The sequence below is a fragment of the Rhodamnia argentea genome, chromosome 8 (assembly GCF_020921035.1).
Source record: "Rhodamnia argentea isolate NSW1041297 chromosome 8, ASM2092103v1, whole genome shotgun sequence".
NCBI classification, from domain to species: domain Eukaryota; kingdom Viridiplantae; phylum Streptophyta; class Magnoliopsida; order Myrtales; family Myrtaceae; genus Rhodamnia; species Rhodamnia argentea.
Window position 1 is genome coordinate 9,879,113 of NC_063157.1, and position 139,169 is coordinate 10,018,281.

General features: G+C 40.2%; 13 protein-coding genes and 3 long non-coding RNA genes across 21 annotated transcripts in view; 8 read left to right on the forward strand and 8 right to left on the reverse strand.

Moving 5' to 3' along the window:
- Positions 1-16,234: 16,234 nt before the first annotated feature.
- Positions 16,235-18,096, reverse strand: LOC115736691 (probable WRKY transcription factor 33). Its single transcript, XM_030668520.2, has 3 exons — positions 17,783-18,096; positions 16,929-17,062; positions 16,235-16,730 (listed from the first exon to the last, which is right to left on the reverse strand). Exons 1-3 carry the CDS (start codon positions 17,900-17,902, stop codon positions 16,490-16,492), a joined length of 495 nt encoding a protein of 164 aa, XP_030524380.1. The 5' UTR covers positions 17,903-18,096; the 3' UTR covers positions 16,235-16,489.
- A 6,394-nt stretch (positions 18,097-24,490) lies between these two features.
- LOC115736514 (probable serine/threonine-protein kinase PBL16) lies at positions 24,491-28,586 on the reverse strand. Its single transcript, XM_030668244.2, has 6 exons — positions 28,192-28,586; positions 27,059-27,366; positions 26,793-26,928; positions 25,868-26,004; positions 25,395-25,518; positions 24,491-25,199 (listed from the first exon to the last, which is right to left on the reverse strand). Exons 1-6 carry the CDS (start codon positions 28,253-28,255, stop codon positions 24,808-24,810), a joined length of 1,161 nt encoding a protein of 386 aa, XP_030524104.1. The 5' UTR covers positions 28,256-28,586; the 3' UTR covers positions 24,491-24,807.
- An 8,992-nt stretch (positions 28,587-37,578) lies between these two features.
- LOC115736515 (2-oxoisovalerate dehydrogenase subunit beta 1, mitochondrial) lies at positions 37,579-41,710 on the forward strand. Its single transcript, XM_030668245.2, has 13 exons — positions 37,579-37,848; positions 38,495-38,606; positions 38,976-39,011; positions 39,115-39,174; positions 39,250-39,307; positions 39,391-39,488; positions 40,182-40,271; positions 40,350-40,418; positions 40,482-40,568; positions 41,025-41,120; positions 41,193-41,270; positions 41,400-41,486; positions 41,573-41,710. The coding sequence occupies exons 1-13, from the start codon at positions 37,676-37,678 to the stop codon at positions 41,606-41,608; spliced, it is 1,080 nt and encodes a 359-aa protein (XP_030524105.1). The 5' UTR covers positions 37,579-37,675; the 3' UTR covers positions 41,609-41,710.
- A 1,357-nt stretch (positions 41,711-43,067) lies between these two features.
- LOC115736517 (TATA-box-binding protein 2) lies at positions 43,068-47,832 on the reverse strand. Its single transcript, XM_030668246.2, has 10 exons — positions 47,579-47,832; positions 47,118-47,244; positions 45,888-45,975; positions 45,670-45,741; positions 45,137-45,187; positions 44,729-44,773; positions 44,546-44,638; positions 44,262-44,363; positions 44,110-44,183; positions 43,068-43,416 (listed from the first exon to the last, which is right to left on the reverse strand). Coding segments are annotated over exons 2-10 (603 nt in total). The 5' UTR covers positions 47,195-47,244; positions 47,579-47,832; the 3' UTR covers positions 43,068-43,415.
- A 1,027-nt stretch (positions 47,833-48,859) lies between these two features.
- Positions 48,860-57,358, forward strand: LOC115736513 (glucosidase 2 subunit beta-like). Of its 5 annotated transcripts, none has more exons than XM_048283784.1 (16): positions 48,860-49,099; positions 49,228-49,344; positions 50,325-50,420; positions 51,556-51,795; positions 52,582-52,814; positions 53,196-53,264; positions 53,359-53,478; positions 54,259-54,616; positions 54,722-54,826; positions 54,912-55,013; positions 55,096-55,153; positions 55,282-55,350; positions 56,058-56,145; positions 56,467-56,528; positions 56,601-56,652; positions 56,748-57,358. In XM_048283784.1, exons 1-16 carry the CDS (start codon positions 48,979-48,981, stop codon positions 56,808-56,810), a joined length of 1,953 nt encoding a protein of 650 aa, XP_048139741.1. In that variant the 5' UTR covers positions 48,860-48,978; the 3' UTR covers positions 56,811-57,358. The 5 variants fall into 5 exon arrangements, with proteins under 5 accessions (XP_048139741.1, XP_030524100.2, XP_048139742.1 ...); XM_030668240.2 differs by having other exon boundaries at positions 53,359-53,451; XM_048283785.1 differs by having other exon boundaries at positions 53,196-53,253; positions 53,357-53,478.
- A 4,273-nt stretch (positions 57,359-61,631) lies between these two features.
- LOC115736658 (pyruvate kinase, cytosolic isozyme-like) lies at positions 61,632-65,510 on the forward strand. The gene is made up of 3 exons (XM_030668463.2): positions 61,632-61,938; positions 63,563-64,024; positions 64,399-65,510. Exons 1-3 carry the CDS (start codon positions 61,678-61,680, stop codon positions 65,212-65,214), a joined length of 1,539 nt encoding a protein of 512 aa, XP_030524323.1. The 5' UTR covers positions 61,632-61,677; the 3' UTR covers positions 65,215-65,510.
- Positions 65,511-67,662: 2,152 nt separating this feature from the next.
- Positions 67,663-70,184, reverse strand: LOC115736664 (E3 ubiquitin-protein ligase SIRP1-like). The gene is made up of 2 exons (XM_030668479.2): positions 70,017-70,184; positions 67,663-69,048 (listed from the first exon to the last, which is right to left on the reverse strand). Exon 2 carries the CDS (start codon positions 69,020-69,022, stop codon positions 67,919-67,921), a length of 1,104 nt encoding a protein of 367 aa, XP_030524339.2. The 5' UTR covers positions 69,023-69,048; positions 70,017-70,184; the 3' UTR covers positions 67,663-67,918.
- On the forward strand, positions 68,933-69,958 carry LOC115736665. The gene is made up of 2 exons (XR_004014916.1): positions 68,933-69,050; positions 69,792-69,958. It is a non-coding gene; the product is annotated as an uncharacterized LOC115736665 (long non-coding RNA).
- Positions 70,185-71,935: 1,751 nt separating the features above from the next.
- Positions 71,936-75,106, forward strand: LOC115736644 (zinc transporter 5). Its single transcript, XM_030668439.2, has one exon. It carries the CDS (start codon positions 72,065-72,067, stop codon positions 74,693-74,695), a length of 2,631 nt encoding a protein of 876 aa, XP_030524299.1. The 5' UTR covers positions 71,936-72,064; the 3' UTR covers positions 74,696-75,106.
- A 2,690-nt stretch (positions 75,107-77,796) lies between these two features.
- LOC115736645 lies at positions 77,797-83,653 on the reverse strand. The gene is made up of 5 exons (XM_030668440.2): positions 83,302-83,653; positions 82,968-83,161; positions 80,399-80,720; positions 78,971-79,066; positions 77,797-78,074 (listed from the first exon to the last, which is right to left on the reverse strand). The coding sequence occupies exons 1-5, from the start codon at positions 83,395-83,397 to the stop codon at positions 78,015-78,017; spliced, it is 768 nt and encodes a 255-aa protein (XP_030524300.1). The 5' UTR covers positions 83,398-83,653; the 3' UTR covers positions 77,797-78,014.
- A 7,869-nt stretch (positions 83,654-91,522) lies between these two features.
- Positions 91,523-94,997, forward strand: LOC115736783 (RGS1-HXK1-interacting protein 1). The gene is made up of 8 exons (XM_030668636.2): positions 91,523-91,825; positions 92,201-92,267; positions 92,633-92,710; positions 93,486-93,538; positions 93,701-93,837; positions 93,924-93,988; positions 94,362-94,420; positions 94,542-94,997. The coding sequence occupies exons 1-8, from the start codon at positions 91,646-91,648 to the stop codon at positions 94,629-94,631; spliced, it is 729 nt and encodes a 242-aa protein (XP_030524496.1). The 5' UTR covers positions 91,523-91,645; the 3' UTR covers positions 94,632-94,997.
- A 1,256-nt stretch (positions 94,998-96,253) lies between these two features.
- On the reverse strand, positions 96,254-109,937 carry LOC115736558 (nuclear pore complex protein NUP214). 2 transcript variants are annotated; one of them, XM_048283571.1, is made up of 18 exons: positions 109,515-109,937; positions 109,224-109,432; positions 108,054-108,222; positions 106,672-106,815; positions 106,022-106,146; positions 105,097-105,209; positions 104,317-104,456; positions 103,596-103,761; positions 103,332-103,473; positions 102,426-103,232; positions 101,785-101,937; positions 101,080-101,137; positions 100,554-100,687; positions 100,351-100,475; positions 99,665-100,007; positions 98,696-98,882; positions 96,701-98,602; positions 96,254-96,576 (listed from the first exon to the last, which is right to left on the reverse strand). In XM_048283571.1, exons 1-18 carry the CDS (start codon positions 109,723-109,725, stop codon positions 96,470-96,472), a joined length of 5,235 nt encoding a protein of 1,744 aa, XP_048139528.1. In that variant the 5' UTR covers positions 109,726-109,937; the 3' UTR covers positions 96,254-96,469. The 2 variants fall into 2 exon arrangements, with proteins under 2 accessions (XP_048139528.1, XP_030524162.1); XM_030668302.2 differs by having other exon boundaries at positions 102,426-103,473.
- On the forward strand, positions 102,234-102,600 carry LOC125316148. The gene is made up of 2 exons (XR_007199468.1): positions 102,234-102,344; positions 102,393-102,600. It is a non-coding gene; the product is annotated as an uncharacterized LOC125316148 (long non-coding RNA).
- Positions 109,938-114,554: 4,617 nt separating the features above from the next.
- LOC125316253 lies at positions 114,555-114,797 on the forward strand. The gene is made up of 2 exons (XR_007199562.1): positions 114,555-114,629; positions 114,747-114,797. It is a non-coding gene; the product is annotated as an uncharacterized LOC125316253 (long non-coding RNA).
- A 12,179-nt stretch (positions 114,798-126,976) lies between these two features.
- LOC115736726 lies at positions 126,977-127,796 on the reverse strand. The gene is made up of 4 exons (XM_030668554.2): positions 127,701-127,796; positions 127,425-127,654; positions 127,212-127,352; positions 126,977-127,125 (listed from the first exon to the last, which is right to left on the reverse strand). Exons 1-4 carry the CDS (start codon positions 127,794-127,796, stop codon positions 127,032-127,034), a joined length of 561 nt encoding a protein of 186 aa, XP_030524414.1. The 3' UTR covers positions 126,977-127,031.
- Positions 127,797-137,605: 9,809 nt separating this feature from the next.
- Positions 137,606-139,169, reverse strand: part of LOC115736560 (expansin-A10-like) — a 1,868-nt gene continuing 304 nt past the window's right edge. The window contains exons 2-3 of the mRNA XM_030668309.2: positions 138,651-138,963; positions 137,606-138,497 (exon numbers count right to left, since the gene is read on the reverse strand). Coding sequence (XP_030524169.1) covers positions 138,194-138,497; positions 138,651-138,963 — 617 coding nt within the window. The 3' untranslated portion in view covers positions 137,606-138,193. The remainder of the gene's footprint in view (positions 138,498-138,650; positions 138,964-139,169) is intronic.

The following is a 139,169-nucleotide window of genomic DNA, read 5'->3' on the forward strand; positions in this document are numbered from 1 at the left end:
TCAATAATGCCTTAATTGGTATGGAGGCATTTCGTTCTTCTAGTAGTTAGTATCGCGCATTCTTCTTTTTTGGACTTTGTCAATTTACACACCCATTTGCTTCTCTGTAAATGTGCTTAATTTTTGAATATTTGCGTTCGCTACAACTGCAGTTGCAACTTGCGAAATCGAATACAATAGCAAATCATCAGCGATGCCGTCATGCAAATTTAGCTACTTAGGCAAATCATGCGATTATAGAATGTCACATCAGGACCGGCAGTTTTGATCTTCCGACATCGGAAACTTGCCGAAGGTGAGCTTGGGACTTGATAGTGCCAGAATCAAATTTGTTTTTTCTTTTTTTTCCCAGCAAGATTGTGATCCAATTACTTCAAGATGAGACATTTATTGTCACGCGACTCTAAGGTCCGAGGTTGGTTTCGTCGACCTCTGCATCTTAAGAAGGGAAATGCAATGACTCGATAGCCGTTTGATAAGCGCATATTTTGTTTCATCCGTATAATTTGACCTAGCCTCTCTACTAGGGAATTAGGAACGACCATTTATGGCAATAGGTGCCATTTTATTTTATTCTTCCATTTTTAAAACTTCAAATCCATGACAATCTTCATGCCCATGATAGATCAAATTCACTTATATATCATTACGACTCAATTTCATTTTCCCCCATAATTTCACTCTAGAAAATCTCGATATTTATTAAAGGGCGGCGCTTTTTTCACTCCATATTGACTAAGCCATTCATTTTTTTCAATCAACAGATTGTAATATCATTTTCTCTTCAATTTATTGTTTCTTTTTTATCAACCTAACCAACGTATCTACTTTTATTTCTATTTTCTTTCTTAAATTATCAATTTCACAATATAAATGATAACTTATACCCAATAAACTATCATCTTATACAGCATCATAGTATCATTTTTCTTAGAGAAGATCATTATTTTTAATTTATGCTCTCATGCTTTTAATTACAAATGTTATAAAAAAAAGAGTAAGAAATTTCTAGTTATACCGACTTATGAACACTCAATTAGCTATCTATATTTTATGGAATAGTTTGAGGGAAACTTTGTTTCAAAGTTGAAAATTAAAATTCAATCTAATAATCAAGCAGGTCTTGACCTTGTGGTTGATTTTTCGAATTAAATTTGTAGGTTTTAAACTTTAGCATCGCATATTTGTGCATTCTTTTGAAATTTTCATATTTTAATTTGAATTGCTAGATGCAGTTGAAAATTTATGTACACATTCTACACTTTTGCACTTTCAAACTTGCATCAGATTTTTTGAAGGAAAAATTTTAAGCTTGTTTTAAATTTTGCTATGAAATTGAATTTACAATCAACATTAATTACTTTCTTCATAGTAGACATGGTTACGGGCCGGTTTGGGCTAGGAACCGGCAAACCGGCCCGGACCTGGCCCGTCGAAGAACCGAAACCCGCCCGTGGAAGAATCGGAACCGACCTAACCCCTCATGGGCCGGTTTCGATTTTAAAAAATTAGGAACAGGCCCGGAAGCGCCGGTTCCAAATCAGTCCAAAAAAAAATGGGGAAAGAGCCGCGGCTCTTTTCCGAGTTTCTCCCCCCGGGCCCCACCCCCCTTATGCAACGACCATTATGGCCATTACAATTATGAAACACCACTCCCCCCACAATTTTTTTTTTTTGCTTCTAAAATTTCTATAAATATCATTCCCACCTCTTTCATTTTTTCTCACAATTTCTGTCAAATTTTATCAAATTCTCTTAATCCGCTGAATCCCAGCTCAATTTTGTCAATTTTCTGAATCGCCTTTCCACTCAATTTTTTGAAAAAAAAAAAATGGCAAGTGGAAGTAGAACTAGTGACAGGGGAAAGAGTCTGATGCCAATGGGGATGGAGGAATCCGATTTTCCTCAACCTCATGATCAATATAATCCTCGTGAGTTTACATGTTGGGTAGACGATGATGATAATATCAATTATATTCCCAACGTCGAGCACGTCCTAATGCAAGAAAGTCTTCATTCTCCTACCAGCGTCGAAGAAACGTCGGCGGCAAAGGAGCTGGAACGGCAAGCTCGAAAGAATACATCCAACTTATGACAACACTTCGACAAAGTACATGTAAGTGGAAACTAGTACAAGATAAATTGTAAATATTGTACGAAATCATAGAATTTTAATAAAGGAGACAGCTATGGAACATACCGTCGGCATCCGACGCAATAACATGCAACGCAAGTGGGGATCGACACCGGACAACAACAAATTTTCGGGTACGCCAATCCTAACACTTTTCCTTTATTTCGTTATAGTGATGAATTTTATAAAGAAATATTAGATCAATATGTTGCCATTGAACATTTACCTTTTACTATTGATGAAAATTTTGGTTTTAATTTTTTGATCAACACTAAATGTACTCCGCAAACAAAACCTGTTCCGAGAACTACTCTTAAACGGGAACTTTTTATGGTGTATAAAAAAAAAAGGTTTTGCAAAACTTTTTTACGGATTTTAATAGATGTGTGCATATAGATAGCGATATTTGGAATGATTCTTGGAAAATTTATTCTTGTATGGATATCGGATGTCATTGGATATGTGATGATTGGAACATTAAAAAAAAAGTACTTGTATTTCGAGTATTTGATGAAAGACATACCGTCAATAATATTTATAAAATAATTAGGCAAGTTTTAGAAGAATATAATTTGATTAATAAAGTTTTTTCAGTTGGTTTTGATAATGCCACGTCAAATACCGCTTCAATTCTCGATTTAAAAAATATTTGTAAATTCTCTTTTGGCGAACAATTTTTTCACATTAGATGTGCTTGTCATGTTTTAAATTTATGTGTACAAGATGGTTTACGAACTCTTGAGACTTTTCTCACCCTAATAAAGAGAGCAATTAAATTTTTATGGAGTTGTCTCCAAGTTATGAATGAATTGGGCAGATTTTGTAAATCACATGCACAAAAGTCAAAAAGATTTTCAAAAGATGTTCCGACTCGTTGGAATTCTACCTAAAGTTGCTTCATCAACCTTTTGCATATAAAGATTTATTATGTAGGTTCATTTCAAATAATGTTTCCGAAATTACTTTACTCCCTCAAGATTGGGTTGTTTGAAAAACAATCTTAGATTTTTTGAAAGTTTTTAATAATGCAAGTTATACTTTATTCGATATTTATTATCCTACTACACATTTATTTTTAATAGAGTATGTTAATATTGCTGGTATTTTTTGTGAATATGATCAAAATGCTCAATTAGCTCCGACTATTATAGCAATGAAAGCTAAATGGCTGCATTATTATGCCTGCATTCCTCTTATTTATTTGGTTGCTATTGTTTTCGATCAACGTACTAAATTAGATGGTTTGTATGATTATCTGAATGATTATTATTATGATTGTTTATATTTGAATGAAACGTTAGATATTAAAACTATACAAGTAGAGGTTAAAAATGCTATAGTAGCATTATATAATGAATTTTGTAGTAGATATGGTTTAGGTGATAGTGGATCTTCTCAGCCTAGTGGCTCACAAAGGGATGATAGTTGTAGACTTAGTAGATGATACAATCTGCTAATTAATAGACAAAAAAGATAAAAGGGAGCAATAGGTAATATTTTTGAATTAGAAAATTATTTAACCATTACTTTTGAGTTTCGTAATTCCTAACATAGCACATATTTCAAAATTCTGGAGTGATGGAAGATTCATTCAACCCAATTCTCAGTCCTTGCTCTCATCGTAAGACAGATGTTAGCAACCATTTTTCCAACAGTTGCGGTTGAACAAGCATTTAGCGCTGGAAGATTAATTTTGGAAGACCGCCATTCAAGATTAAATCCGGATGCGGTGGAGGCTCAAGCTTGTATCCATGATAGGACAAAGGCTAAATTTTGACAACAAGAGCTGGATCGAGACGACGAATTCTTCAATGATGATAGTGGAGATATCACCGCCACGGGTAACACAACGGGTAGCGACGATTGACGATGAGGTAAGTTGGGGTTATCAAAGGTAAAAGAACTACATGTGTTTTGATTCTTCTATCCCCAAGAAGATATGTAGGTGCTTAATAATAATTCATTAAGTTCAAGTCCATTCCATTTCCCTTTCCCCCCCAAATTTGATTACAATGTACAATTTGACTATAATTTATAATTGATAATTTTTTATTTTTTATTTTCATTATTTATTATTTAAAATTAAATTTAAAATTAGGAATCGGAACCAGGCCTTGAATCGGTGCGGAATCGGAACCACCCCTTTAAGGGCTAGTTCCGGTTCCATTGTGGCCACAAACCGGAACCGCCGGTTCATGAATCGGAACTGGTGATTCATGGCACGTGGCCACATCTACTTCATAGCAAGAGTTGAACAACACCATGTTGAACAGCACCATGTTTCATGTTTTTTTTTTCGTTTTTGTGTTTATGTTCGCTCGTTTTGTAACAAGGAAAATCTTTCACCGAAATTCGTTTTTCGATTTTTATTAAGAAGGTTCTGTGGTTCAATTCTCGAGGAGGTATCTAATGAAAAACATATCACCAAGAGAAGGTGTGGAAATGAGTTTGAAATAGATGGATTGAAAGTGGACTTGAGATCAATAAAATTCTGAGTTAAGTTACGATACTCCTAAGAAAGCAGTACATGGCTAAGAAATAATCTTGGCTACTAGAATTGAAAGTGCAAGGAACTTAAAGTGCGACAAAAGTTAAACTGCAGAGGAAATTGAGCATTTTTTAGGATGTGTCATTGATCTCCGTTTCCCTTCTTTCTTACTTTTTTATGGATATTTGTATCTCCTTTCATCTTGTAACTACTCAGTCAGTTATCTTTGTGTTTTCAAATCTTTAATCTTGGCGCCTTCAATAACTACCCCTTTTCGCCCATGTTCTTCATCGCTTTTGTCCGCCAAAACTTGATCTTCAACTGCCACAATGACTTTGAATTTGAATCTTTTTGAATAACCTCCCATGATCTGTTCGTGTCCATTACTTTTGTTTCTTGCTTGTAACTTCCCATTCACGTGGCTAACTTAATTGTTACATGGCCCTCTGTATGCTAGGAACCCTCTATCGTTGGCCTTCTGTGATTTTCGGGAAGTTCCTAAATTATGACCACTTACCGAATTTTGGACTTAATGACCTTGCTGCCCACTTCCCGAATATTAGGTTCTTGCAATTTTCGGCGTACTACGGCCAACTTACCGAATTTTGAAAAGTCATTCGTCAGCTTCGATTTACCGATTCCAGGACATATTGACGATGACCCCCATTCATTACTTGTTATCATTTTGGTGTTAACACCTTTTGTTCATATTTAGATATGATCCAAATACAAATATGTTTGGCATTTGATCATGCTTTAAACAAATTAACCTTTTCCATATTTTGATCCATTTTTCTTTTCTAGTTTTATCAAGATAGGCTAAATAATTAAATTGAATTTTAATTTTCGACTTTGAAATATGGATTCACTCGTACTATTCGAAAAAAGAAGAAGAAGAAGACAATTGATTATGTGTTCATAAGTTGTCATAAATAGAGATTTCTTGTGAATGAAATATGAGATTGACGACATTCTTTAATCAAAATAATAAGATATGGTAAATTGATATCTTGATGAGTGTAACAGAGCATTTGTATTATGAAATTAATGAAAGAGATGATACAAATAAATGCAGTTTTGAAGATTTGCCTAAAAAATAATAATAAATTGAATAGAGAAGACGGTATTTAAGTAAGTTAACTAGAAAAAAAAAAGAATGTTTTAACCAAAATGAGGTTTGAAATAGCGCCACCCTTATCAAATATTTTAAAGAACTTTTACTTTGTCTAATTCACAAGGATAGCGTAAATTGTTTTTTGGATTTTAGCTATTTGTTGATATCGTCCAGGTGTCACGATGCTTGTCTAATTCCCCTTTTTTAACTAGATTGAGTCGCCTTAAACCGTATTAATTTTCTTAGGGAAAATAGTAAGTATGTTCTCCAACTTTCGTTTCTATACCATTTACTATTTCCTATTCTGGGATCTCAACCTTTAAGGCTTGAAGTGAAACTAAGTCAAACTACTTGTGAGCTGCTCGAGCTCGATTCGATGTTTATTTGAGATCGACTCATCTAATTTCATCTGGAGCTCGAGCAACTTGAGTAGGTTGTCGAGGTGAACACGAACTCGTCAATGCTCAGCACTCGATAACATCTTGAGCCTAATCGAGTTTCTATTATTTTTTTTTAACAAAAAACATATTTGACCGTCGTAAAAAGTAGACATAAAGATCGTTAACATTGCATAGAATTCAAGCTTATTATTCTCGAGCTCGAATTAAAGCTTGAGTTCGTTAACAATTTAATTGTAATTGAGCCGGATCGACTCGAGCACAAATATCTTGTATTTCTAGTCAAGCCGAGCTCGAGCATTACAGTTAATGCTCAATCAAGCTCGACTGAAGTTTCCAGCATCGAGTATGCTAAGCCCAATTAAGCTCAAGCAGATATACTTTTTTTTTTTTTTTCTGATCAAGTCGATCTCAAGAGAGATAGTCAATAGTCGATCAAGTCAAGCCAAGCTTTCAACATCGAGTATGCTAAGCCGTTGACCTCGACCTTGGCAGTGTATCGGCCCGACTCAGTTCGATTAAAACTTATTTGCAGCTCGAGGTTTGATCATTTTAGCCCCCTTTGCTAAATACATGCCTGCCAAGAGACACTCCTTGTAAGGGCTCTCTCGCCCATTTGACCACTCCTTGCCTTCGTTGGAATGAGCCGGTACAAGCCCACTAGCTTCCATCTGGTTTGTTCCCAAAACAACCTATTGAGGGGTCTTGCTCTAATATTATAGTATGACCCCCTTAGACTAGTTCACTTGAGATGTTATTCATCTTGGCCCGCCTTATATAAAACGTGACAGTCTTGTCTTTTAGCATACACGTAGACACTTTCCCAAAATATGCCCCCACACCGATAGTGCTCTCAATTGAGTAAGCTTAACATTGTAGTTCCAATGCTCAACAATGTTGTTACATCATAAGGCACGGCTTATGAATGTCACTTATATAATTCGGGGAGTGCTTCCTCTTGTTTGGTGTACAACTCAATTCATTCACGCCTCATTCGGCATCTTAGAAAGAGTTGCTCTTTGTCTGAGTCCTCTCTTCCTCACAATCCCTTGCCACTTTCATCGGACCGTGTCGTTACGCGTTTATTGGTTTAATCTAACGAGCACTCATATACAATAAGAATAATAATACAATAAGTACTTTGAATTTTTGTCCATTTGATTATCACGTATCTCAACTTTTCAAATTTGGCTCATGTGTGGTCGTCGTTAAACAAATCGCCACGTCAAATGGTTATGCTGACATGACTTGCTTACCCAGCAAAAGTTAAGCCCAATTGTTAATGTGGCTTACGTACTGGACAGAAATCATTTCATTTCTACTTAGGCTTTGAGTGACGAGGACAGATTCAATTTTGGTCGCTTAATGACTATGTTCTCGCGACATCATCTCAAGAGATCTTCGAGGACGCCGATGTGGACACAATGGCTATTTCCCGAGTTTAGTGTCAAATTTGCTGTCTCCAGTCCGCGATTTCAATGGAGTTTTCAGATCGATCCACATTTGAAAAGTTGAGATAATCGAATAACCAAAAAGGCACTCGATGTAAGATCAGTTAAAATTCGAGTAATTGACGTGCCGTCGCCCGACTCCACGAGGACGGGGACGCCCTCACTGTAGCCGAGGCCCTAACAAACAACCGGTGGAGGAAATAGGAAAAAAAGAAAAGAAAAAAAAAAGAGAATGTAAAGAAGAAAAAATTCAAGAACATTTTTAAAAAATTGTAAAAACCGTCCATGCCGGCGTCGGTGGTGCCGTGTAGCACGGCCGACATTGATGGGAATGATGTGTAGCGATATCCAATCAATTTTGGCTGGAAAGACTACATTTAAAAATTGTCAAAATATTTAGAATTAAATTGATCAAATTGAAAGCTTTAGGACTGGCTTGGCGATCGTACAATAGGTTTAGAATTTTTTCGATAATTTCCCCTAAAATTAAGTGCCATAAATTCTAACAAAAACAAAAGTTCCATAAATGAAAATGGAAAAGGAAAGCTAATTTTATTTTCCCACGGAAGATCGAATGGACGATTCACTTCATGTTAATATAGGTGAAAATAACCAAAAAAGTCATAAATCTATTGTAATTGTGTCAATTCAGTCCTAAATTATTATTTTTTTTCCGATTCAGTCCTAAATCTTTTGCAATTATGCTAATTCAATCCATTTGACAAATTTTAGTTGATCGATGCTGACGTGGAACCGGCCAACTGGTGACATAATACTGAATTTTTTTTAAAAATTTTTTCTCTTTTTTTCCTTCTCCTTCCCCCTTCTTCCTCTAGCCAGTCACCAAGGTCCGCCGGCCAGCTTGAGGAATGGAGGAAGAAGAGGGAAGGGGAAGGAAAAAAGAGATGCTGGTTGCATCCCAAATCTTCCTACGTTCCCATAGACAATGCAGAATTTCTTTAGAAGGAAAAACTGAACGATCTACAGTCATTAAAGCACCTCAGAAGCTCTGCTCTCGAGCTGTTCGATGTAATTCCTCATCTGTCGAGCTTCCACTCCTTGCCTCTCGATCTCCACGAGCTCTCTGCTGGCCTCATCCACCCTCTGCGAAGCTCTCTCCAGACCGTCGAGCAATCCCCGGTTCTCCTCCCTGCTCAGGAGCTCCTCCACCCGCGCGCCCCCCACGCCCCCCAGCGCGTCCTTCAAGTCGCCGCTCTGCTCGCCTTCGGAGACGCTGCATTTCGCGGCCGAGGTTCGAGGCCCTCGTCGGGCGCGCCCGTGGCTTCCGGGGAAGGTGGTCTTGAGAGAGGCTCTGCGGCGCGGGGACGAGGGACGGCTCGATGCGGGCGAGATCGGGAGGGCCAGAGATTGCAGAAGCAGGTCCGTTTTTTCCCACTCTTATGATTTTTAGGCAAAATAATAATGCTCAAGCTTACAGTAAAAGCAGCATCAGGTCCAGAATATGATGGGCTCGGCTCTACAAGTTACACAACAGTTGAATACGCCATTGAAGATTACTCGACTGCTCTCTAAACATATCACAACATAGTCAATACGACTCACAGTTCGGACATAGACAGAACTACATAATATCATTACATACCACATTAAAAAGAAAAAGTAGATAAGTTTCATGTCTTTGGATCTCTCTGCCATCCAACAAGTTCAATGGCAAATCAGTACAACATCCCATAAACATGTAAGGTTTCATCAAAACGACGGCGATTCAATGATGCCAGATTTGCTTGAGGACTCCTCGGAAGCTTCAAGCAATGGAATTTCATTATTGGGGAATTCTTCCTAATCATATGTCTCATGTTCTTCTTCTCCCGTTCTTCTGTTGAATGCAGACAAGACTAAATCGATTATGCTATGTCTTGATCAATAACGAGAGAGAAGAATGTAAAGAAAATAGAGTCATCAAGTCACGATAACTTTTTTGATGCTAAGGGGGAGAAAAGGAATATATAAAAAAAAATGTATTATGACTTGAATGTCTTTTTCACTTTTTTTTTTTCAACCCCTTATCAATGTTATCATTTTTCTTCTCATTATCCTAAGCAGTAAGCACAAAGGACCATGTCCTCTTGAGCCCAAACTGCCTGATTCATGAGGTAGCTCAAATCAAAGAGGACCCGTCTTAATCTTTTAACTAGTTGAGCCTGAATAATAATAAAAAAAAAATATTCTAGTCCCAATCATAATATTCAAATTCTTGAAAATATAAAACAGTGAAGAGATCCGTAATATATTATCGAACCGTGATCCGAGTAAAACACCGAATGAAACTGCGTTGTTACTACGAACTCTAGTGCTCTTCCCTCTCTCTGTCCTCTTTTTCTCCGCTACATGACAAAAAAGGGAAAAAAAAAAAGGAGGATGAAATTTATTAGAAGAGAGATGCGGAGACCTTTATATAACGATTATTGAAGAGACATTCTCAAAAAAAAAAAATGCCTAATTACTCAGTAATCTATTGTTTACCTATCTTCTGAAATATCCGCGTCCCTCGGTCTCCACTGCAATCGAAAGGTATTGAATCGGTTAGGGTGTGGGATCACGATTGAACTGTGTTCGTGTACCCATGTCCATGATGTAATTGTTGACCCGATGTAATTTCATTCCCTCTCCCTCACATTAATTCTCGCGATGATAAAGAAGCGGAGCAAATACTACTCACCCTGGGAATATATCTCACACGTCACGTACTATATATTAATGTTACTACATTTTGAAATGTTTTTAGATTTTTCATGCTCAGTTAAAAATTATTTGAAAATTTTCCAAAAAGATGCCCGAAGTCCTCTCACATTTTCAAATAAGGGTTTTAAGTGAATATTATTTCAAATAAGGGCCCGAGTGGCATAATATGTCTCAAATAAGGACATGAAGTGACGATAGAGTTTCAAAAAAGGGCATGGCCTAAAGGGCATTTTCGTCATTTTGATTGATTTATTTATTTTTTGTATATATTTTCCCTTTTTCTTGTTTTTAAAAATGAAAAAAAAAAGAGGAAAAATAGCGACACCAAGTGAAGGGCTGCCTCTCTCGCTTGTGGCGGCCGGCCCACCCATTGGTGGGGAGTCGATGGGGCAAACAAAGGCCGGCGAGAGGCGAGGGCCTTTGGTCCTCTCCCGAATTTGGGCGAGGGCCGGTGACCCCTGACCCGGGACCGGGCGAGGGTCGTCGCCCCTCCCATGGTCGGGGGGGCCGGTGACCCCTCGCCCACATCCCGGAGAGGGCCCGACCCTCTCCCTATTCTAGCGAGGGCCGCCCGGCCCTCGCCTGCGGTTGGTGGGGTTGTCAACCCTCGTCGAGGCACCAGTAACCCGCTTGCCTTCGCCGCCCCCCCAAGGCAATGGGGCGGCGGCCAGAGGCTAGAGGAGCGGCCTCCCGCCTTTGTTTTTTTTTTTTTTTTGTTAAATTGTAGAGAAAAAAAAGAAAATTTTAATAAAAAGAAAAAAACTAAATATAGAAAAAGATCGAAATCCCCTTGAAATTAGGCCTTTTTTCAAAATTTCATGATCACTTTAAACTATTATTTGAAGAAACATTCATTTCAAACTCTTATTTAAAAAAAATAAGGGCACTTTATATCCTTATTTGAAATAAGGTTCACTTGAGACCTTTATTTGATAAAATGAAAAGGTTTCGGACTCTTTTTTTAATTTTTCCTAAATTATTTAAGAAAATGCCAAATTTGAAAAATAAAATAAAAATAAAAATCTCTTAAATCAATTTTTTTATTTGTGAATATTTCCTTGGGATGTTTTCAAACTAGCCTTTCAAGTTTTCTGTGAAATGTACTGACAAAAGCACCTCTCTCTTTCTCTCGAACATGAGACATGTGGCTACCTCGTCATCATTGTCGGTTCTGGACATGGGAAAATTGGTCCTTCTTTTTCCCTGAATTTTGGGGTCAATTCATTTTTTTTTTAATTTTTCAAATCAACAGATGATACTTTAATTTTAAGTTTCGTCATTTAAATAAATGCAAAAAACTTACATTTTTCTAATAGAAGATGAAAAGTGATACTCAGATGAACACTCATCAGAATTTGTAGTACTTAGGGGTGAGCAAAAAATGGGGATTCACCCGAACCGAACCAAACCGTACCCAACCGTTTGGTTTTGGGTAGTTCCCACTAGGTATCGATCTGGTTGCCGGTTCTAATTTGCTAGAAGCGGTATACGGTTCCCAATTCTAGGTGGGAACTATCTATCTGAACCAATTGGATCGAACCTATTTATAATATATGCATATATATATATATATGTGTGTGTGTGTGTGTGTGTGTGTGAGTGTCTATGGAACCAACCCATCTCCACCTCAGAAACCTTATACGTAATTCTCGTCATCGTTGATCATTTCTTCTTTCTTTGTGTTTTGGATGTTTGTTTTCGTTCTCTTCGCTATCTTATAAAAGAGAGTCCTTGTCCACATACACTCCTGGAGCAAGTATTAAGTGGTACTCGGTAGGATCAGTTCCTTGGATCCACTCGGGAACTAGATCGGACTAGTGATTTGATTTTCAGGTGGGTCCATGAAACAAGCGAGTGATTTACGATTTTCATTTTTTGAATCCGAAACCCATCGAGCGATTGTCGATTCTAATATGGGAACCACCCACATTGAAACCAATCACCCCTAGTAGTACTTTCCCTCCTCTTTTTTTTTTTCTTTACAACAGAGTCCAAATTTCTTATCTGGTCAAAGATAGTGATTTCCACTTAGACTAGAAATTTATGAGAACATACTTCTTCATAAATGCAATGAATTAATCCATCCACTAAGTAAGTCATTTAGATTATATCTAACTCTTGGCATTAGTTGGAAATCGAGTGTCGATAAAAGGCCGTGAGCATCCATTGCTAGGATGGAGATGAGGTAAGTGATGACCAGCCAATTGCACTAAAGAGAGAAGATGTAAAAATTTGGCCGAAATGAAAGGAAGAAAGTACGATGAGCATGCAAACAATTGGTGAAATCTTGGGTGACCGTGGATATCAGTTCATCGGCCCATTTGATAACAGCTTAGGAGATCAATAGAGACACAGACCATCTCGCTAGGGTTTCCTCCCATCCCCCTTTCTTTGAGAAAGCGCGCTGTCCTTGAAGGAAAGAGAGGGGCCTTTCTCTCTCTCATCCTCCCCCCTCTCCGTCATGTTTACCTTTTCCCTCTTTGAGGCTTCCAGTTTATGTATATAATCTTGGTTGAATGTGGAGATCGGTTCGGCCATCTGCCCAGTCTACAACCATTGATGAGCATGCTCATGACGTGGCTCCATAATCTCTGCGAAATTAAGCTACTCTCCTCTCCCGATTAGATTTAGGTCAAGAATTGGGAGTTTCACTCTCCCGGACTACATCTAGATATAGATATGGGAGTTTCTACATATATTCAACTTGTGTTATTTCAACATATTGATGTTGGTGTTTTTGCATGACGATGGTGATGAGGATATTGAACCTAGATGCGCGCCGCAAAGCCACTACAAATGTAGTGGGAGATCTCGACGTATGCACATCCTTCGAATCGGTGATCGGCCTCGGAAATTTTATAGCGGCAAATTTATTCTAGAGGGAAGAGAATGCGCTTCTAGCTACAGACCATACTTTGTTATTTGCTTTATGATTTTTGCTTTATTCAATAGTTTCTTGAAATTTGTTATATTTGGAATGTGTAACTCTCGAGTATTAATATAATATATGATTGACATATTTCTTTCGACCAAAAGAAAAAAAACAACTTAAGGCTTTTTCTTTTGGAAAAATGGGTTTTTTTTTAGGTCGAATTTTTGGAAAAATGGTTTAGGAAGCATGCTTTTAAAGCATAGGTCAAGGGCTAAAATCCTGACACTAACTTTATCTCTACTTGAAAGCCTCAAACCCTTGTCGACATGGGCCATAGCCCTATACTCAGTTTCGACACTAGATCTGGCAACAGGTTACTTGTGATATTGTGGCTATTTTCATACTCTTGGATCTCTCATTAATGTTGTTCCGTTCACGTGTTATCGTACGCGTGTAAGGGGACCGGCTTACACATGAGAAAAGTTGAGAACTTCATTATACATCCCATTGATAGCCCGCTTCCGAACAATTAAAACCTTTTGGGAAAAAGAAGAAGATGTTTCATCCAACATCCTCTAAAACGTATGAGGGTCGAGGCCTTAGGTTCCAAGGTACTCCAAACTGTTTTTCGTTTTGCTTTTTAATGTTGTTTGTCAACTGAACCATTCATGCGCTGACACGTACTCAGCACGGCAACACATTGCTATTTTTTTTTTTTTCCAAACGTGCTGAAAATAAGCGCAGTTGTTCACCAGTGGAATCACTCAAAATGTTTAGCAAGCAAGAACACAGAGATTAGTTTAATCCAATTGTCCATATTGGCTGCAGCATCTTCACAAGTTGATCACGACCTTAAAAAGGAGACTTAGAAAACTTCAACCATTATAGTCCAAGAAAGGCTAGCTTGCCACCAGCATTATCTGTCCCTCCTTTCCTCGTACCTGCCTCCGAGAAGGGAGCGAGGTCTTTGTCCATTGTACACTGCAGCTTGTCTCAAGGTTTCAAATAGCAGTCAAGGACTTGATCATATAGAGAGAAAAAAAGAGGAAAGTTTGGATTAATAGCGTGACGCCCAAGCCTTATATCAGATCTGTGAGGCCTTGCGACTCCCCCACTTATACTGCCCACGTCTTCGTCGGTTTTGGCCTAAACAATCGAGCGATGCTCTTATTATTTAATGCGTGATCCGGTCTATTCTCGCCTGTTTGCTTCCTTAAAATCTGTTAGGAGTTGCACCTTATCCGAGTCCTCTAGCCCTACGATCACTCTCGCGTTCTCGTAGGAATGGCTTGGGTCGAGCTATCCTTGAATCACACATCTACTAGAGAGTGTCCTATTCGATATCTTATGTGAGGATTTGACTCATTCTATGCTGAGTCAAGTTCCGAAAAAGAGTATTCAAAATAACATGCAAGATGATGAACATTTGGGGTTGGATTTTTCTTAAAATCAACATCGCAAGACCTTAGTCATTCCATGTGGACTGGGCGAAGATCATTTTCGTCACTCCTTTCATTTTCGACGATATTTAGGGAGTGGGACATTTAGGGAGTGGGATGAACATATGTTAGCGTAAGGTGAAGAAGCGCAATGGCAAAGACCATCGTCTTTCTCAACAAAGATCCTTAATTTGATTTGTAGTAATGCCACTACTTTCGGATCAATACCTCGGGTGTGTTTGATTTCGAGAAAATTTCATGGCACGAGAAATGCTTTTTGGGAAATCATTTTTCAGGAAAATGTTTTTCCCTTCTCTAGTTAGAGAATTGATTTTTCAGGAAAATTGTTTCCCCTTTTCTGGTTACAGAATTCAATTTCCTAATTTTAAGCATGTATATTTTATTTGACCGTGAATGGTAATCGTCCACTGATCATTGTCAGCAAATCAAATACATGAAAATCTAGCAAACTAATTCGTGAAAAATTCTTTTGCTCAAACAAACACGCCGTATGTTATGCATAAAAAGTTGCATATTTTAGAAACTTTATGATACTTTCATCTGTTCAATTTCTCGTTGGACACAAATGCATAATTTCGTATGAAGAAAATAGATACAAAGATCGGACCATCCTTTCCATGTTGCCCGAATGTTCTTAAAATGCTAATATAACCAAGTTCCATTGTGATTCCACTTTTATTCTTTGTTGGAAGCGACCAGTAAATTGAATGTGAACTTGAATTCCATTACAAGATTTGTAAATGGTTATGTTGGAATGCATCAAGTGCTAAACAAGAAACATATATGATTATATGTTCTATCATTTCTGATAACAAAAAAGACAATCTAATTTTCCTACATGTGACAATAATATGTAGTCATTGCGTTCATATGAAACGTGGTCGTTCTCTGAAACATTCTTTCCACCGGTTTCGGCTAAAGCTGTCCTCCATTTATAAATGAACATCTGAACTCATACAGGCACACATGACCTCTAGACAGACGTTTCAGGTTACCCTTTTGTTCTTCTGAATGATTTTAGAAAGTGAGGAATATCACTACAACTGTTAGAGATACCTAAATTCGCGCCCGTCATTTGTGTATGCATTATTCTCTAGCAAACATAAGAAGTTCATGGGCTCAAAATTCGACTATGTCCGGTCGATCGACTGTACAACTCACTGATGCATGCAAGGGATAGACGGTACAGGATATGCAACATCAAAGTGTTATCAGGTTGCATAATGTAGACTATGATCCTTCTGTTTCTGCTATTGTTGCAGCAGATTTTGACTGAGTAGTTTGTGGTGGAAATTAGTTTCCAGGAAGCATATTATGTCTCTTGTAATTGTACTAGTGAGCATTTCATAGGATTTCTATCTATGAATTCCAAAGTCGTAATAGCATGACTACCTTTTTGAAGTTTGATTTGGTTTACTGAAGGTCTCCACCTTAATTTCTCCTGTCGTTTGTACTTCTAACTGTATGTGTAGCTTGTGTTCTTAGAAAGGATGCCTGTCGACATAAGAAACAGCCAAAAAAACAAAAAACAAAAAACAAAAACGAGATTATAGTTTAATTTAGGGAGTCAAATAAGACAAGGGAGAGCATTAGTTTACACACACATATGTTCTGCCAAAGACAAGGTCTGGTGTTCTTGTAGCTGATATTTTTCATGGGCACCAAGACATAAAGGAGGCAAAGAGGGAAAAAGATGAGAGGCAAACTCAGGTTCCATATCAGGAGACAGCAGCAGAGAACCTAAACATACCCGGGATTCAGGGAAAAAGAACCTAAACGCAGATCCGAGATGAAGAGGGGAATTTGGTTTTACATAGAATACCACCTCATTGCAATACAACTAGATGAATCTGCGAGACGTTGAGATTTTTAATCATTAGAGCGCTTGGAATCAGAAGGCGGGTTGTCTCCAAACATTTGATTGAGTAAGTTATATTGGTTGGAACGCGTGCTGGATGCACCGGATTGCGATGAACCGGACTGATCTTGCGAGGAGGAGCCGTGATTGTGGACCCCTTCGTACACAACTCGCAAATCTCCCGGCTCCGTCTCCGACCATTCGGCCCTCTTCTTCGCATCGCATCCGGCCCTTTGGCACTTGAAGTAGCTCCTAATCAATGAAAATCAATGGAGAATCCATTACAATTCTTTTCTTACACCTCCCACAAGTACTCACTCAACTCGAAAAACCTCAGATTCAGTTATCCAGAAAAGATAAACTTCCTTAATGATGTGCCTTTGAGAGGCTGTTTTTTACGAGTAAAAGGTCAAGTTCTCCATGGATTATTGGCATGTAATTGATTATTACCTAAATTTGCCAATGTTCTTGATGAATTTTTGGCCGTATTTCCTCCATTCATAACCGTCTTGAGGTAATTCCAATCTGTTACCGGCTTCTCGGTCCATGTCTTTCTTGGCCGATTTACTTCTACTCAGCTTCCCCTATGAATGAACAAGTACAAGAGAGAGGATGGAGCATTAATACCTGCTTCTTTGTCTATCTTGAAGCACCTATACTCATAAAAATCACACATCTTCGATCTGTTCACATGCTTGAGAGAGAGAGAGAGAGAGAGTCCAGGCAATCTTTTACCATATTGGTATCAAAGACACCAATTAAGTGGACAAGTTAACAGGCAAGCTGAAGTATACCTTACCCAGAAAAGAGGTACCAAATGGGTTCAATCTTGATTACATTTTCAAGAAAAGAGCTGTGTTTGTTGATTTTAGGGCTTGAGATGGGGGAAAAGCTGAAAGAAAGAAAGAAAGAAAGAACTGAGCAGGCGGTGAATCAGAACCACTACCAAGCTCGTCTGGATCTATGAATTTGTGAAAGCACTTCAAAAAAGATAGAGATCTAAGAGAATAAAAAAAACAGTTTGCATAGACAGAGATCCATTCACGAAAGGCATAGACTTTAAATCTGCATCATACAAAAACCGACCTCTTTGCTAGGTTTTCCGGCAACAGTAGCTGCAGAAAAAAAGAACCCAGATGCAATAATCTTAACACGAGAGTGAGGGGAACTTAGTCGTCCACTACAAGAAGCAATTGCCAACGAAGGCGTATAAATACCACAAAATTGTCACCAAAGATCAGGAAAGCAGGCAACATCTCAATCAAAGTAACATCTGAGAAGCAGCATCAAGACATCGACCCAACCTGCGAGGGCTTTTCTGGCTTTGGGGTTCTGAGAAAGTACATGGCAAGGATGTGGAAGACGCCATGAAAGCAACGCGCCCGCACGCACGCACTCACCCTCTCATGTGTTTTTTTCCACATATCCTGCAAATGGAGGGGTTACATCACCCCTTTTCCAAGCTCGCGCGCGAATTTTCCAAGAGGAAAACCAACAGAAGTTACGGTGGGAAGAAGTGAGGAAAGAGAAACCAAAGGTAGTCACCATAAGGGTACAGACCTGGCGGCTGCTGCTGCTGCTGCGAGCGGGGGAAGCTTCTGTGATGATAATCTGCCTGTTCCCCGCAAAGGGCCAAAAAAAAAAAAAAACTGCTTAAGGTTCTGAACAAGTGGGAGAAAACCTGAAAGTGAAGTGAGAGGAAGACCCGACCACTCCAACCAGCCACAGCCGTAATGGATAGGCATTTGCCGGATTTATGGAACTCGAATGGACGCTTGACCCGGATTTAAACGTCCGAAGAGTCGGAAAAGAAATTTCGAAACGATATTGTCTGAAAGGAGGGGTGGGTGGGGGTGTCCGAGGATAAATTGGCATAAGATGGAATAAGAGTAAGCGATCATCCAAGTGCACGTTGTTATACGTGTCTTCGTATACTAACACGTGAAAGAGAGGTCTTAATGAAACGGTTGATATCCGATAATCTGTGATCGGGGTGGTTCTCAATTGCCGACAGCAATTTATGATGAGATGGCTTTCGATTCCTAAAAGATCGGTTCCTTGAAGATGATACAAATCACCCTTCTCCCACCCCTTTTTACTTTTGCCTATCCCAGTATCCGACACCGGCCGTATTTCTTACCTCGACAATATTGGAATACAGAGCACCGTCAGGAAATGAAATGAATTAGTCCGATTTGGATGCAAAATAAGACTTCATGACATCATTTCGAAAGATGGTTTTTATTCCCTTAGCTTCATTCTCCTCGTTGTCGACTAGACCATTCTTTTAGACAAATTAGAACGGGAAATCTCAACCCATAGCAATAAAAAGATAGAAAAGAAGAAGAAGAAGAAGAAGATCTTGTTAACAAGTGTATTTCGGATACTCGTTAAGACCGCGCTAAAAACAGTTAACGCGCATCTTAGAGCATCTTTAGAAATTAAAAAAAACGAACATATCTCACATTTCTTCCGATTCAATTAAGGTTTTACTGTATGGGATAACACCGCAAGTGTGAACAAGTTTTTACGCGAGCCAGGTCCGTTGTCTTGAAAAGTATAATCGCATGCCCACTCTTTCTAATCAGGTGTCTTAACAAAATTTCCAAGAAGGGCATAGGATGGCCCGCATCATAATATTATAATGCTAAAACGAATCTTGACTCGGATTTTCATAGCGACATTTCTTCCTTCGGCGTGCTAATGCCCTTGCTCTCTCTACTCGATGATAATTGAAACCCCCACGTATCATTCTGGAAAGCTCGTCTCATTGGCTGGGAGGTCAACTTCTAACAGTTGAATGGTGAGCTAAGGAGAACGAACATTGGTGCGCGTGTCACGGCCATTAATTTCCGGGAAATTTTGTGTGCTGCCGCCAAGCCAGCCCCCGCAAGAAAATTCAGAAATTCAACATGAAAAATCGTGAATAAAGTTCATACAAATTTATGCGTCAACACTTAAAAGGGGCGGGCATCCGGAGTAAAAAAATTTTCTCCAAAAATACTTTTGAAACTGAAATCAGTTTGGTAATGTAACTTTTGAAGCAAATATTCGTTTGATCACGCGACTTCATATTTCCATCTCTAGAACATTTTTGAAGCAATTTGAAGAAGTAAAACGAAAAATTTACTTCTTTTTTAAAAATAGAAAAATCAACTTCTGATCATAAATTAACTTTTAGGGCGGAAGTGTTGTCGTGCGTGCCTTAAGCGTGCTGTCAAGCATTTATTTAGGAGTTTGGAATTTGAAAAAAAAAAAGGGGGGGAATTCAAACGTGTGAGCCACAAGATATAAATTGGGAAAAATTAGAAAACAATCAATTCAAACAAGACAAAAATTGAAAAGGACCAAAAAAAAAAAAAAGAACAGGAAGGGGAAAAACACCGGAGCATGGACCAGGACCAGCTCACGTAGACGGGGATGGAAATTGGGGACAGGAGCCAGACAGCTGGGAGTGACGCGATCATGATGACGTCACTCCACATCAATTCTCTCTCTCGCGGGGTTTTTTGTCGCGACTTGCGGCGGCGAGCGGCTTCGGAAGCTGGGAACAGTCCATGTGACGTCACGGTCGGGTCGGCAGCCGGACACAAACGTCAGAGGCAGACTCAGTGTCTTGAAGATGGCACCCGGCCATCCTTACCGATGGGAAAGTTGGCGTCGGCGGATTTGTCGATGCGTACAAAAATACGGTCGTGTAGTCACCCTCACGCCCGAGAAGCTCGGAAAAATTACGTGGTCCGTTTGTTTAGCGAAATATATAACAAAAAAAAAATTTAAAAAATTTTAAATTTTTTAGAAAAATAATAATGTTTTTTGGTGTTTGCCTGAAACATAAAGAAGACTTGAAAAATGTTTTCTATTATTTGGTATGAAAAATCGAATTTGTCCATGCACCTTTTTCAACAATTTTTTTTGTTTTTTATTTTCAATTTGTTCATTTTTTTAAATCGAATTGTTATATTATTCATCTTTTTCTTTTTTTCTCTTTTCTTTTTTTACTTTTTTATTTTCTTCTTTTCCTTTTGATTTCGCTCGGTCGTCGGCCACGTCGGGAGCTTGAGATCGCTAGGACCGACCGAGCCTCGAGTTCGCCAACCTTGGGCTCACCGGCCTCTGCCATGGCCGATCATCGAGCTGCCGGTCATTGGTCGGCAAAGGAAGGAGGAAGGGCGAGCTCCTTGGCCCGTGCCATGGCTAATCGTTGGGTTGCCAACTGTTTGCCGAGGTCCGCCGTTGGCGGAGGAAGAAAGAGGAAGGGGCTGCGAGTGGAGGAAGGAGGAAGAAAGAAGAAAACAAAAACAAAAAATGGTATAAAAGAAAATGAATGTAAAGGAATTGAGGAAGCAAAGATGAGAGAAAATATTTTCTTCCTCTCAAAAAGAGGAAAATATTTTTCTCACTTTCGAAGTATTTTTTTCTTCACAGGTAAGAAATATTTTCCTAAACTAGCTCATTTTCAAAGAAACAACTGCCGAAAAGTCCGAAAAACATTTTCCCGAAAATGATTTTCCTAAACTAGCCTAAAAATGTTACAACTTTCGTGCGTTCGTCGGATCACTTACGTGTCAAATGGAGAAAGAACGATTGCTTGAGTGCTTCCGGCGACAAATTCCGGCCAAAGTCCAATGTGACTCGTTTAATTAAATGACTATTCATACGTAGCCTTTTATATTATTAATAAAATAAATAAGTCCAATGTGAACTATGATGTGGCAGACTCGTATGAGCCGATTTTGAACGTTCTTCGTTATTCTTGTTCTGGTCAAGCCACGAATCCGAGTTTGAAGATTCCGCGATGGATGAAGATGGCGGATGCGAACGTCCTTAGCCAAATGAAAGAACGATTTTTCTTCCACCGCAGTTCAGATTTTCTTCATGGAGTTTCAATAAACGTTAAATATGACTTCGAATCCTTCTTGATTTGTCTTCTGTTCTCTTGTTATCTGCCAAAAACCATTACCATTGGTTGCGTTGGTGAGGGGGGAATCGAGTTTGCAAGGAAGCTCCGGTCGAACCGCCGCCGCCGTGGCTGCAATCTGGAGATAGACTAACAATGTGTTCCTCCTGACATGGAGATGGAGCTCTTCATGGTCGTGGAGTCGAGAATCCATGGGGTGAAATTGGTGATGAGCGCGATCCTGGAGGCTGTCGAGCCCGTATCCGGCTTCGACTGGAGCGGCGGCCTTCGTTACCTTCATCATCTTCATCGGCAGATTCAGAACCTCAGCATATTTCACCTTTTCTTCTTCTTTGATTGTTCGCAGATACCCCAATTTGGCCTAATTTTGTCTGCAGACAAAAATTATGGTTTATATCGGGGGCAGAAAAATATAGATGACGCGATTTGTGGCTATTATTGATGACAGGGCAAACCAACAAGCCATGTCGGTCGGAGAAATCAATAAAATATTATCGCGCCGGATTTTCGACAATTCAAATCGGGGTTCGTACTTAAATGAACATTTTTTTATTTTAATTGATCCGGTAGAAAATTTTGACACTAAAGTAAGTGTTGCATGTAAATTACGGCACCTTCTATTGTCCTTTAACCCAATAAATTCTATGTCGAATGCAGCACGTATACTAAAGATGTTCGACGGGATCCATACGAGACCTACAATTTCTATACGTGTTACACGTACGTTAGTATATACTTCGATTTCCAAAGTGCGTAACTTGAGAGAAATCACAAGTGCGTTTCGAGTTTTTGCTTATAGAGATGTCCGGATCGAGGCAACAAAGTGGCGATGGTTGGTGGGGAATCGAGCCCACGGGCAAATGTTTGGTAAACCTGTCCTCGCAAAGCAATGCGGATTCAACCGATGTCCCGCCAATCTCTACAAGAAAGATTGGACTAAGGTGACAAGATACTTGTCAGCTTAGGTCCCTAATTTTGTTGCTAACCATTCGCCGCCTCCGATTAAGGCGGTGACGAAATCTTTAGTTTTCTGTCGCCGGAAGGGACTGGAGGTGACCGGAGGCGGCGAGGAAAGACATGTTTTATCGCCCGAGGTCACGAGTCACCAATAGCGACGAATTGGACGTGCCATGTTTGATCCCCAAAATGACAAAAATGATTTTCATCTTGGATGTCAAAGGCAATGGATGATGATGATTTTGCCTTAGGCTCTTATTGATATCTACTTATAGATTGAAGTTTGATTGCAATGAAGTTTTATAGCATAATCGGGCATGGATTGGGTATGAGTAAAATCGGGCATGGGTCACTAAATTTGCATTGTAATAAATGTGTCATAAACGAGTTAGATGAGTTTATTTGGGTAGGATCATATATGACCCAACCCAAATCCGATCGGACCCACTCGTTTGACAGGTCTAATAACCAGTTAAAAAACATTGACATAAAAATAAGTTCATGAGATAAAACACACATAATAACTTCAATAGCACCCTTCAAACAAACAAACAAACAAAAAGGCAGAGCTTAAAAATAGAAAGAAAACTAGTCGAACCAAAACAAAAAGGTCAAATGAGAAAATGGAGAAAATTTTGCAAAGAGCGGGAGTCGAACCCCACACCTGTTATACTAGCTTACCCACCCCCTCAATTCCTTTACCAGCACTCTGTATTTTAAATGGTTAATTAATGCAAAGAAAGTTTGATCAGCAAAATCTCTGTAAAAGAACACATTAATTTGGGCTAATCATTTCCTTCTTATGAGTTAAGTATATCATTTCCTCTTGATTTTTTTCTTTAATCGCTAGGCTTTTTACATTAGTTTACTCTAAAAGTATACATAACGAGTAACTAATTTCTGTCATTTGACATTTCTTTGTTGTCGAAGCATTTTCCTTTTTTATTTAACTTTTATTTACTCTATTTCTTAAAGTATCTCATTTTAGTTCTATTAAAGTAGCTGTATTTCTAAAATTTGAACAAAATTTTATTGTTCAGTATATTTGTCTATATTTATTTTAGTAGATTTAGTTTTCTCCTATGTCCAAAATTTTCACTTTTTTAGGGTAATTAAGGGCAAAAGAGTGGACGTGGATTGCCGGAGAGAGCGAGAGAGACGGAGAAAGAGAGGCCAAGGGGCCGGGGCAAGACCGTCGCGGCGGCAACAGTGCAAGGTTCGAATAATAAGAGACAATGGCGGCAACTTGTAGAGGTTAATTAGCCCTTTGAGTTGGTCCTAAGACTTGTATAACATGGCCAGCGTAATACATCATGCTTCTCCAACTATAAATCCATATAAAAAGATAGTTCTCCAAAGATTATCAAATTTTGTCATGCCTACCTTCTCCATGCTGTTCCAATCCATTGCCATGCCTTCCTAATCACAGTAGTACCACTCTTTCTGGTTGCATACAGTGGGTGAAGAAGCTCGAACTCTTCTGATATGATGAGCCGATTGATTTGGCGCGAGTCGTCGCCGGTTAGCGCGAGGACTGTACGTTGCCGATTGCTTGTTTCGTCTTCTTTCTTCTTAGAGTGAAGTGAATAGAGATGATGCTCTCCAGTTCTGAAGACACAGGACTAAAGAGGGTGCGACACAGATCAATCCTAGACATTACGGCCATGCATTTTGGAACAAGACCCCGAAGCAACGGCGTCTTTATTTGGTAATGGCGTTACGAACTTCCGCATGACTTCTCAGGTCTCTCAATCCTCACAGCAATCTGTTTCTTCAAGATTGATGGTGAAGTTCTTGTCAGTACTATCCATTTCACAAACTATGTTTGAGAAGTACCATGCAGAGTCATGAGCAAACTCATTGTGCAATCAGGACTGTCAACAGCCATGAGATCCCCATCAGACCCGTGCGAGTGAGAATGGGACTCGCGGCATCGGACAGTGCAGAGACCGCATGCTAGCGATGCATTTATTCTACCGGGAGCGAAGTGCCGAGAATGATGCAGAAGATGAAAATTTACAAAGTAGCTTCTATTTCAAAATCAAACCCCAGTTCATCTCAACAGCTGGAAGTCATTTGGAATGTTCATCTTGCAGAAGAAAGACAACTATGCCGGCAGAAGAACCCTGTTGAGTAATGAATTCAATATTGAAGCTTACATTTAAGGAGCAAAATGCAAGATGGAATGAAAGTTTGTATCAGGCAAGCCAATCGTGTACATACATTTATGGTCAGATCGATATTTACGTGCTCAGTACAGTACACCGGTTCAACTGAAAGGTCTCCTGAGTATGCCTCTGCACTTGAAAAAACCACATCCTCCCCTCCTTCCTTTAGATACACAGAAGAAAGCTATCTAGATGAAAAGAAAAATCTCCCTTTTTTCTGTTGCAGATGGAAATCACTGAGAGTGGAAAAGACCCCAAGAAAATTCGCAAACTGAACGCAATTCTATTGTAAATCTTCCTTTCGTTTTGTATCAGCGTTGGGAACTTCGTTACTAATCGCAGTCACAGTAGTCTCAGTCGAACCCTCATCGGTTACGAGAAGAGGCTCCAGGGAATCTACTATGTCTCTCATAAGAGGCCTAGCTTTGGGGTTCCGGTTCAAGCAATGGTAGGCGAGCATCGCCGCTTTGTGCATTCCTTTGACGGGATAATCGCCATCCAGCCTTGGGTCCACAATGTTGAATATCTTCTTTTTCTCTTTGAGCAAAGGGAGCGCCCAATCCGTGAGGTTTTGCTCCCGTGCAGGCCTAGACTTATCTAACGATTTTCTCCCTGTAAGAAGTTCTAGAAGGACTACGCCAAAACTGTATACGTCACTCCGAGGAGTCAAATGCCCTGCAAGGAGATGGATTCTTGTGATGAAAACAAAATGCATAAAGAGATGACTTATCACAAGAGAGCAGACATATAAACTCAAGTCTTCCTGTTCATTAGAAAAAGCTCTTTTAGGAAATAAATTTGTTCAAATGCTAGTACAGACACAAACAAGATTCCATCATAAGTTAAAAGTGCAGGATATAGAATTATGACCTGTCATTATATATTCCGGCGCAGCATATCCATATGTTCCCATTATGCGAGTGGAAACATGTGATTTGTCTCCAACAGGTCCATCTTTTGCAAGACCGAAGTCAGAGAGCTTGGCATTGTACTCCTGTTTGGTTAAACTAGAATTGTGAGCTAAAGACACCCAAATAGGAAGCAACTATTTTTGCGTGTCTACTGAACTACCATTTTTTCTAGTCTAAGACTAAGTCTGGGATCCAAAATTCTGACTTTTAACCATGACCCAAACATTCAGTAATTCACTAGATAAAGTGGTACAACCGAAGGATGAATTTGAGCTTTTACACGTAATTTGGTGATTTTGTAGTCCAGATGGGCATAATCTGTTGTTTGCTCTCTATCACAAACTTACAAGACATGTTTAAAGAAAACTGAATCCTGTGAAATTTCTTCCTCCATTCAAAGTAGAGAAATTATAAAGCATTTGATCCACTGACCTGATCTAAGAGAATATTAGACGTCTTGAAATCACGGTAGATGACAGGCTTCTCTGCTTCATGGAGGAAGGCAAGACCTTTGGCAGCACCGAATGCAATTTTCATTCTAATAGACCATGGAAGAGGAAGCAATACTCCTAACAAAAACAGAAAACAAGAAAATCAGAGAGTGCACATATATTAGGCTTCAAAGAACAATAATCAATGCCTCAACAATAATTCCTGAGAACAAAATTTTTCAAACGAACGAGCTAGAGTCTGACACTGGGGATACATAGCAGAAATCATCAAGGGGAAGAATAACCGAAAAGAATATGAGCCCTCCTTTGCCAAACAAGGCATTAATTTGAAGGGTTTCCTTTGAACGAAAGCAACCGTGAAAGAAAGATGTATATTATCCCAATATAGCGTGGCTTTTCAAGGATACCGATTATCAGAGGGCTATTGACACATTCTTTTTATTAGTTCTTCCCGAGGAACTTACATTTCAATTATATTTTACCATGAACTGACTTCTTAAGTTTCAGAAGTTGAACCTGTCCTGCACAACAATTGCTCAAGATCGAGATCTAATATTCATTTAAGTTAATTACAAGGAGAAAGATTGATCATCGAGCTGAATCTTGAAGCTTCATAAGAAAGAGCTAACAGTAAATGAGGCATGAATAAGATTGAGGAACAAACTAAAACCTCTTTTTCCTAGTGCATCTAACATATTTCTTCCTTAGTTGGCTAAAAAAAGAAAAAAAATGCATATCTTCCTAAAATCACTTCCCTGTGTCTTATAAGAGAGAGCTAACAAAAAATGAGGCGATAATAACATTGAGCAATAATTGCTCTTATTCTAATGCATCCGACACATTTTCCTAAAATCACTTCTCCATGTTTTCCATAATTTGTAGAAGTATTACAAGGGACTACTTACTTGAAAATAAGTTATGTTCCACACTTCCCCGAGCCATGTACTCGTATATCAACACTCGATGTTCATCTTCACAGCAGTACCCGATCAATTTCACCAAATTTGGATGAGAAAGCTGCCCCAGGAATATGACTTCTGCCTAAAATTCCAGAAAAGCATTAATCAAACCGACTTGAAACAGCAGGATACACTGTCATATCCATCGAAAAGAGGTTACGGCAATTTAAATCACTTCTTAAATAAGCTAGGGAAAGGGCAAAACTTCTCACCAGCCACTCACGGTGGCCTTGATAACTGTTATCGCCATCATGAACCTTAACAGCAACTTGGAGAGGCTCCAGCCCCTCCCGCAAATCCTCCGAGATAAACCCTTTGTACACGCTTCCAAATCCACCGCCACCCAACACCCGATCTTGCCTGAAATTTGCAGTGATGATCCTCAGCTCACTATAGGTGAATGCAATCAGCGGATTGGAAGCTGCATCACGGCGCAGATCTTCCACTTCCTCAGGGTTTGATGGTAATTTACTTTCATCTATTTTATGTTTCACCAACGGGCTCTCGTTCTTGGGGGATTCTGAAAACAGAGCCTAACACAGTAAGCCAATACTCTGCCATGACAAAGAGAAACAGAACCAACAAATCCAAACAACTATGTGCCATATTCATCTGGGAAGAACAAGGTAAAAGTGGACGGTAAAGGATCTCACAAATCCAAACCAATATTTTGTTAATGGTGAAGGATCCTAAACTAATTATATGGAGGGGAATAACAGCAAAATTGACTGCAAAATCACCTCATGCATGCGACAAGACTCTAAAGCTTCATATGCATGCATCAAATTGAACGAAGGTGCAAAACCAACCTTCTATCTTTATACAAGCAAAAATCTCACAAGGAACATGAAATTACGATTCTAAAATGGGCAAAGAAGACAGAAAGAAAAGGTAGATTCTGTCAAGCAATGCGCAGGCTAAATATAAGATTCCACAAAGCTCTAAGAAGATTCACAGAGTTTGAAAAAGGCAGATCTTGCACAATTCCAATTCTGATTCCAAAAAGGACCGCCAACTTTCTAAAGGACGACGGCCAAAAATATGGCAAATTTTAACAAATCACACGTTGCTTTATAAACTAAAGGAATAAATAAAGAAAAATGGGATAGAAAAGGATCTAATAAGACAGACATCAAAGAGAAAAACCTCAAATGAAAATGGCAAAAAAAGACTACCCGAAATGGAAAAAAATGAGGTAGGAACAAAAAAGGGACAAACAGAGTATACACCCACCAGCATCAAAGTTTATTCTCAGCTTCTATGATCAAACATTAACAGAACCCATTTGCTGCTAAAAGATTCACTTTACTTCACGAGGGAGAGAGAGAGAGATTTGAATACCAACCTGACTTAGCATTAGAGGAGACTCTGTAAATCGAAGGCTCCCATCTACACCAGCAATTTCCCATCACACCAAGACCCGAAGATAGTCCAGACCCAACTCTTTTCACTGGCTGCCCATCGTCAAAATCGAAGCTTTTTTTCTCGTTCGCTCTCTCGGCTAAAACCTCGGCACCGCCATAACCGCAAGAACACCAGACAAATTGGGAAGACGCGAACTTTTTTCCTTTTGTGGGATCGTGGGGAATGAGAGGAGGAGTTGGGTGCGAGCGCTGGTGGAGAGGGAGAGAGATTCTGGGTGGCAATGATGGTGTTTTAGTGAGTGTTGAGGTGGGTGCTGAGCCTTGGCTATGGCGGAAACGGACCCCACACACGGCAACAGCAGCAGTTTCCTTTCGCGTTTCGAATTTTTCTCGCCTGTTTTTTAAGCTTCAAAGAGATTGTTTTTGTGGTTTTTTTCTTGGTTTTGTGGGCTGTCGAGATGAGTGCGCTTATAGGGCGCGTTTCAATTCCGGAGGCGACCAATCTCTTTCATCACTATCTACAAAATTTCCTTTTGTTTAGGTTGTTGGAATGGTGACCGGGTGATCATATATTTGTTAGGAAGACATATCATTAAATGATGAGTGAAAACCTAAAATCTTATCGTGAAGCACAGTAATTGAGTTTTGAAATTTTTAAAAAAAGGCAATCAAATCTTAAAATTAGTCGGATTGATTCAATCAAGTTCCTTTTTAACTCCATCCAAAATGCTAATATTTTTTTTATTACTGTAATAATACACGTGGCGATGATGTGGTGCCCATCAAGCATGACGTCAAAAAAATATTTAAAATTTACAAAAATTCAACCTAAATTAGGTTAAAAAAGTAAACGTGCAAACGCCGGCGAGGGTTTCTTCCTTCTTTTATAGCTGATTTGATTTTCTGAAAAAAAAAAATTATCCTTTTTAATTTATTTGATCTAATTTAAGTAAAAATTGAGAACGAAAATGATTTAAAAAAAAAACACCATGTAGGAGATAGAAAGCAACAAAAGAATATCACGTCAGCATTTTTCGTTTGTCAAGTCGGACGGGGTTAAGGAAAGGACTTTTGACAAGTTTTAAGCTTTGATTGTCATTATTAAAAATTTTAGAACTTAATCGCACTTTCGTGATACGGGATTTTCAATACATTAATCTATATAATTAATATCATTCCCGAATATTGATCATGATTTACATTTCATCTGCCAAAAAACATGGGGTCAACTGCCATCAAGTCTCGGACCCATTTGTTTGTGATTATTAGAGATAATTAAGAATTATTTAGGATAATTTTCTATGTTAGAGATATTTGATTATTTAGTTGATTCTATGTATCTCTCAAAATTAGGTGTATATCTCATTTGATTGTGCCTATCTTGATTGATACACATTACCTCTTATGGTGATCTCATAAATAAAGCCTATAAATAGGCCATTGTAAACTTATTTATGATATGTCGAAATACAAATTCCATAACTTCATTTTCTACATTTTTCTGAAATGTGTTTTTAAAAAGTAAGATAAACAGCTTCTTTTCTTATTCAGTCAAAAATTCGAAATATCATTTACGTTTTCGAAAACATGAAGAAATTAGAAACGACATTACACGTTAAGGTTTGAATTTTTATGTGTGAAAGTTTTAGGTGATTCGGATTTGAACAAAAGGCGTCCACCGCGAGATTTAGATTAGCAAAGAAAAAAAAAGAAAAGAAAAAGTCTATCCAAACACTCTATTAGATAGTGCAATTGACAATTTTTGTATCATCATCTTTACTTTCATCAATTGCGCGACAGATATGGCATCGATGGCACGGCACAAATTGCAAAAACTATGACGGCATAAAAACACCAATATAGGATGAAATTGCAAAAAATTATGACATGGTTGTAGGATGAAATTGCAAAAAAATGTTATGACTTGGAGGACAATTCAGCACCTAGATCGACAAAACATTTTCTATTCCTCAAGCCTCCATATTTATGCCTTTTTCCCTTCCCCCGTTCGCACGCCAGCACTAGGAACTTCGCAACCACCATTGCCCACCACTTCTTCTTAATTATTGGCATTTTGGTGAGTAGATAAATTGTTAATGATGCTTCCACAGTTGCTATTCATAAATACATTCAGGCGTGACATGAATTGTCGTCCTCATTGATTCTGTTTCTTTAGTGCAGATGTTATGTCATGCATGCCTGGGCCGGGCAAATTAGCCGGGAAAATCTAAAAATTATTACGCTTTTATCGGTTCAGTCCTAAATTTTTTAATTGTATCGATTGAGTCATAAATAGTCGCTAGAAAATACTGATGTGGATGCCGAACATCCTACTTGAAACGGTCGATATTGACATGGAAAATTTTCAATAATATTTTGATTTTTTTCTTCTAATTTTTTAATAATTTCTTATTTTTATTTTCTTTTTCCTTTTTTTTAACCTTTTCTTCAGTTTCCCTTTTTTCCTCCCCATGCCTCAGGACGCTCGCCAAATCAGGCCAGTGTGACCCTCGCTAGGGGCCAATGAGAGTCGTCCAATTGTCGGATCGAGCGAGGGCAGCCCTCACTATGCCCGACGCCCTTGCCCTTGCTAGTGAGACCCTTGCTGGCCACAATAAAAAAAAAAAAAAGAGGAGAAAAATAGAAGAAAAGAAAAAAAATAAAATCAAAACTTTATTGGAAAATTTAAGAAATTGTCTACGTCATCGCTAGCCGTGCCACGTGGGATGGCAGATATCCACATCAATAATTACTGGCCAAAAGTGGCTAGTGGGTTCAATTGACAAAACTTGAAAAGGTTTAGGATTCAATTAATAAAACATGAAAAGATTTATAGCTTAATTGACACAATTAAAAGGTTTATGATTTAATTGGCAAAAGTATAATAGGTTTATGATTTTTGGGACAATTTTCCATGCTTGAACAGAAGGAATGTCGGACCAAAGAAGATGCAAATGGCCTTCGTGCTATCAGGCGCAGGCCCCATTCATCTCAACCTCCATGATCTGCTCATCCTCGACATATGATGTTCGTCGATGGGACGATGAAGACCTGGCGATTCCAATCGCTTCTTCATACTCGTGTTGTCGCCCAAATGGTGCGACGCGATCACTAAGCGATTCGCTTCATCGATGACAACGAGAAACGCCTTGCTTCGAGTTGGTTCAATAACGGCGGCGTGTTCAAATTTCTCTTGATATGTTCCCATCGCACCCGAACCGTATTGTCGTTTTCGTCCCCGAATAACGAAATTGATAGCACATGCTACAAGGGCTCTCGCGAGGTTAACATGGACCAACCCATTAGTCTTGATCCTGTACCCATTAATACCGCAACCCTAGATCTTTGAATAGAGATGATAGAAAGCTACAAGAAGTGTGACGAGTGATGAAAACTGGTTTCACTCGGTCTCGTCAAAGGAAATGAGTTTTTTTGCCACTTTTGAGCTGGGAAAGTTAATGCTGAGGGTTGAGTACGAACTGGGGCACAGGTGGGTTGGTTTTGTCGATTTTCATGCACAAGTCAAGATTGTTACGTCTTCACTTAGTAGGTGGTGTTATTCATCTTCCAGGGTTTCAGGATCAGCATGTTTGTCACCGTAACGTCAAGCTTGACAGTCTTCCTATCCCGAAGAAGATTCAAACCATGTCGGCAGATGGACTTTCGTAATACTTTAAACCCTATTTTTGCACTTCTTTACCAGCTGGGCAGCATACACTTTTACAACGAAAAGTTTCTGATGCTGAGGTACAGGAATCTTGAAGATGAAGTGAATTTGCAAATGTTTTTGTTTCTGTTAGTTTATTCTATGCTACCCCAAAAGAGGGAGCGAGAGAGAGAGTTATGCAAACCAAGTTGGAAAGGCTAAGGTGGAGTAGCGTCCCACTCCCATGATCTCGACTTGAATTATTTGAATCTTCTTCTTCTTGTTTTATCTTTTGGTTTCGAAGCTTTCGACTTGTTGGAGAGCTTAAGAAACTCTTGGCATTGGGGAGATGGATTGCAGAGCAAGTGATGTGGGTCGTGGTGGTGGTGGTGGTCAGTCTCATCATCCATGGAAGCTCTCCTCTCTCTCTCTCTCTCTCTCTCTGATGCTGGAAGTGGAACAGAAGAACCTGGAGTTGGACCAACAGCGGTGACAGTGATGGAAGAACCAGAAAGCATCACTATCCACTGTGAGCCCCACACTTGGGGTTTGGCATGCGCACGAGTCTCTCTCTCTCTCTCTCTCTCTCTCTCATAGACACAATTTCAAAGGATACTGAGGTTCCATTCATTCGCAAAAATAAATGATCGAAAAAATGTTTTTAGTATTCACTAAATATCGAAACATAAAATGTCGTCGATAGTGAAAATATCTTTAATTAACTAATTGCTTCAGAAGATGAAAGCGATCATCCTGATTTTTAAGAAAATATTTTTCAAATCATTTATTTTCTTCCGGTCACAACTTTCAAGAAAATATTTTTCGGATTTTCCAGCGTTTAGGTTAAAAAAAAAAATGAGCAAAGGAAATGTTTTCCACTCATGAAAAAAAAGCACATTCAAAAGTGGGGAAAATGATTTTTTCTTTTTGAGAAAAGAAAAGTATTTTGTCCCATCTTTTCTTCATCTTCCTCTACTATTTTTCTTTTCTTTTCCTTCTTCTTTCTTCTTCATTCGGCCTCGAGCCTCGGTGATCAGCTAGCTTGATATAGGTGAGCTCGGCCAAGGCCGAGGCAGGCGAGCCTCTTCCCTTGTCAACCCGTGACAAGGCTCTCACCGAGGAGGCTCAAGCTCGCCGGCCTCGGCCAAGCCCTTGGACGAGCTCGACCTCGCCTAGATCAACCAAGTCTCGAGCTCGCCGGTAGCCGGGCTGCCGGTTGTTGCTGAGGCTTGAAGCCAATAGAGGAAGAAGGAGAAAGGAAAAAAATAAAAAATAAAATTAAGAAAATAAAAATTTTGAATTTTTAAAAAATAAAAATTATTAAAAGGAGTGCATGACTGAGAATCAAATTCAATTTTCCATACCCAATGTCGGAAAATATTTTTCAATTTATTTTCAAATTTCAGCCGAACACCAAAAAATATTGTCATTTTTCTTAAAATGACTTTACGTGAAATATTCTCCAGAAATGACTCATTTTTCATGAAAGGAACAGAGCTTTAGAGTATGTTTGTTTGAATGAAAGAATTTTTTTGCGAGTTAGTTTTCTAGACTTTCGCGTGTTTAGTTAGCCGAAAATGACCAATCAACGGAAAATCATTTATGTTGAAAAAATATGCATGCTTTAAGTTAGAAAAATGAATTTTCTGAAAAGCATTTTCCTATATATGAAGCTTTTTTTTTTAAACAAATGGAGAGTTAGGCTCCATGTGTTTCACGGAAAATATTTTCCTGAAAATATTTTCCTCAATTTCTAGTGTTTGGGGGGTGAAAAATGAGCAATCAACGCAAAATATTTTCCAACCAACAAAAAAACCTTCTAAAACCGAGAAAAATGATTTCTTCATTTTGAGAAGAGGAAAACATTTTCCACCGTTTTTATTCCTCCTCTCTCTCAACTATTTTTTGTTTTAATTATTTTTTTGCTTTCTTTTCGTTTTTATTTATTTTTTCAAAATTCAAAAAAATTTATATTTTATTTTTCTGATGAATTTTATTTTTTAATTACATTCTTTTATTTTTTTCCTTTTTTCGTCTTTTTTTATTTTCTTTTTTTTAGTATTCCTTCTTCGCCGGTCACCAGCCATGGTTGCAGCCGGTGGCTGGCCAGGTGAGGCCTAATGTCACCGGCCTTGATCGAGGCGGCCTTAAGCGAGGCCCGGCTAGGCGTCGCCGGCCTTGATCAAGGCCAGGCCTCTCCAGATTTGGCGAGGCCAAGCGAACCGTCCCCGGCCTCATGCAAGCTCGGGCCAACGATCTCCGATCTTGCTTGAGGCCAAGCGTTGCCTGTGGCCGGTCGTCGGCCGTCGTCGAGGCCGACTCACCGCAGAAAACCGTAATTGAAAAAATAGAAAAACATTAAAAAAAAAGAAGAAAAGAGGAAGGAGAAAAAAGGAAAAAAAAGATAAATAATTAAAAATATTAAAATTCAATTTTAAGAAATAAAAAATGAAAAAAATTGAAAAAAAATAAATTATTAAATGAAGTGCATGGAGGAAAATTAAATCTAATTTCCCATCCCAAACAACAGAAAATATTTTCTTGATCTTTTTCATTTTTCAACCAAACACCGGAACATATAGTCATTTTCTTGAAAATTGACTTCCTAAAAAATATTTTCCAAAAACGACTTATTTTCCACGTAACAAATGAAGTTTGATTCTTTTCTTTCTTATTTTTCTCATCTTTCCCCCCTTCCTCACTGTTCACCTTCTCGGAAAGGCTAATGGGGGAAACCGAAAGACCCATAAAAAACAAGTTTGATTCTCGATTCTAATGAAAATAGGTCTTGTCTTTTGTTCCAATTATTTGGAACCGATACTGTGCAGGTAAGTTCCAGGTTTTGGATGATGAACCTATCAAACCACCCAAGAACTGATTATAACGAATTGGGATAGGAGATTTGTCCCGATTGCTTTATATTTCTATTTGTTTTATATCGACATTTTACCTTGAATCGTTTTATTGCTCATACTATTTTACTATAACTACTATTTGACTTTGTTTTTTTGTATAAAATAAAGCAAAAAGAAACCACTTCTCGGGGAAGGCCCTGGAGTAACGCCGGGCAAACAGGGCGGGTTCCGGCACAAACACGATAGGTTTTGGATTTCAAAAATCGAGAACCAATTCTAACATGATAAGTTTTAGGTTACAAGCATGGAATCTACCCACCTTGGAACCCATCATCCTTACAACCTAGTAACCAAGATCTTTTGTGAGAATTGGGAGGTGATGGAACGCTGCATGAATTAAGACGGTATGCTACTCCGATCTTTGTGTTTGCTTGCCATGTTCGAATACATCCTAACGCCTCATTTCGAGCTTGTCGAGGTAATGACGGGCCGCTCGTGCGAGGAATTTTCTTTATCTAACCGGCGCAAGAAAAAAAATGACGCGAATTCCTCTCACGGTTATAAAGGATGAGAAAAATTAAAGAACATCTTTTCACCAAGAAATAAAAAATTATCGATCAAGAAATTGCCCAAAAATGATTTTGCAGTAAATAAGGCTGCGTATGGTAACGTTTCTGTTCTTGAGAACATATTTGGAACAGAAATATTTTTTTGTGTTTCTATTCCCGATTACGATTTTCGAAAACAGAAGCGTATTTGACAAATGTAAAAAAATACACTTTTTCACCAAAATGAAAGATCCGCAAATGGCGGTCAGCGGTGGGCGGCGGCGGCCGCTTCAGCTCCTCGGCGATGATAGTGCACGATGGTGGCTTGCACGAGCTCGTTTTCGAGTTGTTTTTAAAAAATATTCAAAAACTCGGAAACAAGTTTTTTTTTTTGTTTCTTTTTTTGGCTTTAAAAGTATTCCGAATATTTTTCAACCATACACGTTTATGTTGCGAAAGTATTTCGGGAGCACTTTCAAAATAGAAACACTTTTCAGGGAGTATTACTATACATGCCCTAAAAGAATACGGTGACTCGATTGCCTAAACGAAAAGGAAAATCCAAAGAAATAAACTAATATGAGGAAATGGAGAGGTCCACCGATCACTGCCGTCCAATGATTGATGCGGATTGATGGGTCAAGATTCGACTGCTCCCATCAAAGGACGTGAGTCTAATTACGGAGTTTCAAATCGCTGAAAGCGAGGTTAGTTAATTATTAAATAAAATAAAAATGTAATTGAGTTTTAAAAAATTTAAAAAATATAATTAAGTCTTAAAATTTATCGAAAACGTGGAATCGAATTCTAAAACTTTCAACAAGTACAATCCTTCCGTAAATTATATATTTTTTTTTTTGTAAGTTCTAGAATTAGATTGCACTTTTGTGATAAGTTTTAGAACTCGATTGTACTTTTGTGATAAATTTTAGGACTTTTTATACATTTATCTCATATTAAATTAAAAATGAAATTATTGGATTCCAATCATGACGTGTATCTTTCCGTCGGCCACGATTTCCTGACATGTATTTAGGAAACCTCTCTTTGAAAATCCTACTATGAAGAGGGAGGACACGTAATCCACTAGTATTATATCCAAAAACGGTGGACTCATTTTTCTAATTTTCGCCCTTACGTTCAATCAAAAGATTATACGAGTATAAATTTCAATAACTCGAAAAAATTAATTAAAATTTTACCTAACCTTCTTAGAAAATTACCTTTTACTCTTTTCATTATCTACTACAGAATCCAAAAAAGTTGCAATCAATAATTTCACGACATGCTAATCCAAGCTATCTCTTCGGTACCGACAGTAGTGTTAAATGTGAATCTCTCTTTCTTGTTCCTTAAAAAGGTTTATCATGAAGAATGATTGTTGTTCTAAACAAGCCCCGTGTTTTTAGTATTGATAAAAGAAGTTACACCATAGGCTTGTTAGTTCCATGACAACTAATCCTCAGGCGGATTACCATTCCAAGGATTTTCATTTTCCTTTCAATTTGTTCGGACTGCAAAAGATTTTAGCCTCCCGAGAAAGATCTCTTCTTGCCGCCGTCGCCGACAACATAAACTTGCAGTCAAAACGGCAATGGCAACCGAAGACAGTGACCGGCGGTGGTAGCTGCAGTAATTATTGAGTTGGTTCTTTGATAGTTCGTGCTCTTAAGAATTTGGAATTGGATTCTCAATGCTAACTACTACTCACCGATTCAATTCCGCACTTTTTTCAGGAATCTCATTCCATGCGGAATCCAATCACAAAATTCGATTTTTGTTCGGACATGGCAATTATAAGAATCGAAATCCCATTTTTCACGGGAATCGTATTTCGCGTCGAACCAAACGAGGCTTACTACGAGTACCATTCAAAGCGACCGGCTTAGCAAATAAGGTTAGAGATCCGCTTATTCTTCGGCGTTCTTGAGTTAGAACTTCCTCGAAGTAGCAAAATTGAGTGTGTCCAATACCGACGCAACATCATTGAAAAGGGCAATCTTATCAGGTCTGCGGCGACATGCTCATCTATTTCGGGATCTATTTTCCGTTTGAGCTATATTCTCGTGGCAGTAATTATGATTGGAATCGAACATTTCTTGGATCTTAAGTGTGAATTTTGACATTAAAGAGCAGTTTTCTGTTAGAAAGACCAATACAGAATATATTGTTTATGGCAAAAATAGAGCAAAGATGAGCTACGTGAACCTACCACTAATGTTCCGACCAAAAAAATAAAATAAAAATAAAAACCATTTCTTTTTTTTTTTTTTTAAATTTTTCCCTGATTTGAAAATGATGACTAGACGTGCTGACTCGCTGACTCTATCGAGTCTATCCTCCCCCGAACTCAGCTCTGCGTCTGCGCTTGCTTGCGGAAATCGCACTGAAGCTCTCCACTCCACCTGATGCGACAATGGCGACCACCTCTACGCAGCGATTCGGCAGACGGCTCGCCTCTTCGGTTTCTCGCCGGCGGCTCTCGTCCTCCGCCGGCGAGATCGCCGTTCAGCGGAGCCAGAACCCGTCGCTGAACCTCTGCTCCGCGATCAATCAAGCTCTCCACATCGCCCTCGACACCGACCCTCGGTGACGACTCCTCGCTCTCTGGGGCTTCGAATTCTCGTGTCGGGGCTTTTCGTTTTTGGTGTTGAATTTGAGTCGCCGGTTCTTGTTCGCTTCATTTTGGACGAGTTTCAGTGTTTTTGTATTTTTTTTTTCTATTAGTTTGATCATACAGTGATGGAGTTGAGTTTCTTCCATAAATTTCAACATGAAGAAAGTAAGGAAAAAGATTTTTTGTATGCGCAGGTCTTACCAGTCTCTGGTCCATGCAGGATGATGTTGTTCGGTCAAATGATGCGCTTTGTTTTTGTTTCTTTACCTCTGTAAAATGCTCGCAATAGGTCATCAGTCAGCTCCGGAAAAGAAATTTATGCTTAATTATGATCCCTCGGTCCCGTAGGCAGCATCAGAATTTGGATATCTAGTTAACTATAATTTCATGCGGTGAAGTCAAATTTCAGATGTGAAATAGTCTATGAATTGTGTCTCTGTTGTTAATATACGTCTGTGACACTTGTCCTTTATATGTAATTTGTCCGGATAAAGTCGAGTTAACTGCTGCTTTATTGATATTTGGGTATCCTTAAAGTCAAGCTTGCTATACTTATTCACTTCCAAGGACATTCTTGGCGTTTGATAGTGAAACTCATTGTTTGCATTTCCTATTCAGTTCTTATGTATTTGGAGAGGATGTGAGCTTTGGCGGGGTCTTCCGTTGTACGGTGGGGTTAGCTGATCGATTTGGAAAAAGCAGGGTTTTTAATACCCCTCTCTGTGAGCAGGTATTCTTTGTTCAAGTGCTGTCCATGAATTATTGATTATCCTGACTTGTCAGAAGAGAAAAAGAAGTCATCCCAAGATTCTCAGCAGAAAAAAGTTGCGTCCTTAGTGGCCTGGTTGACGATGTGACTGTTTTCCGCAAAAAGGTGTCTGCTTTTGGTGATCAATAGAAAAGTATGATGTATCTTGTCATTCTTTGTCTACCACTCTTTCTTGATCTCCTTTATAAATGAGAAATACTTCACAGATAATGTCTGGTTTGTGGCTTCTTTATCTACTACGTTTGACTGAGCATTAGCTAATTTCTGTTTATCTTACAATGTTACCAACATTGGAAACAAATTTGTAATTCTAAAACAATTCGCATGCAGGGAATTGTCGGATTTGGTATTGGTCTAGCGGCAATGGTCAGTACTTAATCTTTTTTCCCTTATGCAATTCAGCATCGTCAAATCACAATTGTTTTTCAAAATTCCTCATTGGATGTTTTTCTATTCATACCACATTTAGGGAAATAGGGCAATCGCGGAAATTCAGTTTGCAGATTACATTTATCCTGCTTTTGATCAGGTATTCATTCCATCTGGCAAATGTTGTATTGCCGCACGTTTAGATTTTCAGTAACAGATGCTCTTGTTTATGTAGATTGTCAATGAAGCTGCTAAGTTCAGATATCGTAGTGGGAACCAGTTTAACTGTGGAGGTATAGCATCATCAGTATTTGATGGTCAAATGAGATATTCTTTTACCAGCTGTCGCTGCTGAGGTTTGATGTGATATTCTCAGGCTTAACAATAAGAGCTCCTTATGGAGCAGTAGGACATGGGGGACATTATCATTCTCAATCCCCAGAAGCATTCTTCTGTCATGTCCCTGGTATCAAAGTATGGTTTGTGTTCCCAGAATCTGGATTGCTCCTTTCAGATTCCCTTTTTGCTGTCAAATCTTTCCATTTCTTCTGGGAGTCTGAAGGAAGAGACATTTATTTTGCGAGTATTGACCATTACATGAAGAACATGCACGTACCATTTCATTGTTTGGTCATAATTGCTTCTTATGGTTTCTCCCGAATGACTGTATGTGAGGCAGAAAAGGATACAAGAAACCTAAGAAGTGTAGTCTGTTTCCCTGATTGAAAAATTCTTTATATGAGCAGGTCTAGTTCTGGAGACTGATTAATTGAATGACGTGCAACCTATCTAGATGTTTTTCTAATATTAATAACTGAGGCAAATCTTAAGTTCTTAAAAAGCACCAGTGTTCTACTTTAAAATCTCACTAAGGGAGCATCTTTCGACTTCAATGGTTGAGGAATTTGGTGTGTATGATGATTTCCTTTTTAAGTGCATCGGAGCTATTTATGTGATTGGTTTTTCAAAGATAAGAGCTGATCAAATTTGCATCTCTTGAGGACAGATTATGGTTAGTTAAATTGTCCATGGTTTGGCCATAAAAGTTATTCGAGATGTTCACTGAAATTCAGAAAAAAACCTCAATGGAACTTATACTCTTTTATTACTCCATTATGTTGTGGTTTAGACACCGCCCGGCACCTTTCTTAACGATTCTTCTTGTAGGTGGTCATCCCTCGAAGCCCGAGTCAAGCAAAAGGACTATTAATCTCCTGCATACGTGATCCAAATCCTATTGTCTTTTTCGAACCTAAGGTATTCTGTTTTTTACTCTAAGCTCGATGACTCGATAACTCTGTCTAACTTTAAGAACTTATTTTTCGGTGGATCCAGTGGCTGTATCGTTTGGCTGTTGAAGAGGTTCCTGAACATGATTATATGTTGCCGTTGTCAGAGGCTGAGGTACTCTTCTTTAAGCCTATGCAGTCAAAGACTTTAGATTCTAACAAAGTTCCAATGTGGTAGGTGATTCGTGAAGGCACTGATATAACATTGGTTGGATGGGGAGCTCAGCTTTCGATCATGGAAGAAGCCTGCCTTGATGCTGAAAACGTAAGTTTATTCCAGATTATTAAATACTGATCTATCTTCCTGCTGCTGCGGGCCATCTTGAATGTAATTTCAAAGTGCAGAAAGTCTGGAGCTGAACATAATTTTTTTTTTGTTCAGCATTGAAAGTGATGATTCCGACTCCACTTTTCCAACGTCTCGTTTCTTGGAGTTTTCTGGAAAGATGAATGGCATTCTTGTGACCGATTTCCAAATATATTTGTTTGTCACAATGAATGCTGATAGATATCATGCCATTACATTTTCTACAGCTTGAGCAGTACTTGTGGTGTGTAATGTATGTGTCATCTACATATTGATGTTGTCAAACCCCTAGGTGTCCAGACTCCAGATACTGCCACACTTTAGTGACTATCATCTGTTAAAGGGCCTCAAGATAGGTTGATTGTTCTTAGTCATCTAATGTCCTCAAACTCATATTATCAAGAAACTTTTTAGGATGGGATCTCTTGTGAACTGATAGACCTCAAAACTCTAATACCCTGGGATAAGGAGACAGTGGAGGCATCTGTCAGGAAAACTGGAAGACTTCTGGTACATTCTGCTTTCCGCTTTCCCTCTGATAACTCATGAGATTATTGAAGTAAGTCAAATCCCTATTTGCAGATTAGTCATGAAGCTCCTGTAACTGGAGGTTTTGGTGCTGAAATCTCTGCTTCAATTGTTGAAAGATGCTTCTTAAGAGTGAGCATGAAGATATTTGTCTTTTTCCCATTCTTATTTCTATGGCAATACTGGTTCAAGGATATTCTCTTTCTTCTTATGGCTAAATGAGAAGTCTTCTAGTCCCTAAAAGCTGTATTTGTTTTGCAGCTAGAAGCCCCAGTTGCCAGAATCTGTGGTCTGGACACACCCTTTCCCCTTGTTTTCGAACCATTCTATTTGCCCACCAAAAATAAGGTGATCAGATTTTGTCTTGTAGCGTTGCCTTCACATGAGGATAATGAAGTATTTGCTGATTTTGTGACCTTTTGTTCTGGATGCAGATACTGGATGCCATAAAATCAACTGTAAATTACTAATGGGTACTTGACTCTCATTGTTTACTCCAGTCATGCCTTGATATGATGTGCATAACAAATTGTGACTCGCAAAATTTCAGAAACAAGTTGTTCGATACTTCATGCCTGAAGATTTAACTGTATCAACCCCTGCTATATGTGAGAGTCCATGGAGGATTTTTTGGGGTAGTACATGGCTGGGATAAGGAGTTTGTCTTTCCTCGCCTAGGGTGTAATAGACCCGTCAAACTTGACAAGTTGGATGGAGTTTACGAAAGGACTCGATTGCATCAACTTAACAAGTTTTAGAATTAAATGCACTTTTTAAAAAATCTTACGACTCATTTGCACTTTCGTGATTCGTTTCATTTTCTTCCATGGGACAGTAATATCATTGTCAGCCTAGAATGGACGAGGATTATCATTAGATTATGTCAAAAGGGCCCGTAAGAGACCCACTTCAGTACTCTTGAACCAAGTTGAAACTCAGACCCAAAAAAAAAAAAAAAAAAAAACTAAGTTGAAACAGTGAGAAGAGAATCCTGAGGATTAGTAACCAAGTGAAGGAGCTCGCTCAAGTGCAAAATCCAGGCTTGCAAAATTTTCAATCAATTTGGTCACATTACTATTGCCTACACAAATTACGTAGCTTCCAAGTTCGCACTAAGATAATTTTCCACATTTTGCTACTACAAATAAGTGTTGTTTTCTACCTGCAGTGGATAGATTCCGAGCCGGCATGATTACCTCAGTCCTAGGGAGTCAATTCTGCCGTCCTCTTTCATGAGAGCTTCCGACAGCGGGCGATTCTTGTTGGAGTAGTTGCCATCGAAATAATTATCGTGATTGGTGAGTGAAAAAGTACGTTATGTATGGACGATACGGCCAACGCGATATAACCGTCCAACCATATTACCCGTGCCGTATGTGTCGCAATCAACTTCTCAAATCTCCATTTGAATCTCGAAGCTCCTCTTTCCAACGACTGCTTTCCTCACATGCCAACCTAGCGTTGGGCTACCACCGAATAAGACACTACCTAGGACGAGGGGTGAGATTAGATTCGGTTGGAGACGGCTACATTCAGAACCTGAACTGAATCTTTTTTCACCCGCGCTTGTCTGCTTCAGCCTACTTACTCGATCTTACTTCTATAAACAGAACTTTTCTACTCCAACCTACTCTGAATTTGGACGCAATTCACAAGATCAAGTTCCGGCGTACTCAGCGCATTTCTTTCTCTTGAAATCATAATCTTTTGCCTTCCCAAGACCTAAGAAGCACTTCGACTGCTTGATACGGCAACATTACGCAGTCAAAATCAAATTCGGGCGATAATGCAAAATTATCCTTATACCACCACCATTGAGACTCGAGAGTGATCCTTACCCATAATGTTTCTTGAAATGAATACACACTTATAAAATACCAAAGCTATTCGACCAAAAAAAAAGAAAATACCAAAACTAGGAGAAGAATATAGCCAGAGAGCAAACTCACTTTGCTGTTCTTTTAAGCAGTGACAGTCAAGAAAGTCAACTCTGACACCATTAATCTTTTTTAGTATTTCTCATTGGTGACATTAAGAGGAAGCTGTAATTTTGCACACTGGATGCAAGCAAACAAAACGATACTATTTTCTTCCAAGATACATGCACATAAACAACTAGCCTTTCTTGCTCTCCCTTAATTTATCTTCAATTGGAAAGGGCCTCGACAGCAATATCCTCCATTATTTACAACTCAACCCAGTCTCCGCCCTCGATGCCAACCTTTCCCACCCCCCACGACTGCTTGAATCATGTCAATATGATCTCGACATCAGATATCTGTCACCAAATAAAAATCAACAGAGCTCAGATGCTAAAAGCATAAAACCGCAAGAGCCATAGAACATAAGCTTCATGATCTTTCTCTATGTCATACTCCTTTGTTGGATACTTCAGACATGTCCTCAAGTTTACAAAGATCCATAACAAGTACAAGCAGCAACGAGAAAGGAACTTCAAAAATCAATCTACAATGGGATATCACATACTACAATTTGGAGCCAGAAACAGACTCTTTGATTAATATTACCAAAATCACCACATCCCATACGAATAGAGAAAAGAAGTAAAATTGTTCAATACAACCTCCACAAATTCTGAAACTTGAGACTACTCACAAATTGAAGATCTTCAATACCCTATATACATACGTGTGTTTGTTCATATGCATCCGTTCACTTCCGTATGAATATGTGCATGCATGTTCATGTGGAAAGTATATCATTGTGCACGAATGCATGCATGTGTTCTTGACTTCAGATATCATATCCTTATGTTTGCAGCTGCTGCATATATAGCTGCAAAACATAGGCAAGGCTAAGGGGCAAACTTCATCTACTACCAGATAAAGCCCGGAGATGCAAATGACACATGACCCTTTAGTTATGCCAAAAGCCACACATTTACAGAGCAAATGAAAACTGGAAATGAAGAACAAAGAATGCGGCAGCATCAAAAGAATAAGAGCTGTACCATTGCTGGATTTTCCTGAACTCGGTGAGCACAGGATATATGTTCTCAAAGGCAGTGTATGTCTCTTCTCGCACCTGGATAATCAAATAGCATGAGCGAGGCTAATATGACTCCAGAAAAACCCGCAGAACCAAAGATATCTACATAATCACCTTTGCCCCAGTGAGGACAATTTTTCCTGACACAAAGATTAGCAGCACGATTTTTGGTTGTTTCATTCGATATATCAAGCCAGGGAACAGCTCTGGTTCATACTGCCACATAAAAAATAAAAAAAAGACGCATCAACCAACAGTTCCAAGAAATGACTTGTGACAAATTGCAGATTATCTTCCAGTGACAACAACTTTAATATAGAAAACCAGCAATTCTAAGGCCAAAAAAGAGCAGAGGGCTCCTGACATCATAAGCGGTGAGATGTGCAGCTGCAACTTACACTTGAGAAGGCACCATGTGAATATGCAAGACCTTCAAGCCTGATAGGGAATTTCACATCACAAGAACCCACGATATTTTGAATTTTGAAATCCTGGCAAAGAGAAGCACCATAAATTAACTCAGTAACTATAGGCAGTCAACCACGATATTCTGTCACAGAAATAGGGAGAGACATATGTACCTTAAATTTAGCCGGGAATCCGAGTTTCTGAATGATTCGAGCATACTGGCAGGAAGAATAAAAAGTTAGCCTACAAATGATCATTGTCTTGAATTGCATTGTTGTTTCACTCCAAAACAAGATACAAGTTGCAGCATCGACTGAACTTATGGCTTCATGAATATATTGGTAATTTGTTCTCTTATTCATTTACAAAGGAATAATGCTTGTAACAAATCCAAAGACTAACTACTTCTTATGACACCACCACATCTAATTTTTCCATTCCCATTTATTTACAGCTACAAAGATATTGCAGTTCTATAGAAAACCAATTAATTGTGAACCGAACCAATTAATTGTGAACCGAGACTTTGTACGATGGTGCTATTGGTCAGAGGCCATACACCATTCCACTTGTCAAGTTACCTTTCGTGCTGCTAACTTCGATTGTTGTTCACTCTTGGCTCCAGTACAAACCTGAAAAGCATAGTGCACTCAGTAAGCAAAGATAACAACCCTAAAGAGAAGCAATAAGTAGACCTAAGCTATCCTCAAGATGTCAAGGAGAAAGTGCACACATCTTTCAAATAGAGATGACGACGATTAAATGTCGATACAAAGCTTCTCATGATTATGAGATGTGTTGTTGGCCTCGTAATTATCTGCCCGTTTGCATTTCCTGTGTCTTCTAATGATAATGAAGTGCAGACTGCTATCCATAGAGACAGATAGTGGCTATACGTAGTAGGTGGCGGAAGGACGAAGAGATATATAGAGGTGATTGCTTGCTATCTTTTCAATCGGGGAATACTCAAAATTAAATGACTAAATCAATTTAGAAAAATTAACTCCGGCATACAAAATCAAGTTGATATATTTCTATGAATTCAAAAATGACATGGAGATAATTTTCAGCTGCCAACAGAAACAACTCAGGAGTCTTGTCTAACATGACTTACCATTTTCCCTGAAGCAAATATCAATGCTGTTGTTTTTGGCTCCCTTATTCTCATAATTACAGCAGCAAAACGCTGCAAAAGATACACATTTGGAAATGTTAATCCACAGAAGTACAAGAAAGTTTATTTATTGTGTCACCTAAATAATTAACAATATTAGATCTTAAGGAACTAGGTCAGAAACAATTAACAGAGAGAAAGATGCCTAGGTTAAATACCTTAGGATTATACTCAGCATTTCGAGCTTGCAAAGCAATTGCCTTAAGATCCAATTTGCAGTCCAAATTCACTGTAGAGACTATGTTCCTGGATAAGAAACACAACACTACTTATTCTCTTTGGACTGTGTGTTAAGAATAAGCATTGTTCTGATTACTCTCATAGAACAAAGTAAAGCATCTAAATCATCTCGTGAAGGGTAGATCATAGTTTCCCAGGCAAGACAATATCACCCACTCATTGCCATGAGACAATCATGTCCCCATGTTTATGCCAAACAAGCAGGCAAACAATGCAAAGGGAAAAATATAGGGCCACGTTACACCTTCCATTAGCATTATATGGGAAAAGGCAAGGTTTGGACATATATCCACTTTTTCAAAAGAATAGATCTTAGAGCTACTCACACCTATCGATGCATACATGAATTGTTACTAGTTTAAAACCATGACAGCGCCACCCAAACTACTCATGCATGCAAGCATGCACATATTTGGTGAATTTACTCAAGCAATAAAAGTGGCCTCCCCTTTGTGCATGAGATAATTGACAAGTCATTCTTCAGTTGTCGTTGGTTACCAGCAGACATGCTTTCCTACGACCTCTACTTAGTGTAGCCCTTGCATAATCTCGAGAATCCAGCCAATATGACAAATAATGTATGACACAACTATGAAAGATCTGAGGAAGGGCGAATTAAAGTTTGGGAAATGGAGCTGCTCCATTCATCTATCTAAATACTCTAGGGCACAAAATAAGCATTTATAAACCCAGTTTGTATCTGAGAAAAAATACTTTCGTGAAGCTGCTTCAGCTTCCAAAGAGCTACATCAGGTTCAAAAGAATGTACCACAAGCATTCAAAAGTACAAAATACCATAGGTGGAAGATCTGCAGTGATTCAAAACTTAGTTTTCAAGAACTAACCAAGGGTATTTTGCAGCTCCGATTTTCCAACTTTTATGGGTTTCTCTCAACTCTATCGGTCTTGAAATACCAAAACATCTTGAAGAAATTCTACTTTCATCCTTGAAAATTAATCTTATAAAGTAGATCAAAGTGTTAAGCTCATTCACTTCCTTAATCATTCTATCACATTAAAACATCACTTCCCAATCCATACAAGATGACGTATAACGATCCAACACCGACAGCTACAGCAACGTCAAACAAACGGGCTCTCAGTAAACCAGAGAATGAGAAATCGCAGGCGCGAGATGCGAGACTCACTGAAGAGTAGGAACGATTCCTGAAGGATGCTTGGACAGATCGACCGGTTGGCTTCCCTCCAAGCCCTGATCCGCCATGACTCGTCCCTCCAAATCTCCGCACAATCCGACTCAGGAACCCTGTCCGCCTACAGAGTTTCACGAATGCATAACAAGATTAAGCCACCCTTGCGTTACATCATCTCCAAAAAAATTAAAAAAAAAAAAAAAAACCCTAATATCTCTCTCAGATCCCACAACAGGAGAAGCTAATTCATATTCAGTCAATAGAGCTAAACAAGATCAACCCGTCTCTTTTCTAAGCCCTAATCACATCCTTGACCCAACATCCCCCCGAGAGTTCCAATTTCTTAGCCAAGTTCACAAGTTTAAGAACACAGGTTTCCATTAACGACCCAGTTTTTCCAAGATCTGAAGCTGAAAGACAACAGACCCAGATTCTAACACGAGAAAAGATCGGACCTTTTCCTCGGATTCTAGGGTTTGACCGTTGGGATCGGCTCAGGGGACAGATCTGAGCGGAATCTAGGGGGGAAAACCGACGGGGTAGAGCGCCAAAAGTTCGAAAAGGAGGTTCTTTTATAGGCTTTATAGATGAAAGATTTGTATTGGGAGGCTTAAAAATGAGAGAGAGTTTTGAGAGCAGAAGAGAGGGAGGGAGGGAGAGAGAGAGAGAGAAAGAAAGAGGAGACGAGAGATTTGTGAGAGGAGGGGGAGGAGGCTGTGGTGGTCGCTTATGGAGGCGAGGCAGGTTGCGTAGGTTCTTTGGACAGCTCCTGCTTATATTTGGATTCCCAAAGTGCCCTCGTGGGCCCGGCTCCAGGTCGGCCTGTTCCGAGGGGTGTTTTGGGGAATCGCATTGTGGGGAGTGCTGGAGGTACAGGCAACGTCTTGTGACAGTCCAGTGGCTACCCGCCACGTCAGAACGAAAACGCGTCTCGTCGTTTTTGTTGTATCCTGTACAAAACAGCAATTTTGTTTTTTTCTGGATTTTTGTTGTTGTTAAAAGATGCTTCTTTTTTTAAATTAATTTACTCGATTACCATTCAATTCAAATATTCCTAATCAACATCGCCCCATCTCTCAAGCAAGTTAATCTCATCATGTCTTTTTTTTGGCACCATATTTTGTTCTAATCTTTCTCAATAAAAAAAACTATTCCTTTGTATGAGTGAAAATCAAAATAAAAAACCTTCATTTTATAAGTAAAATTATGTTTCATTTTCCTTTTCGCCATCACGAATTCAATAATTTGTTAAAAGATGTAATGTTGCTAATTTTACTTGTTAGAAAATCACTCGACTGTTCTTTTCGTCTAAGTTTTAAACATCTTGATAGAAGTACGTTGGAGTTTATACATAGAAAATATTTCGAGAATAAGGTTCGTAAACGTTCGAGAACGTATCGTTGACTTTGTTCACGGCTGAACGATAAAAGAAAGTTTAACCTTGATCTTTTGCTTTCCTTTCTCATATCTTTTTTCTGGTCCTTATATTTAAGAATCGTGGGAAAAAAAACACAACTAAGAAGACCAACTATTTCTTTTTTTGGGCATTTCCGCTGGTTATTTATTTAAATTTTTTTTTTTTTTTTTTTTGGGGCGGCGGGGGAAGGGGGCGTGGTGTTTCGAAACCGCTGGTTTTTGTTGAAATCCTGATGTCATGTCTAAAAACGACGTCGTTTCTGGCGGGAGCGCCTTCCTCGGGGTCCTGCTCCTTCGGCACTAGCCATTCCCTCCCTCCTGCTCTCTCTGTCTCTGCTTGCAGTGAATTTCCGAGATCACAGTCGAGCACGGGACGAGCGCAACACCTTCTCGAACAAATCATTTCTGGGTTTCAACTTTTCGACCACTTCCTCCAGTCATGAACTTGCCAATCGCTTTCGTCTCCATCATCGCTTTGGTCCTGCTGTCCAGCGATTCTCTCCGCGGATCATCCTCGACTTCACTACCCAAAGACCCACTTCTTGGGGTTGCTCCTGAAGGTTCGAGTTCATCGCTTTCTTTTGGTGTCTTGTTGGTGAATTTTCTTTTTCCTTTTTTAATTGGACGAAGCTCGCTAGTGTGTGGAGTTGACTTTTGGATGATTGATGAGAATCTGCGTGATACCCAGATGTGAAATATTACAGTTCATCGCACAGGATCAAATGCAAGGATGGATCGAGGGAATTTACCAGAGCCCAGCTAAATGACGATTTCTGTGACTGCCCTGATGGCACAGATGAGCCAGGTCCTTTTTAAGCCATTTTTGAGTAATTAGTTTGCTACTGTCCTTAATCTATTGGTTGTTCTCCCATCTTGCATTGTGTTTAGATGGGTGAGTGGATGCCACGGAAGGGAAACAAAGACAAAGATCATGAATAGTATAAACATTTAACAATGGAATTAGCAAAGTCAACATTTCTTTTTTGGGCCATAGAACTTCCCCTGGTGCAAAACTGGGAGGAAATAGAAGTAAATTCATGAGTCATTGTCACCCTTCTTTTCATTGATTTCTGTCTTGTTACACTGATGAGATGCATATGACATACTCCCGGTTCTCTTCTTTGCTGAACAAAGCAGACAAATTGTTACCTTAAGCAATTTTACCAGATATTACAAACTTGGGGAGATATTACGAGGACTTAATCTTTTCCTTGGTAATTGTCATGAACAATCAGTTTTCCACCATGGATCAGCAAAACTGCGGATTGCTCTATTTGATGTGAATGCTTTTGAAGAGCAATGATGCGTATTCAGTTTATATGGGATGGTCCGGCCAACTTTCATAAACTGGTATTGTTGAGTGATGCTCTCTATTGATATCTTAGTGATGATGGTTCATCGAGAAGCTCAGCCAGCCTCATGTTAGCTCTGTTGTATTGTGCTTGTCACAAACCATGGATTTTTCTTTTGTTGGGCTTGTAGCATGAGTTAACCATTCTGGTTTTAGATAGTCTATGAAATAATTACTTATACAAAAAGGACTGTTACTTCTCCTAGGCTTTATCTCTTCTTTTAGAACAGAGTATTTGTTCAAACACCTAGTAGTGTCCATATGTGGACCTGCTTTGATGTTTAGAGTATTCTAAATGACACTGTTACTTTTACCAGGCTTTGCCTCTTTCTTTAGAACATCGCATGTATGTTTGCAAATTCCTTGTAGTGTCTGCCACTAGATCTACGTGCTTTTCTAAGTGTAACTTCACTTCCTCTGACTCGACAATGCAGGAACATCAGCATGCCAAAATGGAAAATTTTATTGTTGGAATGCAGGACATGTTCCTGTCATTCAATTTTCTTCGAGAGTAAATGATGGTATTTGTGGTAAGTAGTTCATTGGAACTTTTTCTCCATGGTCTTGGCCTTTCCAAGCATTCATTTTCCTGTGTAGATTGCAGACCTCATTCTCCCTTCTAACCATCTGTACGTAACACATGCATGTAAGTTCATGTAAGGCCAAAACAAGATCTTGCTGCCTTTGAAATGCCCAACAAGGTTGCAATCCTTCTTAGACATGGAAATATAAACTATGATATCACATATGGCCAATGCCAGAAGTCCTCTTTACAGATTTTGATTGTGTCAATGCCAAGGATCTCTCTAATCTTCACTGCAATGAGATGTTCCGTGCTTTAGCGTCGTGAGGTGCTGATTTATCATATTTTGTGCAATAACAGATCTATTTACCTGCTTTAGCAACTTCATGTCCCGGATTCTCTTCCTCACCAAACAAAAATCACTGCTAAAATTTTACATTAGAGACTAATTGATGAACCCTAATACCATGAAGACGAGTGAACAAGGTGAAATTTCCAGTGATGAACAGATTTGAGACTACTTGCTAGGAACTCTCCAACTATTGAGGACAAGGACACTAATTGTGAGATATGCATTTGGGAAATGAATGGAAACTTTTTTTTGGCGTTACATCTTAAGGATCATTTCAAAAGCCAGACAAGAGCTGGGATTGATCTTTTCCTTAACGCTCATCAAAGAACAGTGTTTCTGAGAATACAAGAAAAAATTACAGGAAAGGGGAAAGGTTGGAGAGAAAACAAAAGGTGCATGTTTAAATAAAATTTAAATGCTTACTGTTATATGCAGTGAACTGCAGTGTGATCAATTGTAAGTACAATGGATGGTAAATGTGTAGATTAATTAACATCATAACACTGTAATAAGATACAAACTGATGCTTGGACTAATTTTCCCTTTTCATTGTTTAGGATATTTGTCGATTGGACAATTACTAAATGCTAAGGTCTTACACAAAATTTAGAGGCTGACATCATCCGACCTCGATAGGTTGACGGAATTGCTAATATCGTTCTGGTTCTTGTAACACTGATTTTAGCATCCGCTGGACATAGGGGTAACTAGCAGGTCGTCATTCTTTTTCTGCTCCCTCTTAATGCATCCTCCTAATGTATGTTCTTTGCCTGGTCCATGATGTATTTAGACTGCTGTGATGGGAGTGACGAGTACGACAATAAAGTGAAGTGCCTGAATACATGTCGGGAAGCTGGAAAAGCAGCAGCAGTTGAGTTGAAAAAAAAGATCGCTGTGTACCAGGAGGGTGTTGCCATACGTAGACAGGAAATGGAAAAGGCAAAAGCAGCTGTTGCAAAAGACAAGGAAGAATTGTCAAAGCTGAAAAGTGAGGAGAAAGTGCTGAAATTGCAGTTTGAACAGCTTAAAGGTTTGATTTTTCCTAATTTAGTGGTATCTTGGCAAAATAACTTGAATTTAGTCATCATGATCTCATTAAATCTGAGTTCACCTTTGCTACGTAGTTGCTGGCTACTGCACATATATTTCATCTTTGTTGATACCGCATCTATTGCTAAAGTTTCAGTGATAGCAGCATAATATGGTCTATGGAATTGGGAAAACTAAAACTCTGATGATGACAAAATCATTATAGAGATTCTACTTGATATAGCTTACAAATAGATATTTTACATTACTAGCTGTTTGATAATTGTACCAAACAACAAAGCATTTTCTGAATGAGTGTGGACGTTGTGATTATTAGACATCGATATGCCAGATGTATTCAAGCCTTGCAGGTAAAAGAATGGAAGACTTGGGAATCATTTGGTTAACTCACCAAAAAAATTACTTAATCCTTCTAAATGAGTATCTAGTAGAGTTATGATGTTTGGAAGATTAGGCTATGCTTGGGAAAAGATAGAAATGAGGGGATAGGTGGAAAGTTGGGAGAAGTTTGAAATTCTGTGAGAGAGAAATAGAGGGAAGTTTCGAATTTTTTGATACTTTCTCTCCAAATTCTGTCCACTTGGTGCTCCCAAAATAGCCTTATTGTCATCGTCACTATTTGCTATTTCTGTTGTTCTACATGTGCTTAGACTACCCTTCTTCCATGTTTGGGCACTTTATGATGCTTAGGTTAATATTTCTTTTACATGCGGTCTTTTTTGTGTTACTATCAATTGCTTTTGTGCTGCTTCATCTCTCAATACAGAGTGCAAAGAACAAATAGAGAGAGCAGAGGAGAAAGAACGCATGAGAAAAGAAAAAGAAGAGAGACAAAAAAGAGAAGTTGAGGAGAAAGTTGGCAGAGAGAAAAGCAAAACAGCCGAGGAAATCAACCAAGAGACAATTGGAAAGGGGAGAGGAGGTGAAAGTGATACATCAACTACAGAGAGTATGCGTGATGAAAGGATTGGACTTGTGGATGATTATCCATCTGACCAGGTTCAATAGAATTTCTTTATCCTATTAACTTTTTGTCAAGTAGTAGGTCAATGGGTTGTAGAAAATTGTTTTTTTAAATTTTGAAAGTTTCGGCATGGGATCTATATTGCTTGCTGCAAGTTCTGCAGTGTTAGAATACGATCTGCATAGACAATGTCTTATTGACCTACTTTTGTTTGGTCAAAATAAAATTACCTAGGACTGATTGAATTATGACATCATAGATATTGTGCCTCTGCATATAGATGTTGATTCGATACCTTTCTTTTTTTCTTTTTTTCATAGTAAGGCATGCTTACAAAGTTTTGGATGCATATAAGTATGTTAATTTCCTATGCGATAAATTTCTCCCAGTTCTTTAAATATGTGCGCTTTCGATAGGATTTGGAAGAAGATTTGTCAGGGGAACATGATCATCTACTGACCGGATTCCATGATAAGCAAATTACTGTGAGTCGTCCAAAGTATAATCATGCAGCACAGGCAATTTATTTTCTATAGTCAATGTAATTCCAACAATTTGGACATTTGTTGTTCTGTATAGCATGCTGTCGAAAAGAAAGATGAGTTGGTAACACCGGCAAGCGAGGAAGAGTCGATTGTTTCATCTGAACCTATTGTCGACGCCGAAAGCAAGGTGGTTAATGGTTATATAACTGCAGAAGTATTTTTTTTCCAACTCTTTTGGTTTTATTACTTTAAGGTGACTGCAAACCCTTAGATTTCTCTGGTAAAATTTGGTGCAATCATAAGCAAGTACTCTATCATAGATGCTATTCGCGTACCACTAATACTGCCTATGCAATTCTGCGATGTGCATGAAATTTATGCTCTCATGCCAAAGTTTGATTTCAGTCGATCATTGCAGAGAATGTTATGGCTTGGCGGAAGTGAATGTCTGACAGAAAATCATGTCGCCATAGTTATTAGAGTCATCCTTACCACCTTTATTAGTGGACTCCTCTTATCTCATGTTTTTGTGTAATATGTTCACATTCAATGTTTGGGGTATCTCTGCTTTCTCTTACTGCATTCCTTGCAGATGAATTGATCAAGCCTCCTCCTTTACTCCCATTGGCAGTGTAAACATAGCTCGCATGTCATGGAAAATCCTGTTAGGTTTAACTCATTGTGAAGAAATATATTCTGATTACTCATTTGAGTCTGTAGCTCTAATAGAAGATGCAGCTGTTCCTCAAAATTTGGCAACAGCAATTTTATTTCTGTGTAATTTCCATCAAGTAGATATCATGGGTTTGAGAAATAATATCTTTACTTGAGGTGTCTACATGACTGCATGTTACTCTTCCGCTTGTTCCATGCAGAGTGTTTTATTTTTATGGAGTTCCTGAAGTTCTTGTGGTTTTGAATTTGACATGATCTCAGATATCTCACTTTAGCTGGCTTTTCCAGAACCAGTGAATGATTCTTTTATTACTTGTAGGGAGATGACACATCTGAGAATGCCGAGGAACTGTCAAAGGAACAGTTGGGTCAACTTGTTGCTTCTCGGTGGACAGGGGAGAAGACAGAGAAGGAAAGTGGGAAAGACTTTGCCAGAGATAACAATCATGCGGAACAAAGTAGCGAGATCCCAAAAGACATGCGTGATGGTATTGATGATATACATGCGTTAGAAACTGCTCACAGCGAAAAGAATGAGTATGATAATGTGGAAGATGGGTTTGATGAAGATTCTGCAGCGAAGGATCATTATGATTTCACTTCTCATTACACAGACGAATCAGATAGTGACTCAGACGAATCAGATAGTGACTCAGACGATGAATTAGACTTAGAAGGTTCACTTTACGGCTTCCTGTGAATTTGAATATCTTGTTCTAAAAGATCACTGGAATTTTGGTTACCTAATGTGTCATATTACGTGGAATAATATCAACTTGTAGATCTAGCAATCCAGATGTTCGTTTCTTGGGTAGAGAAGATGAAGAAAATGTTGCGGGGAATTCTTCAGGCCATCAATATATTCCAGACTCCTGTTGACATATCTGGTGGGTGGTAACCTTACAGTTCAACTTCTAATCTTAAGATCGAATGGTACCGAAACACGTCGTTTATGTTTTCGTTTTTCTTCAGAGGCTGCTCAGGTACGCAAAGAATATGAAGAATTGAGAACCAAATTATCTAAGATCCAGTCAAGAATATCAAGCTTGTCACAAAAGCGGAAACAGGATTTCGGTGAGAAGATACGGCTATACTGGTGAGAATATCTTGGACAATGGTGCTCTTGTGAATTAAAACTCAGAACTAAATGTTACAGGCCCAGGAAAGGAGTTCTATTCATACTATGGTCGCTGTTTTGAGAGCAAACAGAATAAGTTACTACTACTCTTTTCTGTGATGTTCTTTCCAATCGTTTATGTTTTTCAAGTTGAGTCAAGGACCAATTTGCAAAGATCAAGCTTTCTCAGCAGTCCATGTCCTAATTTGATATCTCTTGATCTAGGTACATTTACAAAGTGTGCCCCTTTAAAGAAGCTTCCCAGCATGAAGGGCACTCTACAACACGCTTGGGGTATGTTATTGTTGTTTGTCATGGATTTTTCATCTATGCAATTGCTATTCTTATGTTAAAGTTGCTAGTTCATTTGAGTGTTGTGCTGAGAATTACTTTCCTTACATCATTTTTATAGAGGCACCAATTTTCTTCTTCAACTTAATAGAGAGATTGCCGAGAAATCTTAATGATGTTCAGTTTAATTGCAAATAGAAAAAATGGCTCGGGGCTATTTCATATTGGCAGATGCCAAATGCCTGCTCGTATGAATTAGCACGATTCATGTAGCACCTATAACTTTTGGTCCCTGAGATATTTAGAATGATATTACTTCACCATGATTAGATGACCGAACCAGACCGTAGATGTACAATTTTTTAGGCATTTGAATTGCAAATTATTGTTATCTACTTCTTAATAAGACATAATGTTGGCACCAGATGATTCCTTATTCGTATCTGTCATCTTTAGAGGGAAAATGTTTGGGTCCATGCAATTAATTTGTGGTCTCATTGACCGTTAGAATTACCATGAAGATATTCTTTACTGTTTTTCAGCGGATTGATGTTGCACATGTTTGCGAACAGATTTCAGACCCTGCATCTCGGATATTAATTTTATCACCCTAGTTTTCTTTTTTCGCCCATGACAGTCTCCATTGCACTACTCTGTCTTGGGATTTTAGTTTTGTCAACTGTATGACGGTTATCATGCGCGGTTACCAGGAAGTGGGACAAATTTGATGACAGTTACGGAGTCATGATCTTCTCAGCTGGTGACAAGTGCTGGAATGGTCCTGACAGAAGTATGAAGGTACTTTATTTGATTTAGAGTTTAGTTTGTCATAAATAGACATGGTTGAAAGTTTTTTTTCCCTCTGAGACGCAATTTATTTGGTGCCAATGTGGACTTTCAGCTTTGTGATTCTCTTAGAAGGATAAACCATGGCACACTGCTAAATAAAGGGATCGAATAGCTTGTATTTTGGCTGTTTTGCAAGGCTTGCTCGATTTCCTTAATTTTTAAATCTTGCCGATTTCAATTGATCATCACATATCAAGAACTGCCAGCCTCTAAGTGGGATAGGTGGTGGTATGTATTGCTGTTATTATGTCTGTTATTGCACTTTTACAGGTGAAGCTGAGATGTGGGTTGGAAAATGAGGTTGCCGATGTAGATGAACCAAGTCGTTATGAGTAAATTTCTTCCCTATTACTGCCTATGTGTAATTGTACGTCCCTTGTGTAAAATCTGGTTTTCTGTGACAGATATGAAGTGCTGCTATCCACTCCAGCTCTTTGTAAAGAAGATGAACTGAAGGTACTTGTTCTGCCGTGTCTCCACTGTTTCAAAATCACCTCTTAATTCAAGTAGTCTCTCATGGATGCCTTAATCTCTGGAATAACGTGCTACAGGAACTTCAAGATAAGCTAGACACGATGAGCAGAGAACTGATGGAAGGCCACGACGAACTATAATAGATTGCGGAATATCGAGCTTGAACGACCCGCTTTGTTCGTAAGAGGCTTACAAGTAACATTTCTCAAGTAAAGGAGCGACCTGTGCAGGCCTTTGTCAGTTGAGCTTCTTCGTGGTTACTAGGCTGGAAAAGTTTAGCATTCTTGGGAGCACGTTGATTACCAGAGCTGTCGAATGGGTAAATGGCAGGATCAGGATGGGAAGCTCTCGACATGACTGCGGCGTGAGAAGGATTTTCACGTTACTGACCGACATGTTGTAGGCTTGTGGCATCTTATTGTATTTAGTGTTTCTAAATAGCTGTAATGTCGATAGTTTTGTGTATGCCCGGAACATGGTGATTCTTCTGACTATATTATACAGCTCTTTTGTAGATCAACATCGAGCAGTCCAGATGCCGAACCGCGATTAACTTAGTTTGAAGGTTAGAGGGTGCATAAGACACAATAGGTAATTCACAGCAGGTGAAAATGGCGACAGCTTTTGCCATTCATTCGTTGCCTGTCGCATATAGTTTCGTCGAAATGAACCAACCAATGTGTACGCGTTGAGCAGGAACCGGCATCCAAGGGTAGGTCTGGCCAAGGGTAACCAGCGCAGCTATGAACTGGCGATTCTTCTTCCTTACTTTCAGCTTCATATTTTTCTTGTTGCCATCTCTCTTTTCACTTCTGAGATTGGAATGCAGAAGTTCACTCTCCGTATCGAAAATCCAACCTATCGGAACACCCATCGGTCTAAACTTTTACCGGGTCACAACAAGTCCTCTTGTCTCTCCGTGCAACTGAGTCGAGCTCGATGGTGCTTGTCGACCGAATCTTTAACCAATTCGATAGTTCCTCACAACTCCATCGACCTTACTACCAGTAGTTGTGGGCTATGGTACGGCTAAGAACGTTGGAACAGCCCACCGTGCGAGCAGTTTTCTTGACAAACTTAAATGCATCATGCACGAGAAACGGTCAACTGATGTAGACGTTGACCAGGAAGAGAGAGTGAGAGTACCAAGTGGTAATAACAACGAGGGAAAAATTCAATTAAGGGCCGTAAGGCCCTTCACTTTCTCAATTAAGGGCCCGAAGTAGATCTTGTTTCAAATAAGGGCTTGAAGTGCCCTTTTTATTTCAAAGAAGGGCATGACCAAAGGGTGTTTTCGTTTTTTACTTTTTTTTTTTTTTTGCAATTTCTTCCTTTTTTTTGCTTTCCTTTTCTTTTTTCTTTTTCTTTCTCCTCTCTCCTCTCCTCTCCTCTCCTCCCGTTCCCCCAGCCATCGAAAGAAAGAAGAAATTGAGCAAGCAGAATTTCTGCTTGATGTCCACGGAAATCGACTTCTCTTTTCAAAAGAAAGATCAGCAGTATTTGACGAATAGAACCATCGTGTGCGTCTTTTCCTTTCTTTACGTTCCTAGACTCAACTTTTGCAAAGCAGGTTAAAAACATATGCAGAGAAGAAATGAAACAAGAAATTGAGAACAAAAAGTCAGCGCAAATGGTGAATGAGAGTTAGGGAAGATGATGATCCTAGGGCAGCTCAAGATGTTAACAGTTCCAAGTAAAAGAGCCAAAATGGTTCAAGGTCTCGCCATTGAAGTTTTTTTTTTTTAAAGGAAGTATATTATATCTTTTAGGAGTACATCTGCAGAGGCAGGTGAGACCCCATTCAATGCTTTGGCTGGATTTTCATGGCCCAAAGACAGAGACTCCTGAAACTTGAGAGGCCACCGAGACTCCTGAAACTTGGAAAAAGTAATGGAATGTAGTAACAATGTGATCGGACTTTGAGGCGTGTAATCACTCTCTTTTAGGATCAATTTGCCCTACAAAGTTGCTATAGGTTTCTGGCAAATTCCCTTCAGGATACAACAAAGTCCCATTGAGATTACTGGATTCCAAAAACTCTCTACGAAACAATGAAGATTGGCTGTCTCTCTTTTGAAAGAAAACAAAAGAATAAAAGTTGTCCACGGAAATTGAACAGAATTGTCATTTATATAATACTAATGGAACACACCTCTTGGTGTCCAAACCGCCCATGTACGAACGCACCTATTCATGTCCGAAACATCGCATTTATTCATGTCCGTAACATTACACCAATTCATGTCCGAAACATTACCATTCGGACATGACTGTTCATGTCCGAACAGTCATGATTAATAATATAGAATATAAATATAAAAAAAATTGATTTCGAAAAATAAAAAATAATAATTAAGGTTTATTTCCGTCCGCGGCGTGCAAAGTGGTCAAAATCGCGCACCCGCACGCGGGTATAGTGGGGTCTAGCCCACTTGCCTATTTCTTTATTCGAAAGACTATTGTGGCCTTTATAATTAATAAAGAGACTTTGCACCCTTCTTTCTATCCTATGTGGAATTGAAAAGGCAGCTTTTGTTTTAACAAACAAACTTCAACACCTTCCTCGGTGACCCTTGACTTCTCCGCAAAGACATTGATGTTGCTGTTGCTGTGCCTCAACCCATCACAACGCCTGTCAGGGCATGCGCGGGCGAGGTGTGGCAAGAAGAGCTGTTCATGAGCCACTTCTCTGCGTCGTCCCACTTTGAAGGGAAGTCCCTTCTGGACAAGTTTTTTCCCACGCTGAAGCTGAAAAAAGGCCTACCAGGGGTTGAAGGAGCCTAAAGCAGAGTCGCGGTGGTCTCTGTCCTCCTGCTCGTGACCGAGCTCGCTTCGTCTCTCCTCCTCTGCCTTGAAACCTCAAGAACGCCACCACCCTCTGTCGGGTTGCTGTTGCTGGTGTTGTCATAGCTAATGGTTCCCACAACAGGGAATGACTTGACGAACTCAGACGTCTCTCTGAGGTTGGTGGAGCTGCCCAGTGGAGTCATCTCTGTGCCTGCATCTCTGTGGTGGACCTCTGTGCCTGCATCTTTCATTGTTTCAATAGCTGAGGTCCTGAACAAGAAGCCTTCTCCGTAGGGTAGCCCTCGCCAGACCAGGGCCCGACGCCGACCCAGGCGAGGGGTCGGCTGAGGGTCGCCCGCCAGACGACGGCGAGGGCGGCCGCTGCCTGAGGCCAGCAATGGCTGGGGGAGGGGAGGAGTGGGGAGGAGAGGAGAGGGAAAGGAAAAGAAAAAAGAAAAGGAAAAGCAAAACAGAACAAGAAAAAAAGGGAGAAAATTGCAAAAAGAGTAAATGACGGAAATGCCCTTCGGTTAGGTCCTTCTTTGAAATAAATGGGGCACTTCAGGCCCTTATTTAAAATAAGATCCACTTCGGATCCTTAAATGAAAAAACGAGAACACTTGAAGCACTTAATTAAAATTTTCCCTAACAACGACGACATTTCTCCAGTTGAGCAATGGACGTCGTCGTTGTCCATCCTGTAGATTCCATGAAAGGAGAGAAGATCAATGAATGAATGACTAGAAAAATTTGCAGAATATACTCTTAACACCAGCGACAATTAAAAAAACGGATTTGTCTCCGTAACCTGGATTAGGTATTCTAAGTACTTTCTCATATGTTGATAGAGTCCTCACATGTCTTTTCATGTAATATATAAATTCGAGGGATACGTGTGACAGAGCAAGGGTTTTCAATCTTACCGACGGCACGAAAGAGATTATAGACCAATTGATGGACTAGTTTAAGGAAAAAAAGGATTCTACCATGCACTGCTTGCTTCGAAATCGAAAGAAAAAGTGATCATATTCCTCACTGCTCACGAAATATAGGATTCGAGACCGAGAGCGAGGCGGAGACCGGAATGAAGCACGGATTGGACGATGATACCAATCGGGACTAAAGGATTACTGTATCGTATAAGGTATACCGTTGACCGACCCGGCGATGCCCTAACAATACTCTTGAAGACCGCTAAAAATAGTAATAACACATACTAAACCCGTTTTAGACTTGGTGTGCTTACATCTCGAGTAAATCAGATACGAAGTTCAAGTAAATCCGTTTGATGTTTGAAATGGTTCGTGACTCCCGACATTTATTGATTCATAACACAATTACCAACTGTTTAAAAAAAAAAAAAAACTGAGTGACTTCCACCGTTGCGCACCAAAATTTAGATCCTTGAATTTCGATTTTCACTTCATTAGATACGACTTTGACTTAAACTTTGATTTATTATTCATCGATGGACATTAAATGGATGCCTTAGTCGTTCTCTTTGAAGAACAATTAATTGGTCAGCTCAGGAAGCTATGCGGCGTGACGTGGATACGAGGGAGGACCGCACCATGCTTTCCTAGGGTATGCGAGAATCAATCCCATCCATAATTTTGAGGGATATTGTAAGTATATTAAAAATTTGAAAATTTGCCATGAAAATAAAATCGACTTAAATCCTAAAATTTATCGAAAAATACAATCGAGTACAAAAACTTTCAAAAAGTGCAATCAAGTTCTAAAATTTGTCGAATTGATAAAACCAAGTCTCTTTTTGTTGGTTGCCATTTTCGAAAATTTTGCGACTCGATTATACTTTCGTGATAAGTTTTAGGATTCAATTATTAAAAATTTTAGGACTCGATTGCAGTATCGTGATAAGTTTTAGGACTTCATTATAATTTTTTTCAAATTTTAAGAACTCTTTCAATATATTTATCCCTCTGAGCTCTGATCAAAATATAAATATAAACATATATATATCTCAATTTATAAATAGTAAAAAAGAAATAAACAAGAAAAAAAGGGAAATTCTTAATTTTTCTATTTGGTTTGTCGGCCAAGAAAAGTTGTCCCCTTTATGGCCCGTCGACTGTAGCGTGAATTCAACAAACACCCGGTCTGAAAAACCTACGGAAGACCACACTTCTCTTCTCCACAGTCAGTCAAACCACTCTCTCTCTCTTCTTTTGGTCGGAAAAGCGCCGTTCGAGGGCGGAGATGGACCAGGTCAACGGCTTCGTCGGAGGATTAGGGGGAGAGGCGGGGGCAGAGAGGAGGCCGAAGACGAAGATCGTCTGCACCCTCGGCCCCGCGTCCAGGTCCGTGCCCATGGTCGAGAAGCTCCTGCGGGCCGGCATGAACGTCGCTCGCTTCAACTTCTCCCACGGCTCCCACGAGTACCACCAGGAGACGCTCGACAACCTCCGCCAGGCCATGGACAACACCGGTATCCTCTGCGCCGTCATGCTCGATACCAAGGTAACGCTTGGATCTCGGGCTTTTCGCGTTTTTGTGTTGGATTTGGTTCCTGATTTGCGACTGCGGGAGGCTGTTCTTGGGACGGTAACCCAGCGGTTTGCAGATGATTTATCGACTTGATATGCATATGGGTTTGGATTGGACGGGTTGAGGATTTGCTGGATTATGCATGTGATTCGGTGTGTTGATTGATTGTGTTGCGTTTTGTGCTGCTGCTTGTCATGTTCAGGCAGCAACTCCAATCCTCCTTTGTGTGATAGTTCTGTGATTTCGCTGGCGAAGATCCAAGTTAAAAAATTTGGTTTGACTTGTATATGTACAGTTACAGTGGGAAAATCTAGACGAAGACTGTTGTATTGATGGCCCCATGATCTTCGAGAGTAGGTTTGCATTATGAGCTGCTCTGCAAGTTGATAGTTATTTTTTCTACTTTTTCTTGTGTACAGTTTTTCAACTTAGTACCTTGTGCCTTGAGGTGATAGTCGCAATGGTTGAAGATAGGAAAGTCCTTCTCTTTGTTTCTGTTTTAACAAAGTGTTCCTTTTAAAGGTGGGAAATCCTTGAATTGCACTAGTAAAATTCTTTGGAAAGAATTTAATTAGGAGCCATTCCAGGTGAAAATCTCTTCACTGCAATATTTGATGCTCTGACATTTACATTATACACTTTTGTGTTGTAATAAATTCAATTTCAAGTCCACTTATTCTTTTATTAGGTAAATGAAGCAAGCAATCTCTCCACAAACCACAGTAGTGCTTGTTTTTTCTGCTCTTGTGGCTTATTTGAGAAGTTTCCTAATGATTCATCTGACGTGTGTGGTGTCCACACACTCAGAATAAATGATTTTTTTTTTTTTTGGGAGAGTGAGAGAACGATCTCCCTTTTTGTTAATGTTGCTGACATAGAGCTTACTTGGTGTCAGACAAGTATCATATGTGAGCCAAACAAAATGTCATGCGAATGGGCAAAAAGCTTTTTCTCACTCAAAGTACAAGTGACCTAGATGTTATTTAGCCAACAAACCCACAGTTCGACTTTTGGAAGTTCTGCAAAACTTGCTTACTTTCAGAAGCTTTAGAAGAAATTGCTAATTGTAAGAACGGAATTTACTTGGTGTAACAGTTGAATGACACAGGATTAACATCTGTGAACTTCTCATTGTCCACAGTAAGTAAAACTGAACTTTGATGTTTGAAAATAGGAAAATGCATCTTGCTGGGATTCATAGATGCGCTTTCTTCAGGATGCAACTTCTTGTATGAAATACAGTCTTGTTGAAATCTCCTTTTAGCTGGAAATTTATGTCGACCTCAGTAAACCAATCTCACTTGTAGCATCTATTTATGCCCAATTAGAAGCCCAAGATACATTTTGCTTTCGGTAAACTATTCGTTTCGATGTGTTCCATTGTCTCTTGCTTAAAGCTTCACAAACAATCCCATTGTCAAGATTATCCATAATCCTCCTTTCTGTCGATTTCTGTTGACGTGAGATGTTGGCGTGTTTATCTCTCCCATTAGGATTTTCTTTGCGTATGCTAATGTCACCACTATCGTCTAAATGCATAACTCTCTGTTAAGACAAACATGAATGAAATTCTGATTGCTAACGTTCAATGCTGTAGGGGCCAGAGATTCGAACTGGATTTCTGAAGGATGGCAAGCCCATACAATTGAAGCAGGGTCATGAGATCATGATATCTACTGACTATAGTATGAAGGGGGATGAGAATATGATTTGCATGAGCTACAAAAAGTTGGCTGAGGATCTAAAGCCCGGAAGTGTCATTCTTTGCGCTGATGGGACAATCTCATTTACTGTATTGTCCTGTGACAAAGAACAGGGTTTAGTTCATTGTCGCTGTGAGAACTCTGCAGTTCTCGGTGAGAGAAAGAATGTGAATCTTCCTGGTGTTATCGTGGACCTTCCAACATTGACCGAGAAAGACAAAGAAGATATCTTGCAATGGGGTGTTCCCAATAACATTGACATGATTGCTCTTTCCTTCGTTAGGAAAGGTTCAGACCTTGTGGAGGTACGGAAGTTGCTTGGAAAGCACTCGAAGAGCATTCTTCTTATGTCAAAGGTATGATGAATCTGTGCCTTAATCTGGATCAATGACTTCTGTTGTCAATGCTGCTGCTAACATGCATTTATCCTGAAGCAATTTATAAAGTTGTTTTCTCCTATCTAAACCGACAAGTGACAGCTAGGAAAATAGGTACTTATTTGGGCTAGTATGAATGCTGTATTAAGTGATTCAAATTTTAAATGACGAATACATGGATAGGAAAATGCATTTCTGAAGATTTGAATTTTTTCAAATGTATAAGTACAGCAGTATTAGATCTTCTTTGGGTTTGGGGTATCCTAGCAGCCAATGAGTTGCAATTTATAAGATTAGTCAAGGTTTCCATTCTGAACATTGGTTGGTCCCTTTTTGTGAATGACATTTGGTAGGTCGAGAATCAAGAAGGTGTTGCAAATTTCGATGACATTCTTGCAAATTCTGATGCATTTATGGTGGCTCGTGGTGACCTTGGCATGGAAATCCCAATTGAGAAGATATTCCTTGCGCAAAAAGTGATGATCTACAAGTGCAACATTCAAGGTAAGCCGGTGGTCACAGCCACACAGATGCTTGAATCCATGATAAAATCACCCCGGCCGACGAGAGCGGAAGCTACTGATGTTGCTAATGCCGTCCTTGATGGCAGCGACTGTGTGATGCTAAGTGGTGAAACGGCTGCAGGAGCTTATCCAGATCTTGCAGTTCGCACTATGGCAAAAATTTGCTTAGAAGCAGAGAGCACTATTAACTATGGAGATGTTTTTAAACGGATAATGGAACACTCACCAGTTCCCATGAGCCCATTGGAGAGCCTGGCTTCTTCTGCTGTTAGAACTGCCAACTCTGCTAGAGCAGCTCTTATACTGGTTCTTACTAGAGGAGGAAGTACTGCAAAACTGGTGGCTAAGTACAGGCCAGGCATGCCCATATTGTCAGTTGTTGTCCCTGAGATCATCACAACAGATTCATTCGACTGGTTGTGCAGTGACGAGGCTCCAGCAAGGCATAGCCTTATATTCAGGGGGTTGGTGCCTGTTTTATGTGCAGGATCTTCCAGGGCTTCTTCTGCAGAAACTACAGAAGAAGCCATTGAGTTTGCACTTCAGCTCGCCAAGGCTAAAGGACTGTGCAAGAATGGAGATTCCGTGGTGGCTCTGCATCGTGTTGGAAATGCTTCAGTGATCAAGATCTTGACTGTGAAATAGTGGGTGGCACGGCAATGTTCAATTTTGCATTTTCTTGCGATTTTTGAGAAAGGATCTTTACTCTGGAATATCTAGAGATAGTAGTCGATACTGCTTTGTGTGATTCCTTATTGGAGTATCATAATCTCAAAATGTTATGGTGAAACACAAGATGCTCAGACTTGTGAATGAATTATTTTTGGAGACTTTCTGCTATATTTCAGATGGGGTCCATCTGTTTGATGAAGAACATGGGATCCTATTGTTTGTCAACTGTTCTCTTTTTATTGTAGTAGGATTCCACTAGCGTCAGTTTACTTTGGTTCTTGTGTTACTGTTTCTTATGCTTTATTATGCTGTGATATAATATGGTTATGCCTATAGTATTTGCGGTGTCAGGGGAGTGTAGTATAGTGTTCCTAGCCGTGTATGCTGCAGGCCATGGCGAATTATGTAATTTTAATGAAACAAAGTCTTCGCATTAGTAGTAGATTGATTCCTTTGGAGTGAAGATAAATTTTGTTAAATTGATATGGTGGTTTTAGATTGAATCAAAAAGTTAAAATGATGAGGGAAACTTGAAATGTGAACCGCAAGATCTCCTTTATAGCCTGCGTGTGTAAAGAGAGAAAATATGTGGAGCTTTTACTACTGATCCACCGTCTTGAAACAGAAGAAAAGGAACGATATCTGGCTCTTTAATTGTTCAAACCGTAGGAAACTTTGCCACTTCAATTGTTCAAACCGTAGGAAACTTTGCCACAAAGCTCGGCATCGGTCTTAGACCTCAAGTTTGTCCATGCGATCTTCATTGTCACCCGGAATTGAATATATCTCACCTTGAACTTTGCAATGGTCGACCCATCAAGCAGATCTAGAGAGGGACCAGCAATCAACGACGCGGTTCGTGGTGTGCATCGATGTCTCAGTCAAGACCGGGCGTAGGCGAACTCCTTCCCAAATAATTTAGAAAGCAATCAACGACGCATGATGTGTTTGCGTTTGGTGATAAAGCCTCAAAGTCCACATCAATTTTGATACTCTCCAATGAAGAAACGACGATGAGGCAGTTGAGATTGTCAACTTCTGACTGTCATCCACGACAAGCCTAAAAAAGAGAAAAACGACTCGTGGATCTCATTAAGATTCGACGCCTTCTCTTCTGTGAATTACATGGGAAAGAGTCAGATACCACATGGGGAGCAGTTTCTGAAACCGTTCCGTCTTAGTTCTGGTTTTTGGTCCACCTCATATGATGTTGGCTCCACTCCTCCCAGCTCAAACCAATTCAGACAAGCATAACATCCAAAACCCCCATGAACACTGTAAAGGATTCCCCGCGAAAGCCGGCCGGGGATTGCGATGCGATGGTCGAGTAAGGAGAACCAAAAGTGTCGAGAATCGGCTGAAACTGCATTAACCTTGCCTTAAAGTGACCAGAGCTAGAATCTGTGTTTCATGATGGACGTACCCAATTTAATGCAAGCGTACTACTGCGCTTCGCATGAGCAGGCTCTGACACAAAGTGTACTACGAATGTTCATTTTCTAGAATAGATACAATCATGCTAGCTGACACCTTTTCAAGTCCCGGCTTAACGAAAAAACCCACTAAAGAGCTCTTCTGCATCTTATTAAAACTTTTGACACAAGATTACTTTGGCTTGGCTTTAGGCCAAACAAGAGTACTCCAATGGTTACAACTGAAGTCGAGCCTCGACGTACTCATTACAGACTCTTTACCTAGTCCGGGTGGAAACTTGGAACATAACTCCTTCAGACCTTGGGGAGCTGACAATCAAAAACCTATCTTTACTAATGCCTTCATAAGCAGAAGGTCCGGCTCATACAAGCAGGAACTCTGGCCAAATTCCCTGTCAATACAACGTTCACACTTCACAACCGAGAGTGTGCTTCGATCTAGGAAGTAAGACAAGCTTCGGAACAGTTGCAATCAAAAGAGACACATTGAGGTGAAAAGATCCTGCTTCTGCACAAACCTTGCAACAGAGATCAGAAATTGACCCACCTTAAATGTGTTGCATGCATCCTGTTATTCCTGCCATGCTCTCCTCTTTTACCTTCTATTACAACATTCAAATCTTGTCTGCAACAGAGATTTAGAAATTGACCCACCTTAGATGCATTACGGGCATCCCGTTATACCTACTATGCTCACTGCCTTCGCCTTCTGTAAGATCAAGGTACATTAACCTGTTTTTTAACCTCCATCTCCGTCACGGGGTCTCCTCTTCTTCATTGGAGCACTGAAGGGTGAAAGCTGGCATCCCCACATATCAGAACCACTTCAATGAGCTTTTCTCGTCTTATGATCAGTGGCCTGTACCAAGTTCTCCCCGAACTTCCCCTACATAGTTTCAGTTTCTACTTTCTATCATTGGAGAGGTTAACAGGGACCCCCTCCCTCGAAGCATCATAAATTTGAAAATGAAAAAAGGTAACAGATTGACAGCAATGCCAATCACAGTCGCAGTAGCTGTTTTATCATCACACGAGGATGTGCAAATCCTTCTCGTTTCTGTTTTAAGAAGCACAAGAGAAAACTACAGATCTCCAACAAATGGGAAAAAAATAGCAATATCTTCTTGGAAAATCCGACATAAGCAAGTACAACACTATGTACAGACGAAATGCAAGACTGCCCCAACAAGAAGCCAAGGAAGATACACCAGAACTAGTAAGAATTGTTCACAATTCTCACCGGTTTAAAATGAAGCATCTTCACGTTCGTTCGATGATGAACCTGATGGTGACGAGGTAGAATTTCCTCCCCCAGAATGTGATCCAGAGTTGGAAGAAAACAAACCACTGAAAGGCCATAGGAATGAAAACCTCCTGCCATTTTCATTTCTCTGGTTCCCTTCTCCTTCTTCACCGCTACCTTGAGCGCTCTCACTCTCACTCTCCCTCTCACCTGTGTCATTTCCGTTCCTTGACACATCAGCATCAGTCTTTGATTCATCAATAGGCAACTGAAACCGGCAAACCGGGCAAGAACTATGGAGCTCAAGCCAAGGCAAGATACAGCCAGTATGAAACCTATGCTTACATGGCATCTCTTTAGCTTCCGCTCCAATCTGGAGATCATCCAAGCATACTGAACACTGCACATTCTCCGTCATCTTCACAGTTGGCATAGCTTCAATGGCCTCCTTTCTGGCGGGTGGTGTACCATGTCCATTGGGATCGTTTTCCGCCAAATGTTGCAACAGCAAATCCAAACCGGGGCCGACGAAATAATCACCCAGCGAGCCAATTAGATTTGAGTTCTGGCTTGAATAATCCGATGAACCCTGAAGGACTATAGTTTGATTAAATGGATTTATCAAAATGACACGCTCTCTTTCCCTATGCCCGTCCCTATCTCCATCTCTGTCTCTAGCAGTACCTGCATTTTCTGATTCAGATGCAATCCCAGCTCTAGCGTCTCGCAACAATCGCAAGATAGTGGCTGAGCTTCTCCTCCTCCTACGAATTATGGATTCAATTTCCCGATCCAACTCAGTGTCACCGCCGTGACGTGACTCACCCTCGTCGGTATCATCATCTTCATCTTCAAACCCCAAGCGTCTGAACCTACGTCTTCGACGGGTATTGCCCATCATGCCAAGCAAAATCGGCGCCCAAAGAGAGAGGGCACGGTCTGACCCAAAGTCACCATCAGAGTCCTGTGTATCCCTCGCGGTGGAGCTCATCTCTTCAATGAAACCGCTTTCACAGTACGGGCACTTGATCTCTTCTTCCAGAATGGGATTCACCATTCGGGAGCACATGTGGCACCAATATCTTGCTGCCATCGCTTCCTCCATCTTGTCTCCCTCTTCCCCCTTCAATTCTGTCTTGCCCAAAGCAGTAAAATTAACAACCATCATAAGTAGACTAGTCAATTTGCAACCCAAGTCTCCGACCCCAAAAACGAAAAAATATGCAACCCAAGTCTACACTCTATAGGAGAGACTCCACGTTTTCCAAAATCACAACAGATCTTGCTTATTAACAATGATTTTGTGACATCCAAACATCAAAATGTCCTCTAAACATGCACAAACAAGGGAAAAAAAGCTCCAAGCTCCGATAGTTCTGAAATCATCCAGCTACCCAATCAATTACCTTCCGAACTCCAATTGGGTCCATCTTCAACTTTAAAGCTCGAAGGAAATGGGAAAAATCACGAAGTTCACAAGTACAGTAGGGGGTAAAAAATCATCCTTCAACTGGAGAGAAGGTTAATCTCAAACACGTTCTTCAACAAAAGATGAAGGACCAAAGTCAACGTTTTGCTCTCAATCTACTTGTCACCCCCAAAAGAAAAAGCTCTTTCTTTCAGTTTCAAAAAGCAAGATGCATATCACATGAAGCTCGCCAAAGTTCAGACACACAATCAGAGGAAGGATCCCAAACGACATTAACCCAGCTTCAACCTAAGCTCCCCAATCCCCGCATCACATCGAAAATGGAGAAAGAATTGACAAATCACACAAAGCGGGCTTTGCTCTGGAAAAACAACTGCGCTTCATAATGGGGAACAATAATAAATCCCAGAAAAGAACACAGAAACACAAGGATCTGGAAAAAGAGAATCACAAGCACGGAGTCGCCGCACAACTTAGACGCAGACCAACGCGTGAACAAGAAGGGCCGATGCCATGAACGAGTCAAAAGAGGAGAAGCAGAGCGCAGACCCACATGTTCGTATAGCTCAGAGACAGGCGCCGATCAACATTGAGACGAACCCAGATGAGAGAAAGATCAAACACACGCTCGAGGAAAGATCGGGGGGAAGAGGAGGAGAAAGATACCGACCCAACAAAAACAGCTGCAGCCTCGGACTCGTTGCCGATGTTGTCGTTTTTCTTGCTCGACAGGAATTCCAGAGGCAAAAGGGGCGAGAGAGAGAGAAGGCGAGGAGAGAGAGAGAGAGAAGGAAAGCGGAGGTGGAAGAAAAGGAAAAGGAGAGACAGGGAGGTATGCAATGGTTGAAGATTCTTTGCAAAAGGACTATCTAACCGCGTCTCTCTCTCTCTCTCTCTCTCTCTCTCTCTCCTTTCACATGCCTGTCCTTTTCTCCTTTTTATTATTATTTTTTTCAACCCTTGTTTCGTTTTCTTGCCTTCAATTTTCCCGTTTCCAAAAAATTTAGAAATTACGGCGAGCAAATTAAAGGTCCAGAGACAATATTATACATTGAAATAAAATGTATATATCGCATCACACATTAAATTAAAGTTTAAGGATTACATTGAATAAATTAAAAGTTAATATACACATTACACATTTAACTGAAGCGTGAGGACTATATTGAAAAAAATTGAAAGTTTGGAGATCATACTACACATAAAGTTAAAATTTAGAGACCAATTATGCCATCGTAACCCTTTTTAAATCAAGCCATTTCAATTTGTCTAACATAAGTGGTTATTGGGCAGGCTTGGGTCAAACCGAACATTACGATTGAGCCTAAACTTTTATCCGAGCCGACTCGGATTTTTTATATATGATCTTCGATTGGGTTAGACTTTCTCATAAAATATCCGTATAAGTGCATTAGAAATCCTAAAACTTATTGCGAAAATATAATTAAGTCATAAAACTTTCAAAAAGTGCAATCACATCCCGTAACTTATTAAATTAGTATAATTGAGTCCTTCCGTTAGCACCATCGATTTGTCTAATGAAAAATACTGATGTGATATTTTTAAATTACTTTACCTATCCTACACGGTATTTTCTCTTATTTTCTTTGCAATTCTCAGAAAAAAACTAAAAAAAAATCTAAAATATTAAATTTAAAATGCTCAACAGAAAGAAGAAAAAAAATAAGAATTGAAAAGAAAATAATCGGTGTTAACCAAATGACACAATTACATCAATTTCCGCTGTCCGTGCCGAGGAATCTCGTTGCCCGATGAAAGTCCAAGAGACGAGAAAAAAGCTTTTTCTCACATCAGGCCTTGTCGGATTCGACCAACAAGCAGCTCCATTGTACACAGTTTAAAAGTTGATGGACATGATGAAGCAAAAGGATCCATAAATTCAGGAGATTGAGAGGAGGAAAAAAAAAACTTTTAACTTGCTTCATTTTACGCTCGATTGAACCGTATCATGATCTAATATTTACTATTCTTTTGTTTACATTTATTAGCAATTATATATATAATTCAGATATAATATTCATACCGAAAGATCAAACGTGATTCTTTAAATAACAAGAGTGATAACATCTAATTTCACCGTTCAAAATGTGATGCTTAAAAAATCAAAATTCGAACTGAACGTGGGTATCTATCCTAAAAATTTCGAAAAAATGCAAATATAATTTGTCAAATAAGTCAAATCTATAATTTTTTGTGATTATATATTTACACGGCCCTTGTCATTTCAGTAATTGGCGGATTACTAATAAAAAAAAAAAAAAAGGACGTGGCTTATGTTAGGTCCATCGTTGTTATGAAAAGTAAGTTGTGTACGCCATTGACTGATTGAATTGGGTTTAAACAAAATTGATTTCAAATGGACACGTCACTCATCGCATTTTCTTTTACCCCCGGCGGCGGATCTAACTATGATTCGTAAAGTTTAAGCCGTCTACAAATAAATGTTAATTTGACCCACAACAAAAGGAAAATAAAATGGAGTCAAGGTCTTCATTTTGTGCCTTTTTTTATTTTATTTATGAAAATGGTTTTATTTAAATTATTATTATTTTTTTTTTTTTGGTCAAAAGTTCTCTCCTTACTTGACTGAGCTGAAGGACGTCGCGTTGCAAATGCAAGTTCAGCGCCGTCGTTTCATCGCCCAGCTGTTTCACACACCCAACCGCCGCGGCTCCTCCGACGCCGGCGTTCATCACCATGGAAGACCGCCGCACCCACCGCCCTCACCGGATCTCCGTCCCGCCTCGCACCGCCGTGACCACCTCGAGGCATTACCCTCTCTACTCCTTTCCTCCGTCGACCCCGACCCCAACGCCGTCGAAGTCGCGCGGTTTCTCTCTCCTCACCCCCTCCTCTCGGCCCTCCACCACCACCGGCAGATCTTCTCTCTCCTTCCTCTTCCTACTCCTCTTCTCCCTCCGATCCCTCTACTCTCTCCTCCCCTTCCTCCGCTCCTCCCCTCCCTCTTTCTCTCTCTTCCCCTTCTCCTTCCTCGTCTCTCTCCTCTCCTTCCTCCTCTCTCTGCCCTTCTCTCTCTTCTCCCCTCCCTCGTCCTTCAAATCCCACCTGCAGTCCAAGCTTCAGAACCAGCCCCTCCTCGTCCTAACCTCCCTCTCCCCCTCGCAGAACAAAGTCCTCGCCCTCAAATCGGTCCTCTTGGCTGTCGTCTTCCTCCTCCGATTCCAGGCTCTCAAGTACTGCGGCGCCGCTGCGATGATCCTCGCCGAACTGTCCGGCAACGTCGCCGCGCGGTTCCTTGCGGAGGGGAGAATGAGGGATGTCGTCTATCTGGGTAAGAATCGATCCTCTAGGGTTCGCGGGTTTATTGCATTGTCTCTAGGATTGTTTCTTTTGGCTCTGAGTTGGGACCGGAACACGTGTTTCCCTTTTTCTGGATCATCGTCTTCTGTTGATAAATGGAGGCTCTCAATATTGCCTAGAGAGAATTGTGTCAGGGTATGGCCGATGCTGTTGCCGTTCTTGTCCGGATTTTTGGGGTGTTACGAGCGTGTGTCGATGAATCGGGGAGTGCTTCAAGAGCTGGGACAAAAACGTGTTAGGTTGATTTCGCTGCTCTATACATCTATTGTGCTCTTTGTTCCTGCTGTTATTAGCATTCTTGTCTTTGAACACGAAGGAGATAGTATTTCAGTCACTAGTTTAGGTTGGCCTCTAGCTAATACTGTTGTTTTTGGAGTGCTGTTAAGTGAGAATTGCAGTGATGAGAAGTTCGTGAGCTCTAAAGATTTTCAGAGGGAATTTTTGGTTACGTTCGCTTGCACGGTGGTTTTGGAGTTGTTTTACTTCCCCGAGCTCTCGCTCTGGGGATTATTGCTTTGTGGGATACTTCTTTATGTTGCTGTTGCGGAGCTGGATCCTGTTTACTCGAGTTACGCTGAGTTGGGTTTGGAATCGTCGGAGCCATTTACTACCTCGATCATAAAGCCCATCCGTCACATTTTGAATGAGAGGAAGTCTCGCAAGATTGCGCTTTTCCTCTTGATCAACACTGGCTACATGGTTGTTGAGTTCGTAGTTGGGTTCATGAGCAACAGTCTTGGCTTGATATCAGACGCATGTCACATGTTGTTTGACTGTGCTGCTTTGGCTATAGGCCTTTATGCTTCGTATATATCACGCTTGCCTGCTAATGGTCAGTTCAATTATGGTCGTGGGAGATTTGAGGTTCTCTCTGGGTATGTCAATGCAGTTTTTCTGGTGTTGGTTGGAGCACTTATTGTGTTAGAGTCTATCGAGAGAATTTTGGATCCGCAGGAGATCTCGACCGACAGTTTGTTAATCGTGTCCGTTGGTGGGCTTCTTGTCAATGTGATTGGGTTGATATTCTTCCATGAAGAGCATCATCATGCGCATGGTGGAACCTGCTCTCACTCGGATTCTCACTCCAGTTCCCATTCCCATTCCCATTCCGAACACCAACATGACCATGACTGCCACATTGAGGATCAGAAATGGACTTCAATTGACCATGATTGCCACGAAAAATCTTGTTCTGGTCATCATAATCAGCATGGTCACCATCATTCTGATCACCGCAGCAATGACAACGCTAAAAGTTCTTATCCTACTTTGGGGAGCTCTAGTTGTCATGGTCATGACCATGCTGACAATCATAGTGAAGGTTCTCATGGGTGTAATCATGCTCATCACAATGACCATGGTCATGGTCATGGTCATGGCCATCATCATCATGACTCAGTCTTTGCACCTCGTTGCTCCACTGAAGGTCATGCCGACGGATGTCTGCCTACCCAGACAGCAGCTCCACACACCCATGGGCACTGTTCGTCCATTAGTCAGATCCACCAGAGAAATCTACCATCAAGTGAAGGGGAAGCTAAAAAGCACAGTCATCATCACATTGACCACAACATGGAAGGGATATTCTTGCACGTTCTTGCAGATACAATGGGAAGTGTTGGAGTTGTCGTGTCGACTCTGTTGATAAAGTACAAGGGATGGCTTGTTGCTGATCCTGCCAGCTCCATATTTATTTCCATTTTAATTGTGTCCTCAGTCATCCCGTTGCTCAGGAACTCGGCAGAGATTTTGCTCCAAAGGGTGCCTAGAGCTCGCGAACAGGATCTATTTAATGCTCTAAACAATGTCACAAAGATAAAGCAGGTGAGAGGCATTCCACATTTCCATGCGTGGAGCTTTACGAACGCAGAGGTAGTGGGAACAATCCATCTTCATGTTGAGACGGAATCTGACAAGGCTTCTGCAAAAACACAAGTTTCCCGCCTGCTGCATGATGTGGGGATTAATGATCTTACGCTGCAGGTGGAGTGTGTCAAGCATACTTAATACTGATCTTGAACTAATGTTGAGTTTCACCATTTTCGGGATTCCTTCAAGAAAAGAGAAACCCCCCAATATGGGGACGGATTAAAATTCTCAACTAAAACTGTCAATGAAGCTCCTGTTGCTGCTGTTCTGGGTTTCATCTCAGTTACTCCATGTAGTTCTCAAAAATTCATAATGAATGAGAAGATGCAAGACACCCATCAATCAACTGCTGGAATGCTCGTCTTTTTTATGGTAAGATTGCATGGCGGAGGCTGTTGCCTCAATGTCATCGTGGTCCCCTTTTTTTATTATTGGTCCATATATATTAATTTGCGTCGATGTAAATAACTAGCTTAGTACCTGTGCAATGTGCATGCACGGAAACTCCTTTCTCTCAGCAATATAATGCCCACAGGTTTTTCTGTCCTGGTTTTGTTTGTGTAGTTGTAACTTGTGCTGTGGATCAGAACTTGGTCGATTGAATGCTGAAGCTTAAAAAGTCTTAGATAACATTATATCTTGGAATTGGAGAAACTTGTGTTAAGCTCGGATTTGCCGTATGAAGTGTACTTGCAGGATTGCGATATGGGTGAATCGTGGGGAATATTAGAGAACAGGGAATGTGCATTGGATTTACAGGCTACTTAGAACTTTCAGCTGCATGGCAATGCCTGGTTTTGTTTGTCTCATGAAACGACTCGAATAGGATATGATTGTATTGAATGACAAATTAGATACATGACAGGGATGATGGGAATCTTTTCTCATTAGTGCAATCTGGTGTGTGGAACTTCGTTTGTTCTTTCTTTTTGAAATTGGGTACCTCAATTTTCACGAATTGACTTCATGTGGTCCTCGCCATGCCTCTATTTATTATGACTTGAGCCGGTAGGTCTTTTTTTTTCTTCTTGGCAGCAGGCAGAAAACCATGTTTTCCTTTTCCTTGTTCCTCCTCTTCTTTTTCTTCCTTGCTCTGCACGGCCGTCGTTACTACTCGTGTTGACCTGTTGCGGCTTGCTGCCGTCACCATTATAGTCGCTGCCCTAGCTCTCTCTCTCTCTCTCTCTGAGCGAGTGCTGGCCTTGTGGTGGTCATTGCTCGAACGTACTGTGGCAATGAGTATTAGAATTTCTATTGCGCATGTCGATTATTATCGTGCCGCATGCTATCTTGCATCAGGAAAAAGCTATGAATTTTTCAATTTGTTCACATTTTTCGGCTTAGAAGACCAAACGAACGTAGTCTTTCTTGCAGCAGCTGGCACCTGAAATCATTTCCCGCATAGGAAAAGAATTCCTAATTTGTGGATGGAGACATAATATTAGAAACTCCATTAGAAATTTCCCGATACCCTCGTTAAACAATTGAAATGGAAAATATTTTAGTTTTGATAAATCGGTTGTCTCCATTATACGAACGTTTAGAATTTTTTGAAAAGCGCACGTTCCTCATTGTACACATTTAGAAAGTGTTGTCCGAGCGTCCATGACAAGACCTCAGAAACTCGTACAGAACGAGAGGAGCTCAAGCTTGAGCGGCGGGGCATCCTCGAGGACAGAAGACTGACAGCCTTGCCTCCACCACCATTCCTAAGATAATGCTAACACAGTACTAAACTCAAAATAAATTAGAGGGTTTTGAAGATTCCCACACACATCAAGAGCGGTTGTAGCGGAGCGAAAAAAAAAACCCAATATTAAACTGATTAATTTAATCGTCATGAACTTCGATAATTCATTCATTTTTCACAAAATAAACGCGTCTTGGAACATATTATGTTAAATTATCGAAACCCTCTGACTTGATGTGGTCATACAATACCAGCCTACGTAAGCCGTATGTCATAGCAAAATTTTCTAGCCTTGTCTTGCACCATTGATATAATGTGATCGAGGGCAAATACTTGTCCGGATCCGGATCCCATGAATCTGAGCCTATCACGGTCACTGATCACGTGGGTCCCACGTCATTAACGTGGTTATGACTATTTTCGTACCACGAGCCTGCCGAGTCTGGACAAGACCTCGCGGTTGAGAGGCAGGATTCTTTATGGTCAAGAGATGATAATGCGGTGGTGCTGGTAGATAGCATACGAGATTGAGATTATTAGGTAAGAAGAGCTTGTTGACTTGCAGGTTGATGATGGTCGAGTCACGTGACTTTTGACAGGTCGGACAAAGGTCAACGTCAATAGTCTTCCCCTTCATCAGTGAAAGGTGGAAAGAAAAGTTCCACTCTGCTGCTGCCTAGTGCCTAGTGTCCCACTTCATGTTAAAGTCAAGAAAAGCAAGCGCGAAAGCAAAAGTTCCCCAGCTCCCCAAATGCTATTTGCCAGATCTTCCTTTTAAGTTGCATGGGATCGTTTCCATGATGTCCCTTTTCAAACTAGGGCCTTAGAAAAATTGAGAAGTGGAAGGTAGCATCAACATAAAAAAGGACCACGCAATGGAAGGAACATGTTAGCCCTACTTTAGGTGGGATGTTCTTTGAACACACAATGATGTCAAGGGGAAATTTCCAAGATACAACGTTGTAACGTACAATTATCGCACTTTAAAAAATTCGATTGCGACAAACCGTGAAACACCTTAAATCACTTTCCCCAACACGTGACTCATGCTGCTGTATCCAAAAGGCATTGCGAAAATGCTCCAGCTAAAACGCAACTGAGCAGCTGGCATCATGGATGCATAATGGCCTCTCTTTTTTTCGCTTTTGTCATGGTAGGAGTTTGTTTTAATTCAAGGCATGCCAAGAAAAAACCAGTTATCAGGTTCTAATATTCTGAAGACATCGGCAAAACATGGCTCGAGAGAGAGAGATAGATAGAGATGAAGGGCGCTCGGCATGCCAAACCAAAATACGTTCTAACACTCTTAAGAAATCAGAAGAACATAAATTGAGATCAGAACTAGACAAATAGGCCATCTACTCAACAAAGGACCACATCAATGTCTCAAGTAATGCAGTTGGTTTCGAAAAGAGAAGGGCGAGAAATCTGTGCATAATCACGGCCATGCACGAACAATTCCGACCATCGCCAAGAGAAGTCTGACATGACATTCTATGCAGAAGTGGCATCCAGATGTAGCTAAACCAAACATTTTCCATTGAAGTTCTCTCTCAAAAAGTTAATGAATACAATATCATTCAATGAGCCGTGAGTATGATCCTTCTAATTTACAGTCAGCATCCTCTTCATGCAAAAAGAATGGCAAAAATAGGAAAATGTACAAAGCCATCCCAATATAACAACTAGCAAAGTTGAACGATCAAATCTCAGAATATATGGATGCAGTAGATCCTGAGAAAGACATGTCTCTCATATTTCTTTTACCTATACACTCTGAGGCTTATTTGCAATCTCATGCTGAGATAAGGTCCTTGAACTCTTGACCTGCAAAGACGCATTGAAATTACAGACGACAAAAGGAGAATCTTGTACCGTAGTCCTAAAACTGTGTGCTCATCTTACAACAAATTCACGACAACTCCTGTACCTTTATGGGGCCACTATAAATTTTTCTAGCAGGTTTTTGCTTTTACAAATATATGTCCTTCTGTAGGAGAAGCCGGGGATATCTATATTTGAAGTTACATGGACAACTAACAAAAGATATGTTCATGCTGCTTAGAGACTCTCTTGTATTGGCGGAGATGGATTGGCTGTCCTTAACTCATATAGCTTGTTTAGGGTCCTGAGTAAGGAGACTGATTTCAGGGTGGGTAGGTTCCAAACCAAGAACCAGAAACCTAGAACCCACCCTGTCAGACTAGGACCGGTCGTCCGGTTCCAGGGTCAACTTGGAACCAGGCCTGATCTTAACTGTTAATACTATTATTCTAGGAAAACATATCTCCAACAACATCTATCACTTTTTTCAACTCAAGTACAAAAACAAAAAGTTAATAACCAATTTAAAAAACCTGTTCAACCTGATAATTATTGTTCAAGGTATAAACCCAACAACCGAACCAATCAAGGCAAGTTTCCCAATTTTTATGTAAAATCTACCAGATCCCATGTGAACCGGCTTAGAACCGGTCAGGTGAGGCTGGTTTAGTTCACTCTCACATTCAATCGGCCTAGTTACTCACACCTGTCTTGAGAACGTCATGTTTCATGAGCAAATAGACTAAAGATCAATCTTGCAAGTTCCCCGCCTTCCCTTTTTTTCAATCAGTTCATCAAGTGAACCAAAAACTGTATTTATAAAGAGTTAAATTCTCCCTCTAATCAACGCTTGAATATAATCGCAAGAAGTAAAAGGAAATATTGAGATCGCTACATACATCTGCATCCTGAAAGGAACTCCCAACGGATATCTTTAGGTCAGAAGCTTCTGCGGCAGATGAAGACTCATCATCACCAGTGCCACTTTGGCTAACCTACAAATGCAACATGCAAGATAGATGGTGTCAGAACTCATAAATTTTACCACATCACGAAGAACTCTGCAGCTTCTGAGAACCTGAGCTTAAGGACGATGCTTACACGCTCTAATCAATATAGTCTCAACTCAGGGAAATGTTAGATTCAAACACATAGTCAGATCATGTAAACAACCGTTAACGGGAAATGCAGAAAAGATAAATAAATAGGGTTTCACATGCCATGTAGAGAAAGCCTTCACTAGTTTCTAATCAAGCAAATCGTGACAGATGTCCAGATTTTCAATGAATGAAATGAGATGTGAAAACAAAAATAAACAACCACATTATCATGAGGCATCCATTACACACTAACTAAATATTCAATAAAGGTTCATTGAAGCAAAAGTGGTAAATTAATATACTTGGAGATTTAGTTGGCACTTGCGCTGAACCATGCATCATTGATTTGGTTGCAAGGCGAAGGTTTTAAATCAGAACTTGTCAAGAATTTCCTAGAGCTCTTGAAAAGCTCATGAGTGATCACAAGCATTGCCACAGCTTTTAATGAAGAATAACAAAACTTATAATCAAGAGAGTTAGACTGTTAACCCTACTTTATGCTTCCACAAGGAAGGCCCTACCATGAGACAAGGAAGCAACTTATGACAGTATGAGATCAAACATGACACAAAGTTACTATACAACCAAAATGGATAATTTATTGGTCAACATTAACAACTATGACAGCACTTCTTATGCAAAATGGAAAAGACGCCAGGGATGCACTACTAGAGTTGACAATGGAGGCACTCCGTAAGATCATATATGGTCTAGACAATGGCTCCAACTATATTCTCCCAAAACTTGCTCCAAAATGATTTTTGTACTCCCGTTTACGAAAAACCTCACCTATCAAAAACAAGATTCGACCCAAATATCCTTCTATAGCCCAGATGCTTTCAATGTCACTTCACATTTCCAAATCCAACGTATCAAGATGTTAACTGATATTACAGTTTCAATTGCTAATTTCGGCGGCATAATGTCGTCATCATATCATGGCAGCCCCACAATTTTCACATTATGAGTCAAGAACAACATTATAGCATACATATACTTTATTTCAGCAGAATGGATAACACTTTCCAGGCAGTACATATTATCTGTCACGGAAAAGATCCAAAAATAAGTAAACAATGATGTATGGACAAAAAGCAGGTAAAACAACATGAATTTCAAAAACCATGCAACCAATTAAGATGACAATCCCAATAACTCGGAAGCTTCTTTAGTCTGGAAACGAGCAAGCCAAGTACATTAATATAACAATAGGTGAGAAAACTATACCCTATTTAAGAATCCACTGTCTTGACCATCTTCAAAAAGTGATGAATAATAAGCAGGGTTATAAATTGAGCCCCCTAGAATCTCATCAGGATCTGGGCCTTGCCTAACTGCAGCAGGAGTCACCGGACTTAAAAAGCTAGTTCTTACATCAGAATCTACTTCATGGCGATATGCGCTGTCTACACGTGAAATCCCTAGCCTGTAGATCTGAATCCATAAAAACGAGGATGACAGCCTCACAGAAAACCCAACAATTTGCATAGCCAGCGCAAGTTTCACTGAAAAGATGAAAAATACTCCATAGTCATCAGAAGAAATGTTCCTGCATTAACATAAAATACTCCAAGATTATACATAAAGGAAGTGCAAGAAGAGAAAGACTGTTCCCTGGAGTAAACAATTAACTACAGTAGGTCATGATTGTTTCACAGGGAAAATATATTTTATGCCCAACGATACTCTTAAAATTTTCAATTTCACATCTATAAATACTTCTTGCATTTTCAATATTACTTTCAACAGTTTGTATAAATTTAAAAAACTTTTGCATATTAATTTAGTTCAGTATCTAAAAGATAGGCTTAAGTTTATTTTCCTAACAATATTGTTGTTAACAAAAGTACTTGCCAGGAAATATGGCCTTCGTCACATCTAATCTCCAAGTAACTCTTGGTAAAGTAATCAACTTCAAGGAACTTGGATAACTGTGGAATCATTGACTCAACTATTTTTAGGCCACTTCAGAATGAAGGGTTGGTGGAAATATAGGAAGACAACATATTAGGTTCCAGAATCATAATCCTTGGATAGTTTCAATTACTGATGTTGGAGACTGGGATTTGATCAGCAACTTATATTAGGTATATGATAAGTTTTCTCGTTGCAAGTGGGGACAGGCTTCCTTTTTAATTACGTTTCCTATTCAGGTTTATTATTTCAACTTGGAGTCGAATTGACAAGAGTCACGTATATGGTTACAATTCTTTAGTTTAGATTAAGTTAAGGAAGACTATTGAATTTTAGCAAGTCTTTCTTTGAATAGTGTGACGCGATTCTTCTCTTAAGCTTGATACTCAAAAAGCCTTAGTTGCGTGCTTAAGAAACTTTAAAAGTAATGCAAAAAGAAAAATGTGCTCGATCTTAATTATTGTTCATTGAGAGTTCTCCTTGAATTCTCTGTCCTGGCTTACAAAGTTGGGACTCGTCCTATATCAGGTTTTGGAATAAAAGCCAATGTTCCTACCATCGACTTATGATTTTCTCCAAAAATGGTGAGTGACACCGAATCAAACTCTAGGCTATGTAAGTTAAACTATGACTTTGGCAAATTGAAATCAAAGTTTGAAGCTTTTGGTGAGGTTCATAACATATAAAGCAAGTTCTTACGAAGAGGGCTTTTCAAGGAGAAGAGAGATTAGTGTCCATCCACTCTTCACATGTGGTTGGTGGAAAAGGTCAATTTCACACTCATAGCTTGCTGGGAATGATAGAAATATCTTTTGTTCTCAATATTTGTATAGGGTTGGCTTCCCTTTGAAGTTGTTTGGTATAGGGGTGGTACCTCCTTGCCACCCTTTTTTTTACAGAAATTTTGTTTATCCTCCAAAAGACATATAGATGAATAAATAAAGCAAGTTTTGGTGCACTTGTAAAAAAGTCCATGAAACTTTTGAGCAAATAAACAAAATACCCATTGCCCGTGGATCGCAACCAATTAAAACCACAAATAACCAAGCCTCTCTTGCGTGGGATACAGAAAGTTTTCAAGGACTTCAAGAGTAAGAAGAATCTTTGCTAGAGGGCAGGGAACTAGAATCACATGACATGGTAGATCATTGGGAAAGTATTTAAACGGGCAAGAAAGAAAGCTTCAATGCTTGCACTTCTAGCATGGAGAATTAGGTCGTATGGTATACCAATATTCAGTGAACACGCACGATAAGTCTCCTTTTCCCATTCTAAGTAGGTTGTTAAGTTTCCTTCTCCTATTCCTATTCCTATTCTGACTTGAAGTAGGATTACTGTTTAAGTTTCTTTTAAATAGAGCGGATGGAGATTATCGAATTCTAGCAAGTTTTGCTTTAATTGTGATGCCATCATGCTCTTAAGTATGAGGCCCAAGAAGCCTAGTTTGATGCTTAGGAAGCTTTAGATTGAGAGTCACCTTTCAATTCTCAATCAACTGGGGCTCACTACTTGTGGGACTCATGGTCCTGCATCAACCTCCCTTTCCGTTTCTTAGATTGACTAAACCGCACAAAGAGAGTTTATGGCATGCTAAAGATTCTTCAGTAAGATCTTCAGCTGAGCTTTGCATCGAATGGTAGGAAAGGTCCCAATCAATCATCATATACCCACAAGTCTGTTATCTGTGAACTAATAATGAGGACAATGGTTCGTGGGACTTAATTACCTCAGGGCAAAAAACCAATACAAAGATGGGTAGAGAGGTGAATAAGAACTAAACTGGTCAACTGCTTCGATATTAATGGCCAGACGTGACATGAAGGCAAAGCACCAGTTCAACATAATTGAAGCATATGGGAGAACTATTGGACAGACAACGTACCATATCTCGTAAGTGAAGAGAATGAACCAGGAGATATCGAGCAGAATCCCGCAGAAGAGAAGGACGGCGTAGGTCCGACCCAACTTCTGGCTGCTAGTCTCGATAGCTACCAGAGCAAACAAAGCAATGGCCAAATTGATGAGCAAAACCCCGTTGTAAATTGCGCCCAGCGATCCCACCAACGCGCAACCAATCTAATCCATAAACATCACAAATTCCAAATAATCAATCCACACCCTCCGAAGATTCAAAATCCAAAAAAGAGGAAAAAAGACCCATCTTTGATTAGGCGAACCGAAGAGAGTCCCGAGAGTTGGAGGAAAACAGAGCTCACTTGAATGTAAATGAGGACGACGGCCACGGACTGGAGGCTATCGTAATCGCGGAGGAAGTGCTGGATGCGGTCTCCCAGCAACGAGCAAGGCATCATACGCCCGCGAGAACCGGTCGAATCTCGCCTACGTCGATCTGGCCATGCGTGAATCGCGCGTAGCAACACATGAACAGAAGTGGGCACCGCGCGGAGGAGGAGAAGACGGAAGCGGGAGAAGCTGTTGCTTCTGCAACGGCGGAGAAATGCAAGCCACTGGACACGGGAGCTCTGGTTTTTTCCCAAAGGGCGATGGAGGAGGAAGACTGGTTGGGCTTTCGGTTCCGGAGGTTGCGGTTTCGAACGAGGAAAATCTTCTTCCAGCTCACGTGCGGCGCACGTGCGAATTTGCTTTCCAGTTTAAACTCCTCCTCTCCTTTTGTCAGGAATTGGATTTCCCCTGCTCTTTTTCATGTTCGTGTCAGTTCGACATTAACCAGAGAGAGTTGACAAAGAGAGTTTGTTTCCTCCTCTCTTTATGGTCCTCGGTTCAAACCGTGTCGGGAGCACTTCAATGGCGAAATCCCGAACGGGTCGGGGCGGATGCGAAGGAGGGCGGGCTTAGTAAGGATGCGAGCTCCCCGATCCGGACGGGGTTATCACTTCAAAGCAGCATGGCCAGTGGCCTAGTCTTGATTTAATGGCAGCTGTGATGAATCTCTGCAGGCTTCAAGGTAGCAGCAATAGAAGTTGCAGGCGAATCGCGAAGGTGTTGGCCGCTCGATTGAAGAAGTTTCTGCCTGATTTTAATGGCTACTTGCCAGGCTGCATTTGTTGGGAGGTAGAAGGATTCCTGACAACATATATTGGACGAGGAAGGAAGAAAAAACAAAGAAAGGGGGATAGAGTCGAGTCTAGGCGCATATGGCACACAAAAGAAAGTCCGGTTTCGGTAAAGACATGAGTAATTTGAGCATTATGAAAACCAATTTATTGATGAAAGCCAGGATTATAACTACATTTGATTAATTTACTAATCTAATGTAAGTGTTACCAGGACTCGACTATTTAGGGAAAGGAAGGCTTGAGCATTACTTGGGCATCCGACCGATTCTTCATTTCGTACCCACTAGGTACTTTCCGGAGTTTCGCTTTGAATTTCATCGCAAAAATATAGAGAGAGAGAGACTTTTTTTCTTTTTGGTGGAAAGGAAAGTTTTATTTCACGTGAAAGAGAGGTACGTTACTTAAAGACAAAATCAATCTCAAAGTTACAGTCCAACGCAAATCTTACAAAATAAGTAAATCTAAAAAATGAATCAATTTGGTATAGCCAGTAAAGACCCGCTCATTCCGAAAGAATGAATTTGTCATAGCATCAAAGCATAACCAGTGGCCGATCATTGAATCTCGTATCATCCACCGAGATTTTCCTCTTCGATAGCTACGGTTTTGCTAAAAAAGTAGTGCGTGCTTAGATTCGGTGTCCCTAACACCATCACTAGATTTAGATGATCTAGATTTAGATCGGAAGAGAAGAGCTGCAAAGGAGATACACGTATTGCAAAACCACTTTCAAATAAGCCAATTGCTGAAAGTAGTGGCATAGAAGTCTTGAAGACTTGTGGGGCGCTTGACAATTTGGAGCAAGAATATGGAGCCGAAGCGAGCAAATCTGGAGAGAAAAGAATCTTTCGTGGTGCTCGCACTTCAATCTTTAGAGCACCCAGGGACAAATCTCTCCACTTTCATGGAGGATATCGATCGCATTGTCTACGAAATCAATGAAGAAGTCTTGAAAATGAAGAGATAGAGAAAGGAAAAGGAAGAGAGAAAGAAAGGTCCCTCCCTCCCCCTTAGGGATATAAATTCAAGAAAGGGGGCTGGGCAACAGGAAACCCTTAGAGAGAATTGGTAGGGTCTTTTTTTAGAGAAAAATTTGTAAGTAGTGAGAGTTTGAGGGAGAATTTCTTGATGCATCTGACAGAAGGGGTATATGGCATCACAACCAAAAGCTGAACCACATATATGTTTGTGATCATAAAACCTCTTTAAGTCAATTGTTATTCTCAATGCTCCGCTCCTATTCCATTTTCTTCCAAACGAATTCAAATTCATCATCTGATTCGTATGATTTGAGAAATAATTATCTTTAGGCATCGGCTCATGGTATAAATATGGAATATTTTGATTAGCATTTTTCCAAGTAAATTCAAATTCAAACAGTGTTATGTACTCAAAAACGCCATTCGAAAGGCTTTCGTCATAACTTGGTCTTGATTGGTGAATAAGATGTTCAAAGTTTTATTTTCTTTATGCTCCAAAAATAAGCTTGAAAAACTCATCGAAAAACCAGATAAATGAATTTGCAATCTCATGACCATACCGCACACCCGAAACCCCAATAAAAGGTGCACATATCATGTTACATTTATCAGTACGATACGTGATATCAAACATCATGACAAACACTAGAATAGTAATAATCTACCTATACAGTTGGCTTTTGCATTTGCTTGCATATTTAAGATGATTTAAAGACTTTGACAGTCTGCCCCTCTATAAAAAATTTTGATGATCACGCAGGATAAACAAAGTTTTTGAATTTTTACTGCTTTGTTTGCCTAGAACTTATAAGCCATAGTAGCCATCTCAACTAAAATATCTTACAAGTATTAGAGGTTATTTTTCCATATTTCATTAAATGCTTTTGATTTTCCGGTGTGAATGCATGATTTTACTCAAAAACAATGACTTCTTCATAAACATAATTTTGAACCTTAATTTCAATGTGAGAAGGACGACCACATCTAATTTCAAGTCTCTGGATCGCATGAGTTATGAGATAACCCTTCACGCACAAAAGTCCTTTGGGTTATTTCCCACTTAACCTTTTTATCAGTCTGATTATTTCTCCCCCTAAAATCTTTATATATGCCACATAATTATGATACGCCTCAAGTTCACTAACAAAAAATAATTCCTAATTCTAAGCTCAAGTTCTTTTTCCAAATCACATCTTAAAACGTGGAAGATGAGCAATCTCATGCTGCTGTATAAAAGAACAATATGTACTTAAGGTGCATTCAGAGTACTTCTCCTTGAAGTGTTTGTACAAGGCAAATAACATCTCAAGCATTACCTAAAAACGCAATTAAGTCTCGTGACGAGGACATTTCTAAAATAATGTAAGTGTTTAAAGCAAGCGAAAAGAAGAACAACCTTTTAGGATTCCAGAATAACACGGGTGAAGGATTACCTCCGATTAGTCTATCTGATAACCTTATACATGCGGAGTGTTTTGCCTTGCTTGTAGCTACGTATAGAGAGGAAAAGCAATAAACTGAGAGAAGATATGTTTGTGGTTTACGTTGCAAACGTACTTGGCTTATGCCTAGGGGTTATCAAAATTTGGATTATCCCAAAGATGAGAAGGAAGTGTTTTGAGATACCTCCTCCATAAAGACCTTCGCTCATCGTCACTCTAATGAATGAACAGAGGTTAACCAACTTTCGAAGGGTCCCTCATATACATCTAAAATTACCTACGCACCAAAGGCCAATCCAATCTCTACTATTGTTTTTTAGGCAATTGTGTGACCATAATGCAACTCTGACGCATGTTGAACTTGAATGCACAATTATTTGCATGAGGCGGCGGCGGCACCGCCCCGCCGGGGGGGTGGAGGTGGGGGAAGAGAGAGAGAGAGAGAGAGAGAGAGTTGGCGTGAGAGAGAGTGATGGAGTCTGTAAATGTCGGAAATGAGAAAACCGTACCTCTATTTATAGTAATTTTCTAGCTTCTTTCACAAGTTACTTCACATGTGAACGTATTTATGTTTCCTTGACTTTGTCAATCCTACTAGTGTGAACTCATTTATGTTTTCTTGATTTTTTTAATCCTATAGTGTGAACTTTCTTGACTTTGCTAATATGAACTCATTTATGTTTGCTTGACTTTGTTAATGAAAACGATGTTAATCTTATCTTATCTATGAAAGTGACTTTGTTCTTATTCTTACCCTATGCTTGAAAATGACATTTCTATTTGTCATTTACCTTTTGACTTTTTATTGATTTATCAAAAATGAAATTTTTACACTCAGCGGTGTTAGAACAAGAGAACGGGAGTATCACAATAACGGGACCGGGCGACGGTGGCGACGGTTTGGGCGTGGGCGTTTCGCACTGGGCAGGCCAAGAGGTACACCTCGGTTCGGCCGTGAGTTGGCCAAGCGCAGGCCAACCGAGTCTTGTCCAATCAATCACGAGTCGAGCGTACCTCGCTCTCGGCTTGTCGTCGTTCATTATCCATCCTTCGTCGATTAATCCGTCATCTTGTTCGTTCTGTATTTCCTGTCATTTGTATTTAATATTTTCCTTCATTTTATTAAGGAAAACTTTTAAGTCAATGGAACCTTCTATGAAGAATTTCTAAGTAAACTCATTAATGAGCCTAATCTCTAAGCTTTGAAAACGATATTAATTTCATCGTATCATTAATTACTTAAAAACAATATTGATCCTATCATGGAATTAATTATTTGAAAGCGACGTTGATATTATCCGTTAGCAAAATGACTTGCAGTTGGCTTATATGTTCTTGATTGACTAGGCATAAACTTATATATTAATTCAAGAAATATTACTGTATCGTGTTTTCTAATACAAAATTTTCGAGAAAACTTCTTAAATAAGTCAAGTAAAAGTTTCCTCGAGAAGCTTCGGAATAACTTCATCGAGAAGTTACGGGATGGCTTTCTCAAGAAGCTACGAGGTAGCTTCCTCTAGGAGTTTCTAGGTGTCTTAAAGAACAAGTCAAGAGAAATTCTTTTATTTTCTAAATATTTTTAATGTGGGAAATTTTGGAATGTCGCGTAAAGGATTGTGCCTTCGACAATTTATCATATAATTTACATCTTATCACAAAGAAGATTGAATATAATCAAACACCCTTACCCATTAGTCAATTCCGTTATAATCCGGCTTGTGCCCGAGTTACATGTGATTTGGAAGTGAGACCCATTAGTCAAATTCCTTTGTAATCCAGCTTATATGTGACTTGCACGTCACTTGCAAGTGAGAGGGAGTGTTGCAATATTATCCCAAATTGTTTGACAATGCGTCTTAAATGCTTTTTATATTCATGTGGTTTCTATCCACATATCGGTTTAAGTTTTTCGATTGGATTTAAAACAAAATTTGAAGCTAGTACTAAGAAGAAATAATAATGAAAAGAAAAAGTTCTCCAAGACCGACAAACTACTCTATCATTGTGGGACTGAATCCGGGTATTTTGAGCTCGCTTCGCCCATATACGAGGTTCGTCTTTACTTCCTTTTGTCGACATTGCTTTTTCTTTAAAGATGCTCCTTTTGTGATTGTCTGAATGTTTTGGTTGTCCGAAATCGATGGAAGGAAGGATCGGATTATGGCCGGCCTCTAAAGCCATAAAGGGCAAAAAAAAATAAATAAATAAATAAAAAGATCAATTTTTTTTTTACAAAATTACTATATATTATTAAAAATTGTCCAAGTGAGCGTCAACGGTGCCACGTAGGACGATTGACCTCCATGTCAGCAATTTTCGACCAATAGGACTGAATTGGACAGCAGGTGAAAATGTTTAGGACTGAATCGACAAACTTAAAAGATTTAGGATTGAACTTGCAAAAATACGAAAAGTTTAGGACTTACCTGTATCAAACGTTAAATTATGCAAAAGATGAGAAAAAGTGTTTTGAGAACCCAAATTTTTGAAGGTCTCTCATATACATCCCAAATTACCTATGTACTTAAGACTAATCCAATCTGTATTATAGTTTTTGTGGTCATTGTGTGACCTTAATGCACCTCTAACTAGCGTTGAACTTGAGTGCACAATTGTTTCCTTTATAAGCTTAAGATAGTAGAAAATAATACATGGTTTGCATGAATCGACATTTGCTCTAGTGAAAAGCATGTCCTGTCTTGGCCTAGGACTTCAATCAAGACGTCTTCATGGTTTGTCCGGATCACTGGCATCTCTAGCTAACTGATTGTCCAAGTCAGATCACCCCCGTGTTATGTAGAATAGTCGGAGATGACAACACCATCACATAAGCAATTCCCAGACAAGTTTTCACTAACAGGACTACATTGAAATTTTACTCAAATGTTTAAGACTAGATTCAAAAATTGAAAGGTTTAGGTTTGGATTAAAATATGTCCACAATTTTAATCAGGTAACATGATCTCCATCGCAGACATTGTTATCCATGCAAACCAGAGCTAAAAATCTCTGCCATTCCTCGTACCTAAGGTAGAGATGCATCCATGTAAAAGTTCAATGCAAAGAGATAGGATACATAAGTTAATGGAAACAGCACACCATTCGCCATCTCGAACACAATCATCCAAAGACACTTGTTGATCGCAATGCCACTTGAGTTTTCCATAATGCTAATTCCTAAACAGAAATCTGTCTGCCCACAATAACAAGGAGATTGGGCAATTGGCTTCTTATGGTGAACGTGTAAAGCGATTACTTTCACCATCACTCACAGCAGCAAAGCCCATCGTTCCTGGACGCATCAAATAAGAAACTGCCCATGTCAATGTGCCGGAAGCCAAAAGGATCGTATCCCTCCATAACCTTCTCGGCACTAATTATGAAGTACTGTTCTGTTGTGTCTCTAGTCTCTTCAAAGTAGTGCTATCATCAATTGACGAGCAAAACCAATGTTTGTGGGAATGAAGTTCATTTACGGTCTCCGGTAGTAAAATGAATGGAAAAGAATTCGCGTCATCTACGACCGTGGAAACGGCGAAATGGACATGAACCTGAGCAAGAACCATGCAAATGCTACACACTATCTCAAAACGTGCGACTTAGGAAATTGACAAAACAGAAGAAGAAAAATGAAGTTCCGAGATCGCTTACCCAACGAAAGAAACTGAATCTCTCGAAAGTTTTTCGTCTTTCTTCATTCACCCACTGCTCATTGATTACTTGCAACCCGAACCAAGAATCAATCCACTGTTAGGGTAACAAGACAACAAGGTTTCAGTTTCAGAGCAGAGCACTGTGAGCTCATGCTGTTGCTGGCTAGTAGAATTAGAATCCTTGAGCTATATTACAGCAACAGTTGGTGTTGGCCTCTCCAAGGAATCTCTCTTCCTTGTGCTTCCATCTTCTCTCCGTTTTATGCTATTGTTTTGGGATACTGAGTGCCATTTTTCGTTCCATTCGAGCTCGTTACAATACTGATTTCGAAAGGTGGAAACATTTTTAGAGAAATTTCTTATGATCTTTGGAAATACGAGGAAACCGTCTCTCTTTTCTTGTTTCGTCATAGCCATGGAGGCGTTCTCTTGTACGTTAGAAAGTGCAGCCATGCTGCCAAGAAAGGATCAAAGTACCATCCGTATTTCTCAAAAGTCAACCTTAACTCAGTTGAATTCTGCAGATGACTTGCTGATGTTTCTTAAAGGTGACCAAGAAAATCTGAGAGCATCAAAAAGCTTTCTGGGCTTCAGTTTAAACCTCAGAAGACTTTCGCGGCTCGTTTTGAAGCAGATTTTGTAGGCTGATATGCTCAGTTGCTCACTTTTGAGTGGCTTTTGTAAAGGCAGCTTAGCAGTAAACGCATCTCTTTACCCCATTCCTAACTTTAAGTAAGCATATATTCTTTAACAGCAAATATTTTCCGTTGGACGGATCATTTTCAACAAATCAAATATGCGACAGTTCAGAAAATTAATTCACGAAAAATGCTTTCACTCAAACCAACATAACCTTATCCCGTCCAACAACAAAGCTACAAGAATAAATGCATTGTGCTGAATCTACCGGAATTAGATTAAAAGACTTGAAGAAAAATTTGGTCATAGTCCATATTAAAAGTAGATCCATACTCGATTGAGCAAGGCTAATCACCGCTTCCAAATATAGGATCGGTGTGCCCTTCAAGAACAAATCGCGACAGGATATATTGTTTGTACCGGTTATTTCTTGATTACTCAAATAGTAATAGTAAGTCAATTAATTGATAAATGGCATCATTTTGGTAGTGTTGTTTCACAAAGAAAATTGTGGAGAGTCCACACGAAATATAAGTCGGCTAGAAATTTAAGAATCCTATGATATTTTAAATCTTGCAACATATTTGTAACTCTTTAAATATTCTTTCAACAAAAGATTTTTTTTTTTGGGCCAATTAACAAAAGATGTTTTTTTTTTTTTTTGGGTCGGACTAACAAAAGATGTTAAGAAATTCATGAAAAATGTCGAAATATTCGTAATGGTCGGGCTTGGAGTTCTGTCTTCCTGAAGAGGAGAAAGTGACAGACCCGCTGCCACACCGCGAGAGGAAGAAGAAACAAGGCGATGGCGGAAGCATCTTCATCGCCGCCTGCGGCCGAGTCGGCGGCATCGAAGCAAAATGGGAAATCGATCGCCGACATTGCGGAGGATGTCCAGCGGACGGTGTTGGAGTCCAGGGACTCCGCCATTCAAACTGCTCGTTCTCTCCACCACAACTCCTCCACCCATCTTCGCTCCCTCCAGGTTCTTTTTCTGTTCATTTGTCTTCTTCGTCTTTTCCTTTTCGGTTAGGCATCAATTCCCGATCTGGGTCCTGCCATTTCTTTGATTTTAAGAATTTTCTGACGCCGACGTCCTTATCCGGATGTGTCGATGAATGGGGTTTATGGCAAAGTCGACACATGGGCACTGTTAGTTTGTCAAAATTCGTTCTTTTTTAAGTGATATTTGCGATTTCCTTGTGTGATTCGTGATTAGTGGGAGTGTGGTGAAGAATTCATGATTCGTCGTGTAGGGAATAGGGATGATTAGTTCATGCTATCTCTCTAATATTTGTTTTTTTTTTGTATGATCTTGTTTTGAAGCTTCTCGCGGTGACTTCCTTTTAATCCTTTTCAGGAATTTCTGACAAACGCGAAATCTCAGTATCATGCATATGAAGATGCTTTCGTCAATAAGGTCAAAGGTATAAATTACGTTTCACTTTGGGAAATTCAGTGGGTATGCTGTGAACATGCTTAGGATGTGAGCTTTATTTATCTTCGTCTGGGACATAGTAGACTCAATTTGAAGGACTTAGGAGTTTTGACCACAATCAATTTGGGATCTTGTTTCTAATGAGATGAAATTGTAATGGAGTATTACGTCCACCATGAAGAGCTTGTGGTTTTTGTCAGAACATGCTGGATTGAAACATCTGAAAATGATCTGTCCAGGATATGTTAAGGAGAGGCCATAAGATGATTGCGTGTCATGTATACATCATATTACAAGAGCCAGTCGTTGGATTAGCATTATTGATTCTCATGATGCACTGTCTCCTTTTAACAGATGAAGTCATGAGTGCAAGGGAACATCCTGGAACAACTGTTGGGGTTTCTGTTGCAGCTGCCCTCCTCCTCTTGCGGGGTATGTGCTTTCATCATCTGTGCAATAATCTCTTAGTTTTTGTCAAGCATGATATTCTGCCACCAGTCATTTTCAAGGAGCTGTCTCTTTCACCCATGCTACATCGTTTTGTCACTAGCGTTGTCAGATTTTTTGCCTAGCAATACATTATGTGTTTATACAGCCAAGGTTCTGTTCAATGACTTATTGTGATTACTCAGATATATGTCAAGGATGGTTGTATGTTGAGCTTCAAGGACAATAAATATATTAAGCATGATATATGAAACTCTCATCGGTTCATTTAAAGTCTTGATAGTGGGGACAGTCGCACTCTATCTTTATTGGCATGTGAAGAGGATTTGGGTGCGACTGTTAACCCCCTCCCCTTTAGAAAAGAAACGTTTTTTGCACATGGAGAATCCTAGTTAGGATGCTACTTTTTTGAGTTTTCTGTTTCAAAAGGACAGTAAACAATTGGAAATGCTGCTGTGTAATCCATTATTTCTAACTTCTCCATCCTCTGTCCTTGGACATCTCTGCTTCTCATGAAGCCTGCATGTTATTTGAAAATGCTGGGGAACTCATCAGTAGGTTGGTGCCAGGGTCAAAGAGCCTTCTTCTCTTATGACGTTTGAGGAGGAGAAAGGCGCTTTTTCTTATTTCACTTTACCGGCACATCATACAAGCCACCAGGACTTATAGACTACCGCACATTTGTTGGCTCTAAATGCTTATTTTTGTTGGCATCACTTTGTAGTGAACTGATTCTTCGAAAGTGTTTTACTCCGTGCAGGTCCTAGAAGGTTTCTCATTCGTCAGACATTTGGTCGACTTCAAAGTGAGGAGGTTGCTTGCTTGATTGATCCTAGACAGGCTTATTGTAATCCATGATGCTGATCGACACATTTTATGCATCAGTAGCCATGAAAGCTGCTTTTGGTGCAGATGGATACTTCTAAGACATTGTTAATCTTTGACTCTCATTTCTGCCGCTGCACCAATATGCAGGCACAATTTGTTCGAGCGGAGAAAAACGTGAAAGATCTTAATCTTTCTGTTGATTTGATGAAGAGAGAAAGTAGGAAGCTCTTAGAAAGGACAGCTCTAGCAGAAACAGATATGAAACGTGGCCTTACTGACCTAAAGTAGGATCACTAACGTCTCGTTGCTAATATAGCTTAATGTTTCACTCTATTTTTCTTCTGATTCTATTATGTTGAAATAACTGCAGAAATACAGGAAATCAAATCCAACGTCTTGCTAAATCAATTTACAAGGTTGAATCGCAAGCAGGAGGTATGCGTGCTCTGCTAGATCTTTAGGCTGTTTTTTTTTGTTCTTGTAATGGTTTAGTTGGTCAATTCCATTTTGGGTTTTCGTTTCGGTTGCTCTGACCATCCTGTTAGGTGGAAAAATCATCTCTGGCTATAGGATGTTTAACTTCTTGTTTGGTCGAGTTCTCCATTGCAAAACTTCGTGGAAGCAAACATAAGTCATCATATCTGACTCATGGAATCATCGCATATTCATTGAATCATCAGTCATCATAACCACCTTCTCATTTCGTGCATTGATAGAATTTGCAATAGTGATTGTGGCCCCTCTCTCAATTAAGAGGGAGAGCAGTCGAAATTGAGTACCCATTTAATTTGCCTACATCTTTGGACAGGTCTCATGGATGACCTACGTGAAATTCCTGGTCGGGAGGCACTCAAACTTCGGGCTGAGGCATGTCCATTTGGAACTTGACATTTTCGATTTTTTTTTTTTTTTTTTTTTGTGTGCCTCTTCTTGTTTTCTCTACTTCGTGGAAATTTTCATTGTCTAGTCTCCCTCTCTTTCTCTCCAGGTTGCTTCATTGGCATCAAATTTGAAGCAACAAAGAGTTGCAATGGAGAAACGGATAGTAAAGATATCTGAACTAGGTGTTGCTGTTTGATTGTAGAGCAGCATAATGAGCATCAGGAAAGTATATTGACAGAAAAAAAAATCGTGTACCTGCCTTCTTTTCAACCAATGCGAGAGCAGATCAGTCAACGAGTTTTTCAAAGCTCGGATTTTATGTCCAATATGTTCTTCTGTCTTTAATTTTTTGATACCTAACTCTTACATTGATGCATGAAAGACAAATGATTACACAAGGGTGAACAATTCTTTGCGATGGACTGATGCCAAAGTTGGCTTGTCGCTTGTGGTCATCAGGAACAAGTCGATTGATTGTATTGCCGATCATCTGAAGCTTAGCCTTATGCCCACAGTTTGCTCATGGCTTGCATAAAACAGGCTGATGAGTCTTTGTCATCCCCCGTTTGCTATGGTTGATATGATGTACAACATGTTTCTATGTTTGTTTTCCGTTCTTCGAGTAAGTAAATGTAATTCATAGGATCCCATGATTCGTATCGTATGATTTGGTAGTTAACAAGAATGTTCCATTCCAGTTACAAGTCAATTCAACCTATTGTTCCACGAATCAGCTGATTTGTCCAAAAGTTGGATTATAATCAATTATATCCCGAACCATTGAGATACAATTTTGGTTTCAAACCTCATTTGCATCCAAAACCGAGTAAGATTTGATTATTTGCTAGGTCGAACAACCGGATCAAGGCATGACGCTCATGTTGGATGCTTGAAAAATCTTCTAAGATAGTGTTCAGTTTGTTTGTTGTACTTGTTCGCAATTCCTCTTATTGTTAGCCATTCATTTAAATTTTCCTGTTCTTGCAGCTATATACAATCTGATTTACCGTCGAGCAACTACTAGCACGTCAGTTACTCAATGTCCATGATCATTCAATGAAATTCTTGTCACAGTTTTCGAAAGAGGAAACAAATATGGATAGGGGTGAGCATGGTTCCAAGGTAGAACACGAAATCGGAACCTGTAGGATCCGGTCCGGTTCCAGGTTCCAAGGCATATAGGGTAGGTTCCAGGCTCCAAAAATTGAGGAATTTGTTTCAATGGATAAGTTCCAAGTTCCACTATCTAAAATCTAGATCCTGAAATAAATTTTTATATTTTTCTTGGTATATACTTTTGCACGATCCTACAATATTCTATAGCGTCCGATGATGAGTGTATAATTTGAAGCCAAATAAATTTTTAAGTTTCAAGTTTCAAAAAATGATAAATGTGTTGTGTTCTAATAAATTGGTTTCAAGTTTTAAATGTAACATGTATGGAACCTAAAACCACTCACATTGACTTTCTCTTAGATGTTGTAACGTTTACTTTCATTTTACTTAACTAAAAATGAATAAAATAAAATAAAATAAAATAAAATAATAGGTTTTCGAGTACCACGGAACCGATCCTAAAACCTATGACAAGTAGGTTCCAGGATATGACGGGTAGGTTTCAAATTCCAAAAAAGGAGGAACCTGTTCCGACGGGTAGGTTCCAGATTCCAAATGGAACCTGTAAGGAACCTGGAACCGCTCACCCCTAAATATGGGCGAGAGCCATGACATTGTAGGTTTGCAAAAGAGAAGCTTTGTTGCTTTGGGTAACATTAAGGATGCACTTTTAAACCGATAGATATAGCCGCCAGAACAATCCCTACAAAGCTTTGTTTCCGCTATGCAGGAAAAAACTTACAACAACTGCAAGCTACAGCCAAAAAATATGCAGACCGTCATTCTGTCATGATGGTACATGAGAATTAGGCTGGTGGCACCAGGATGAAAAGAAAAGGTACTGCCTCTAGATAATTAGTTGACTTTGCTAACCTATGTAATTGTATCATTCTGAGGTTCCCTCAAGTTCTGCTAAAACTATTTTCTCATCTGTGTGAACAGCTCAGGTGGTTTTGTGTTTCCACCACCAAAAGTGGAGAAGCCACCTGTACCTTGTTGGTTGCCGAAAGCCCCAAAACCAGCTCCTGTACAATATAACAGACTATCTTTAGGAGACCGTAGACCCAATCCTATGCTTGGTGTGTGTGTGTGTGGTGTGGAGGAGAGGGAGGGAAGGAGGGAGGGAGGGAGAGGTAAAGAGTCCCTCACCAGTCGAAAATCCTCCCCCAGGAGCAGCTCCTGCAAATCCAGCACCAGATGAAGCAGCTGCAGCAAATCCTCCAAATCCACCTCCAGCTGAGGGTGCACCAGCAAATCCACCACCGCCTGAAGCCATACCACCAAAACCGCCGGCAGAAGATGCCAAAGCAGCAAACCCACCACCAATAGAACCAACCCCCGCAAACCCACCTGCAGTGGCAGAGGAGGAAAAACCACCAGTTGAACTAGCAGCACCAAAACCGCCACCAAAACTGCTAGAAGATGCAAAGCCAGCACCTCCAAAACCTGAGCCAATCTGTCTTGACTGTCCAAAAGTGCCAAGAACTGATCCAAGAGCGGGTTGACCAGGTCCAATCTGTGATGGCTGACCAAATCCACTCTGAGTGGGAACTTGAGCATTTGTTGGAGTAGCAAAGCCTCCAGAGAATGCACTCACATTTGGTGGTTGTGATGGCTGTGAAGATTGTGGAGTTTGGAAAGTGAAAGAAGCAGGGCGAAATAGCTCTCCACTAGGTGCTGCCATAGCAAATGGAGAGCTCGTTGGGGTTGTTGCTGCACTACCGAAAGAAACACCAAACGGGCTTCCCTCAGCTGTGGTCGAATTGGGAGTAGATCCAAGGCCAAATGCATTGAGACTTCCCAGACCAAGATCAGGTTTTTCATTAATCTCAGGAGCCACTTCCTCCATCTCATCCTCCTGTGTAGCAGTAGCATCCAGACTTTCAGTCTTTTGAATTGTGTCAATCAGAGAGGTTGAAAATGGAGTTGGAAATGAAAACTTTCCAGCAGATGGCTGCTCTGGAGGAGCATTCGGTGTTTCGGTTGATTGAGGACTACCTTGCTGGTTAGTCACACCCTGAACTCCAGATACCGGTCCAGAAGAAAGTTCACTGGGAGCAGATGAGACTGAAGCTTCTATTTTTAGAGCAGATCCACCAGTAAAACTCTCAAACAGAAGAGGTGCACCAAAACTGACTTTGGGCAAATCCTGTTGTATCTCTGGCTTTTGGTTTTCCAGCCTTAATTCCAGGGGTAGTGAGGAAGCAAGCTGAGGCACCGAATTTTTAGAAGCCTGGACAGAAGAAGACGTAGTGGTGGAGGTGAAGGAAGAAGGGGGAGGAGGAGAAGTGACTGAGCAAGATGATGAGAAGTTTAATGGAAGTGCCTTATTAACATCTGTTGTTGCTCTGCTAGTGATCCAAGATCCACCTGATGACACGTCAGCTAATGAACTCCCTTTGATTGAAGAAACATTAGACAATGTAGAAGGCTGAATGGAAGATGAATTGGCCAGGGACTCTAATGGAGATGACATTGATTTAAATGGTGTTGAAAATGATAGTGATCCGCCAGGAAAGCTTTTGCCTATTACCGGGTGTTCATGTGGAATTTTTTCAGGATGAGAATTGGCCAGAGGAGCACTATGGGTGGCAGCCAGCAGTGCGTCCTCACTCCTTCGGGATCCAAAGAGAGAGCTTTCAGTTACTTGGGATCCATGCTTCCCATTTCCACTTGTCAGCTCAGCAAGAACAGTCTCTTTAGCACTCAAACTAAAAGTCTCACTAGAATTTTCAAGAGTCTGCATGGGTGATGTTTTGGAGATAGCTGGCGTCTGATGAATATTGGTGTCTCCTACCACTGTGGGCTTGATCTGATTACCGAAAACTGATTTTGAATTATCAACAATAGTCTCCCCAGTATACTTTTCTGCAGCAAGATTGTTTTTACTGCTACTCACACTCCTCGTTTTGGCTTGTCCATCAATAAGTGATGCTTGGGATGCAGACAAGGAGTAACTAAAGATACTGCCTCCTTGTGCCACTGGAACCATCGATCCTGAAGTTCCATCAACCTGCCTGAAAGGACTAGATGGGCTCTTCCCATGCATGGCTGCAGAACATATGTTATTGGAAATAGATTAAACAGCCATTCCTCAGATTATTGAACTTACCAAAAGAAAATGATCTGTTAATCATCACTAACCATTAACTCTTGCTCGACGTGTGTAGGTAGACGGGGTAGTGTGATTTGACTTAGCAACTGCCAATCTCTCAGAAGAGCTAAAATATGGCTCATCCATCAACAAAGACGACTTTGTGCTATCCTTCTGGTATTCACGTGGGAGAATCCTTTTAACTGTTGTCTTTGAAGGCTCATAACTTGCCCAGCTCTGTATAGACAAAAAATAACCAAAGATTCTTAAGGCACCATTTAATCATGAGTGCCATGTGGAAAGCAAGGGTCAGTTGATCTTTCAGTTCTGAGACTAGCCATGTGAGGATCCATCTAGATGCTTTACTTTGTATTTAAAGTTTAACAATTCTGCACCTTTGACCAGTCTCCTTAAGAATCCACAACTCTCTTTGGCCAAATTCTTCAAGGAACAACTGGTATATTTATGTCCAAGAAATTTTCTGGTTGCATTACTTCCAATATCCCTTTCTCAATCACCAATTATTCAGCTTGGCATGTAATTCCATTTCACCAGCACATTATGCGCTTCTGTTTTCTGAACTATAAAGTACTCAATGGACTTGTTACTCTGCACTCTCCAGAATGTACGAATGTATGGTTTCATGATATTTCAACAGTTTCAGATGAAAGGTCCATGTTCCTCAGTGTTTAAATGTGCAAAAATTGCTGGACGTTCATTTTCTCCTTCATATGCATTTTCTTAGTTCTAACCTAATTTCGCATCAAACAGGAGACAAGACTATACTGCATGACATGATATAATCAGGAAGAAGTGCTTTGGCAGACAGCTAAGCAGCAGAAGCAAGCCTCTGCTGCTCGCCGATTAGGCAACGCGCTGCTTGAGTTAACTGGTCAGCCACTCAATCAACTTAGAGCATTCCATGAAAGAGGCATTTCTTCTAGTGAGCATCAAATAAAAGTCATCTTCTAAACCATAGTATCAACAAAAGTGAAAAGTTGACTTATCAAGATAATCACCTGATCCAGAGAGTCTCTCCGTCTCCGGGCAGTTTCGGGTTCACAAGGCTTCAGAACACTAGTCTGGCTTCTTCCAGAATGGCCTTTCGTAGCAATGGTATTTGAAAGCGCGATCTTTTTATCTCCAGTACTTTTATAAACTTTCGTCACATCAGGGGAGCAGAAAGAGGCATCATAGGAAATTCCAATTTCATCGAACAATTCTTTTTTAACGTTCTGCTTAACTGGAGGCGACTCAATACTCAACACTGACATTTGTCTAGAGAGACAGTCAGAAAGTTGCTCGGCAGCCGTTATTTGAGATGTCGTCGTGTTATATAAACTTTTTAGGGATTGAATCGATCTGCAAAGAGGTTGAATTAATGTTGCATGTTACAGTATAAGCCATGTATCATGCATCAAGCTTCTTCAAATGTCCAAAGCATGCCATAGAACCAATATGATACGCTTGCAACCAAAGCTGAGACAAAGTTTATACATAATCGAAACAGACAGACTGCCTACTGTGGCAACCCTGCCTATGTTTAATTACGCAAAATCTAGCAGCGAGTCTTACGCAGTTTGAGCAAATTTTTTGGGAGTGCAAAGAAACTATAAGATGAGATTGCAATTTTAATAAGATGGTGGTACTGGCATCAAAAGGAGAAAGGCCATATGCTAAATTCAAACTCAAGATATAATCAAACCTGGCAGGCTCGTATTTATTTTGGACAGCTCTTCGACCTCCATGAGCTTCACTCATGTCACCGAATTTGTTAAGTTCCAGGGTATTGAAGTGCCTTTCTAATTTAATCAACTCATTAGTCAGATCCTGAAATATAACACATAATCAGTATATTTCATCCGTACAGAAGTATATACATAAACAACATACATAAGAGACCCCAACCTGGTTTAATTTCAACATATGTTGCCGCTTCATCTCCAGTTCTGTACTCAACTTCTGCCGATTCCAAAGTTCCCAATATTGATCATCCTTGGCTTGTTTAACAATTCCTTCCAAATACATTTTCCTTGCCAAAGCTGAAAGCCACATGAAAAATCGCTGATAAGCTTACCTTCATTAGACAATCCAGTGAAAAGAAGAAGCAACAAGACTTTACCAAATGAAGGGTGAAAAGTAGCTCGACCCAAAAAACAAAAGGGTGAAAAGCTGAACATATTCAAACAGTTAAACAAACTATAAATGGCTAAAAACACAACTAGGCTAGAAAGTTCAGAGGAATGTAGCAAATCCACTCTGCCTTGTGATGAAATTTACTTTATATACCAGCATATCGTGCATGCGCAAGAAATTGGTTGACTAAAATTGGCAAAATCAGCGACTCACCTACAGCCTTGATATGATAGATAGAGGCTTCCAAATGAATAACATACATTCATCTGAGTAGAGAAAGCCTCAAAACTGAGAGTACCTTGTACGGTGTTGTCAAGCAGGCTTTGAACTTCTTCAAGTCGTTCATCCACTATACTCTACAATGTCCAAATTAAATCATATTAAAAGTATGTAACACATAAGTGCAAGTTGATGGAACCAAAGATATAAGCTTACATAATTTACTACATAAGAGGAGCAAAACAACAGGACTATCAGACGAGAATAATTTACTACATAAGAGGAGCAAAACAACAAGATTATCAGAAACAGCCACAAATGCAGTAAACGTGAGAAATTAGGGAGGACAAAAAAATGAACATATTCAAGCTCCGTACAAAATCATTGTACAAGTACAACCATCTGAAGCAACATAGAGACGGATAAGGAAAACAAAAAAAAGCAATTTAAGCGCTAATAAAAAAACAAGAAGTGACCTCTTCAGTGTAAGTGCATTTACAGTCTCATAACAGAAAGGAACTCAGAGTTCTTGTTTCTTGTTTTGATAAGAGACGCAAAAAATTACCAAGCTTCCAGCAAGCAGAAAAACTTCACCTGAAGAGTGACATAGCATAGATGAACAGGAACACAAACTCAATTATACTAGAGCAGTGAAGGGACGCGATATAGAACAACTTAGAATAAAAGATACCCTTACAAAGAATTCCAAGACAGGAAAGCACTGAAAGCTGCAAGAGAAACTGCAAGCAAACACAAAGGAAAAATATGAGGCCTAGACTTATACCTTCCACATCATGCATTGGCTAGAAAGATTCCCGATTCTCTCTTCTATCTCTTCAACTGGACCTTTCAATGAGATGGTACATGCATCCTTAAAGCCACCCTTCCGCACTATACAGTCCAAAAGTGTGTCCAGTTCATTGACCATCTCCTTGATCTGGAAATTAGAGAAAAGGAAGTTTTCCAATCATTGACTCAAACTCATTGTCAAATCCCTGGGGGATAAAGAAAAAGTCTATGCCCCAGACTCACGATTTGGGGATTTCCCTGGCTGAAAGTTAATCCTTCATAAACAAGAAGCCATCTGAATCCAGAACAATCCCTTTACTAAACCACACCATGAAGGCTAAAATCCCAAAGTCATAAGCCTAAAAACTACCAATAAAATAAGAATTTTAAGGTGTTCAAGTGACAAATTGACTATGAGTAGAATTCAATCATGACAGAGATGGCAAGCGAATTTATATTCACCCTATTTAACAATCAATCCCATGATAAGCACTGTGGGTTAAGATAAGAACATGCAGAAAATGTACAAACTTTTTATAATTAAGTACGTAATGGGTAAGACGTTATTTCATCACAAAGGTAAGACGTTATTTCATCACAAAGGTAAGACGTTATTTCATCACAAAAGAATCTCACATTGCCAGATTGTTTTGATGTGATTGGATCCTTCTTAGACATCCCAGTCTGAGGCAGACTTTTTATGTTCTCCGTGGAGGGATACAAATGATGGCTAGATGGTAAACCCGAAGCAGAGTTTTCCTGTAGCAACTGCGAGCTACGAATAGAAGGCAATGGTTCCATAATCCCAACCTCCTTCAAAGCTCTCTGTCCTCCACCTTTGACTGTAAGACCAGATAGGTTGACTGCAGCAGGTGGGGCAGCGCCTTCTTTGGGTATGGGATTTCCAAAAAGGGTACTTGGAACATTGGCAGAAGCTACACCAAAGGCAGTCTGAAACTTGTTGCCTTCAAATTGATTTGAAGTGAATGCAGACCTTGATTCAAACCTCTCTGAAGATGTGACTTTCCCACTCAGCCATGTCTGAGATGGAAATATCTGAAAACCATGTGAAGCTGTTTCAGCTGCCACTTTCTGACCAGCCTGAACATCATTTTGCATCACTTGAGAATTACTAGTGGAATTAACTCTACATTTTTCCACAAATGAAGGACTAGATCCAACCCCTACAATCTGTTTAGAATCTTCTTTGCTTTCTGTGATGTTCTGTATTTCCTGAGGCAGTGGTAACTTCAATGTCGACTGGTCAAGAAATGTGCTTTGGGGCCTTGGAAAGAGAGACTGAGCAGAAACTGCGCCAACTAAATGCTTTTCATCCGGAGCCTTTTGCATTACATTAGATCCTTGTGGAAGTGCAAATGAATTTAGATTACATTTTCCTGTTACAGCTTCTTTCCTCTCTGTTTGATTAGTTGTTAGTCTGGCCGTTGCAGACTCAGAAGACTCTGTGTCAGCTTTAACAGCAATCTCACGATCTTTTGGTAAGTTGTATCCTATTGTGTTGGTGTCATGAATTTGATGGCCTGTAGGAACCTGTTGTGAAATCACCTCTCCCAAACCTGAAGAAATAGTGGAACTGACTTCTTCTTGCACTTCAACTCCCGAAATATCCTCTTCCACGTCAGACGGCCAGCCAGTGTCAGGAAAATCAGTTTGTTCTGTAACACTACAAAGAAATAACACATCAGGCACTGTAGCAGAAGTGAGTTAAAGAGGCCTAACATGTTGATAACAGATTTAGTATGGAAAAACACAAAAAACCAACTAGGAGGGGGCAAAGGAGAATACCAGGCAACATTGAACATAATGAGCTTTCCTTCTAGAGAAAGGCAAAAAAGGATGCAAAATGGGGAAAGGTCCTTTTGCTCCTCAACTCCAAGTTGAACTTTGACTTTCTCATGCATGGACACTTTGTCAATGCAAAGCCCCAGGATTACATTGTCGTCACCATTTTCTGACCATAATGGAATTTTAAATCTCTTTAGCACAGATTGTTCATACATCAAATAAGAAAATCAAAATGCATGAAGAGAAAACAAAAGGCAACAGGAGACTGTCATCTGCATAAGTTGATGAATATACCACTGCCCCATCTTTTTGTTTACGCTTAACTTACAATACACTGTTGACTCAAATTCTGCGGAAATTATGCAATATCCAACTACTCTACCATAGAGCTACCTAGGAAAACGAGAGATCCAATCATTTTGAAAAGCTTCACATAGGAACTCCGCTAACGCCATTCACTCCAAGTCTGATCAACAAGAATATAAACCACGAGTACTTGAAACAGTAGAAATTGCAAAAGTGCAAGAATATGTAGTTATCTTGTCCTCATGAGAACATTAGCTCTTTCAGAACCCTGATAAGGAATGGACAGAGTACGTATCTAATATTCCCGAAAAATATTTACATAGACTTACTCCCAAATAATGTGTTAAATGAATATGATTATAATTTCTGCAAGTCAATATATAAGTCCATCTATTATAACTACAACCTCATGTACCTTGAAGCTCAATTCTTGGAAGCCAGTTATCTCGATCAATATCAACAAGTACTGCTTCATTCATCTCCTCACCAAGTGACCAACTGAATAGGATAATGTGCTGGTCCACATTTTTTCGGTTAGCTGCGACCGCAAGCTTGCTGAAATTATGGAAAAGTAGAAAAGAGGTTACCCTTTATCAGCTATGCAAGATCGTTTCCATGGATACTGCAGAAGGAAAAAGTGAAGTTGCTAATCTGTGACGGTATTATAAAAAGTCATATATATATACTGCAGAAGGAAAAAGTGAAGTTGCTAATCTCTGACGGTATTATAAAAAGTCATATATATATATATATAGATAGATATAGATATATATATATATATAGATATATATATATATATATATATATATATACATACACACACACACACACACACACACATGTAGGAACAAAGAGGAAATCTTTCAGTTTAACTTTTTCACAAGGTCAATGTGTTATTTGAACCAAAGAAAGAAGTTCAAATTTGCGATCAGGCATGTAACTCTTGTTAATTTTCCAATTGGATTGTTCCATGATGGAAGACCAAATTTCAACAAGTATCAATGAGACCATAATCAGGGCTTTTCACCCGACACAAGTGATAAAAAATCATGTATTAAATGGGCACGAGTCAAAAGAAAAACAAATTGAAATATTCTAAATGATAACTCTCTCAAACGAGATATGCTGAGGACAAAGTCTCAATGACAAATAACAGAAATTAGATATGGAAACGAAGTGAAAATTAGGGCATTACCATTGTTCCAAATAGCTAAAGAACAGAAGTGGCTCACATCCTGCGGGTATAATATCATCAACAATTCCAGGGAAAACATCACAAAAGGACTGCAGTATCACCTCAGAAGAAGCCTACAGAAATGTATATTGGAAAAATGACTAATTAAATCATATTGTTACATAATCAGAAACGACAAAGGTGGTTTGTAAATTTGAATTCTTGGACATAGTCCTGAGGATGTCATTCAACGGAATCAGCACCCTCACATTCAAATTTGTTGCTATACATATAACAATGGCAAGCCACCATTTGCATGTCATCATAGGGAAATGGGAAACTATTGAGACATAGGAATATGCCCCCTCCTTCACATCCTAGTGGCAACATCTAGCAGCCATGGACTCGTTTACATATTCGTAGAAACTTTGTATAGCCACGACAGAGAGTGCACCAAAAACTTCTCTTTTGTCAACAATGACATCTTGAGACAGTAAAATTTTGATTAGAACACAAATGTTAAGACTGGCAACGAGAAAAAATAACTATGTCACAGGATTCCACAGGAAACAATTTAATTACACAAGGAATTTGCAAACCATCGCAGAAAGATTTTACAATACAAGACAATGTTCTAATTGAGGGACCATGGCAGACCAGTGCGACCAGATCTAGTAAGTAGAGACTACAACTACTTCAATTCAGTCGATTACCATAAAATCATACTGAAATCAAGTTCAGAAAAACCACTTGTTAATTGTTCTTTGAGTACACAAGAGTATACAATTTAATTTTTCTAGTTACTAAAGGAGGTTGCTCATGAACCTCTCTTGCTGCTTAATGATGACGATGATAATGATAATAACAATAACAATAACAATTGCCAAATATTTTTATATGTTAAACAATTGCTAGTGAAAAATGTGTCAAAAATTGTTTCACCCACATGAAAATACTTGCCGTCTCTGGTACTGATTACTTGCAAAAGATAACCTTCTTCCATGCCGTCTGAGGTAAGTTGAAAGCATCCTAGAACGATGCAATCGGGACGAACCCACTTGAGAGAATCCACTGACAACATAGCACAAGAAATTCAGTATCGCAGATATCAACATGGTGGGAAGATAACTAGACCTCAAATCTTAGGGTATAATCACACTATGAAGCATATAAATCTATTCTCACATACCAATTAAAATTTCACCGTCCAGAATCATCTCACACGGAACATACAACCTGAATACCGTTTGTCAGAAAGTGAATTTGACAAATAACTCCTTTTGGACCTTTTCCTAGTTTGATCTAGTATACCACAAAAACCTTAAAGACCAAAGTTATTCCTTAGAAAGAATTCAAGTGTGAGCAGAATTCAAATATGAAAATAAACAACCCTTGCACGTGCAAATATGGAGAGAACTTTATCTGAAGCACCATATTAGTTATCCAAAATTCAACCTCGGTGAAAGATACAGCATAAATGATCATCTTCCAACTAACCTCTTGCTCAGAGTCACAGAAAGGTATGCCTTCAGATTACAAATTATGAGCAAATTGCCAGACGCAAACATCTGAATTTGAGCATCAGAGTCACTGTACCTTTCACACTAAAGTCATCGGACTCTCCTGTCCATGGTTGGAGTGACAATGCGATGATCAACTTCTCATTTAATTTGGATGAAAGAATGCTTAGGCTGTTATTCCTTGCCACAGCAATATAATCATCTTTTGCACTGCAGTCCACTAAAAGGAGAAAGGTAAACAGAGAATGAAGAAATACGTGAATGACCATGCTAATTATTTATGTTCATTTTAAGGTATTACCATCCAAACAAATAATTAATACGCCATAAAGCAGCATTAAAGAAGTAAACAGAAGGAACCTTACCACACTAGACAAAACATGATGGTTAAGGTACTCTATAAGCATACTTTGTGAAAGCCAGAGCAAAGTTCATTCCAGAGCTCATTGTCGTACGAGAGAGTAACAGAAAGATGAAAGTTGTTATGTTGGATCTGATTACAGAACTTCAACAAGAGATTTTCTTGGATCAGATAATGATCAAGATTTGAACAATCTCTCACAACCACACAATGTAAATGAAGACAGCATGCCAAGAGAAAGCTAAGCGCAAGCTTCACATGTCAATTCTTCCTGCCTCATGAAAAAAGCTATTCAGAGGAACTTTCAAACTTTAATCAGGGCTCAACGGATGCACCAGCTTTCATTATATATATATATATAATCTTTCTATCCTTTCAATTGTAAACCCAGAGCAACATTTTGACAAACCAGTTCTGCACTTCCTGGAAAGACTTCCAGTAAGTGAAATCCAGATCTTCCCCGATCTTTCTATTTTCTTCTCAAATCTACTCCAGATCTTTCTGTTTTTGGAGATTTTATGCACAGATCTACGGATCTTTTCTTGTAATCTTTCAATATTGTGAAATACATTGTGAAGTTTTCATATTTTAAGTTCAATACCCACAGATCGCGGAAGGCTCTGCCTCCTACTTGTGGAGTCACGAACCAAATGAAGACGATCGCTATGGGATATTGCCCGGCATCAATTGAATCTTCTAGATAGAATCACAAAAGTAGATCCTGGTGCACTTACTTGATATTCAAAATCCCAGGCCAAGACCCGAGAATATATATAGAGTTCAGTTTATCCTCATAAATCCAAATAATCAGCAGTATCTATGTTGGTCTCTCAAACTCAAGGGGGGAAAAGGACACATTGAAACAGAGCCCACGTTCTCGAGCATGAATTGATACCGCAATAAGGAATCAGCGTGGAAATCAAGGACACATTGAAACAGAGTCCACGTTCTCAACATGAGTCGATACCGCAATAAAAAAGAAGCGTGGAAATCAAGGGCAACAAGCAACGAAGTCTCTATGGAACAAACTTGTTTTAAAATTACCACTCGTAATAAGCAGAGCCTAATGCAAGAAGTTCTTGATCTTTAATGCATACCTGCATCAACATTATCCATTAAAGACTTTAAAGGTCCATCAATGCTCCCAAGATACAGTTTCCCGCGACTTGTCAGAAGAATGTATGAATTTTGTCTCTTCTTTAGCCACCTCAGGTCCTTTACAGAACTTCCTTCTTCTATCGAGCAGGCAAAAGAAGGTACTTGCTCCTGCACAATTGAAGAGCTCAATTAGAAGCAAACCCGTCAGAAAGCATATATGTATTACTCTTTTATGAAAGACGAACAAAAGTCAAAAACAACATAATTTCATCCAATATAAGTTGAAATGCAGAATTGTAAGAACTACACATGATGTTAACGGTGCATAAAAGGAAGCTTTCTCTTTCAAACCCATGTCTAAGTGTTTCAATTTCTTGGTTTTAAGTCAATTTATCTACTAGCCTAGCAAAAAATCTGCATGCAAAATATATGGAGAATACAGATAAATTCAAGGACAAAAATGCAAATCGCAAAGAATCACCGCCTATTTCAAAATATGGTTTAGATTTTTGTACATGTGCAGTGCATCAGATGTGCAAAGACAACAATTGTTGATGTAAGTGCAACCAGATTTTCGTACATGTGCAGTGCATCAGACGTACAAAGACGATAACTGTTGATGTAAGTGCAACCTAATAAGTCAGATTATTAATGGTTTTGTACAGTAGTCTATGTCTCACAAAGTGAGGCTCCAGCTAGACCAGGATAATAAAACTCAACTGGGGAATTACCATAGGGTTGTTGCTCAATGCTACGGGAGGATATTGTCCGCCTATTTCATTTTGGTTCATAATTCTGTCTTTATTATTGATAATTTAAACCATAAAATCATTTGCAGATATAAAAAAGAAAGCAACTGTAACTAGAGATTTCTTAATTCCCAGAAGCCAAAAGAGCATATACAGGAAACTGTCCAAAACCAGCTATATCTATTCCTAATCTGAACCGAATGCAACAACATAGGCAGCACTTGCCAATTGTTCAGCGTCTAACAAGAATTCTCAATGAACATGCTCAGAAAAGAATCACAACATGACGAGAAAATTCAACTTTTTTTGAGGATCTCCATGTGTGGGGGGCGTAACTGGAAAAGAAAGAGGCCCCAAAGGTTCAGCCATGTTCTCATATGATCATACAGCATGATCTAACAAAAGGGACTCTGAACTAACCTCATTGAGAAGCGAAGTAACCGAGAAGAAGTTAACAGTTCCGCCGACAGAAGCTGCAAGCGTCGAAGAATCAGGAGAAAGCGAGAGCGAGCGAACTGTCCCCACGGGTACGTCTACTACGCTCAGTTCCAGCAAGGAAGATCCACCTCCCTTCTCCTTAATCTTCTTCGCCGACTCCATCACATCCCTGGTCCTCGCAACACAAAATCCTACATCGGGAAGACGATTAGCACCGAAACGCAACACTTCAGGCCATCAATTGAACGAACTCAATCAAGGTACACAACTCACCGGAGGAGTGGGCCACGAAGACGAGCTGGAGCTGCTCGGAGATGGCGAGCGGCTGGGATGGGACGCAGCCCGGGTCGTATAGCTTGGAATCGCCGTCCCCGCCCTTCGCGGGCTTGACCGGGACCGGCTCGCCGATTCGGTCGAAGAAGAAATCGGAGGTCTCCACGTGCTCTCCTTCGACCTCGTCCTTCAACTGGATCAACGGGGCCATGACTAGAGACGGAGTTTGAGGCCGAGAGAGAGAGAGAAGGAACAGCTGAGCTCGATCGAGAAATCAGTGCAAATGGCTGAATTTGGAGGTCACATTCAGCTTAAGTTCCAGGAGACGAAGACGGTGCGAGTGAAGTGCGAGAGGCTTTTGGGCGGGAAGAGAGAGAGAGAGAGTTGATTCGTGCCCTAGAAAAGACTACCGACCTGCATATTATCATAGTATGGAACAACTATAGTATATAACATTATTCGACCAAAAATGTTGTACACGACATTAAATTCACAAACATAATACACAATACTATATACCCGCAAATATTTTACTATCTCCAAAATGCATATAAACAACTTGAAAGTTTGTCTGCTAACTAATACGGGAAAAATTTTAAATACGTCATCGTGCTAGAATAGAAAAAGTTTATTTCCTTGAACAGGCGCGAGTTACAATTATATAGTCAATAACGAAGAGAGACAAAAATTATGAGGAATAACGAAATTTTGCGTATGTGCTTTGCTATTTTTATGAAGAGATTATCGAAACCTTTTCTTGCAATGAGAAGAGTCCCAATTCTAGCAACTTACTGGTGTAGGTGCTGTCGTTCATAGGCAATGCTTGAAGAGTAATTTGTTGTAATATATATGCATAGAAGCCAAAGCTACATGCAATCTCGCTGATGTTTTCATAAGAAAGGGAAAATTGCATAAATGATCCTAAATATTTTTCCTAACTTGCAATTAGATTCCAAGTGTCTTGAGTCCGATGCAAGCAAGTCCTAGTCATGCTCAAATAATGTTGCCCGCGTGCCACGTGCAAGGATTCGACGTGTTGAGTTTCTAAAATGTTTTTCTAATTTCTAAATATTTCTAACATGGCGCCCCATCAATGCTACCACAGTACCACTTTTGCAAAAGAGCATTAAAAAAGGATTCATATGTAGTGTAATATGCAACAAAATTTGGCTAAGTGCCTGTTTGATAACAATTATGTTCCCGAGAACAAAAGAACAGGAATCAGAGAAATATGAGGGTTGCTAAATAGGCCCTAAGCAGTTGTTGGAAAGACTTGATTGCATCGGATGCAAAACATTCAGAACTTGCACTTGTTCAAACATTTAGAATTGGATTGTATACTGGGAAAAACATTGAGCACCTTTTGTAATTTTTCCCCTAAGAAGAAAAACCAACTTTTATAAAAACAGGTATATAGTTTTAGGATTCAATCAAAAAAGAAGAAGAAGGAATTATCGTTAAGCTTTTATCTAGGTAAATGTAGTTTTCTTTGCCGGAACATATCGACTTTCCCTAGCTAGACGGAAACCTCTCGACTCACTTTATGATGTAGCTTTTCCCTGCTTTGCTAAAGCAGACTGCCCTCTTCGTCTTTTCCTGCTTCTTCATCAACCCTTTTCCAGATGGCCCCCTTTCCAAAGTGGTTACTTCCTTTTCTTCTTGAGAAGGGTATAACACTCATGAACTGTTATCCCCCCGTGACTCTCTTCTCCTCACACACTTTGCTTTTCTGTTCGGGTCTCATCCACTGGATCTTTGCTCACCTACTTCTTCATTCTCTAAACCCTACCACATAATTACAGTTTGCTTTCCCTTTTCTCCAGCATCTTTTGAAGGGTTCTGGCTTCTCGTTGTTACTCAATTAGCTCCTCAGCTCTGAATCTTTTGCTCTACACCTTATAAAAGGAAATTTCTACCCAGTTCTGTCCTCTTGCACCTGTTGTTGTTTACCTTTCTCTCTTGCTACATCCAGGGAAGATCCTGCTGATGCTGCTTCTTGCCTGGCTGGTCTTTGCAAAAAGTTGGGTAAATTGATGAATCCAAGAGATAAAGCAAAAATATCTGATGAAACAATAGAAGAGTGTCCAGCTACTTTAATTGGCCAGATTTACAATACTCCTACCGTTAGTTTTGCCACCTTCCAGACAGTCATGAAGAAGGCTTGGAGAACTGAACAGGTTCATTTTACACTACTGGAGAACAATTTGTACAGTTTTGGCTTTCAATCGGTTCAAGAAAAGGACCGCGTGCTTTCTACTGGACCCTAGTCGTTCTCCAATTCCCTCCTACTATTGCAAAATAGTGACCCTCGTGCCCCGCCCCAATGCTATGAATTCCATACATGTGCGTTTTGGATTTGAATACTTGGCCTACCTAGTGGATGGCAGTATGCTCGTATTGTGGAAAAAAATTATGAGACAAGTTGGCCGGGTGTTGCAAATAAAAATTGAATCACGTAATCCTGCCGCTCTACTTATAATTAAAGCCAAGGTTGAACTCTAGCTGGAAGATGCACTTCAAGTTGGCATCCTTGCTAATTACAAAGGGCTGGAGCGTTGGCCTGATTTCAAGTATGAGCGGCTCCCTACCTACTGTTACTCCTGTGGGTGCATTGGACACTATGCTAAATTCTATCCTCTGGTTCCATACGATGAAGACCGATTTGACTCCTCTATGAGGAGTAGCTATGGCAGCTGGATGAGGGCGGAATCCTATGATCACAGCCCTTTCTGGCGTGTTTTCTATAATCTACAGGCAGATCATGACGGCTTCAATCCACCTCACGCACCCCCCCTCAACTTGGCCCATCATACTACCCTAAACCAGAACCTTTGAGGCGCTGGCAGCAAAACTAGGACACTGTAGTGACCCCACCTATATCTTTCCCATCTCTCGGCTCTGTCCAACACACCACATCCTCTCCCTCTCACTGTCCCATCTCATCTGGTTCTAACATAGTCATGTATGGGCAACCAGTACTCACCCCCACACACATTGTACCCATATTCAGCTCTTATCCGTCCATAGTTCCTGCCATAGTTCCTCAATGTCACAGGTAACATTAAATAAATCTCCACTATCCATTCTTATCCAACGCTTAATAATCCGCCACGTCATCTAAAGGAGGGGGACAATTTTTTGGGCGGCACTTTTGAAACTGGATATACTCTCTCTCCCCTCATTCCTTTTCCTCCTCTGCCCGATTTTCCTTTGCTCTCTCGTCGAATCCGAAACGAAATTTGCTCTCTCCTCTTTGCACCTTCGCGCTCTGTGTCGCCTCATTCCTCTATCTTCGCCGCTCGCCTCCTTGGCCTCCCTCACATCGTCCGTCGTCTCCGCTCGACGCGTCGCGGCTCTCCACTTCAAGTCCGCCGCCTCCAAGCCGAGATTGGATGGGATCAGCTTCACCTTAGCATTCGCTTGTGCTCCCTCCCGCCCGCGAACATCCGCATCGTCCTCGACTCCCCTCGACGCGTCGTGGCTCTCCACTTCGAGGTCACCGGCTTGGTTTCAGCTTGCCCTCTTGCTCGCGTCGCCTCGCCTTGTGTGGTAAAATTTCTGATTTGAGCCTCGATGGTTTTACGTGCCCGTATGAACTTGCCCGAACTTGAATTATATGTGCTCCCGAGAGAGAATCGATGGGCCAAAAGATCGCATTCACCTTCAAATCACCCAATGAATAGCAGAGAAAGATTGCTGCACATTCTATAATTCTTGGTTTTTGCCCGTTCTTTTCGGGTTGAGGTGTGAAGGTTGAGGGAAACGTTTTCATTTAGCTTTGCTATGTTCCTGCTGTTTGCGATTCGGGGGAGGTCCCTAATTTGCAGTTGACTTCTAAATCAGCTCGCATACTAATATTTTCATTTCTAGTTGTGTCCGGAGACTCTGCATTGTAATTACCTGCTATAATGCCTAAGCACACTTTTTTTGTCAACAAGTAATTGTTTCTATAAGAAATATGAAAGCATTTCATATCGCTCCTATGTAGAGATTTCATGTTGTTACATAACTCTGTAGCATACTGAAGTGGTCATGATGATTCCTTATATGTGTAATTGGAGGTGATTTAGATGAAGCGAGGGTTGCTCTATGGTATTCGATTCTTGTTTACGCAAAATTCTTTTAATAAGATGATAATGTGATTAATCTCTTTAGGAACTTCAATGTAGTGATTGGTCACAACGTCCTCTTACGGAAGAGCAGAAACAATATGTAGGGAGAGATGCGCTCTATTTGCTTGAAATTTTCGGTGTCTTTCGTGCCAAGATTATCAATAAAGGTTGTCTTGCTAGAACTTCCTAAATCCCTCGAGATATCTTTGACATTCATAATGCAAAAAAAATTCTTTGATCACTCGGAATATGTCACATGGCTTTGCAATTATTTTTCTTTATTCCGACTTAGTTTCATTTGTGCTCTTAAAATTGAATCTGCCAAAACAATTCGTTTCGCTTCACCTTTTGTGGAGATAGGGTCAGAAAGGGATGTGCGTTTTAGTTTTGGAAGACCGAGGACTTTGACGGTTGTCATCTCTTCAGTAAAATGTCCCTTTACTTGCAGCATCTTCTTGAGTATGAAGCCTTGTGCCTTAGCATTTCCGCTTTCTGCATGTCATAGTTTTAGGTGATGGGATTTTCTATCCCGATTGAATTTTTTTTTTTTTTGTAGGTAAATGTTTAAATGGTCATGTGGTCCCGCATTCTGACCACATGAATCTTGGATTGAAAGAAGTTCTTAAAGAACCCGATACACGTAGTGCAATTTTGAGGATTAAATCTTCTCAAGCGTTACACATCGTGCGGACGACCGCAACTGAATTTCCTCACGGGATAGTCACAGTAGATGAGGATTAAATCTTTTGAAGCTTTACACATCGTGCGCCATAAATACAAAATTTATTCGAGATCTTAATACATGTGCTCATGATGCGTCGCGCTGTCGGGAGAGCTTTTAGCTATATGTATAGCCCAAAGTTAGAATGTGCACAACTAATATCCACTTCATGTTTTATGACGGAGTTATGCGGGTCTCTTCAACCTCTGCCATGCTTAGTACTAGCGGTCAAATTATCCCTCAAATGGAGACTCCCTCTCAAATGGATGATGATGGCCCAAGGTAATTAATATGTAGAAGTGAAAGTATGTTAGTTTTTCTTCTGTTTTATTGTTTGTTGTTCAAGTTTATCTTCTAATGGTGCTACTTTGTCCACTATTTTGTGTGTGATTTTATCAGCAATAATGATTGGACTCCACAAGTGGGTATGGAATTTAATGATGTTGATGAGGCGTGGGAGTTTTGGAAGATGTATGCATTGAAAATTGGTTTTGGTGTACGTAGGAGAGTTACTAACAAAAGTAAGGATGGTTCCATAACTTCTACACGCTTTTGTTGTGCAAAAGAGGGACATTGACGAAAAGATAAACGATCGGAATTAGTAAAAAAGCCTAGGCCCGAAACGAGGATGGACCGCCATGCTCGAATAGGAATCAAATTAGTTCGAGGGAGCGGTAAATTTTATGTGTATGATTTTGAGCCAAAGCATTCCCATCCACTCCATTTTGTAGAGTATACTCACTTGATACGGTCACATAGGCAAATAAACGATGTTCAAGCTCAGCAAATTGTGTTGGGCGACAATGCAGGCCTCACACATAAACAGCAGCATGACTTATCTAGTGTACAGGTTGGGGCAGAGAAAATGTTGGTTATACAAGGGTTGATCTAAAAAATTATCTTCACACTAAACGAGAGAGAGACATGGAGTTTGGAGACGCAGGATGTTTATTGAGGTGCTTCGAGAATCGATGGATCTTAGACACATCTTTCTTCTATGCTGTTCACCTTGACAAGAATGAGCAAATAACAAACATATTTTGGGTAGATTCTAGGATGGTTATTGATTATGCCCTTTTTGGTGATGTTGTAACTTTTGACACCACATTTTCCACCAACAAAGAGTATAGGCCACTCGGTGTCTTTATTGGATTCAATCACCATAGAGAGCTTGTGATTTTTGGGGCTGCACTTTTATATGATGAAACTGCAGATTCATCCGGATGGCTTTTCGAAACATTCTTGGGGGCACACAAATATAAGAGGCCCGCAACAAGTTTTACCGATCAAGATGCAGCAATGTCGAAGGCACTAGAAGAGGTGATTCCCGAGACAAGACATGGATTGTGTACATGGCATCTAATGCAAAATGCCGTAAAAAATGTTGGTCATTTAATGAAGAGTGGATCTAATTTTTTGACTAATTTGAAGAAGCTTGTGTACGAATATGTAGAAGTGAAAAAATTTGAAGAGGCTTGGGACTCATTACTTTCAACATATCAAGCCAATGACAATTCTTGGCTCCAAAATCTGTATAGGTTGAAAGAGAAGTGGGCTAGATGTTATATGAAATCTACAGTGACCTTGGGGATACGTAGTACACAGTTGAGTGAGAGTTTGAATGGAGATCCCAAGGATTATCTTACATGTAATATAAATCTAAATGGATTTTTCAAGAGATTTGATAAGGTGGTGAATGATAAGTGGTACAAAGAGTTACAAGCTGAGTTTAATGCTAGAGAGAAATTGCCTACGATTTTGTGTCAGACATCACCAATGTTGCAGCAAGCGGGTAAAGTCTATACACCTTTGATGTTTGAAAATTTTCTCGCAGAATGGATGAAAACTTTATCCCTGGTTATCAAGGAACGTAATGAGATGGGTCTCTTGCGTGAATATGTTGTTGGTTCATTTGGTGCAAATGAATTAGAGTACAAGGTCATTGGTGGCCCAAGCAATGAAGTGGTTAATTGTGCTTGTAATCATTTTGAGACCGTTGGGATTTTATGTTGCCATACGTTGAAGGTGCTTAATAATTTGGACATAAAGTTAATTCTTAGTGCTTATATTTTGAAGAGATGGACACGTAAAGCAAGAGATTGAATACTAGAGAAGCATGGTTTAGATACTCGGGTATAAGTTGTCATTAAACTCTTTTTTACTCAATTTAGTGTTCTAATTTATTGGCAACTTATAATAAATTCTATATATTCGTTCGGGGGAATGGTGACATGGATGCAACTGATAGATATAGAGAGGTGTGTCCCGAGTTTGTTAAGATAGTAGTCAAGGGCTCACAAACTATTGAGAGATATGAATTTATCAAGAAGATGATCTTGACCATAAACAAATCTCTCGATCAAATGCCACTTGGAAGTGAGTCTTAGGGAAATTTGACAGCCTTAATCGAAGATACAAGTCTCCTTGCAAAATGTACGGGCCTCAAGAAGAAAGATAGACGCAAAGGAGCAAAGCGACATAAGAGCTGTCTAGAGAAAAATAAAACGAAAAGAAAGAAGCAAGGAGACGTACCTCAAGCTTCTTCTGCACCTCAAGTTCTTGGAAGTTACAATATGCCTCCGGGTTTTCACAGTAGTCTACTCAGTAGGTATGAAGCATCACAAGAATTGAATATGCCTTCCATGATAGCACCGCTTGGTGACGGGTAATGCACTATTCTATTTGCACTAAGTTTTGTTCATTTTATTATGTATATTTTATCATGCATGCTAATTTATGATTAAATTAACTCTTTCTATTTGTTCTATTTGACAGTCAAGATGTTGTAAAAGATATTCCGATACACTTACGTGAATTGGAAAAGATCTTCTTCATCGGTTGGAGTTCACTTGCGTGTCCTTGTTATCCGGGTATCTATTTTGTGACTATAATTTTGTCGTGCTCTTGAAATGCCTAAGTTCTCATTGCGGAGATCTTACTTGGCAATGTCAATGACCGGTTGTTCTAACGCTATTCAGTTTAGTGCTTCTTTTGGGATTTTTAAATTTCTTTTTTTCAATTCCGGGATGGCAAGGAGAAGCGAGCAAGTATGAAGTTGTGGATTTGTTTAGTGCTTATTGTTTTTCTATTCCACTTAGTGAGTAGAGGCTTATTTGATGTTACTGTTGTCTAGATTAATGGTTTTCATTTTTTGAGGGGCAAAGTTTGTCATATTTATCGACACTCGAGACATTTCATTATGGATGTTTAGACTTATCAACCTGCCTATACAGCCCTACCAGCTCCCCCGAACTTAGAAGATGCTACAATTGACATAAGGCAAGAGTTTACTTTAATATGTTTGCACAATTAGCTAGTTAGCTTCATTTTAGCTTGTTGTGATGATTTATGGAGAACGAGAACCGACCGGTAACGCCTTCATGCATTGTGTGTGTGTCTGTCTAGTGATATTTTATCATGAAGTTTGTGAAGAAGCTTGGTTGTCCCAGGTCAGATTTGATCATATTGATGGCTCCTGTTTCATGTTTGTGACGAAGAAGATGATGCATCTGCATTTTTCTCTGTGAGTGTTCTGTTTTCTTATTTCCTACTAGAAGTGAAATCGGTTATCTCTTCTGGCATTAGTTTCCGGGTTTTTTCTTTGCAGCTGTTATTGCTTCGAGCTACCGGCTTTCTTCTTTCTTGTTACATTATGGCTTGCGACTGCATGGATTCAAGGCTTGCAGTGACACTTTCATTTTTGCAAGACTTGAGACTGCATGGATGTAACATGTACTAAAGTTAAGTCACCACCAATGAAAGTATCGCAGGGAAATGAAGGATGCTGTGTTTTATTATGGTTCTTGCATCTCATTACTTTTGTATGTATTTTATTCTTTGTTTGAACTATCAATTAGCAAGTAGATGTTAGAATTCACAATCTGTGTTCTCTCAGATGTAATCCACATTCAATTAGATGCTAAATTCGGGACCATGACTTTTTTTTTTCCTTTTTTTTTTTGTTACAAAGTGAAATATGAAGGTCCATCATCAAGAACAAGGGTTGATGCATTTCCTTATTGGTTTGTGCAATAACGACCTCTTTAGTTAATAATGACCTCTTTTTTTTTTATGTAATTATCTATTTAGTTCCTAGGCTAACATTCATAAGGAGCTTTGACAAAAAGGAAACCTTAATGCAATTTTAGCGAGATGCCAAACGTTAACTAAAAGAAAGAAAAAAAATAACTATTCATTAACGAAAAAGTAACACACGGATGAAAGATTGTTTGGTTCTTCTGAATTTTTTTTTTGTACGTGATTATTCGTACGTGACCTTGGAATGGACATCGGTCAACCTCATTGCAAAATAACAACAAAAGAAACTAATTCGGTGGAAACGCAAAAGCAAAGATTGTTTGGTTCTTCCAAAAAAAAATTTTGTCCCTTTCCGAATTTTTTTTTTTACTTTTCTTTTATATAAAGAAAAGTTTCCGATTTTACACTAAAAAAGGGCTTCGCATTAGAAAAGTGTAAAACAGGAATGTAAAACCAAGGTCACGTACGAATTATAAAAATGACGTGAGTTTGCACAAAGCGGATTACCCTTTCTTTTTACTTTTCTTTTTCATGTCCCCTTTCGATATTTTTTTTACTTTTCTTTTATGAAAAAAAGTTTCCGATTCTACCTAAAAAAGGCTTCGTATTAGAAAAGTGCGAAAAGGGATGTAAAATGTAAGTCAGGTATGAAAATAAAATTAAAAAAAAACCCGAGATTGCACGAAAAAGAAAAAGTTCCGTCTCTCCCTTTTTTCGACATTTGCTCAACACTTGTTAATCACCAATTTTAGCGAGATGCCGAACGTTAACTAAAAGAAAGAAAAAAAAAAGACTATTCATTAACAAAAAAGTAAACACGCCGATCAATGTAAATGAAATGCAAATTCGAATAATCGAACACGCAACATGGTCGGGTATATAGCGAAATAGACTGGAATGGACATCGGTCAACCTCATTGCAAAATAACAACAAAAGAAACTAATTCGGCGGAAATGCAAAAGCAAAGATTGTTTGGTTCTTCCAAATTTTTTTTGTGTCCCTTTTCGAAATTTTTTTTACTTACTTTTATATAAAGAAAAGTTTCTGATTCTACACTAAAAAAGGGCTTCACATTAGAAAAGTGTGAAACAGGAATGTAAAACCAAGGTCACGTACGAATTATAAAAACGACGTGAGTTTGCACAAAGCAGATTACCCTTTCTTTTTACTTTTCTTTTTCATGTCCCCTTTCGAATTTTTTTTTTTACTTTTCTTTTATGAAAAAAAGTTTCCGATTCTACCTAAAAAAGGCTTCGTATTAGAAAAGTGCGAAAAGGGATGTAAAATGTAAGTCGGGTATGAAAATAAAATTTAAAAAAACCCGAGATTGCACGAAAAAGAAAAAGTTCCATCTCTCCCTTTTTTCGACATTTGCTCAACACTTGTTAATCACCAATTGCTTAAAAATGGTCTGCAAGATGTTTTTCATGGCCATGTACTTTGAACCTCGAGGACCAAATACAATAAGTTCGAGTATGGAAGCAAATTAGTATGTACACATAATGGTCTGGGCTAAGTAACTACAATTATATCGAACGAAGTCGGAACAAAAAGTCATCTTCATGCGGTGAGTTCAACGGGATTTAATAATGCTGGGTTCGAAACCGGACAAATGAATAGGTTTACAAGGCTTGATTCACGTTAAAAATCTTTCATATTGCATCACAAAAAACAGAACGTTTGATCCGAATGAAACTAGGTAAACTATAGTTTCCAACGCATATTTGCAACAACGAAAACCACACGCAACAACCAAAAACAGAACATTACCAAGAGAAAATGAAGCAATATAAAGTCACAGCACAACATGAACAAATTCCACCTTACAAGAACTATGGTATCAGCTTGAGTGCGAGTTCGCCGGACCGAGGAAAACAAGGGTCTTTGCCCGGCGAAACCGAGCAATAAAAAAAAAAAACAAAAATACCCAACTACGAGTATACTCCATGTTGAAAACTAGAACAACTACAAACGATGGGGAACTCGATGTCGGGAACCATAGGGACTTTCCTTGTCTTCTGTTATATTCAGGTCTCCCTCATTCCCTCTTTTTTTTTTTTCTTTTGTTGCTGTTCTCTTTCCAACTTCACAGTCCACCACATCCAGAGTCTTGAGTGCATGAAGGTTGCGAGATATCAATTGAAGCCTGGTTTGGTGAAACTGGAACATTCCTTACTAATCATATCTCGAAAGTTGTCATTCACCTCTCTTGCATTCTATAGCTCCTGCACGGTCAATCGAAGCGAACCTTAGGTGTGTTCCAATTCTTGTATAGTCAATCGATGCGAACATTGGCTATGTTCCAGCTCCCTTTGGGTTTGTTGCAGCTCAAATTGGGTTTGTTCCAACTATATTTCCAGATCTCTAATTACACGGTTACATCCACTGGGACAAGCATCATCCCGATTAGACATAACAAGAAACCGTATAATTTTTACATCCCTAAACCATTAAAAAATTAAAGTGTCTTATTACAAGAGTAAGCAACTAACATACCAACTTCACATGTTCATTATTGGGACGAAAGCGTGACGGCAAATGAATTGTCGTTGGCAACTCCTTCATATTGAAAAAATTCAAGTACGCCTGTTTTGTGGCTTCCCAATTGTTATATCCTTTGTAATTAGCACAGCTAAAACCACTTACTTGGACTTCAGTTTGAGGCCAACTATCGTATATGCCGATATTACGGCCATTGAAAACAACATAGTATTCCTTCGGCATTTCAACAAACCTAAAATAGCATAGATAAGACACATACAACACCAAGGGGCATTAGCATTCAATTTACAAAACATTTATTTTACCACGTATATACACCGGAAATACTAATGCAACATACTTATTACAGCTACTTGTATACTTCTTTTTTGCTTTTGAAGGGATTAAGCAAACAGAGCAATATACACCAATCAAGACGGTTAATGCCAGAACTCTTTGGAATTAGGGGAAGAATTAAGAACCAAAGAACCAAATAATCACTTGTCAACGTGATCTCGCTTGAGAGCTTGCACATTAGATTAAGAGCCAAATAACCAGCAAATCTATAACATGTTAGAACTCTTTGGAATTAGGGGAAGAATTAAGAACCAAATAACCTCGTTCCAACAAAAAACCTAGCTATAAGGAAGAATTCAGCTTTATGTAGTGAAGAGGTCTGATCGGGCTTCATCTTGAAGAAGATGCTGCAAGTAAAGGGACATTTTATCGAAGAGATGACAACCGTCAAAGTCCTCAATCTTCCAAAACTAAAACGCACATCCCTTTTTGACCTTATCTCCACAAAAGGTGAAGCGAAACGAATTGTTTTGGCAAATTCAATTTTAAGAGCACAAATGAAACTAAGTCGGAATAAAGAAAAATAATTGCAAAGCCATGTGACGTATTCCAGGTGATCAAAGAATTTTCTTTGCATTATGAATGTCAAAGATATCTCGAGGGATTTGAAGTTCTAGCAAGACAACCTTTATTAATAATCTTGGCTTGAAAGACACTGAAAATTTCAAGCAAGCAGAGCGCATCTCTCCTCGCATATTGTTTCTGCTCTTCCGTAAGAGGACTTTGTGACCAATCACTACATTGAAGTTCCTAAAGAGATTAATCACATTATCATCTTATTAAAAGAATTTTGCGAAACAAAGAATCGAATACCATAGAGCAACCCTCGCTTCATCTAAATCACCTCCAATTACACATATAAGGAATCATCATGACCACTTCAAGATGCTACGTAGTTATGTAACAACATGAAATCTCTACATAGGAGAGATATGAAATGCTTTCATATTTCTTATAGAAACAATTACTTGTTGACAAAAAAAGTGCGCTTAGGCATTATAGCAGGTAATTACAATGTAGAGTCTCCAGACACAACTAGAAATGAAAATATTAGTATGTGAGCTGATTTAGAAGTCAACCGCAAATTAGGGACCTCCCCTAAATCGCAGACAGTAGGAACATAGCAAAGCTAAATGAAAACGTTTCCCTCAACCTTCACACCTCAACCGGAAAAGAACGGGCAAAAACCAAGAATTATAGAATGTGCAGCAATCTTTCTTTGCTATTCATTGGGTGATTTGAAGGTGAATGCGATCTTTTGGCCCATCGATTCTCTCTCGGGAGCACGTATAATTCAAGCTCAGGCAAGTTCACACACGCACGTAAAACCATCGAGGCTCAAATCAGAAATTTTACCACACAAGCCGAGGCGACGCGAGCAAGAGGGCAAGCTGAAACCAAGCCGGCGACCTCGAAGTGGAGAGCCGCGACGCGTCGAGGGGAGTCGAGGACGATGCGGATGTTCGCAGGCGGGAGGGAGCATAAGCGAATGCTAAGACGAAGCCGATCCCATCCAATCTCGGCTTGGAGGCGGCGAACTTGAAGTGGAGAGCTGCGACGCGTCGAGCGGAGACGACGGACGATGCAAGGGAGGCCAAGGAGGCGAGCGGCGAAGATAGAGGAATGAGGCGACATAGAGCGCGAAGGTGCAAAGAGGAGAGAGCAAATTTCGTTTCTGATTCGACGAGAGAGCAAAGGAAATTTGGGAGAGGAATTGAGGAGAGAGCAAAGGAAAATCGGGCAGAGGAAAAGGAATGAGGAGAGAGAGAGAATATCCAGATTTCAAAAGTACCGCCCAAAAATTGTCCCCCCTCCTTTAGATGACGTGGCGGATTATTAAGCGTTGGATAAGAATGGATGGTGGAGATTTATGTAATGTTACCCATGACATTGAGGAATTATGGCAGGGAATCCAAATCCCTATGAGGAGTAGCTATGGCAACTGGATGAGGGCGGAATCCTATGATCACAGCCCTTTCTAGCGTGTTTTCTATAATCTACAGGCAAATCATGATGGCTTCAATCCACCTCACGCACCCCCCCTCAACTTGGCCCATCATACAACCCTAAACCAGAACCTTAAAAGCGCTGGCAGCAAAATCAGGACACTGTAGCGATCCCACCTATATCTTTCCCATCTCTCGGCTCTGTCCAACACACCACATCCTCTCCCTCTCACTGTCCCATCTCCCCTGGTTCTAACATAGTCATGTATGGGCAACCAGTACTCACCCCCACACACATTGTACCCATATTCAGCTCTTATCCGTCCATCAGGCCCCACTTCACCCATACAATCTCCTCTTCCTCTTGGGCCAGGTGCTGTATCTTCTCTAGGTGACTATAAAGGGAAAGCTATAGCAAGGCTACACCCCCACAGCTCCCAGTTCAGACTAAAACAACCAGAAAACATAAAGGTCAAAGCCAAGTGGGCACCCTTTCTAGAAAACCTCGCCCCTTTTCTCCTTATGCGGCTCCACACCAGTCACTACACTCAGTTTCTGACCCGTAGCTTGCTGACACACCAATTATCCAAGCGGAGGAACACTTTACACGGGCTTTGGTAGCTAGCCCTAATAAGCTACCACGCACTCCATGACGATATTGTGTTGGAACTGTCAGGGGCTGGGCAACCCTCTAACGGCTCATGAACTCCGGGCTTTGGTGGCCCAGGAGCGGCCCACTTTGGTGTTTCTCATGGAGACGAAGCAACCCGATGAGGTTATCTTACGTCACAGGAGAAAACTCCATTTTTTGGACAGCTATACCGTCGCTCCTCTTGGCACGGCATGAGGACTTGCTAGTTTTTGGTTGGGGGGAGTTGATGTAAATATTTTATTTGCCTCACATATGTGTGTTCATTTGTCTTTTATGGATCGAAATAGCCATCTACAAATGGAGATCACTTTTGTCCATGCTCCTAATGATTTCCCAGGCCGTCAACATCTTTGGGTCGAACTCTAGAGTATCCATGAGAATCTTCAGCAACCGTGGTCGTACTTAGGTGACTTTAATGAGCTTATGTATAGTTGGGAAAAGGTGGGTGGCCAACTGGTTCAGAACTTTCGTATTTCTGCCTTTCGGAACTTTATGACAGAATGTTCTTTAATGGAGCTTGACTGTAAGGGCTGAGCATTTACCTGGTCTAACAATCGACAAGGGCTGGAATTGATAAAGGAGAAACTTGATCGTGTTTTCTATTCGTTAGACTAGCGTTTACAGTATATATAAGCTGAAGCTATTGCATTACCACCAATTGGTTCCGACCATTCTCCATTGTTGGTGTCTCTTCATCCCCCACCTTCTCCTCGTGTTCATTATTTCAAATATGAAGCATTTTGGAATATAGATCCTAATTGTAGCCGAGTTGTAAAGGAGGCATGGCTAGACACTCATTCGGTGCGAGAATCTTTGATGGTTAAGCTACATCGTGTTCAACGTCGTCTATCAATTTGGAATTGACTTCGATTTCCGCATGCTACCAGAACTATTCAATCTCTCAAGCAAGAGCTTCAGGACCTTACTAATTGACAGGTATACTCTGCTAATGTTGACATGCGCATCACTGAACTTAAAAACCAGATTGACAACTTATGGCATCAGGAGGAGCAATATTGGGGTTTAAGGTCTCGGATTCAATGGCTAACTTATGGTGACCGTAATACCCGTTTCTTCCATGCCACCACTATCCAACGTCGCCATTGAAATCGCCTATCCACCCTTAAAACAGCTGAAGGTATATGGCTTCGTCATCCATAGCAACTACAAGATTGTGTTATTTCCTATTTTGCTGATCTTTACTGAAGCCAAAGCCTGCGCCAATATGATCCCATCTTGCGTCACTGTCAACAGACCATTATAGCTTCCATGAACTCCTCATTGACTCAACCAACTACATTGGAAGAGGTGAGGACTGCAGTTCCAGCTGGGTAAATCCAAAGCGCCAGGCCCAGATGGTTTGAGTGCCCTCTTCTATCAATATCATTGGGAGACTATTCAACATGACCTTCTTCAAATGGTTCAATCCTTCCTCAACACAGGTATCTTACCAGGCTCCTTGAATTACAGTCATATTACACTAGTGCCCAAAGTGCCTCATCCGGAGAGTCTTGATCAATACCGCCCTATCAGTCTATGCAACTATTCCTACAAAATTGTTTTCAAGGTTCTCGCCAATCGGTTGAAGCCATTATTGCCAACTATAGTAGCAAAGGAACAAAGCGCGTTCATTGCAGGACGGCAAATTCAAGACAACATACTGATAGTCCAAGAAGTTCTCCACCGGCTCCGCACTCGCCATCGACAACGAAGATATCAGGCTGTTCTTAAACTTGATATGCGCAAAGCTTATGATCGAGTTGAATGGGATTTTCTGGAGGATTATCTCCTTAGAATGGGTTTTGTCATGCAGTGGGTCTCTTGGATAATGTCTTGTGTTCGAATCATTTCTTTCAGTGTCAAGCTCAACGAGACTCCACTACCCTCTTTCTACCCATCTAGAGGACTGCGTCAGGGCGACCCACTGTCGCCGTACCTTTTTATCCTGATTTCTAATGTACTTTCTTCTATGCTAGCTACAGCTATAGAGGATGGCAGTTTCTTTGGTATTAAACTCAATTGCCATTGCCCAAAGCTGTCGCACCTTCTCTTCGCGGATGATTCCATCTTTTTTATGGATGGAAAACTTTCAGAGTGTCAGACTTTGGTGTAGATCCTTCACCAGTACTGTTATGCATCGGGACAAGTTATCAACCTGAACAAGTCAGGTATCCTTTTTAGTAGCTATTGTCCATCTACATTGAAACAGATGTTGGCCAAGGAATTGCGAGTACCGAAGATTTCCCAGACAGGGAAGTACCTTGGGCTGCCTTCTGATTGGGGGCAAACCAAGAAACAACTTTTTCCTTGGATATTAGCTCGAGTCCATAGTAAGCTAGAGGGATGGAAGGAAAAGCTTTTCTCCATGGCTGGAAAAGAAATCTTAATAAAGGCTGTCATCCAAGCGATTCCGCAATATGCTATGTCAGTGTTTAAGGTGCCTCTCACTATATGTCGGGCTATTGAGCGGCGTGCAGCATCATTCTGGTGGAGAAACTATGAGGCTCAAACAGGGCTACATTGGAGGAGTTAGGACCTATTGAAGCACAGTAAACAAGATGGTGGTTTAGGCTTCCTAGATCTTACTTCTTTTAATATGGCCATGCTGGGGAAAACAACATGGAGGTTGCATTCCAACCCCTGTAGCCTTTGGGCGACACTTTTTAAAGGCATTTACTTCCCGCAGTCTAGTTTTGGGAAGCGACTAGAAGGGGTCGACCCTCGTGGGGTTGGCAAAGCATCTTAGCTGGAAGAGATCGTATTGCACCCTATGTCCAATGGCAAGTGGGCGATGGAACATAAATTCACATTAGATCAAACCGCCGGTTACCCTCTGTTACTATTGGTGGACTGCCACAAGTAGATGAACCCATTGGGTTGCAAATCTCATCACATCATCCACCCAATGGAATGAATCCTTGGCTAGTACATTTTTCTCATCACAAATTGTCCGAGAGATTCTAGCAGTTCCGCTCAATCCACTTCGCCCTAATGGCCGTCTAGTTTGGCCGCTATCTACTCAAGGAACTTGTTCTATGAAAATGGCTTACACAAAGATTCATGCTACCACCCCAATACAGCCGAGAACTAACCCATCTTCATCCTACCAGTGCCCCCCTCACTATGGCAGCATATATGGAGACTTGCGGTGCCCCTCAAAATCAAACATTTCTTATGGTGCATCTGTCAAGACGCGTTGCCTACTGCAGTTAATTTATGCAAGCGCAATATTTTACCTGACCCACGATGCTCTCTTTGCCTATGCCAACCGAAAACCCTTGAGCACTTATTCTTGCTATGTTCCTGGACTAAGCATGTGTGGACAAACCCAGAGATTAATATACATATCGATACAAGGAAGGTTACAAGGATTGAGGATTGGCTATTACAATGCTGGAAAGCTGACCTCCATCATCAAGGCCCGTCCACGCCAATGGTGGCTCAGACTTTGTGGCAACTCTGGAAGGCCCGTAACAGCTTCATATTCCAGCGGCAACGTCCCGGTCCTGGGCGCGTCATCAGCACAACATCTGCAAATGTTACAAATTTCACCCGCTGGAATCCTAGTAACAAAAACCCCAAATCAGGATCCACTACAGTACCTCTTCGGTGGACACCTTCCCCAGTAGGTACTCTGAAAATAAATGTTGATGGATCCCTTTTTCCTGGAGACTCTACTGGTGCTATCGCTGGCATTATTCGCAACGATCAGGGCTATTGTGTTGGGGGATTTGCCAAGTTCGTCAATGCCTCTGAACCCGAGCAAATTGAAGCCATTGCATGTAGAGATGCGATTCGCTTCTGTTTTGAACAGTAACTGCCGGCGTCCGTTCTTATCGAGCCAAATTGTTCCAATGTGATCACAGATGTTGCCTTACTTTGACAAATTTCCCCTTCGGCGATCGAACCCCCGAGCTCTCTCTATCGGCCTCGTGGACGATGTACCCTATTCTGCAAGAATGCTCCTTCTTCATGGGTCGAATATTTGGATTTCTAGGCTTTCGGCACTGCCCACGTGAGGCCAACCAGGCCGCTCATCGGTTGTGTCGGGCCCAACAACGTGGTGTGCTTCCTAGTAATTGGACTGTAAATCAACCTATTGTACTAAAGGTCCTCTTATGCTCTGAGGCCCAACTCCATTGTACATTTGGTTCCTTTACAATATAAACGGTGCAAATGTTTTGACCAAAAAAAAAAAATCGAAAGAAAAAAAGAGTTACTAGAATCATATTGAACATATTGTAAAAAGTTCGGGGACTAAAGTGTCTTTTCCCCTTACTTGTCCTATTATTGCTTTTTTTTTTCACATAGTGACAGCAGATATATAGGTGTATCGTGTTTATTGACAAGTAATGAGGGCATGTTAGCAAATAAATATAGTTTATTCGACCAAAAAAATTATGATTTATTGACTTGTCAATATTGAGAAGTACAAAAATCTGTATGTATATACTGACAAGTAATAAGAGCATGTTGGTGAATAAAGTGCGCCGACTTTGTTGAGAGTAGCTTCACATAATCTTACGCATACAAATATACATAGTCGAGTAGAGTAGAATCCTAACATCGAACCATAAACAACATACGTGTCGACACACGACATTAATAGAAACAGTTAATATCACCAAAAATCACAAATTAGTACACATAAATCACGTTTACCTCAAGCCAATCTATATGTCACAAAAACTTCCGAATCGGCACACCCGTGCTGCATTTACTTCGGACTAACTTTTGCATCATTAAGAATCCACCCGTGCCACATTTATCCGAAACCAGTATGCTCGTGCCACGTTTACCCCGAAATTGTGGTAAATTCGACATTTTATGGAGGGGTTGAATGTGGCACGGTCGTATAGATTTGGGATTTTTTGTGACATTAAAAATTAGTTTGAGGGTTAATGTAACATGGGCATACCAGTTCGGATTTTCCGGTGATATTGATCCCCGATAAAAATTGTACCAATTAGAATAATCTTTTTTTATGTAATTAGTGTTTTTTTTTTTTTTTGTTGCCAAGAGTGTTCTTAATTCATGTCAAGTCGAACCAGACCAGCAGCTGGAAGCGGAAACTCATCCATTGTTACATTAGAAAAATTCTAAATTTCGCCAGTAAATTGCACGGCCTCCTCCTATTTTCGCCGTTGAAAAATATCGAGAATTGGCTTCAAATATGAGATTTAAATCCGATTCAAACCATTTAAAAATTAAAAAACAAACCTCCTTTTCCGCCGGACCGGCATGATTTCTGGAACAAGGATAAGCTTTCCACTCTGAGTATTATCCTAGGAAATATTTCGTGGGACTCCTATTCAACTTAGGAAATTGCAAAAAATTTATTCGAAACTACGTATATAATATGTTCCATGCATCCCAATTCATAGGCTGCGAACGGTGAAAAACCAGAGCGACATGTCCGGTGTCCGCGAAGAAGCCAGGGAAGCACTCCAAGCATCGCTCTTCCTTTCCGTAATGCAGCACACTGCCGGCGGGGGCGGCGATGGCGACGAACCCCCGCGGCCCGTGGATGTTCGGGCAAGCAGCTCGCGTGCCCCGCCTCCCCAGCTGCCACGGCAAAGGTCAGACCCTCCGGTCGTCCGGCGCGTGTGCGCTCTGATCGACTCAATCGGCCAATGCCAGGGTCCGTTCGAGAAGCGGGTCACGGTGAGCGACACCCGCGACCAGCAGAACCGGCTCATCCTGCGGAAGGACGACGTCAAGGAGTTCGTGCTCCCGCTGCTCGGGGAAGGGGACAACACTGAGAGGGGCGTGGAGGTGACCACGTTCAACACCGAGGGAGAGGCGTTTCCCATGCAGCTCAAATTCTGGAGCAGGAAGGTGTTTGTTCTCATGGGCAATTGGAAGGCGTTCGTTAGGGCGAATCAATTCACGGACTCGGACGCCCTCAAGATATGGGTGTTTCGCGACGTTCGGACCCGAGGTTTGTGCTTCCTGATCTCTGTCCGGAGATCGAATGCGGCCGGGCAGAGCCGGACGGAGAAGGGGACTCGAAGCAAAGGACAGAAGCGCGTCGAGTCGAAGCCGCTCTAGGTAGGACGGTCGATTTTCGCCGGCTTCGGTACCTTCCTTTCCAACTTTTGGTGAGTTTTGGCACCCCTATTTTGGTGCATCCAGTAATTTCTGCTGATATCTAACGGCAAATTCGTTGTCTCCATTGCGAAATTTTTTTCTAAGGCCATTGCCAATTGTTCTAATTTGATAAGGTTTTCTCGTTTGAATAGTTTTCTAGCTTAGTTGAGAGAGTTTTCAAAGTGTGATAGGTTATGAGATAACACTTGGAAGTTTAAACCCTTGAACGATTTCGGGAATTGTAACTCTACAACTCTCCAAATTTCACAGTGGATTTCTTAGCGGAAATCTCTTGTTATGGTAATTTCTTTTTACGGTATTCTAGAACTTTTCCTAACTATTATAAAAAAAAAAATTAATCCGTCAAAAGACTGCGTGATTTTACATTTAAATACACTAACACGTCACTAAAATTATTCTAGCGTGCCATGTCAATCAACGAAAGCATTTACTGTGCTTGTGCATTTCTAATTTTATGCTAATTAGTTGTTTCGTACTTTGGTAGTTGACTTTTTCGTACCTTTTATTTGGTATGTTAAGTTAATATTGCACTCACATGAAAATTCTTTACGCTCCATTTTAATTTCTATTTTAATGCGGTAATCCGCAAAAGTAAATGTCTAGTCCTTTATAGGTATGAAGAACTGATAAAGCTTTTAAAGATATCACAGAATGTCTTTTGAAAAAAAGAAACGCGATACGAAAAAATGTAATTTTTTTTTTGTTAGTTCTATCTCTATCTCTCATCTTTATGATTTTTGTCCGGCCTTTTTATAGAGCATGAGAGACGAACTCGGCACTTATAATACTATCGTTCTCACCATCAATCTCTTCATCAGCAGGGCCGCATCCTTATTGGCTATGATGCACTTTAGTTTAATTATCTTTTGGAAAAAATTACACTTCTAAGCGTTTGTTATTTAAAAAGGAAAAAAATAATTCAAACCTTTGCTAGCGGGGCTGAGGCTGGCCGCCTCGAAGGGAATGTCGGTGAGAGGATGTTTGAAATTTTGAAAGTTTAGAGATGGCAAAATTTGAATTCTTTTTATAATAAAAGTATGTTAGCATTCCGAAAATAACGTTAATACATTTCCTAAAGCTCTCTAAAAAATATAAAAAATATTGCCAAACGGCTTGAATTTTTGTCCGAGGTCCCTTAGAGTTAGAGGTCCAATGGCTTTGGGCAGTCTTCGCGAATGTACTCTCTCGCGCTCTCTTCCCGCCCGAAAACCTCTCCGACGTCACTCGCACCACCTTCGTCTCCTCAAATTGAGCTGAACGTAACCTCCATTCGCTTTCCCTTGGTATCTGCAGGTGATTATGAGATCACTAATTTGGTTATGCTCTATGCAAGATCGACAGGACACGGGACATGAGACACGACATAATGACACGACACGACACGACATGACATGCAGATATGTGATTTCTCAAAAAATTAGAGAATTTCGACACGATGGGGCAATTTCCATAATAAATGTATATTTTATAAATACATGATAAATTATCATTTTTATGATTCCACAAATAAATAAATAATAAAAAAGAGCCCCATAATGAATTTACACTAAGAATAATAAAATGTTACCGTTCATGCTCGATATCGCTCTAAAAAAAAATACAGTTATATCTACGATAATTAGGTAGCAATCAATAGGAAGAACACCCAGACAGAGTAAGAAAAAAGACATAGCATCGTCGCAGAGGAAAAAACAACTTGTGCTTGCACCTGCCAGTGTCATCTTTGCACATCTGATGATGCACCGCACTTGCATGAGCAAGTTGGTTCCCAATTTTGAGATAGGATCGGAGGTGATTATTTCCGGTTTGCATTTTGATTGCCTTCTCCATCTTTGCTCTCCATAAGTTTTGCAAGCAAATTATTTGGTAGGCAAGCACATATGACGACTCAAAACCAACAAATTGAAACATTTCAACATGCAGTTGGAAAGAGGAAGAGCTTCATTTTATGCACCGCTAACATCGTGGGCAATTACCCAATGGGCACACGGAAATTGAGTCGGGGTGGGGACGTTTAGTTTAAGGTGTGGGGTATCTTCCACGCTCTGTAAAGAGGTAGAGTAAAAAGTCTGAGAGGAGAGAGAGAGAGAGAGAGTTGAGTTAGAGTAGAACATACAAAAAAAAAAAAATCATGTGCAATTAGAGTAGGAAAAGTTTCAAATAAGAGCTTAAAGTGACATCATTTTATCAAATAAAGACATGAAGTGGATCTTTCTTTAAATAAGAGCATGAAGTGCTATCATTATTTCAAAAAAGGGCCTAATTGAATGACATTTTCGTCATTTTTTTTCTTTTTTCCTTTACTTTCTTTCCCCTCCCCGACTATCGCCAGCATTGGGCGACCAAGCGAGGGCAACCCTTGCCCTCACCAATACCCTCGAAGCTCTCAAACTTGTGGCCCACATGTCGACCCAAACCCCTAGCCTCTCCGCTCCCGCTACCGTCACCACCTAGGTCCCGCCACCACCAATTCCGGCCACCATCTCCTGACATCCTCCCACTCCCACCCAAAACATGTCTTCAAGCTCCTCAGAAGGCCTTCCACACTTCTCCGCTACTGGTAAAAATAATCATCCGACTCCTGGCCCTCCTCTTTGCTTAAAATCTCCTCCGCGCGATCCTCCCCTGGCTACAGTATCTCATACGTGCTGACCCTAATCGCCGCTCAGCCGTTCCCCTCCAGGTCGTCGATGAACATCGGCACCACCGGTGTTGAAATTTTACATTTCGATTTATACTACTTCTGTACTTCTTTCATAAAGCAGAAGACACATATGCTTTCGGACAAGGGTTTGCTACTAATCGGGCTATTCAATCGTGCAGCAGCAACAACCTTATTCTTTCCTGCTCAATAGATGAAGTTAACAGTTCAGAGTCCCCTTTGTGAGATCATGCTATATGTTTAGATGAGGACAAGAGTCGGAACTTTTGAGCCAAAGATTCCTGCTGCTCCGCTGAAGTCGCCGGAGGAGGAGGCTGAGGAGAGTGACTGCGGCTGCGGGTCTTCTCTGCTGCAGCTGACCAGATTGGGGTTCGACGAGGAGGTTTTGAGGATCGGGATGAGTATGATGAAGAAGGGGGAATTGAAGGGGAGGTGGCGGCAGTTGCACTCGTCCGAGCTGCACAACGCCGGTGATAGGGCGGTGCCGATGCATGACCTGGCTAACCTTTTATCATCGATGGTCGACGTCGGGTCAAGGCAGCAGGTACATGAGCATAGGCGATCGTTAGGCCTCTTTTTGTGGTCTTTGCTGAAGATTGCTAGTACGTGTATTAAATATTAATCGTTGGTTTTTATTTTAAACCAGTTTCGCCGCAGTAATTAATGATAAAATTGATTAAGAGAATCAGTTTTCTGCAAGAAATATGTGAATATTAATCTTATATTTTTAAACGACGGACTAAAATCATAATTGCCAAAAAAAATAAATTCCCGAGTGGCTGGATTGACAGGCCTAGCTCATGCCATCCTCAGGGTGGGCCTTGTCCTGGGCTTGAGTGCATTGATGGGCCAATGCGTTAGGCCTACCCCTTACTGTTTACATTAATAAAAGCGCACCAACTGGAATATTCATTTTATTTTAAGGAAAACACCACCAAAAAACCTTAAATTATGCCCTTTGTCTTGTAATACCAAGACCTCGGACATTTTTCTCTTGTCACCAAAACTTCCAAAATTATATCACTACGACAAGAATATCCTTATACCTACCACAAAAAAGCATAAACTTTGCCCATCGAGACATCGATAACCTAAACTTTTCTTTCATGTCGCCAACATCCTAAAACTTGTACAATTACAAGTTTGAGAGATCTTGATGACACACAAAAAAAAAAATTTGAGTATTGGCAACCCACCGGGTATAATTTAGAGTTTTTATTGTGTTAATCCATAAATATTTTGTGTAATAATCGATATTCCGCCAAAAGCATTTCTAGTAGGGGAAAATGACACTATTGGTACATGAATTCTACCTCAACGTGCAATATGGTCCATAAAATCTTCATTTGTTCAATATGATCCTCGAACTTTTGGTACATATTCAATTTAGTTCTTGAACTAGATGATCCATGGACAAGATTGAATCCAGAGATATAACGTTCCAAGGATCGTATTAAACATTTATCAAAAGTTCATGCATCACATTGAATAAATTAAAAGCCCAGCGATCATATCGTATACTTAGCCGAAATTTAAGGATCATTTAAGTAACTATCACTTTCTAATAAATGCCAAGGAGAGCCTTTCTCAAGAAAATATAAAATAGCAAGCAGTCCAAAAGGGAACATTCTTCCTTCCTTTGATTATAAAGATGTAATGACAGCCTCGCGATTCGAACCCTTAGATCGTCCTCCGCGTGCACGCGCTGATCGACTCCATCGGGCAATGCCGGGGGCCTGTTTGAGAAGTGGGTTACGGAGAGCGACCTCCGAGATCAACAGAACCGGCTCATCCTGGTGAAGGAGCGCGTCCTGGAGTTTGTGCTCCCGTTGCTTAGGACAGGCGACGATCCGGCGATAGGCGTAGAGGTGAAGACGTTCAACACAGAGGGGAAGACATATACTGTGCGGTTCAAATTTTGGTGCGACAAGGTGTATGTTCTTACTGGCGGCTGGAAGGCGTTTGTTAAAGAAAGTCAATTGGTGGTCTCGGATGTCCTAACGATATGGGCGTTTAGCGACGTTCGAACCCAGAGATTGTGCTTCGTGATTTCTCCTAGGTTGAAGGAAGCGCTCGACCAAAGCCGATCGGTGAAGGGACGCGAAGCAAAGGACCAAAGCACGGCGAGTTGAAGCCCCCAAAAAGCGCTTTCTGTTTTTGTTTTGGTCGGTCCTACCGTAACTTTCCTCTCCCTCTCTGACTTGTACTATGCCTCTGGAAAACCTCTCCCTCTCTGACTTTTACTATGCCTCTGGAAAACGAACCCCACATCTGAAGTTAAACAATCCCCACCCCCACCCCCACCCCCACCCCCACCCCCACCCATTCCCTTACAATCGGGTCGCGTGCCCAGTGGGTAAAACACGCTTTTCGTTTGGCTAGGCAGGATGATTGGTTTTCCCCGGCATCGTCAGTATCTTATGTTCCAATTTCGTCGAGTTTCGGCATTTGTCTAGTGAGCACATTATGTTCGGTTGTTATCTAACAAAAATTTTGTGAGAGCATGGCCAACTCTTCTAAAAATTTAAGATATTAGATGAATGCTTGATTTAACATTTAGATGTTTTAACATTATTTCTCAACTCGTAAATTGGACTTTTACCTAAGACTAATCATAAAAATAAGGGAAAATTTCAAAAAAAGGCTCGAAGTGGTCACGTTTTCTTAAATAAGGGCTAGAGTGAACATCGTTTCAAATAAGGGCTTGAAGTGCTCAAATCGTTTCAAATAAGAGCCTATTTGAATGACATTTTTGTATTTTAATCTTCTGGCCTTTTCTTTTCTGTTTTTCTTTTTTTCTCCTCCCCTCCCCTCCCCTTCATCATCTCTTCTGACTTGAATGCATGGTCGTCTTCATCTTCCATCTACTGACGCACTCAACGGGGAAATGAGAGAGAGAGAGAGAGAGGGGGGGCGGGGGGGTGGGTCGACTACGGCGGCCTGTGGGGTATCCTCCTTGGCAAAGCCCTCGGCTATCCGGAGCATGCCCTCAAGTCGAAGTCCGGCAACCCGGACGCCAGCATCCCCGATCATTTCGACGTCGCCGCGGGCACCGGCGTAGGCGACATCTTTACCGCCATGCTCTTCTCCACAAAGGACCACGACCACCCGCTTTTCTGGGAAGAGGACACGTGGAAGTTTCTCGTCGACCACGGCTGGAAGTTCTACCGCTTGCAGCCCGTCTCCGGCTCGGGCGGGTTCCTGGAGAGGCTCCGGCAGGGGGCTTCACGGCTCCATGATGTGGCGACGGCGTAGCTGGAGAGGCTCGTGAGGGAGTCCTCCAGCAACGGGGCGGAGAGGGAGCCGACGTTGAGGGACACGCTGAAGCCGGTTTTGGTGTCGTGCTACGACTCGACGAGCTCGGCACCACTCCTGTTCTCGCGCGCACACGCGCTAGAGACGGACGAGTTCGACTTTCGGCTCTGGGAAGTGTGCCGGACCATGTTGGCGGAGCCCGGCGTCTTGAGCCGGGAGCAAGTGCGGATGCGGTCGGTGGATGGGCAGTGGGAGGGGCGCTGGCGATGAGCAACCCCGTGGCGGTGGCGATCACGCACGTGCCGCACAACAAGCGGGAGTTCCCGTTCGTGCGAGGGATGGAGGACCCGTTGAAAAAGACGTGCTGGAGGAGATGATGAACAGGAGGGGAGGGGAGGAGAAAAAAATAAAAACAGAAAAGAAAAGGCCAAAAGATTAAAAGACAAAAATGTCCTTAAACTAGGCCCTTATTTGAAACGATTTGAGCACTTTAGGCCCTTATTTGAAACGATATTCACTCTAGACCCTTATTTGAGAAAATGAGACCACTTCGTGCCCTTTTTTGAAATTTTCCCTAAAAATAATAATAATAGTAAGGGATGCATGTCCAATACCATGTAAAATTTCGCATATAATCACCGTCAATTGTTCTAAAACTTAAATTACTAGATGATGGCATTATTTAATATTTATATCATAACATCCATGCCATGATATTGATGGTATGATGTAATATCATAAAGCAAAGAAGATCTGCTCTAAGATCATTGCTGTCCGTTTGCACTATGCTAACAAAATCCTCAATTTATGCACTGAATTTCAAAAAGAGGTGGCCTTTTTTCGTTAAGTACTTAAATTATCGTGGAAAATAGTAGTTTATCAGGTAGTTACTTGTGCCATCTATCGATCAAATTTGTAGTTGATTCTTTTTTAGAGTCGGTAATGCTAGAAAACATCCGTTTGCATGGCTTATACGAGAGAGGTTGAACACGAATTACAAAGAGAAAATCCGAATACCACAAGATACGCCACGCCACGCCTAACTTTGTGTTTCGACGTGAGTTGCTGCGAATTAATACGTTTTCATTGTAATTCGAGTATTTCTCATGCAGAATCAAATTTCAAGAGATGAGTTCCATTGATGTGGGGACAGTTAAGCTTATTTCCAGTCAGATCGTTCTTGAATCCTCTCTCTCTCTCTCTCTCTCTCTCTCTCTCTCTCTCTCTCTCTAGTGTTTTGAAGGATATGATTGACTGCTTGTTCTTTATGGGCTAATTTAAAAGAGCATTCAACCTCATAAACTGATATGAGAGTTTCTTTTTCACTTATAAGTGATGGGCGAGCACGAGAAAGGGCGACCGGTGGAACTGTTAAAAACATGTATTGAGTTTGAGCCCCGTAGAGAAAATCCGATCCATGTAGCGTATTCTAGTTTGAGTAAATTACCTTAAGAGTGAGCATCGGTCCCCAATCTAACTAGGGAACCGGACCAGCTCCAAAGTTTTGGAGCCGACAATAAACGGCCATGTTCCCGGTTCTTTGCATGGACATGGACAGACCGGACCGACTGAGCCGGACGGGTGTTTAATTATGTTCTCTCTCTCTCTAGTAAAGCAAAAGCTGCCGTTTGGGGGGCAGGCAAAACCCTAAATTCAGTTTACCATCGCTCCCTCTCACGTGTTGCTAGGCAATGAAAGATGTCTCGTGCATCTGCAACCGGAACGTGTCGGCCCCAAAAAATACACTGAACGAAATAACATAGAACACATGTAGTTTATAGGACTCAAGTACACAGTCCGCTGATTCAGCCGTGTACAAAAAAAAGTTTGTCACTGCTCAACTCAGTGCATTCTGAGCTTCCAAAACAACAGGAAAAAAAAAAAAAGCAGACAGCTAAAAGTCTTCCACAACCTCCTCTTACTGAGAGAAGTGAAGCCTAGAATTACACATTAGAACTTGCAATCTTCCTGGGCGGGTGACCGTTCCTCAATTCACCTCAGCCAAAATGGTTCTTTCCGTATATAAGTAAGTTACTAAAAAGAGGCCTCCTACGATGTGTAGACCGCCTCCGTGCACGACACGATGGTACAACACGACGCCACGTCACGCCCGTTTGAATAGAGAGCGTGAGTGAAGGGGAAACGACTTCGGGGGGACTGCTCCGAAAAAGGCCCACCGCAGGGAGACTAGAACAACCACATGACCAACCAACATACATAATGTCAAATGTTATGCTTTAGAAGCCTATCTTAGACTGAAGGAAATTAAAATTAGGCCCTTCATTGGGTTAAGAAGTGTAGTTTTCTTAGTTAGCTTTTTCGGGTTTTTTTGGTGGGTCGGGTTTAGAATTGGGACCCGCTGAATGTCTGGCCGAAGGACCAATTGGGTGGGGCCGCGTTGTTGGAGACCGTGGTGCGGCCGTCGCTGGTGGTGACCTTGAAGGAGAGGGCCTGGCCGTTGAGGTACGAGTTGCTCTGCCAGTTCTGGCCCCAATTCCTGGACATGGCTTGCCAGCCGGGGTTGGAGCCTCTGATCGACACCGCCACCACGTCCCCGGCGCCGCCCACGTTGGTTATGAGGACCAGGTTGAAGTAAGAGTGGCCATTGATAGTGAATCTGATCCCACCCTTCCTCACACAAGCCACCCTGTATGAACACATACATCGTTAGCGTGCTCGTCGATGATGAAGAGTCGAAAGGACTTCAACTAGTGTTTCCTAGCAAAACGGAACGTGCCATGATCTAACCCAAAAAAAAAAAAAAAAACCACTAAGCTCATTCAACTATATATGTGCTCACCTTCTGTACTGAACAGGGACTATTCCGGCTTTGTACTGAGCAATCTGTTGGAAGACCGGCTGGGCGAGATCGAAGTGTTCGAGAGGGGGATTACACCATCCTCCATTATTGTTGGGAAGGCCAGGGTTAGGAGGGCAGAAATTGGTGGCGGTGATGATGATGGAACCAGACAAGCACCACTGCTTCTCGTTCATACACTGGATCTCGTAGCATGCCCCACAGCTCTGCCCATCGTTGAACAGGGCGGTGCTCAGGGCAGCCGTGTTCGTGCCATACCCTTGGCTATATAGATTGCCATACCCACAAGCCCCACCTGAAACAGATCCAAAGAACTTGTCGACTCAGAAACCAAAAAAAAAACAAAAAAATGTTGTAAGAACATGTGATATGTCTGTCTATCTGACGACGGCGAATCTAGGATAAAGATTTCTCGCGAACCTGCCGGGGGAAGATATGCGCGTGACGGGAAAAGAAGTGCAGAATTCATGGGAATGCAAGGAAGGGGATTGCTGTTTTGTC

What these genes read in the sequence shown, in the direction of transcription:
- LOC115736515 (XM_030668245.2), top strand. Translation starts at nt 37,676, where the DNA reads ATGGCGACCACCTCTACGCAGCGATTCGGCAGACGGCTCGCCTCTTCG. An exon ending in GAACCAGTTTAACTGTGGAG is followed by an intron (nt 39,308 to 39,390) that starts GTATAGCATCAT and finishes TGATATTCTCAG; the next exon opens with GCTTAACAATAAGAGCTCCT. An exon ending in CCTGCCTTGATGCTGAAAAC is followed by an intron (nt 40,569 to 41,024) that starts GTAAGTTTATTC and finishes GAAACTTTTTAG; the next exon opens with GATGGGATCTCTTGTGAACT.
- LOC115736664 (XM_030668479.2), bottom strand. Translation starts at nt 69,022, where the DNA reads ATGGAGGAAGCGATGGCAGCAAGATATTGGTGCCACATGTGCTCCCGA.
- LOC115736783 (XM_030668636.2), top strand. Translation starts at nt 91,646, where the DNA reads ATGGCGGAAGCATCTTCATCGCCGCCTGCGGCCGAGTCGGCGGCATCG. An exon ending in TGCCCTCCTCCTCTTGCGGG is followed by an intron (nt 92,711 to 93,485) that starts GTATGTGCTTTC and finishes TACTCCGTGCAG; the next exon opens with GTCCTAGAAGGTTTCTCATT. An exon ending in CGTGGCCTTACTGACCTAAA is followed by an intron (nt 93,838 to 93,923) that starts GTAGGATCACTA and finishes AAATAACTGCAG; the next exon opens with AAATACAGGAAATCAAATCC.
- LOC115736644 (XM_030668439.2), top strand. Translation starts at nt 72,065, where the DNA reads ATGGAAGACCGCCGCACCCACCGCCCTCACCGGATCTCCGTCCCGCCT.
- LOC115736517 (XM_030668246.2), bottom strand. Translation starts at nt 47,194, where the DNA reads ATGGCGGATCAGGGCTTGGAGGGAAGCCAACCGGTCGATCTGTCCAAG. An exon ending in TATTTGCTTCAGGGAAAATG is followed by an intron (nt 45,188 to 45,669) that starts GTAAGTCATGTT and finishes TATGCTTTTCAG; the next exon opens with GTTTGTACTGGAGCCAAGAG. An exon ending in CACATGGTGCCTTCTCAAGT is followed by an intron (nt 44,364 to 44,545) that starts GTAAGTTGCAGC and finishes TTTATGTGGCAG; the next exon opens with TATGAACCAGAGCTGTTCCC.
- LOC115736645 (XM_030668440.2), bottom strand. Translation starts at nt 83,397, where the DNA reads ATGATGCCTTGCTCGTTGCTGGGAGACCGCATCCAGCACTTCCTCCGC. An exon ending in TCGTCCTCATTTACATTCAA is followed by an intron (nt 83,162 to 83,301) that starts GTGAGCTCTGTT and finishes TTTATGGATTAG; the next exon opens with ATTGGTTGCGCGTTGGTGGG. An exon ending in CTCTTCACTTACGAGATATG is followed by an intron (nt 80,721 to 82,967) that starts GTACGTTGTCTG and finishes ATGTTAATGCAG; the next exon opens with GAACATTTCTTCTGATGACT.
- LOC115736514 (XM_030668244.2), bottom strand. Translation starts at nt 28,255, where the DNA reads ATGGGAAATTGCTGGTGTAGATGGGAGCCTTCGATTTACAGAGTCTCC. An exon ending in CTCCTCTAATGCTAAGTCAG is followed by an intron (nt 27,367 to 28,191) that starts GTTGGTATTCAA and finishes CTCTGTTTTCAG; the next exon opens with AATCCCCCAAGAACGAGAGC. An exon ending in CTAATATTCTCTTAGATCAG is followed by an intron (nt 25,519 to 25,867) that starts GTCAGTGGATCA and finishes TTAACCAAACAG; the next exon opens with GAGTACAATGCCAAGCTCTC.
- LOC115736726 (XM_030668554.2), bottom strand. Translation starts at nt 127,796, where the DNA reads ATGAAGAAGGAGCATTCTTGCAGAATAGGGTACATCGTCCACGAGGCC. An exon ending in GGAAGGTGTCCACCGAAGAG is followed by an intron (nt 127,353 to 127,424) that starts GTACTGTAGTGG and finishes TAACATTTGCAG; the next exon opens with ATGTTGTGCTGATGACGCGC. An exon ending in GAGGTCAGCTTTCCAGCATT is followed by an intron (nt 127,126 to 127,211) that starts GTAATAGCCAAT and finishes TGCTTAGTCCAG; the next exon opens with GAACATAGCAAGAATAAGTG.
- LOC115736691 (XM_030668520.2), bottom strand. Translation starts at nt 17,902, where the DNA reads ATGTGGAAAAAAACACATGAGAGGGTGAGTGCGTGCGTGCGGGCGCGT. An exon ending in AGCCAGAAAAGCCCTCGCAG is followed by an intron (nt 17,063 to 17,782) that starts GTTGGGTCGATG and finishes GTTCATTCATAG; the next exon opens with GGGAAGCTGAGTAGAAGTAA. An exon ending in AAGAACATTGGCAAATTTAG is followed by an intron (nt 16,731 to 16,928) that starts GTAATAATCAAT and finishes TTCATTGATTAG; the next exon opens with GAGCTACTTCAAGTGCCAAA.
- LOC115736558 (XM_030668302.2), bottom strand. Translation starts at nt 109,725, where the DNA reads ATGGCCCCGTTGATCCAGTTGAAGGACGAGGTCGAAGGAGAGCACGTG. An exon ending in AATGGATAATGTTGATGCAG is followed by an intron (nt 106,816 to 108,053) that starts GTATGCATTAAA and finishes TTCTCCTTTTAG; the next exon opens with TGGACTGCAGTGCAAAAGAT. An exon ending in GCCAATGCATGATGTGGAAG is followed by an intron (nt 101,138 to 101,784) that starts GTATAAGTCTAG and finishes TGGACATTGTAG; the next exon opens with AGTATAGTGGATGAACGACT.
- LOC115736658 (XM_030668463.2), top strand. Translation starts at nt 61,678, where the DNA reads ATGGACCAGGTCAACGGCTTCGTCGGAGGATTAGGGGGAGAGGCGGGG. An exon ending in CCGTCATGCTCGATACCAAG is followed by an intron (nt 61,939 to 63,562) that starts GTAACGCTTGGA and finishes TCAATGCTGTAG; the next exon opens with GGGCCAGAGATTCGAACTGG. An exon ending in GCATTCTTCTTATGTCAAAG is followed by an intron (nt 64,025 to 64,398) that starts GTATGATGAATC and finishes GACATTTGGTAG; the next exon opens with GTCGAGAATCAAGAAGGTGT.
- LOC115736513 (XM_048283784.1), top strand. Translation starts at nt 48,979, where the DNA reads ATGAACTTGCCAATCGCTTTCGTCTCCATCATCGCTTTGGTCCTGCTG. An exon ending in TCTTGGGGTTGCTCCTGAAG is followed by an intron (nt 49,100 to 49,227) that starts GTTCGAGTTCAT and finishes CGTGATACCCAG; the next exon opens with ATGTGAAATATTACAGTTCA. An exon ending in CACTCTACAACACGCTTGGG is followed by an intron (nt 55,351 to 56,057) that starts GTATGTTATTGT and finishes CGCGGTTACCAG; the next exon opens with GAAGTGGGACAAATTTGATG.